This window comes from Sebastes fasciatus, chromosome 17 (genome assembly GCF_043250625.1).
Source record: "Sebastes fasciatus isolate fSebFas1 chromosome 17, fSebFas1.pri, whole genome shotgun sequence".
Taxonomy (NCBI): Eukaryota; Metazoa; Chordata; class Actinopteri; order Perciformes; family Sebastidae; genus Sebastes; species Sebastes fasciatus.
Genome location: NC_133811.1, coordinates 2383544 through 2505836, shown reverse-complemented (window position 1 = coordinate 2505836; position 122293 = coordinate 2383544). Strand labels below are relative to the sequence as shown.

Here is a 122293-nt window from a genome sequence, read left to right as displayed (position 1 = left end):
ACATGGTTGGTACCGATGGATTCGTAAGTTTTCTAGTATCATATGAGACAGCCCTAGTTTAAAGCAAACAAAATGATGATGTCACCCTGAGAAACTTTAGGAAACTGTAACAAGCATTTTTCACTATTTTATAGAACAAATGATTAATCAAGAAAACAATCAGCAGATTAATCAATAATAAAAAAATCAGTATCTGCGGCCCGAGTTCAATGATTTACTCTTCTTTCATATAGAAAATGAATAACACAAACCCAGTGAGATTCATCATTTGTAGACGTTAGTAAGTCTTTGTTTGTATAGTTTTCATTTGTTGTTAGATACTTGTTGTGTCCATGTGTTTGTGACGTGCTGTTTGATTGTTTTGGAGTAATATGATGATGTAGTGTTTGTAGAGTCCGTGTCTAATGTGATGCACATCAGTCATGTGACCTCCAGAGTCAAGTTCTCCACAGCTGATGTTTTCCTGTGTTCTCCTGCAGGGGGCGACGTCCGGGTCCAAACTAAAGAGGCCGACGTTCCACTCGAGCCGAGGCTCGCTAACCGGAGAGAACGGAGGAACGACGCACTCCAGCAAACCATCGCGAACTGGTGAGACGACGGTCACACTGTCGACTCATTTTATGTTCACTGAACGTCGGTGGAAATTAAAAATGTTTACTTTATGAGCTAATTCTCCATAAAATTAAACAAAATTAAAGCTGCGAGCAGCGATGAACGGGCCCTCGCCCCCGCGGGCACGTCTGGGGAACGCGCACGTCCGAGAACCCGCTGTCGTGCATTCCCGTGAAAGTCAGAAACTGCACGCAACAGTTAGAGTGAATTTTCTGCTTGGAGCGTGTGGCGCTGGAAATGACCTGTTGAGAACATGTGGGGCATCCTTTAAAGCACTTCTATGAGGGTGGCTCAGGAGTGCGTGGCGGCTGCGTTACCTGTTGTTTTTTATTTCGCCGTCCGTGTTAACAGGTTAGAGCAGCCACACTGCCCGCGTGAGACACAAATCAAACGTGCATCTCAGCTGCGTCTCTTCTAGAGAATAGAGGTCTCGCCTATTTTTGACACGTGCTGCGCGTCTCACAGCAACAACAGACAGTGAAGGTGATCTATTGACTGTATATTAACATCATATCAGCTACATTACTACAGTTTCAATGTCTATCTGTAGAATATGTTACGGAGATGAAAAAAAGTAAAGACTTATTTTTAAATCAACACTTCCTGCTTTCATTTCAAAATAAAAGCCCTCAAGCGTTTTTTTCTGTGGACAGAATTCCTTCATTTGTTAACACAAGGCTTTTATTCTGAAATATGTGCCGGACAGTGTTCTAGAACATGCAGTGACTTGGAGAGCTCCATGAATGAATATAGTATGGAGTTTTAATTGTGGATTATTACTATTATTTACAATTACCACACGTTTCTTAACCTTTCGCTGTCTAAAATAAATATAAATGATATTTATAATGAAATGAAATGAAATGGCCATTAAAAGGCAAACTCTATGTAGAAAGAAAGGGCTGACAGCAGCAGCAGAAACGCAGCTGAAATGCAGCTGGTGTGAACGCCCGACACGTGAATCACTCAGCCACCACGTCACGCAGCTGCCACGCGCTCCTGACGTTCCTGGTGTGTCCGAGGCTTAAGAGTCTACAGTCATGCTAGCAGCTCTGTGAGGCTGTACTTAACCATATTCACCATCTTAGATTAGTGCATTAGCATGCTAACATTTGTTAATTAGCGCTAAACACAAAGTACCTCTGAGGTTGATAGGAATGCCACTTGTTTTGCAGGTATTTGATCATAGAACAATGTACTGAACAAATTCTAATTTTGACCAGATGATTGTGCTACTGTAGAATCATCTAACAACTCAAATTTCATGGCAATCCATCCAACAGTTGTCGAGACATTTTACTTAAAACGACAAATATGGACCTCATGGTGTCTGTACAAAATGTACTACTCTATCGAGTAGATGTTGAGATATCTGGTTGTGTGAGATAGCCTCAGGGGTTCACCAAAATCAAGGATAGGATTCATCCTCTGGGGACCATGAATGCCTATTCAAAATCTCATCTGAAATTTGTGGAGATATTTCAGTGTGGACCAACGTGATGGATCAACATTACCACCCATAAAGCCCTGCCGCTAGCGTGGCTAAAAAATGATGCAATAACTTTAAAACCATATGTCTTTCATTAGAAATGAATGCTCTGCTTTGACAAAACCAAGACATACTTTTAAACTCTTTTTGTTCTGTCTTCCTACTAGATCCGAAGCGAGGGGCGTCCACAGCCAGCGGGCCGACTAGCCGAGCCGGCAGCCGGGCGGGCAGCAGAGCCAGCAGCCGCCGCGGCAGCGACGCCTCAGACGGGTCAGAGCTACAGGACAATCGCTCCGTCTGCTCGGACGCCTCGGACACCCCACGACGACCCGGTAGCGGGGCCAAACCCTCCAAGATTCCCACCATCTCCAAAAAGACCCCCAGCCCAAAGACCCTGGGGTCTACGAAGAAATAAGTCCAGCCACAGAGAAACTGGAGCTGAACCATTACTCCTCCGGTTCACAGAGGGTGGACTGCTAACATCGGAGTGCACCAACTCTTCAGTCTGAAGTCCATCCGTAGGGCTTGTGGTGCACTATGACTGACATTTTCCAGGGGAAAGAAGGAGATACGATGAGTGAATCTCCTTCTCACTCTTCCCCCCGGTCCCATAAACAAACTGAAGACGTGCACAACAGGAGTAGAGTTCTGGTCTGGCAGTACCAGGCCAGAATCTGTGGGGTCGATGCCGACTTTTCCCCTTTAAGAAGCGACCCCATTTTGCCTTCCAGTCTCCTGCTTTGTCTTTCAAAAGTTCCCCACCAGCGTGGAACCAAACACCAACTGACGTGACGTGATGCTGCCTTACTTCTACTCTTCTGTCCCGATCAGACAGAGCTACTGCTTTATACCACACCGACACACACATCTGAACACAGAGGCGGGGTAGGGAGTGGAACACACCACCACCACCACCACCACCACGGCTACGAAAACAAAAAAAAAAGCCCAAATGACATTCAGGGAAAAAAAAGAAGAAAAAGAAAGAATTGTGGGTCATTATTTTGGCTTGTGGGTCCAGATGCCTCAATGATGAGTTTAAAAAGAAAATATGCAACGACTGCCATGTCGCTTGGTTGGCGAGAAAAACGGTCACCTCAGCAGATCTGCAAGAAGCAGACACCACGTGTGTGAGGAGGCGGGAAACGCTGTCCGACATGCACACACACATACACACGCACCGGCTAACCTCCGACTCGGAGGGTCGGTGGTGGTGACGGTGGTGGTGGTGGTGCTGCTGCAGCTGAGGGCAAACACTCACACACTCAAACACCGCAGAGCAGACTCCTCCCAACCGCTGGAACGTTAAGATCAGCCTTGTGTGTGCATTTCAGCAAAGGGCGGTGTGGTTTTGTCACATGCCGGCGTAACAATCCAACACACAAAAATCACAAACCGGCAATAGAAAGGACTATTTTTATGGTGACACACTCAACTAACAGCACATTACTGACAATATACAACATGTGTAACCTAACCCGATGTTCGACAACCAGCATGCACTAATTGTCTCTTCCTCTGCAGTTCCACCTTAATGTCGAAGCTGCGTTGCCCTTAGCAACCCAGCAGCACACACACACACTCTCACACACACACACAGATGGTGGTGTGTATGACGTGTGTCATTGTTACAGGAAACAATAGAAGTCATTGACTTGAGTCACTGTATGCAAAAATTTTAATTTGCGAATGTCATTTTTTGTTTTTCTTCTCGTTGCTTTCTGGTTAATTTATAATCCAGTTGTACTTTTGTTATTTAGCTTGAAAGAAAAATCTATTTATTTTTCAGTTTCATGTCATATCACCTTTCGCGGAGAGTGATTTAATATTATGGTTAAAGAAATTGTGTTTTTTTGTACCAAGGAAAGATGTCCGCTCCGCTCTTTGACATTATTTGTGTGTGTTTCTACTTCATTGTAACATTACATTACTCACTAGGTCGCTGATTCTGGTGGCAGCCTTGTTTGTTTTGTTTTTTTTGCTAATGACTACAATTCCCAGACCATGACCAAAGGGGTTTGCCCTTCATGTGTAGAGAGAACTACAAATATGAATGACAGGAGACCTGGGCGGAGCGGACCAATGAGAGCAGGTTTCCTCCCTCATGTCCCTCCCCAGCGTCTCCTCCTCTAGGCTTTTTTTCAAATGCCCGTCATTGACGGGGCCGAGTTGTCTCTGTGTTATCTCAGTGTAAGAGATGAAGTTTATGAAAAACGAATGAAATTACAGTAAGAAAGAAGACATCTTAAGGTGATTTTTATTTATTTATTGTCTCTCTGAGGGAGGGGGGATTTGTGGCGCAGGAGACGAGTCCTCCACCTTTTGATGCTGTGTTACTCTCAGTGTGATGATGAGAACAAGGAGGGGGGGTGTTACTAGGAGTCAGTGGTGTAAAAGTAAAACAAAAAACTAAAATTATAAACAATTTTTTGTTCTGTTTTTGTATTAAAAATATGCTTGCAGTAAAACTCTTGTTTTTGATTTTTTTGTATTATTTATGGATCTGTGTGAATATGAATAGTGTGTGAACGTATTTAATTGTATGTAATTGTGGGTCAGATTAGAGCTGAAATGATTAGTCGAATAATCGATCAGTCAATTGACAGAAAATAACATAAATTATATTTTGATAATTTATTAATTGTTTAAGTAATTCAAGTTAAAGTTCCCAAAACTTCTCAGATGTTAACATGTTGATTTTATTCATCAGCTATGATGATAAGTTGAATTTATTTATTTTTTTTCAATTTAATCAGACAAAAACAAGCTATTTCAATACATCAACTTGAGCTCTGGGAACTTGTGATTCTCCCAATTTTTGGACAATTTATAAACTAAATGACTAATTGATTAATTGACAAAATCATTGTCTGATAGCTAAGAAGAGAGAATGTGGGCCAAGTATTGTTTGGTCATTTATGTCTAAAGGATTTCTTCATTGTTAGAATATATAAAAAAAAAGTCTGTTTGATTTGCAGCACAATTTGGCTTTTTAAATAGTAGTGCTGGTGTTAGTAGAGGTAGATGTAACATCTTTAAAAATGTGTGTAGTTCAGGTTTTTTTTACATTGTTCATATACATTCTTTAGACATGTTTTATGTCTTGGAGTGAAAACTATTTTCAGCATAATATGTTTTTTTGTAAGTGTACGTTTGTGTGCATGCATCACTGCCGACATGACTTGTTAATTATCTTTTTACGTATATATTTATGCATGATTCAATTTTTTATGATTTTAATTAGTTGTATTGTAATTTTTAGTGTTGTATCTACATCATTCTTACATAGGACTTGGTCTTTATGTAGGGCTTATGGGTTATGTGCTTATGTTCATCATTGGGCAGCGGTGGATAAAGGTTAGAGAAGCGAGCTTGAGACCGGAAGGTCGCGGTTCAATCCCCCGGACCGGCTAAAGGATAAATCTGGGTGGGGAAAGTGAAAAAGCAGCGCTTGCCCCTCCCTCATAGAGTTGCTCAGTGACCTGCAGATCAGACTGTGGTTGTACTGTGCAGCTTCCAGGTGTGAATACGTAAAGCCCTAGACACACCAGGAACATCAGGAGCGTGTGGCGGCTGCGTGGCGTGGCGTTGGACGTTCACACCAGCTGCGTGTCAGTTGCTTGTCTGATGGTTTCTGCTGCTGCAGTTGCAGCCCTTTCTTTCTACATAGAGTTTGCCATTTAATAGCCATTTCATTTCATTATTATTTATATTTATTTTAGACCGAGAAAGTTAAGAAACGTGTGGTAATTTGTAAATAATAGTAATAATCCACAATTAAAACTCCGTACTATATTCATTCATGGAGCTCTCCAAGTCACTGCATGTTCTACAACACTGTCTGGCACATATTTCAGAATAAAAGCCTTGTGTTAACAAATGAAGGAATTCTGTCCACAGAAAAAACGCTTGAGGGCTTTTATTTCGAAATGAAAGCAGGAAGTGTTGATTTAAACCCCATACTTTATCAATTCATGGAGCTCTCCAAGTCACTGCATGTCCCACAGCACTGACTGCTCATATTTCAGAATAAAAGCCTTGCGTTAACAAATGAAGTAATTCTTTCCATAGAAAAAACGCTTGAGGTCTTTTATTTTTAAATGAAAGCAGGAAGTGTAGATTTAAAAATAAATCTTTACTTTTTTTCATCTCCGTAACATACTGTATTCTACAGATAGACATCGAAACTGTAGTAATCTTGCTGATATGATGTTAATATACAGTCAATATATCACCTTCACTGTCTGTTGTTGCTGTGAGACGCGCGCGCCTCTATTCTCTAGATGAGTGTGGCTGCTCTAACCCGTTAACACGGAAGCCAAAATAAAAAACGACAGGTAACGCAGCCGCCACGCGCTCCTGACGTTCCCTGTGTGTGCCAGGCTTAACTGTGTGAAACTGTGTGATCAGGGCGTTCCTGAGCTCCCCCTGAATAAATAAAATGTAAAAACTAAATCATTTGTAAAGATGGGAACGAGCTAAATGGATGTAATTTTGTTTACAGCCTGCAGTCCCTCATGCCTGACAGCAGACCACAGACTCAGAGGAAGTGGCCGGACATTTCTAGGTAATTATCCTGTACCAGATAAGAGCACATCCCGTCGGATCTTCACTTAAACACGGGGGAGATGGTGGTGGTGATGGTTGAAAGTCATTTTAATCATTTGAACGTCTATTTCCCCTCCAGCTCTGTCTCACTGTCCCGGTTTAAGTGTCTGTGTGAGACAGGGAGTATTTGAAAATAACCTTGTCCTGTTTATTTGGTGGTTCCACCGGAGATGATGAGGTCCGAGTCCACCCTCTGCAGCTGTGTGTACACACTCATTTTCTGTCCACTCTCAATCCATCTACGCCCGTCCTCCCTGCAGTCCATCCGTCATCCCAGACTTCCCTCTCTGATGACAGTCCTCGCTCTGTTCCACCACTCAGGAATGTCATTTTTCATTTTCAGTTGGGTTTATATGGTTTCAAAGGCACTCCGCTCCCCTTCGATTCACTCCTCATTAACTTACTCCCTCTCTGTTCTTTCACCTCCTCCTCTTCATCTTCTCTCACTCCACTCGCCATTATCAGACGAAACCTCCTGAAGTTGCAGACGTGCAGAGGAAAGAAAAACAAAAATGGGCAGAGCGTTAATTCCTGGCATTTGGGACTCGCCCTTTCGGCCAGGACAAAATGAACCGCGGTCAGTTTGGTTTGGTCAGTGTTATTCATGCCTTTCAAAGTAACCACAAGTACCAGGCCGCTTTGAAGAACAGAGTACACAAACACGGGCTGGCACAGGGCTGAACCTCACTACTATATTTGAGTCATTTCTTCCCTCCTCCAAGGCCTTTTGCTTTAAACACACACATGCAGAGAGTGTGCGTTAGACTCGCTGTAGAGCAAGCTCGGTAAACTAATGAACGGCTCAACAGGAAATGATGTTACACGGTGGAGCACAAGACCTGCCACTTCATAGTAGAAGTGTTCAAAGGTTGCCCCGAGTGTTTAATGGCAGCTTGGGGCAGACTTACTTTGGAGTTCTAATTTGCTGTATTGCATTTTGTTTCGGCACGAGTTAAGATTGTAGAACTTTAACCAGTGGTGGAAGAAGAGATCAGATCTTTTACTCAAGTAAAAGTAGTAATACTACAGTGTAGAAATACTTTGTTACAAGTAAAAGTTCTGCATTCAAAACTTTACTTGAGTAAAAGTGTATTAGAATTAAAACTACTTAAAATATCATGAGTAAAGGTATTAATTATGCAGAATGGCCCATTTCAGAATCATATATATTATTGAATTACAATTACGGATGCATTTATATGTCACTTTAATGTTTCAGCTGGTAAGAGATAGGCCTATATACTGCCGCTGCTCAATCAACATTAATACATTAGGTCTGTAATTAATTTGTTAATTATATTTTGTATTAATCTGAATCTGCAAAGTTAGACCTACTAGTTAATAAATGGAGTGAAGTAAAACATTCTATAATAAAAATATAAATATGACTTTATAAGAAATAAAGTCATATTTCCCTCTAATAGCCTATATAGTGGAGTAGAAATATAAAGTAGCATAAAATAGGAATACCGAAGTAAAGTAAGTAGCCTTCCTCAGAATAGTAGCCTACAGTAGCTACTACTTGAGTAAATGTACTTGAAACGGACTGACACAAGGTAGTAAAAGGTTATCAGACAATAGGCCTGCAGCTACATAGAACTTCATCAATAAAGAACTCAAATGGAAATTGAGCGTTTAGCTGGCAAGCTTACGCTGAAAAAGTTAGCAAGTAAATGCTAATTAGAACTTGGCAGACACTATGCTAATATGGTCAGAACATGATCACAATCTTCATGTGTCTGTTTGGAAATAAGTTTTGACTTCATGGTGTCAACTTTAACATTTTGTAGAGTCAATTATTTTATTTTATTTTTGCGCACAATGTAAAAAAATAATTTCTAAGTGGTCTTAGTATAGCTAGCTATATGTGGTTTATTTTCATGAAGCATGTTAGCTTTAGCGCAGCTGAGAGTGCTAGCTTTCAGCTAAGCTACAGTAGCTAGCCACACAGTGCTCTCAGTATAGAGTGGTGCAGGAATGAGCCCTAAAACCCTGAAATGACTTAGCATGTTAGCACAGTTCCCTCAGAAGTCAATGGGTTTTTAGTTAGATGCCTGAAATCAGGTCTGTAGTTAACACAAGCTGAAGAGATTTTAACGTTTTGTTCTACCACATAAAATACATCAATAAATACCCAACTCGTGAATTTTGAAGTCTTTACGTGTCTTAAAAAAGGCGGTTGCTAACAAGTGGCTGAATGAGACTACTAAATGCCGACTCGTATACTCACGTTCATGTGACTGTGGTGTAGTTTGTTTATAGCCTAACGTTAGCTTTTTACTTCTGGTGATTGAATTCACACTTCAAAAATCATAGAAGTGGTGTTCATTAGTGGAGATTATCTTGCTGAACAAAACGTATCAGTATCAACATGTGTTTGCAACAAAGCTGATTTTCTGCAATAATCCAAAACCAAATGGAACAATCTCATTGGCTTTTTGTTGAGGGAACCACGGCGATGCTAACTTCCTGGCTGGCCAACAAAAATATGTCATCCCTGGAGCCCTCTATTAAGTGTACTAAGATTCCAAAAATAGGAAAACTAAGGAATTGAAAAATAAAATGAGCTAATGAAAAGTAGGGCTGCACGGTGGTGCAGTGGTAAGCACTGTCGCCTCACAGCTAGAGGGTCGCTTGTGGTGCCCTTCTGTGTGGAGTTAGCATGTTCTCCCCGTGTTAGCGTGGGTTCTCTCCGGGTTCTCTGGCTCCCTCCGACAGTCCAAAGACATGCAGGTTAGGTTCATTGTTGACTCTGTCTCTGTGTCAGCCCTGTGATAGTCTGGCGACCTGTCCACGGTCCCCCCCCCCCCGAATAGAATAAGCGGTTACAGATAATGAATGCATGAATTAATAATGAAAAGTAAAATATATAAAGTTTAAAATTAGGCCTATTTTATCAACTGATTGGTAGTAATTGAAAAAAAGGAAAAAGCTTTTTTATTAACTGACTGGAGGTTAAGGGGACTGTTTGTAAGAATCAGAAATGTCTTGTTAACAGCAACACCTGTTGCAAGATCTTCCTGACAGCACCGGGCCACCGCTGCGCTCTTATTTAAGCATCAGGAAAAAACTGTCAAGTTGTTAAGTCAACGAAAGTCAGCGTCCTGTTGCTCTCTCTTGTGCTCGCTCTACATAGACATGAACGAGCATCGCTCAAAACAGTGAGGCGACACATGTCAGCTAAAAGCACAATATCACTCTATATTTCAGCTGCTTGGCAGTAATGTTAGCTGACCAGACGAAGGTCTCTCTATGAATCAAATGCTGATCCTAGTGTCGGCTTTTCCTGCCTCAGCCTCCCGACCGCGGCCGGAGGGAAAAGGGGAGACACCGGAGTTTTGGTCGGAGACGATAACATTTCTCTCTGCGGAGCCCCGTCACTTCACAAGACACGGGAAACCTCTGTTGGTCTGGAGGAGCTGCAGCAGCACAAACGTCCACTGTAACTTTCACTAGATATTCTCAGAGCTAAACTAACTCTTCTGCAGTGTGGAGTGAGCACGCATGCACATGAGAGTGGAGCGAGAACGAGCGCGGTGTGTGAGTGAAGGCAGGCAGAGGAGCAGAGTACAGCAGAGACTCTGGTCCTGGAGACCAAAGCTACGGTCTCCACCGCGTCCTCCAAACGCGGCCAACACTGTTTAACAGACGGGCTTCACTAGATACAAACAAGAGGTTTTGGTGCTTCCGTGTAGTTCGTGTTGGAGTCTCGTCTGAACAGCGTAGCCACACCCGAGCGCAATGATTTATACGTGTAAGAAGTTACAAACAGGCCCTTTTAAAGGAAAAATATAAAGATTTATATTTCTTTTTACACTCCATTTAAATGATTTAACAAACAGTATTATTTATTAGTTAATTAATATATATATATATATAGATTAAGTTATATTTTGGACTTGTTTGATAACTTGTTACTGCTTTAGCACAAACTGTGCTGTATACACAGTTTGACATCTGTAGAGAAATTGAATCCACTTTTGGCTTTCAATCTGTTACGCTAGTTGTATGTAAGTAGAGAATTGCTGCTATTAAACGGGGCATCAGGCCACTTGACGTACTTCCCGCCAAGCCGCCTGAGACTCAATGTTGAGTAGGCTAGCTATGAAAGGAAGCAGTCATAAGAAGATGAAAAGGAGGTAAGGAGAGAGAGAGAGAGAGAGAGAGAAGGAGAGAGAGAGAGAGAGAGAGAGAGAGAGAGAGAGAGAGAGAGAGAGAGAGAGAGAGAGAGAGAGAGAGAGAGAGAGAGAGAGAGAGAGAGAGAGAGATGAGGTCTCCCAAAGAGACCACTGGGAGGGGTGATGATGGGATGTAAGCAGGAGAGAGAAGTTTAAAGACTTGAAAGAGGGCGAGAGGCGGAGGCTGGGAGGGAAACTCCCTCCTGGTTCTGAAACAGCTGCTCTCTGAGCTTCATACGCAGGATACACTCTCACTGCTGCACAGCTCTGCTTTTACATGCTCCTGAGAGTGTACACATGAGCTGCCACACATTTGAAGGCACCTCTCGTCTCTCCCAAGGATTACAATCAGGAAACAATTTCCTGGAGTTATCGTTTTTATAAATTGGATTAAGAGAGACATCTGGAACCCCAGAGATGTGTGGGTGGGGAGCGGTCTTGAATGGATGATGAAGTACTCAAGGATGACTGGATAAAAGCTTCCAGCAGTGGTTGCTGCTCCACAGCACATGACTCTCAGGAGGTATCTGGTTGAACATTGACACACTGCAGGTGTGAACTTCCATCTCCTCGTGAGGCCATGGAGGATTGGGAGCAAAGCTGATGACACAGCTCTCAGATTTCACTCCAATCTCTGGGGCATTGCTTTCCATCCTCCCAAGTTTACAACTTCAAAGCGTAGGCCGATCTTCCACAGGGGCATAGTTTGTCTGTATTCAAAACACATTGAAAAGGCTTGTAATTATGCCCTCACTCTCATTATCTCTGTTTCTTCTGCTGCACGACTGAGAGGTGAGGGAGAAGTGGATCAGAGGGTGAGGAGTTTCTTTTTTTCTTCAAGATTAGAGAAGGTAGAAGAGGGAGAGAGGAAGGCAAAAGGGGGGGGGAAGGAGAGATAAACAGAGGCAGTTTAAGGCGGTAAACACGTCCCATCCACAGCCAGCTCTCCTCTAAACACATCAGGCATAAAGCAGCATCCGTCTGAGACAGAAGGACAAACCTGGAGCGAGTAGAAAACACTGTGGTTTTGTCAGTCTGGAAACACTGGAGGGAAGATAAACGGAATAAAGTCAAGAAGAAGCAGATTATTTGCGAGATTAAAAATCTTGATTTGAAGAAGAAACCAGAGCAAACCACAGCCATGGACTCAGACGTCTCCCACAGCTTCTCTTGTCTTTGCAGCAAGATGAAACAGCAGCACATGAGCAGCAGCAGCAGCAGCAGCAGCAGCAGCAGCATCTCCCAGACCAGCTCCAGACCCCACCGGCCTGTCCTCCACCACAGGACCCTGCTCCTGCTGCCCCTGCTGCTCCTGCTCTGTCTCTCTCTGTGGAGCCAGCAGGCCGAGGCCCTGGTCCACTCCAGCTTCAGGCGGCTCAGCGGTCGCGAGAAGAAGGAGATGCAGAAGGAGATCCTGTCCATCCTGGGTCTGCCGGGGAGACCCAGACCCCACCCGCCGCTACGACCGCCCTCCTCCGCACCGCTCTTCATGCTGGACCTGTACCACGCCATGTCGGTTGACGGGGAGGATGAAGGGAATGAAATAATTGTAACCGGACCCGGAATGGGGAAGTTTGGAGGGGCAGAAAGGTTGGCTCAGGTCAGCCACGCGGTCCTGCCGACCCTCAGCACATACACGCCGCCGCTGGGCACGGTGGTCAGCGAGGCCGACACGGTGATGAGCTTCGTCAACCTGGGTGAGTAAACCTGCCGTTGGGTAGATGAGGCACACAGGAAGTGATGCAGTTTACATTCCTGGTGTGATTGGATCGGTTTGGATGAGGGAAAACTGGACAGTGATGGATGCGAGTACTGTAATGTACAAGTACTGTACAGGTACTTGTACATTACAGTACTTGAGTACTTCCATATTAAGATACTTCTACTCCACTACATTTCACAGGGAAATATTGTACTTTTTATTCTACTGCATTTATCTGTAAACTGTAGTTCAGATTAAGATTTTACACAGAAAACCTATAATGAGTTTCTAAAATGATATATTGTTGAAGGATAACTTTAGTATTTTCCAACATGGACCCTCTTTGTGTTTGGGTCTAAGTGACTAATGTGGACAACTATTTTTGAAATTGGTCCAATATTGAGGGAGAACACTGTAACCGGCAGCCGTGAAGCTAGCTGCGAGGGCAGCTCAACAAGCAATTTCTGATTCTAACAAACAGTCCCTTTAACCTCCAGTCAGTTAATAAAAAAGCTTTTTCCTTTTTTTCAATTACTATCAATCAGTTGATAAAATAGGCCTAATTTAAAACTTAAAATATTTTACTTTTTATTATTCATTCATGCATTCATTATCCGTAACCGCTTATCCGTTTTCTTACCTTTCTCTTGATCTGGTTTGTTATTGTGTCCAAGTCCCGCTCAAGGAGAAGTCTCGTGAAATCTGAATATCCGTATACTCTGGCTCTAATGAATGCGGGCGTCCAATCGAAAGACCTCATCCACATTGTGGAAATCATCTATATATATATATTCAGCCATGGCATTGAAAATCTTTTCGATAACACGTACTAAGCTAAGCTTTCTGTACTCCAACACAACTCAAACTCTGTCCGGCTGGCACTCCACCATGGATGTATTCCACTATTCCTTCCGGCAACAGCTCTCTCCCTCAATACTTCAGAAATTGTTGTTGCTATTAGTCAGTTAGACACGAACACATGGGGAAATAGGGTCCAGGTTGAAAAATACCAATGTTACACTTTAAAGGGACTGTTTGTAAGAATCAGAAATGTCTTGTTAACAGCAACACCTGTGGCCGTTAAGTCAACTAAAGTCAGCGTCCTGTTGCTCGAGCTTGTGCTCGCTCTACATAGACATGAACGAGCATCGCTCAAAACAGTGAAGCGACACACATCAGCTAAAAGCACAATATCACTCTATATTTCAGCTGCTTGGCAGTAATGTTAGCTGACCAGACGAAGGTCTCTCCATGAATCAATGCTGATCCTAGTGTTGGCTTTGCCTGCCTCAGCCTCCCGACCGCGGTCGGAGGGAACAGGAGACACCGGAGTTTTGGTCGAAGACGATAACGTTTCTCTCTGCGGAGCCCCGTCACTTCACAAGACACGGGAAACCTCTGTTGGTCTGGAGAAGCTGCAGCAGTTATTTCTGCACAAACGTTCACTAGATATTCTCAGAGCTAAACTAACTCTTCTGCAGTGTGTAGTGTGCGCGCAGGCACGTGAGAGTGGAGGAGAGCGAGAACGAGCGCGGTGTGTGAGTGAAGGCAAGCAGGCAGAGGAGCAGAGTACAGCAGAGACTCCGGTCCTGGAGACCAAAGCTACGGTCTCCCCCGCGCCCTCCGACCGCGGCCAACACTGTTTAACAGACGGGCTTCACTAGATACAACCAAGAGGTTTTGGTGCTTCTGTGTAATTTGTGTTGGAGTCTGAGTCTGAACAGCGTAGCCACACGCAAGCGCGCATGGGACACCGACCCGGATTGATTTATACGTGAAAGAAGTTACAAACAGTCCCTTTAAAGGCTGAACTAGCAACTAGTAACGTCATGTCACCAAATTAAAAGTATGCAGGGATGTCGTCAAGGCATAGTTTAACATTTTGAGAAATATGCTTTCTTGCCGTGTGTTGAGATGAGAACATTTTTACAGCTGTCATATCTGTACGTTTAATATGAAGCTGGAGCAGGAGGCTAGCTTAGCTTAGCATAAGGACTGGAAACTAGGGGGAAACAGCTAGCCTGGCTCTGTTTAAAGGTAACAAAATCAGCCTATCCGCACAACAAAAGATCACTAATTAACATGTTATATCTCTTTGGTTTAATATGTACAAAAATCTGTGCAAAAATAACACGTTAAGGTGGGTTATACTATACTATATGCAGTGACTATCTGTAGAGAAAAAAATCACGCATTGTCGTTTTCTCATTTCTTTTGTTGTACAGATAAAACAAAGCAAATACAACATGTTAATTAGTGCTCTTTAGCTGGTGAGCATGTTTTGTTACCATTATACAGAACCAGGCTAGCTTTTCCCCCTGTTTCCAGTCTTTATGCTATGCTAAGCTAAACGGCTGCTGGCGGTGGCTTTATATTTAACTGAGTGTTATCAATCTTCTCATCAAATTCTCGGTAAGTGGATGAATGTATTTCCTCAAATGTGAAACTGTTCCTTTAACTTTAAGTAGAGAACATTTTTCATCATCAGTGTTGGATGACTGAGCAGTTTTTGACTTGACGGTTTGGCCGTAAACTCTGAGAGGATGTGTGAACTTGATGACACTGACAGTGACATGTCGGTGCTACTATTTTAGTTTCTCCGCTCTGCAAATTTCCATAAACATTCACCCCCAAAGAGAGGATTAAAACCAATGTCAGGATGGCTGAACTTTATTGGTAGGTTTCCATTTCAACCCAGCATTCCTAAATCCAGCAGCCTCGCTCCACTGCTGCTGTAGGCCAACTGGGCTGGGCGTCGCTGAACCCTTCCAGCACTGAGGAGATCTCGGGTACGATGATTGATAAAGGCCAGGGATTGATGAAAAAATCACAAGTCAAATGAGAAGATACAAGTTCTCTCAGGAACAGGACTAAAAGGAAAAAAACATAACAACATAATGGTCTCAAACATTTAAACATCTCATAATAGTGCCTATCAAGAGGGAGTAATTGATTCTGTATATTTAATTTAATTGTCCATATTCAGTGAATTTTAGTGTCATGGTCTATAATTAGTAAAAAGTCCAAGCAGGGAATCAGTAATTTATACAAGTAGTTTATTCAGTAATTTATACTTTATACTAGTATGCACTGATCATGCAACTTTTCAGTCCCAACAGCAATAGCAATGCCTTTGGGCTTTGGTTATCGACTGATACCGAGTACCGATCAGATACCAGCGTTTAATTAACAAGCTGTATGCCTCACTGTGGAGAAGTGACTGGGATCATTCTTTCATGTGTAAGGCAACATAAGGTTTGACTTGGATGTTGCTTTCCTAAAAAATAAGTACATAGATAGTGTATGAATTGTTATTTATTATTAAAACTAGAATGGCACTCGGAGAGCACAGACCTCCCTCTCCGTTCAGCCTGCGCCATCATCCACATGTATTTTTGTTTATGTTGAGATCAGCTGTCCGATCTGGTATCGGTGCGTCCTTAATTTATATAGAGCTGAATCCATTAATCCATTAGTCCATCGACAGAAAAATATTTACAATTTTGATTACTGATTCATCTTTAAATCATTTTCAAGCAAAAAAAGCCCCAAATTATCTGATACCAGCTTCTGAAATGTGAGGATATCCCTTTTTTGTTGTATTTGAGATTAAAGTTAAAGCAACAAAAGTAATTTTTATAAAACAGTTGCTATATCCTGGAAGTAGAGCATGAGACAGGTAATCAGAAAAAATCATGTTCCTCTGTGTCCTCCGGTGCTCCTAATGGCATCTGCAAGATTTCACAGACCCGACGAAAACAACCAATCAGAGCTGATCTGGAGTCTGCTGTCCAGCTGCCGTCTATGAGAGCCGGCTGTCAATCACTCGCCAACTTCGACCAAACGGTCAAACTAGGCAACCCTGATCAAATATGAATCAATTTTATGTTACGTCAATGCCTATTTCTCTCCTCAGATGTTTTCAGAGACATCTTGTAGTGTACTGTTTAGCTGTAAAATGAAAAAGTTTGTGACCCGGCAGCCATGTTGAGATCAGTTGAAGAAATACCAAGCACCACCCACCAGTCGGAGCAAACTTTCTCTAACAGAATATTGATTCATATTTGATCAGCGCTGCCTAGTTTGACCGTTTGATCGGAAGAACGCTCTCTCTCTGAAATGACCTGTGATTGGCCAAAGTCTCCTGTCACAGGCTAGATTTTCTAAAGCCTGAAAACAGAGGCGACATGAGGAGGTGCAGAAGTCTAGTTTTCTCTCCGAACACTTGAATTACAATATGCTGAAAGGTTATTATGGAATTTTTGCCCAATGATGCCAAAAACATTCTGGCTACTGGAGGTTTATTATCTTTGGGATTTGGACCGTTTGTTCGACAATCAATCAACAGCAGATTAATTGATAATGAAAATAATGATTTGCTTCCCTAAGTATATAAGAAATACTGTTAACCATCGCCACCCAGATCCTGTGTGAGTGTTTGTTCCAGCCTAACTGATGCCTATCTGCCAGAGCATAAAAACTAAACATCCTCTTCTCAATGGCTTCCTTCCTCCGGCTCCTCTGGAATTGGATGGTGATCTGCACCCAGTTTACCATGGGAAACATCATCTCCTCTCCGTGCTTGGGTTCTCTAATGAGCTTGCCATCATCATCATCATCGCAAATGATGGGTTTCTTTTTCGAAATTCTCTTCTAAAAAAATGCACCTTTGAATTTATCAGTCAACACTCCAAAAACATAGCATTTCATCCTCCAAACCGCCACCATGTTGTAAACAAAGGCGTCTCATGCCTTTGACAGCGACCCACAGCGCACGCACACCAGTGTTTCCTTTCAAATGGTCAAGCTCTTATTTTGTCGTGAAAACGTTTGAATAATCAATTCTACACAGAAGCGTAGCTAAACACATCACACAGAATAAATCTAATAACTACAAGCTAATTGTGTATTTGCATATAACTTATATGCAACACAAAGTATTATAGTCATTCATCATATTGAAGTTTTCTTACTTGTATGCAGTGATTATGCAAATATTTGACTTAAATAAAAGTAGCAATACTATAGTGTAAAAATACTCTGTTACAAGTAAAAGTGCATTCAAATTCCTGCTTAAGTAAAAGTACAGTTTTAGACTTTGCATCAAAATACACTGTAAGTACTAAAAGTAAAAGTATTCATTATGCAAAATGGCCTATTTCTGATTTATATATATATAATATCACTGGGTTATAATTATTGATGTATTAATGTGCACATCACTTTAATGTGGCAGCTGGTAAAGGTTGAGCTAACTTGAATGTCTTTATATACTGTTGGATTGCCTAATCTAGTGTTATATATCATGATTTATTAGTTGATTTATATTTTGTATTAATAATCTGAATCTGCAAAGTAACTAAAGCTGTAGTGGAGTAAAAAGTACTATTCAATATTTGCCTCCAAAATGTAGTGGAGTAGAAGTATAAAGTAGCATAAAATGGAAATACATAAAGTACAAGTACCTCAAAATTGTATTTAAGTACAGTACTTGAGTGAATGTATTTAGTTACATCCCACTCCTGCTCATATGTTCAGTATTTTTCCATAAAGCTTTTGCATTTGTCGCCTGATCCTCTGCAGATACAGTATGCTATATTAAGTTTCTATTTCTGTGACTAATCTAATCAATGTGTGTAGTTCATGTAAGTTGAATCAAACACGCATGGGTGTGTGTTCCTACGCATGTGTAATGGGAAGACACAGCTGGTTAGAATTAAAGGCCCCACTGACACACACCGGAAAAAAAAAAAAGCAAACGGTCCGAAGCGAGATGAAAATACTGCTGTGGAGGGAGCGACTCTAAAAATACCAGACAGGGCTGCAATTAGTGGTGTTTGTGCTGAGCAGCTGCTGTGGTTCAGGGCACCAAGTGTCTCTAATTACTGCTGTGTGTGTGTGTGTGTGTGTGTGTGTGTGTATGCGCTGATATGAGCACACCCAAACCATCAGGGGTGTCCTGTCTTTAGTATCTCTATTTACCATATAGTGTGTGTGTGTGTGTGTGTGTGTGTGTGTGTGTGTGTGCGTGTGTTTGTGTGTGTCTGTGTGTGCGCCATAGGGATGTCCATAATTAACCATTTAACCGTTAACCGACATTAAGCATTTTAACCGATTAACGCTATCGGTTAAAACGGTTAAAAGAAATGTTAATAATTAACTCAAAAGCTGAGCGGCTCAGAGGAGCGGCTCCTCACTTTAAGGAGAAAAGCTGGTCCACCTTAACAGCCTAGAGGCGGAGCCGGAGTTGCAGGATACAGGAAGTCAGCTCTGGTCTCTGGCTGGCTCGAGCGGAGTGGAGGAGTTGTAGTTTCGTAGCATTTATTCACCGACAAATAAACTGTACACACACTGCTACACTTACGATCACAACTAGAACGCCACCAACAACCTCACACTCACCACCAACACACACACATGGTCTGTTAGAAACTCACTAAAGTTACTCAGACTACGTGTGCGGTGGCGAGCACGAAGCCTGCGGCAATGCTAGAGCTGCTAACGTAGCACAAACACACACACTGTTTGTTGGCCACTCGCTAAAGTTCCGCCGGCAGACACACAGCTGACAACCTGCTAAACTAAACTAAATGTGCGGTGGAGACTTTTACTGGGAAAGTGGCTGCATGTCCGCGACACTACACGCAGCATCGTAGCTGCTAAGTTAACGCTCCCGGACGGTGAACTGGAGACTCCCGTCAACCAATATCTGTTGTGCTCCTGCAGCTGGTACACCGCTGCATGCGAGGCACAAATCTTGTCGGTTAACGGTTAATAATCGGTTAACGAGGGTCGGTTATCGGTTAAGAACATTTTTCAAAATAAGCATCCCTAGTGCGCCGTTGTTTCGGTTTCATGTTTGGATTTGGCGTAGGACGGTGTACGATCGCCCGCTCACCCCCTCATCTACATATTTTAACAGGAAGTCCACACGGGGACGTGTGTCAGTCACGTTTTTTCAAAGTTTGGCAGAGTGAAGTGGACTATCACATGTTCTCCACTCTGTCAACAGCAGCTGTTGACCTGCCATTTGAAAAGGCAATACACCTCCATCCTGTAACAGTGGACTGGGATGCAGGATGTTGGTGAAAAAGAGCATACATGCCTCATAAATACATTTCAGAACTGGTGCAGAGTAAAACTTAAAAAAATAGGTATAGACATTTTTCTTCTCTCTTCCACGAGAACACAGACATTCCCAGTTTGTACGTACTATGTTAAATCTATTGAAGGCTGCGGTCGAAAAGTATTTTTTACATGATAAGAGCTGTTTGAATCCTCTAAATGTTAAGGATAGGAGCTTCAATGCTTCCTTTCTTATCTCCTTTAGCAGAGGATACACTGGACCATCCTTTACCAAAGGAAAGGAGGTTAATGCTGTCCCACAATTCCTTGCGGCCACAACTTTTAAAGAGACACACCATGCTGCCGTTCATGAAAACAATCGATATGCTTATCTTGCATAATATTTTCATACAGTCACATACTAATTGGGATTCATGTTGATAAATATGAGTGGACAGTGACGACCATTTTGTTTCACTTTATTTCTATTTATTTATTTAAGTAACAAATAAGTAAAAAAAAAGGAGAAGGAAGAAATATATATTTAATTGTTCTACTCCTTAGCCATAAATCAAAAATAACTCAATATTTATCATATGAACTTTGTGGTAGCCTGTAGGTAATTCCCTTTTATTTCAATTCCAACCTTAGTAATGAAGTGATACTTTTCACCGGTTGTCGACGTTAGGTCAGATAATCCTTATAAAGTGTTCCAGCAGCAGAGAGACCGGTGGTATCTCTCTTTCACACACCAAAAGAGCTGTTTAACAACGCACAGGGCAAACATGCACCGTTTGTAGTCCATTTTCGGAACATTGTAGTTTCACCACGGCAGAACCGCGTCACTAACACCTGCCGCCGTCACATAGCCTAGTGAAAGTGCAGTCGGATTCTCTTAAAGGTCCCATATCATGCTCATTTTCAGGTTCATACTTGTATTTTGTGTTTCTACTAGAACATGTTTACATGCTGTAATGTTAAAAAAAAAACGTTATTTTCCTCATACTGTCTGCCTGAATATACCTGTATTTACCCTCTGTCTGAAACACTCCGTTTTAGCGCATTCCGACGGAATCGCGACGAAATTGCAACAGAATTGCGTTGCTAGGCAACAGCTTGGGTCCATGTGTATTTCCTGTCAGCTGATGACATTCACATACACTGCAACCAGGAATAAACTGGGACACATTTAGAATGTTAACGTTTAAATCTGTGTAAAGGGTCTAAATATTGTATATTTGTGACATCACAAATGGACAGAAATCCTGACCGCTTGTTTCAAATGCAGAGTTTCTGAGTTTCAGTGGTTCGATACTTCACAGTATTTATATAGGACTTAAGCCTGCTTTATAATCCAAAAACATGAAAATCTCACTTTTTTATAATATGGAACCTTTAACACTGCGGTTGTCTTTTCCTAAGTCCTTCTGAATTCTCCTTCTCATCTTCCCTTGACCTCATGGCGTTTTCCATCGAGGTCAAGGAAAAGTGGTTAGGAAAAGACGTTAGAATGTAATTTTTTACTGTTTTGGCGCAGCCTAACTCTCAGCAAGAACAGTGAATAAGCGTATTGTTGAACCTTTAAGTATTTCCATTTCATGCTGCGTAATACTTCAGAGACAAGTATTGTACTTCTTACTCCACTACATTTTCCTGATAGCTCTGTAAGGGGCATCTACATTCCTGCCAGGTGGCTCCACCCATAGGGAGTGGGTGTGGGAGGTCACACAGCTGGAGCTGATCAGCTCATCATGAGAGAATCAAGGACAATCAGAGAAGTTCTTTTGGTGTGGGACATGCTGAGAGTGAGGAGCTCTCAGTCTCTTCCGCCCCAAAGACCTCCAGGGTGAACTTTTGTTATATTTTGAACCGGTAAGTCGGCTAGCGGCCCGGCTAGGGTAGCTTTTGGTTTTCCAGTTATGGTGCGAGGGGTCCTGAAGGAGCTTGATTTTCTGTTTCGTTTGTACAACTTTGGGTTAGAGCAAATAAAAAGTTAGGCTTACTCTGTCTTTGATTGCTGTGCTGCCACTATTTTTCCTGTCCTCCTCCAAATCCTGTTCCACTACTCACTACATAAAATATGATGTATTGAACTGCAATAGTAAAATCCTATTACTTATAATCATCATAAATATAATACGACAGTCCGTTTTTCTGCACAATGACTACTTTTGATACTATAAGTGCATTAATGTGATGAGTGTTTTACTCCAGTAAAGGACTGAACACTGTTCTCCTCCCTCTGTGTCATTGACTCATCTCCCAGTGATCTCATCTCCTCCACACCTTCACACTGTTTCTTTTCTTGCTCCTTTTTCACAGTTGCATCATTTTCTCCCCTTACATCTGCTTTAAACTAAAACTGTTCCCCATCTGAATGTCATTCCTCTCTATCGGACACATTTTATCAGACTCTTTTTCACTTGTATTTATCCCTGCTTGTTTGTTGATTTATTTGTAGGGGTTGACTTTAAAGACAATAGAACTTTGTATCAAACATCAATCAATCTAAGCCTTCATGTAAATGCCAATGTTCACCATATTTGCTCTCGTCAGTTATTTGTTCATGAATATCTTTTCTCATAGAAATCTCTCTCTCTCTCTGCAGTGGAGCAGGAGCGTGACCTCTTGCAGCCTCGTCCATACTGGAAGGAGTTTCGTTTTGATCTGACGCCCCTCCCTCAGGGTGAGACGGTGACGGCAGCAGAATTTCGTATCTATAAGACCCTGACGATGGGCCAGAGGGCCAACCGAACACTGCACATCTCCGTCTACGAGATCCAGCGAGAGAGCAGACACAGGTTGCACTGCTTTTTTATTTCTCTTTATCTGCCGCAAGGACCCTATTGAAACTGTAGAAAGTATTATTGTTATTATTTAAATGAATTGCCTTTTTGAGCGCCTTAACAAGCTCAAAAAGTTGTTAAACTTGGCACACTTATCAGACGCGGGAAAAAAAAATATTTTAAGGGTCTCGAGCTTAGGTGTTGCAAAATGGCTCGCTAGCGCCTCCTACAAAACCGGAAAAATTAAGCCCATCGCTCAGGTTTCACCTACATGTATGACAATTTGTAAGCAGATGTAACATGTGGAGACGCACAAAAAAGCCTCTTGGAGGTATACCGGAAACCCAACAGGAAGTCAGCCATTTTGACTTCAATGTACGATTTTCGCCCATTTACAGCGTTTTACATGCTGCATACTTCAACGAACTCCTACAGATTTAGTCAGATCGACTCTTAATTCGGTCAGGACCATCTTAAGACCTTCAGGATGAAAAGTTATTAAAATGGTGAGTTTTCATCAATCGACCTTGTGCCATTTTGAACCATTCCCCATGAAACAGGAAGTTGTTGTAACTCCACTGTACATAGTCCAATCTGCCCCGAATTTCTCAGGCATGATAAGGGTCCAGTCTTGATGACATTTACATGTCCATATTGAGTCACACTCATAGCGCCCCCTACTGGCAACAGGATAAGACATGTTTTCTATGGTTAGAAAAGCCTTAAGACCTTGATGATGCATTGTTGTGAAGATTGTGAGTTTTCGTTGAACGGCGTTGCCGTGGCATGACGGCCATTTGGCGTGATTTGCCATGAAACAGGAAATTGTTGTAACTTCGGCATACTTTGTCAAATCTGCTCCAAATTTCTCAGCCATGATGACGTTCCCAGCCTAAGGTCATTTACATGCCAATATAGACTCATAGCCCCGCCCCTGCACATAAGCCACGCCCCCTTTCATAACTCATGAACCGTTTGTCGTAGAGTCTTGTGGGAGGTGTCATATCCCTCAGCAGAGAGTTCCTGTTTAATTGGTATGAGTTATCCCCGGCCCCTACACATTAGCCACGCCCCCTATCATAAGTCATGAACCTTTTGTCTCAGGGTGCATCCCAAAGCTCTTAATTGCATCCACGTTTCCCTCACTTGCGTCTTTTCCTTGCGTCTTAGTCTCTCCCACCAGGGAAGCATGGAGAGGAAACCATGCAAGGACAGAGGAAACAAGGAAATATGTTTTAAGAGAAATGAGATGTTGTTTCCTCCATCCGTTTCTGATGACAGCAGCAGCTGATCACAGCTGGATCAGCTGTCAGTTGGCTTAAACAGCTGTAGAGACTTAAGATGGAGTTTATGTCTGAACTGATCTAATAATACTAATAAAGAGACACAGTTCTTCTCAGTGGTAGAGCAGCAGTGTTTTCTCTCTGTAGCCTGTTACCTGTTTAACAAACACCTGCACATGAATAACAGCTGCAGTCTGTATTTCTACTGTGGACTGAGTCCTGCTAAGAGGACCAGGAACAATCTCTACTGGCACAATATCTTTGTAGTATTTATTCATTATTAGTGTCTGTAGTTATTGATATTCTGATTGTGAATTCATTATTTAATAACCCAGAATATGACTATGGTGTCTTTTGAACACTGGACATTATTTACTAGGCTAAAGGGAAAATGTAAATGATGTAACTCATATAAAACCGATGTTCAGGAATGATCAGCATCATGTGACTGAATGGAAATGAGGATAAATGATGTAAAAGGTGTTTGTTGCTGACAGACAGACTCTCCTTCTCTCTCTGACTTTAATAGTATCATTAACAAAAGTTAACGGTGGAAATAACAGATCATGAAAAGCAAACTCTTTCTAATAAATGCAGAAAGTTGATTTAGACCCGTTTATCAGGTTTTATAAACCCCTTTCAGTGACAGGCTGCTTCACTGGCGGTGTGTGAAGGAGAGCTACTGCAAATCCTTCTGCTGCTGTTCAGTTACAGTTAACACAGATTATAACTAGACGGTGAATCAGAAGACAACTAAAATATAAAACGTTTAATCTGTGATCTGTCTTCACTCCGGTATAAAACTCCAGTGATGTTGAGAGGTAAAGTTATCCGATCACTCCGGCAGCAGCATCCAATCAGTAACTGATATCCAATAAGGGGGCGTGTCTATCAGCAGCAGCGTCCAATCAGTAACTGATATCCAATAAGGGGGCGTGTCTATCAGCAGCAGCGTCCAATCAGTAACTGATATCCAATAAAGGGGTGTGTCTATCAGCAGCAGCATCCAATCAGTAACTGATATCCAATACAGGGCGTGTCTATCAGCAGCAGCGTCCAATTAGTAACTGATATCCAATAAGAGGGCGTGTCGGTCGGTAAAAGACTTCCGTGAAGGATACTCTCGTGTATCCTCGCTCATCGCTCCTCAGAGATCCCTCCTCGATCCTCGATCCTCGATCCTCGCTTCTCGCTCCTCGCTCCTCGATCCTCGGTGCAGAAATAAGAGCTTTGGGACGGTCTTCAAGATGGCGTCACAGAACAACTTCCGGTTCAAACAAGGAGCGAGGAGCGAGGAAACGACAAATAAGAGCTTTGGGATGCACCCTTAGAGTCTTGTGGGAGGTGTCATTGCGCTCAGCAGAGTTCCTGTTTCATTGGTATGGGTTTTCCCCGCCCCTTACACATTAGCCATGCCCCCTTTCAGAACTCAATTACGATATTTTGCAGACTTGTGGGAGGCCTCATTGGACTCAGCAGGGAGATCCTCTTTCATAAGTGACAATGTTCCCCGACCCCTAAACTTTAGCCCCGCCCCATTTCAAAATGATGGACGGTTTGTCGCAGACTCTTGTTGCAGGCATCATTGCACTCAGCTGAGTTCCTGTTTCATTGAGCCTTGCTGCATCAATTGGTGTCCCGCCAGTAACCCCTCGTTCAATGCTGCTTCCAGTTTTAATTATTATTCTATTGCCTCTTTGAGAGCAAAAACAAGGTGCTTGGGCACACATTTGGCACAGACATCAGACGTGCGTGAAATAGATATCTAATATGGGTTTCGTGCTTGGGTGTGGCAAATTGGCTCGATAGAGTCCCCTATTGAGTTGCCCCGGCGACATGTTCACCCAGATTTATGAAATTTGGTACGTATATGTAACATGTTGAGATGTAATAAAAATCCTCTCTGCATGTGATTATCATAAAGTGGGCATGTCTGTAAAGGGGAGACTCGTGGGTACCCATAGAACCCATTTACATTCACATATCTGGAGGTCAGAGGTCAAGGTACCCCTTTGAAAATGGCCATGACAGTTTTTCCTCGCCAGAATTTAGCTCAAGTTTGGAGTGTTATTTAGCCTCCTTGTCAACAAGCTAGTATGACATGGTTGATACCGAAGGATTCCTTAATTTCTTAGCTTTTTTGGTTTAATATGATGGCAGTATCTTCACTTTAGCTATAAAGCTGAGCCCGCTACAACCTAAAAATCGCGAGTTGTGTTAATGCGTTAAAGAAATTAGTGGCGTTAAAACAAATTTGCGTTAACGTGTTATCGTGTTAACTTTGACAGCCCTAATTTGAATGTTTTTGGTATTTGGGTTTGGGTGTGGCCTAGAAATTAAGAATACCATCCTTGAAACTGACTAACCGGGTTCGAGCCCTGTGTTTTATCATGACCAATGATAATTTGTACAATGACTTCAAAGCATGTCTCAGGTGTGTGCTTACCTTTGTTTCTGCAGCCATCTTGGATTTTCTCTTAACCAAATTGAGAAACCTCCAGTTGTCCCTTAAATGTGTCTTTTAGTATTGAAATGTAGGAGGAAAAGTGAATTGTTTTTACATTTATCTTTCTTAAGTTGTTGATGTCAAAATTCTCTTTTGTCACTTTTATGTGTTTGATCAAATTGACATTATTTTTCTGTCTTTTGCTCAGAGAACCAGAGCTGGTGCTGCTGGACATGCAGTCGGTGCCTGCAGGACAGGAGGGCTGGCTGGCCTTCGACGTCACCACGGCCTCCAACCACTGGCTCCTCCACCCCCGCAGCAACCTGGGCATACGTCTCTATGTGGAGACAGAGGAGGGTGGGTGCACCACAGAACCTTCATAATCTTCATAATCCTCTATTAATTGGTGTAATGTACTTATTGGGTGATTTCCATCTTAATTATTTGAAATGGTTTGTTTTAAAGCACAGCACAGAACTGCTGCCAGCACTACTGACTGAACTTTATTCATATATCTGTATCCTCTCGCAGACCGCTCCCTGTCTGCAGGCTGGATTGGATTGGTAGGACGCAGGGGCCCTCGCTCCAAACAGCCCTTCATGGTGACCTTCTTCAGGGAGAGTCAGGTGCCGTGTCGGCCGCCACGAGCTGTCAAGCCACATCCCCGGAAGAAGAAACCCAAATACGACCTCCCAGTCCCCAGCATCCATAGTGAGGCTCCAGGCACCCACACTTTGTGGGATTACAGCTCTGAATTTGATGTTTTAATGTTACTTCAACACACTCTTTAGCTGTTTGTGTCTTACAAGGTTTGGGGATTTAAAAAAAAAAATGTATCTGGCAAATTAGGACATTTTCAAGATTGAAGATTTGGAAATCATCAGTTATGAAAAGACAAGTAGGAATCATTAGGTCAGTTTATAAATGAAGAATGAAGAGATTACTGAAATGAAAAAATTACATTGATGTTTGTTATTGTGCAGATCAATAATTCTTTTGAATGATGTAAATCGAAGGGAACCCAACCTCAGTGACCTGTGATGTACTGATTGTGTTCATCAATGTAAAAACTTAAAATATAGAAATTGTAGTCTGAAAAGTTAATGTCTTCCTTCACTTTTATCAGTGTGAGTTGTTCACTTTGATCTAACTAAGTGATGTTTTTTTTCTCTGTTCAGATCGGAGTCCTGCAAACAGTGGAGGTCAGCCCTGTAAAAAACATGAACTCTACGTTAGCTTCAGTGACCTGGGATGGAAGGTCAGCTCTGAATTTTAGTCCTTTGATTCTTGATTTATATTTCAGTCAAGGTTTTATGAGTGAGGCTTCAGGTCAATTTAGCTTTTTTCAGCCAGTTTCATTATTCTACATGTCATTTTACTGCTTACATACAAGATCATTCTCATTGTTCAAGCTGCTTTTTAAGAGAAAAAAACAGGATAATTTACTGGGGCAAAAAGTCATTATATCACATTGTAATGGGTTAAAAACTTACCATAGATGCCTTTTGGAAATCCAGGGTCTAATTACAGTTTTTCTCAGTCACTTTGGTGAGTGCAAAAAAAACAACAACGTTCAAACAGCACCACTCAATGGATGACCTGCAAAATCCCATAATTTGCTCAAAATCCTTAGTTTATCTCTCAAAAGTAATTTTTTTTATTTCAATGAACATGTCAGTGCCATCAGAATGACAAGTCATGTGTCATTGTTTACAAATGAGTAAAAAAAAGTCAGTTTAATATAACGAAAAATGTCTTAAAATTTGGGTATAATGTATAATATGCCATAAAAATGTCATGAAAAAGTCTTATGGCATAAAAAAGTCAGAATATAATATTTTGAAAAAAACTCATAGTATAGTATGTCATAAAATATTATGACGAAACAAGTGATAGTATAGTATTTTGAAAAAAAAATAATATGTCGAAGAAACTCCTAGTATGGCATAAAAAATGTCGGAAAAAATCATATTATACTATCTAAAAAAAAGCAGTGTTATATGTCAAAATGCTATACTATATAATCATAATATATGTATATATGTATAAATACTATAGCATTCCATAAAATTCTAAAAAATCATGGAATAGTATGTTGAAAAAAAGTCAAAAAAGTATAGTATGTTAAAAAAGTCAGTGTAGTATGTCATAAAAAATCATAGTATTTTGAAAAATATGGTATAGTATTTTGAAAATGTCATAGTATTGTATGTCATAACAACTCATGCTATACTGTGTCGAAAAAGAAGTCATAGTATAGTATGTTGTAAAATTCATAGTATAGTATGTCGAAAAAAACAACAAAATAATCATGGTAAGTTGAAAAAAGGTATTATATAGTATGTTGAAAAAGTCATAGTACAGTATGCCACAAAAAGTGTAGTATGTTGAAAAAAGTCATAGTATAGTTTGTCATAAAAATGTCACAGTATGTTGAAAAAAGGTATAGCATTGTATATTGAAAAAGTCAAAATATAGTATGTCAAAAAAGTCATGGTATTGTATATCATATATAAATCATAGTATGTTTAAAAAAAGGGTACAGTATGTTGAAAATGTTATAGTATAGAATGTTGAAAAAACTCCCAGTATAGTATGTTGATTAAAAAAGTCACAGTATAGTATGTTGATTAAAAAAGGGTATAGTATAGTAATTTAGAAAAGACGGAGCCCCCCTAGACCGCTAGGAGAACATTTTATTAACTCTTTCCCTCAAGTTAGTAACTCAGTCCCTCCAGTTAGTAACTCAGTCCCTCAAGTTAGTAACTCGAGGGCACGAGTTACTTCATAGTGCACTTCCTCCAGTCATTCCTGACAGTCAAGTCATTGACTTCGGTAAAGTTGGAAAGATATTGACGGATTCAAACTTCCTGGATTAATTAATAACTCATAACCGAAACGTTGTTAAAACACAAACGTCTCTTTCTAACAACGAGCTGCAACCTCATTTTAATCAAAACGTGCTGTACTCCGAGCTGGACACATAACATCGGTCTCTTTGCGCAGCCGGCTGTGAGACGAGTGGTAAAAGGGACGTCTATAAAGTGCAACGCATATAGTATGTCTTAAAAATAAGGTCATAGTATAGTATGGCGATAAAAAAGGTAATAGTATAGTATGGCATAAAAAAAGGGTCATATTATAGTTTGGCATTTAAAAAAGGTCATAGTATAATATGGCATTAAAAAAGTTCATAGAATAATATGGCATTAAAAATAGGTCATAGTATAGTATGTGGTTAAAAAAGGTAATAGTAAAGTATGGCGTTAAAAAAAGGTCATAATTTATTATGACAGAATAAAAGGTCATAGTCAGTGTGTTGATAAAAAAAGGTCATAGTATATTATGTCGTTAAAAAAGGTCACAGTATGGTATGTCTTTAAAAAAAGTGATAGTATAGTAGGTCGTAAAAAAAGGGTCAGTCTGTTGTTAAAAAAAGGTCAGAATAGAATGTCGTTAAAAAAGGATCATAATATGGAATGTCTTTAAAAAAAAGGTCATAGTATAGTCTGTTGTTAAAAAAAGATCATAATATAGTCTGTTGTTAAAACTAGGTATGGCGTTAAAAAAGGTCATAATTTATTATGACGGAATAAAAGGTGATAGTACAGTGTGTTGATAAAAAAAGGTGATAGTATAGTACATGGTTTAAAAAAGGTCACAGTATAGTATGGCGGTTAAAAAGGTCGTAGTATAGTATGGCGGTTAAAAAGGTCGTAGTATAGCACCAAAGTGACTGAGAGAAACTGTAATAAGTTGTTCTTAAACTAAGAATTACACTGCTTTATAGAGACAACTGAGGAGTGAAGAAGTTATTTGCTGAGAGTGAAAGTTCTCTTAAATGTTGGAGAAAGCTGTTTAATAAATTAATCTTATTCTTCACAGACACCTGCCCCACCAGGCATTCTTTAAAAATCAATCCTCACATTAGTCAGTGATGTCGGCTTTGCTAAATCAATGTGATGTAATTTTAGTTTTTAAAATGTGTCCATTGTAATTGTTTGAAATCCCTAATATTTCCAATTCACATATTAAATTAACAACAATGCAATGTTTACAATATATAAATAGCAGTGGTACTGTACTTAAGTCAAATGTTGAGGTATTTATATTTTTTCTAACTTAAGCATACATAAGTGGTAATACATTTAATAAATCACTTATATTCAAGTAGGAAAGGTGAAGGAGCCATTGTAGCATTTACTCTGAGCAGTTTAATAAATACAGGCCCATGTCTTATTGGTTGTTACAATATTATTTGATGTCAAATTAAATAGTAGTGATATTTCTTAATAGATTATACGTTTTGATGATTTTCCTGCCTGTAACTATGTTTCTGTGGTTCTGCTCAGGACTGGGTTTTGGCCCCCACTGGATATTCAGCTTACTACTGTGATGGAGAGTGTTTTTATCCTTTGGGCTCCTGCATGAACGCCACTAACCACGCCCTCATCCAGCAAGTGGTCAGTACAGCAATGACACACATCGCACCATGGATATTTTCCTTTAGAAAAGTGAACCAAACATATATAAATACTTACCACATACTGGAATACTCTATGTGAAGTAAACCCCTTTTCGGTGACTGCCTCTGGAATTCTATATTAACATGCTATTTAGTACACTAAAACAGTATTAGTAGGCCTGAAACCATAGTATGAAACCAATACGTGAATCGCTTACTATTTCCAATGAAATATTGGTTGATGATTTTGGTTTCCATTGACTGTTATGCCATTTTGTTCTTAACAAATTGAGAACAAAATTGACACACTTAAGTGTGATTTAAGTCTTTCTTTAATTATTTTGAGCAGTGTATATTAAACCAGTCAAATATCTGAATAGTAAATATGAACTGTATTTCACTCTGCAGGTCCACCTCCTGAAGCCTGACGAGGTTCCAAAGGCATGTTGCGCCCCCACCAAGCTCAGCCCCATCTCAGTCCTCTTCTACGACGACAACAACAACGTCATCCTCAAAAAGCACCGTAACATGGTGGTTAAGACCTGTGGGTGTCTATGAGAGACAAACAAACAAACAAACCAAAATGTACATGGATGATGTTTTTTCCCCCCCAGACATGAACTCTGAATGAGAAAGGCACCAGAACTGTAATTTAACAGGTTTGTGATTATGTGTTTGAGTTCTGATTTAGGATCAGTGACTGAATCAATTTTCTTAATCAAATTCAAAGTTCACTGATTCCAAATCAGCACTTTTGCTTTAATATTTTTTGAATTGATTGATCATGAAAATAATTAGTTGCAGCCCTGTTGTGGATACACAACAGGGCTGCCTACACCACAGCTGTATAGTACACGGTCATGTAATTAATAATCACATCTTTCATCTTGTCATGTACACAGAATGAGCTGAGAAGACCAGGCACATTAAATACAATGTTCAATTTATTGAAAAGGGTAAAATAAAAAAAAAAATACATTGAGGAAATTTAGTGACGTATTTGCCCGTTAGTGATATGAAGAACCAAAAAGAACTGGGATTAATCATGTCTTTAACTGTCAATCATTTACGGTTTCTTCAAACAAACAAACAAACAAACAACCAAACTGCCAACAGTTGAAAGCATAAATGAGCACAGAGCAAATCTTGTCCTGGTTTAACTGAAGTGGGACAAAGATGGTGTTATTGCCAAGATTATGTTTTGAAACATGCCCAAGGAGGACCACATTAAAAATGAGCAGAAGAATTTGGGAGAAAAAAAACAAAACAACATACTATGAGATTTACTGTGTGGTTTAACGTGAGGTACTGTTGTAAGGTGTTACTGAGGGTGAACACCTGTGGAGCAGCAGCACAGAGGAGGCAGAGCTGTCGAGTGTTGTTGGGCAAAAACCAGGAATCTCGGCAAATAGTTTGAGGAACTAATACTCTATATTTTACCACCAACAAAAATATACAATGGGATTTTAGTATTTTGAAGAGGCCAATGGTCATGAAAACTTAATTTTTTTAATCTTCCATGGAGGGTATGCACGGATGGCTGAGGCGACATCAGGTGAATACCCTCTACTCAGGAGAAAATGTTTGAAGTTACAAGGTTTAAACTCGACAGCGGTGCCACGTCCATTGTAGACGAGTGATTAAATATATAGTTGGGGTGTTAAATGTGCAATCTCTTCCTAGCTAACCACATATTCAAAAATATTTGCTGTTTTTTTCACTTCCCATCGTAGTTTCTTCAGACTCATCACATCTCCCAGTAATTAGTCACAAGATAATATTATTCAGTGTTAGCAGGCAATCTTGCAGGTCCCCCTCCCTCGTAGTTGTACATAATAAATATAAAAGTGGGGTGCTGGTGTACTTCTGCCCCATCGTTATTGTTTTTTCTTTCACAAACTCACATGTACGTACACAGCACATCCCTCCATGTTGTCCATGAATACTGACGGCTCCCAGTGTTCGTCATCAACATCCTTCAGGCGCAGTGATTCAATGTTTAGTCCGTGGTCATTGTGTATCTGGAAGCGACAGTTTATGGTCTTTGTTAGTATTAGTGGAAATGAAACACTCAACCAAGTTAAGCTGGGTTACTAAATTGATTTCCACTCTAATGAACAATTATATAACAAACATGACAAATGTAAGCATTTAAGAGAAAAAAAGCTTTGTTTCATCGTTCGGTAGAGACCGTGAAAGACGGAAGCCAAGGAAACATCTGGCAACGCCAGCTCATAGTCTCAAGGTGGACTGTTAAGGTGGACCAGCTTTTCTCCTTCAAGTGACAAGCCGCACCTCTGAGTTTTGCTCAGCTTTTTAATTAATTATTAATATTCCTTTTAACCCTTTAGCATTAATCGGTTAAAATTCTTAATGTCGGTTAACGGTTAATTATTAACATCCCTATCCTGGATGTAAAGCTGAGTTTTACAATGTTAAAACTACGGACAAATCAGTCTATTTCATTAACTGCCGTTGAAACAGAGATCAGTAACTCACTGCAGCGTTGGCTAGTGACACTGAAAGAGCTGTCAGACAGGCACTGAGTCCAGCTGCAGCTGACCGTCTCCCCATCTCCTGTCCTCTACGCTCTCTGATCACCTGTCTCTGTCTCCCCATCTCCCGTCCTCTCCTTTCTCTGATCACTTGTCTTTGTCTCCCCCTCTCTGATGGGGGAGAGGCCTTGTGACGTCACAGACTAGAGTACTGCAACATGGTGGCGCTCTTGCCACGAAATCTGCACGATAGATGAAACAAAGCTGAATCATAAAACATGTCGTCAGTGCCGAAGTCCAAAATAAGCCGTGGAGGAATAACCTTAAAACATTTGGAACAACCAACTTAATCATACACTTGTTCATTCCCATGCATGCTGCTCAGTGTAATCACACTGACTGGCTCCTCTGCCGACGGCACGGAGCTAATCAGCTAACGTTAACGGAGGTTGCATTGACTTGCATTATGAAGCGTCATAATATATAATTAAAACTACTAATGCCAAGATTATTCTGAAACAAAGCAAATATTTAAATGTATTTATTTCCTCATTTGAATGTGTTTCTATGCAAATAGCCACTATAGATGACAATAACAATGTAAATGGATAATATTGTTGTCAAAAATATTGAAGTATCGATACATATCGATACTGAATATTTGAAACAGTTTCAATACTCTTTTTTTTGCAGTATCAGTACACGAGTACCAGCTGCGCTTTCTGCTCTCTCTTCACACACACACAACGCTATTTATCTTTTAATAAAAATAAAATTGTATGCCCTAAATGTTGTGTACATTTTTTCCCCATGGTATGGAAAATTGATATTTTTCAAGGTAGTGTGTCAAAGTTAGAATTTCCAGTATCGTGACAACCAGGGTCGGGTGAAATCGTCAGGCCATCCGCCACTTTGGCAGGCAGGGAAAATACTAGGGATGGAAATAGAGAACTGGTTCCTAGTTGTCAGATTCCTTGGCATATCATGTCTCAGTGACTATCGGATCCTCTTATTGATGCTTTCCGACATTTACACATGCACAATGACGCATACGCACGCTGTATCATGTTTAAGTTTGTTTGGGACTGGAGCCATGAAGGTGAGAAAAAAAAACGCTCAACAGCGTGGCGATATTAAACGCTTTGATAATGCAGCACTATGAACAACAAATCTGGGTTTTTAAATTTAAATAATCATAATCATTAGGGCCCGAGTACCGAGCAGGGGTCGGCGAGGCCCTATTGAAATTGCTATGTTTATTATTCGGGCCCGAGTACCGACCGTGATGGTCCGAGGACCTATTGTTCTTCTAAGGATTATTATTATTTTATTGCCTCTTTGAGCGCAAAAACAAGCTGCTTGGGCTAGTCAACTTTTTTTAAAATTTGGCACACATGTCAGACGTGCGTGAAATAGATATCTGATGTGGGTTTCGTGCCCGGGGGTAGTTAATTGGCTGGATAACGCCCCATATTGAGTAGCCCCGGCGACAAGTTTCATCTAGATGTATGGAATTTGGTAGGTATATGTAACATGTTGAGACGTAAAAAAAAAAAAAGCCATTTGGAGGTTTACCGTAAACCCAACAGGAAGTCGGCCATTTCCAATTTTAGGTCGCTTTTTTTTTTTACCATTTCCAGGCGCTGTATTTTAACGAACTCCTAGAGATTTAACCTGATCAACTTCAGATTTGGTCAGTACAGTCTTAAGACCTTTGTGATGAAAAGCTGCTTCTGTTTTTATGGAACTATGTTGCCGGGGCATGGCAGTGAAAAAGCGCCTTTCGCCAAAAGAAAGGAAGTTGTTGTAACTTCGGCGTACATTAACCAATCTGCTCCAAATTTCTCATGCCTGATAAAAGTCCCTCCACGACGTCATCAACATGCACATTTTGGCTCTAAGTCATAGCGCCACCTAGTGGTAACAGGAAATGTCATGTTTTGCACATTGATGAACCCTGCCTCACAAATTAATCAGATTTGCCTCAAATGAGGTCAGAAAAGCCTGAAGACCTTGATGATGCTTCCTCTTGAAAATTGTGAGTTTTTATCCAATGGCGGCGCCGTGGCACAAACAAACCGCTGCAACTCGACTCCAGGTGGTCAGATCTTTTCCAAATTAAATACATTTGATGAGCGTCCCGGCTTGAAGACATCTACAGGCCAATTTTGAATCATACTCTTAGCGCCACCTAGTGGCAACAGGAAGTTACAGTTGCTATATTTTGGCGTACTACTCTTAGCAGGTTAACTAGATCCACCTCAAATTTGGTCAGCGTGGTGTTAAAAAGTTCCTGATGCCAGACCACAAAGCTTTTTAGCTTTCGTTGAACGTACTTGCCTTGGCGACGCATCATTCGCCGTGAAACAGGAAGTTGTTTTTGAAGGGCTAGATTTGTTTGCAAACGAACAAAACTTGGCACACTCATTAAAAATGCTAAAATGTGTTAATGATCTGGTTTTTGTGCTTGGGTGTGACAAAGGGGCTAAATAGCGCTGTCTACAAACTTTCAACGAAGCAGCACTCTCAGTACATTTCATCGAGATGTACAAAATTTGGTAGGCACATGTATCACATGTAGACTTTAAAAATAGTCTCTTGGGGCCATGCTCTTAACCCAACAGGAAGTCGGCCATTTTGAATTTTGTGTGTGTTTTTTTCAAGTATTTTTGGCCATTTTCAGGCTCTGTACTTTAACCCGATCGACTTCAAATTTGGTCGGTACAATCTTCAGACCTTTGTGATGAAAAGTTGATCAAAACGTGAGTTTTTATGAAACGACGTTCCACGGTGGAGAATTTACATGATTTGCCATTAAACGTCAAACTGTTGTAACTCGACTGTACTTGGTCAAATCTGCCCCAAATTTGACCAACTCCATAGCCGTCCAGGCCTGAGGACATCTACATGACAATATTGACTTATAGTCATAGCACCACCTACTGGCAACAGGAAGTCAGCGTTATGTGACAAACATCTGATTCACATGAACTTTACATTGTGTGGTCTACACTTGATATAGAGCAACATAATGCATGTTTAGTGTGTGTTCTCTAGCGCCACATAGTGGACACAGGAAGTGGTGAAAAATTTGCAATACGTCATTTCCTGTGCAACTCAATCCACGCAGGAAATAAAGTCTAACTTGTGCATGCAGTCACACACGATGGTCACTGAAATGCACGGGTGTTTCGATTGGTGTCCCGCCAGTACCCCCGACGTGTGGGAAGGTGCAAGGGCCTGTTCATAACTGCTTGCAGCTTTAATTTAAATTGTGTTTTATCCAAATAACCACTACAGCTGACAATAGCAAAGTACAGAACAGTACTGTGTACAGTAGAGTACTGTGTACAGTACCCTCCCTCCCATGAAAAATGGGGCTCTACCTGAAGCTACAGTGTAATTCGAACACTGGAATTTACCATAATGTTCATGTAAAATATATTGTACATTGAATGACACCAGATCATAAATGTTATTCCTTCATTTAGCGCATCGATTTCAAAAGTGACAGATGAAATTTCTGAGTGGCAGACAAAAAAAAAATTGCCTACTATAGTGGCAGGCAGTGAAAAAAGTTAATTTTAGACCCTGGTGACAACATTAATGGAGAACATTTAGAATTTTTGACAGTTTACACTGAATTCAGGACGGTTGAAATTACTTTTCGGAACGGTGATGAAAAAAGTTAGTCTGGAGCCTTTCTGTCAATTGAACCTTCCCTAAGCCCCGCCCCTCGAACACAGACTGACCAATCATAGCGTAGCATGGGCCAGCTCTGACCAGGGTCCGACTACTATACGGCTGTGCCCCATAGATTCTCATGCAATCGGTTCAGATTTTCTTCATTTTCAGGCTGGTTTTGTGGATTTGGAGCTACTCATGATTAAATGTTGTGTAATAGTGCTACTCATTACCCGGAGAGGTTGGAAGGAGATAATCGTTTCTACGTAAAAACCTGTGGAGCTAACATTAGCAGGGTACGTTAGCATTATGCTACACAAGCTACTGAATGTATACACATACTGCTTTTGCTTTTTAAATATTGTAACAGTGAATAAAGACCTACCCGGCTTTACAGGAACAGAGTTGTTCTTATTAATTTCATGGTCTTCTGTCTCGATCGCCAGGTGACGGTGGTTTACTGTGATCTGCAGGCTTTAGCTTCTATCTTTATCTTTTAATCTGTTTTAGATGCTGAATCAGTTTAACATCCTGATATATCCTCCAAACGCATATTGTAAATCCTTCTGTCTGCTTTTCTCTGAAATCGATTTTTCATTTTTACAAAAATTAAGTGTGCAGTTAGTGACCGTGTGGGCTCCATGGCAGCTCTGACAGTTTGAGGGAGTAGCAGTGGGTTAGCGAAGGGTCAATTATATTAGAAATTGAAACTGGCAAAAATCTGAATTGGCAGGTCAGACTTTAAAAAAAAATTCTGAATCAGCCAAAATTGCAATCGGTGCATTTCTAATTAAAGTTGACCAAGTGAGTTAGCAAAAATCCTCAATAAAGTTTTCTTTTTAAAATGCTTAGTTTTCTTCATAACGTAGAAAGCTGACTGAGGTTTGGTGAAATTAAAAAGCCGTTTCTGATATAATTTGTATTATTCTAAGCATCTGTTTTTAAAGCATGTTTACACATCTTCTATTTGATAACTTTTATCTTTCAAAATAAACCTGCAAAAAGATCCATCTGTCGCCTGTTCTCTCAGTTACAAAGTAACAAACCCAGCCTGGGTTCATTACATCATCAAGTACTTAGCAAACTAAATGAAATATAAACTAATTTTAATATGTTTGGACAAACTGTTACATTATCCAACAGTTGCCACATGTCCAGCTGAACAACTTTAGTAGGTCTACTATATGAAGTAAATCTTTGCTGGGATGGTGGAGTGAGTGAAATATACATTTCAGTCTTCAGAAGTGTCTAATCCTTTAGTAAATGTAGCCTATATTATCATATTAAATGGCACAATGTAGTCTAATATATGATAAATGGGTACTGTAGATAGACAGAGGAAAAAGGTTCATGTTGATGAATAGATACTGTAAATCTGTATGTTGTCTGTATGTTTCTGCAGACATTACAGCTCCATATATACAACACAGTTAAACATTTTATAGAGCTAAAAATGCTGTGTGTACTATATTTACACTGTATCCCAAAAACATGCATCATTCTGTTACATTTTATGTTTTTGCTTAAATTGATGATGCCACTATCATCTCCTCTCTCTGTAATCCTCCAGAGGTGTAACCCCCCCGCCCATTTCTAACGCCTAAGCTCATTGGTATGCATTGCTCCCGGGTCTGACCCAGGTCGTATCTGAATTGTCCTGACCAGGGTTCAACCCGGGTTGACTGGCTTGGTTTGAATTGACAAAAGGAGGTAGTTGGTATGAAAGTGGTATTTGAGAGGTTTCATAAAACCAACTGTCTAAGAGAAAACGTTACGCGGTCTTACCGGGTTCAGGTCCAGTCAGCCCTTCTTTATGCCTGAACGTCCACCAGTTCAGCAGGCATGGGGGACTTGGGGTGTTTGCTCTCAAAGTGCTGCTTAAAGGTCTTAGGGTCAGGCATCTGTGTCTGAAAAAACAAAAGAGAATCATGGTTTCAGTGTGGGAACACATTAGACCTGAAATGGCTAGTCTAATGATACCGTTTTTCCTCAATTGTTTACACACTAACACTGGTACTTGAGACACAATGACCACAACCTGTAACTCATGTACCAACCCCCTGAAACAATTCTGCTAAAATACAAGCATATGTCCTGCTTTACACTCAGATTGAGGTTCTAAACCACTTTTTTTTCAAAACACTACATACAATTCTCTACATTTGGCCCAATTTTCAGGAAATTATTATTTTCATAGAATCTCATGTCTTCACATGGAACACCCTGCCATTCAACATGTTTAATTTAAATGTCCTACTATCCACTTGGACTCCTCACACTCTTGGACAAACATGTTGCACAACTTTTCAATTAGCAATCAGAGCTTAAGGAATAAAAGGGCCACAGGTGAGTTCTTCTGTTTTGGAGCAATGGATGCCAACAGGAGAGAGAAAGATAGCAAGAGGAGAGAAACAGGAGAACGAGGAGGAGCAAGACCAAGACCAAGGAAAGCCCTAATCTCTGACGAGATTGGGCTGGACGATATGGCCAAAAATGTTATCACAATATTTTTTTTTTATATTGATCGATAATAATTATCACAATATATATTCAATAATACTAATAATGCTCAAGTTACAGTTGTAAGAGTATTCTCCTTAGGACAGAATCCTAAAGAAACCAGACGGTTAATTATGGTTTACAGGGTTCAACATTAACTTTTAAAAGTAGTTGCCAAGCTGGCAACCAGGCCTCAGCTTTTGATTGCCGAAACTGATAATACGGTTGCCAATTTTAGTCTCATTTTGAGTTTTTAATTAACAATAAAAATGTGACATAAAATAAAAAGCTAACCCTCTCTTGACTATAATATGCTTTAAACAGCAGTATCTAGAATGAGCTTGATATGAGACTGGGCTATCATTTCACATTTTAAACAGGATCCTGAGTTCTTAGCGGTTGATGGTGAGCTGGCTAAAATCTTCCATTACCAGTAGATGTTATCAGTACAGGCTTGAGCATAACCATAAGCAAGGACGTGAACACAAGATAATGATTGTCAATAATAACCACAGAATGTATCCAGTTACAACCTGGAGTAAATAACCAATTTACGCGCGGTGCCTCCACTGTGGAACTACTACACTCATATACTATGAGTTACACTTGTATTCTTCAGTATTGAACAGTATTAGGATGTAAACCTTATGATAATAAAATGCTAAGGGAAACAATGTTAACGGAATAACAAAATATATATATTTATTTTCTTAAATGCTTATGTATTTTCTTTTTTTTATCTTTACTCTCAAAATGTTTGATTTATGTTCCAAACTAAACTTCTGGCTTTCTTTCACAGTAATAAACAAATACCATATCAACACCAGTATAATACTTGAAACACAAAACAAATTCAACTAAGTCACCTTTAACTCAGTAACTAAAATGACACGTTCCCTTTTCTCTTCACAGGAAAATAGATATAACCAAGGTGTGTAAACTAACCAACCACTTAATTAAAACCTTCACAGGCAATGTTATCAATAACACATTGGCATCATCACCGTTTTAGATCTCTCTCTCTCTCTCTCTCCCTCTCTCTCCCTCTCTCCCTCTCTCGCAAAAAACCGACACTCCCTAAAGTTAATCACACAACCTACGCACTGAGTTATTCCTTAAAGGAGTTCGCTACTTAACACATAACACATTTTAGTTTAAAAACATCTTAAAAATGCATAACTCCCGGATGCTTTGCCCCGGTGGGGAGTCATCTCAGGCCCGCACACCGTAATGTAGTATTTAATTCAAATACAAAACATACCCATTAAACACCTGATGAAATAAATAACTGTCACATCATTGAGGCCTTGGAGAATACAGTAAGTAGTATCACACATTTTCTAGAGAGAAAGTAAACCAGATCTCTAATAGATTCTTCTGTGGATAAAACTTCCAAGCTACAGCTAAATCTGATCAGCAGTCAGCTGCAGGTATTGTACTTACCCGGCAGACGGGGCAGGTGTGGACCAGTGCGGCCATCGCTGCAGTCTTCTGGTCAGCGGCCTGACCTTTCTTCTTATCTGCTGCCTTCTTGGCATTCTTTTGCTGAGACTGAATCTTCTGCTGCCCACGAGCCATGGCCCTCAACCTGCAGGAATAACAAAAAGAGACCACACCGCAGATGACAGATCGTAGATCACAGCTTTTGTTTGCTCACACAACAAGATATAAAATGTTCATCAAGCAGCGGGTACATATAGGGTGTGATAAGCCGGTTTAACAAGTTTGAACTAACACCTGATCGGTTAAAAAAACAAAACAACAAAAATGTTTCTGAGGCAACACCTTTGTATCAGAAGAAAATCATTTGAATGTGATTACTGGCCCTTTCCTACAATGATAAACTACATCCAAAATCTCATTTGTGTCAAATACTCGACCCCGGAGATACAATCTAACCCCAAAATCATTTGGACATGGCTTTTGTTCAGAGGCTGCTTTACGTGATTTAGGATATGCCTATTAGTTCCAGGTACGGGAATAGGGAAATCATAGAGCATATTATATTTTAGACAAAAGTGTGATTCCAACTTTGTGGAAACAAGTTTGGGGAGGACACTTTCCTGTTTCGACATGTCAATGCCTCCGTGTGCAAAGCCAGATCCATACAGAAATGGTTTTCCCAGTTTGGTGAAGAAGAACTGGACTGGTCTGCAGACCCCTGACCTCAACCCCACCCAACATGTTTGTGATGAACAGGAAAGCAGACTTCAAGCCAGGCCTTGAAACCCAACATCAGTGTTGGACCTCACTAATCCTCTAGTGTCTGAATGGGTGCACACCCCTGCAGCCAGGTTCCACAATCTGGAGGAAAGCCTTCACAGTAGACTGGAGGCTGGAAGCAGCAGATGACTGCCATCTCATTGGGATGAGATGTTTGATTGACATCTCAACTCAAATCCATGGGCACATGGTGTAATGTCCACATATTTTTGGTCATATAATGTACATTTTTGATTCAGTAGACACTCACAGTTAATTTAACAATAGCATCTTAGATGGTTCAGTAGGTTATATAACATACCAAGAAAAGAAATCCACAATTCCAGATTATATTTTGTCTAATATAATTCCTAAATTCCTTGTTTTGTCTGACGAACAGTCCTAAAACTAAAGTTATCAGTTTACTAATCACAAAAAGGTAAAGGCGGGAGTTAGAAGACGTTTTCAGAGAGAATTTCAGAGTGTTTGGCTTTTTTTGCTATAAAAATAACTAACAGATTAATTATCAAAATCAATGCCTATACATTTTTCTGTCAATCAGTTTCAGTTCTAGAGATGTTGAATTACATAGCAATTTACTGAGGTGTTTTAAATATTTTGTCCACCCTGATATCAATGAGAGTTAAGTATTAGACACAACTCTTAGTGTAACGCTGTACAATTCAACAGTACCAGAAATGACTACATCCAAAATCATCATAACATTTAATCAACACCTCTCTAACACTGGATCAACACACACTGAACAATAGAACCTTCATGAGCTTGGGATCTATTGCAGGACTGTTGGATTAAACTAGCCACGTGTACCTAATAAATTGAGCACTCAGTGCTTCTCGTAGCTCAATGTGCAGCTTATTACAGACAGTTGTTGTGATGTGGTTTATTTATTCCTTTAAGTTACCAATGTGAGCTAGCTCAGAGACGTGCCTCCTTCCTCTTAAAAACATAATTGATATAGTATGTTATGTTATCTTGGTTATTGCCGGACGGTCGATCTGAATCAAAGGTGTTTAAATCATCCAGTTAGCTTGTTAGCATCGTCTAACGGGCCTTCCGTCAGCCGGCGCCGTCTTGCTAACACTGTTAGCTTCTCTAGCTAGAGAAGCTCAGACTGCATGTGACTCAGAGTTAACTCCGCAACAACATGTTGTATCAGTTAAGAACACTAACCGCTGTTAGGTAACACTATAATGAGCTGTGACTGTGTCAGTGTTCGTTTTCAGGTGGATTTACCTTGCAGATGTGACTCTCTCTTCACCCTGCTGTCGCTCAATTTTTTTAAAAGTCAGAGGAAACTCCAGAGAAGGTTTTTAACCGTCTGTCAAAGAAGCGACAGCGCCGCCAGCAGGACCGGAGCGGAACTGCTGCGGTGTCCTCAGGACTTTTTGGAGTTTCAGTCCGAGGAATATAAAAAAAAGTGGTGTTGGTTTATTGATTTTAAGAATGGATTTTGCAAATTAAATCTTCATATATATAAGTGCAGTTAAAGTGGCAGTAGGCAGTACATTTTTGGCATTATTGGGCAAAAATTACATGATAACATTTCAGTTGTTAGAAAGGCCTGGACTGTAATAGGACTATGATAATGCAACGTTCAGAATTGGTTTGTATGGAAGTTGTTACTGTTTATTAGGTATAATAACTGTATGGCTTAATTCCCACCTTTCTATGCGTATGTAGTGACAGTCACTATACGCCCCCTGCTGGCTGACTCAATTAATACCCCAGTAAGCAACAGAAGAAACAGGGGCTCAGTAGCTGGCATGTGGCTGAGTAGAGGGAGCTAGTTCATGTGTTGTTGTCACTGGCGTGTTCATGGAGTGGCCTAGGGTGGCACGGGCCACCCCTGAAATCTGATTGGCCACCCCAATATCTTAAAATATGATTGGCTATATGCCCAGTCAGAGGCGGGCCATGGCACTGAATGTAAACTGCACTCTTGTTTAGAGTTGCAGTTCCTTCTCAAACCTGAGAGGCAGAGATGCGCTAAAGTAGTATGTAGCCTGCAAAAATAAAGGCGCGAAGAAGAAGAAGTTTGAGGCGGTGAACCTACAGGTGAAACAAACTCAGTCTATGGAAGCAACACGTCTCTGGAGCGTCGTCGTGAAAGATGTGAGTAGCCTACATTTTACTACACTTACTGTGCCTGTAGTTAAAAGCTGTAACGGTAATAAGCTAAACATTTACCCTGTCTTGTTTTATTTCTTTTTATTGTAATTGGCACAAGGCTGTCATCATCTCATCTCATTAGCAAACACTGTTTTGACTGTCAACGATGCTAAAGCTACTATTTAGCCATCTAGCCCTCCCAGTCAGCAGTGCTGCATGTGAGCGGAGTTTTTCAGCTCTAAAGCTCATTAAAACTCATTTGAGGACAACCATGCTAGACAACAGACTAAGCCATTTAGGTTTGCTAAGTATTGAGTCAAGAAGAGCGAGGGCACTCAACATGGATGATTTTATCAAAGTGTTTGCAAGCAAACACAAGAACAGGCGAATTGCACTGTTTTAACCCTCCTGTTTTCCTCAGGTCAAGGAAGGAAGAAGGGAGGGAGGAAGGACGGAATGAAGAACAGAGGAAGGACAGAGGGAGGAAAGAAAGAGAGAAGGACAGGAAGAAGGGAGGGAGGAAGGAAGCAAGGAAGGAAGGAACTGTCAAAACAGATTGGGTCTCTTGAATGGTAATACTAGGTAATACCTAACTCTAACACTCTACAGTGTTAGAGTAACCAACACTGTAACACATGTAAAGTTTATAATTTGTTTGGTTAAATAATTTGTTCAAAGAGGCGTATGTATTCTAAATATGTTTGCACTTTAAAGACGGAGAGTGACTGTGTTTTTTAATGTGCATTGTTTTCTTATGTTGGCTTTTGGAGTCACAGGTTATTTTGTAGCATTATTACTGTAACAAATCAGTGTTGAAACAAGATTTGTTACAAGTGATGTAAGCTTTTTTATGCACACATAAGCTCTGGTAAGGTCAGCTATCTCTGTTGATAAAATATTCTACATGGTCTGTACCTCCAACCATTTACATTGTTGCACATGTAAAGTTTTGCACAGTTTTGTCAAGTAAATATTTTGCCCAAAGAGTCTTATTTATTTTAATTTTGTTGGCACTTTATAAAGTGACTGTTTTAGAATAAGGATTTTCTTTTGTATGTAACCTACTTTGGGAATTTACAAATTATTTTGGCATTATTTAACAGTTCACTTTACAATGTTAAAACAGGATTTGCTGGTATGTGAGGAGGGATGTGACTTTTGTTTATACCTGGGAGTTCAGGTTTCTCTGTTGCTGAGAATACTACAGTAACTTACTACACTGTGGCACATGTGACAAGTTTTGTCAAGTAAATGATTTGCCCAAACAGGCTTATTTATTGTAATTTTGTTGGCACTTTATACAGTGCACTTTATACAGAAAGTGCATTCTCTTTTTTTTATGTACTGTATATCATACCTTGGAAGGTTGTTTTGAGGTTAGAATAAAGTATGGTAGTTTTCAATCACATTTGTATGTTGCCTTTTCCTGAATGTTGTGACTAGTAGGTCTATTCTTGCTTGCAGTGTTAGTAAATGAAGTAGATATGGGTTGTGGAGACAAAAATGGTAAATTAATGCTATGCCGACACCTGGGTGTGGGTGTGTATTTTCTTGTGTGTGTGTGTGTGTGCGTGCGTGCATACGTGAGTGTATATGTCTGTGCGCAGGCGCTCCTGCTCACACTTCATGCCACCCCTGCATAAGTCAGTGCCCCACTGGTGCCACCCCTATCAAAAATGTCTGGACACGCCCCTGGTTGTTGTGCGTTCATGACATACAGTAAGTGCTTTCTTATTTGCTCTCCTTTGACTTCTATGTAGTAACTCTTGATTTATTCCTTTCTGTACTTGTTTATCTCGTGCTTCCATACCGTGCTGTGCTTACCGTATCTGCTAATGAGCATGCTATCGGAATGATATCAGGCTCTTCGTTAGTGATGGCGAGCTGGAGCTTCATGAAGCATTGAAGCTTTCCAGCAAATTGGTTCGTTAAAGGGACTATTTGTAACTTTCAGAAATGCTTCTTAACAGCGACACCTGTGGCCGTGAAATCAACGAAAGTCAGCGTCGGGCTCGCGCTTGCTCGCTCTCAATATACCTGAACGAGCATCACTCAAAACAGTGAGGCGACACACGTCAGCTAAAACCACAATATCACTCTATTTCAGCTGCTTGGCAGTAATGTTAGCTGACCAGACGAAGGTCTCTCCATGAACATGATTTAGATCTGATCCTAGTGTTGGCTTTTCCTGCCTAAGTGCAGGCTGAGGCAGCGGGGCTCTGCAGCATGTCTCCCTGCTCTCTCCGCCCGCAGCCGGAGAGAGCAGAGGAGACACCGGCACCCGGTCGGTAACGAGAAGACAACGTAACTCTCTGTAGAGCTCCGTCACTTCACAAGACACGGAAAACCTCTGTTGGTCTGGAGGAGCTGCAGCATTTATTTCTGCACAAACGTCCCCTGTACATTCACTAGATATTCTCAGAGCTAAACTAACTCTGCTGCAGTGTGGAGTGAGCGCGCGTTCACGTCTAGAGGTGGAGCGAGCTGAGCTGTCTGAGTGAAGGCGAGCAGGCAGAGGAGGAGGGTACAGCGGCTACACGCGAACGCGCATATGCGCCGACCCGCTACATTTATACGCGTACAAAGTTACAAATAGTCCCTCTAAAGGGTTCATTTCTTGAGGCTCCATGAGAACATGAAACCACCTGGTGGCCAAAGAGTGTAAAACAGGCAGATATGATCTTAACCATGTGATCTGTGATATACTGTATTTTTTTCTCCAGTAAAGGCTGTTGGGAATGACTATAAACAATGAAAAAATATATATTACCATGTAATCCATTTATATCTATATAATATATAATATAATGTCTACTTTCTAGTAAGTATATTATGAGTATATAACATACGTGTATAATATACTGTAATTGTTTTATGAGTAATGCATCTTATGTGTGTAAACCAATCCTTTGGTCAATACTTGTATTATATTGTAGTGTAATATAATATAATAATGGAAGGAGGGGTAATATTAGTGTTCTGTGTCACTTCTGGAAAGTGGCTTTGGTTTAACCAGTGAAGATCTGAACCACTTCCTGAACCAATCAGGCGGTATGGCCAGGCAGCGAGGCTTCGGACGTCATCAATGACGTCATTGGTCTAAAACGATACAAGCCTCGATACGCGCATCGCGGAAAACTTTCTGGAGTACTCGACACGCACCGAAGCCTCGGCACAGCACGTAACATCACTACTATTCATAATCTTTATTCACATGCATTGATATTTTACTATAGCCTATTGCTATATTTCTTATAGTATTGTCTACTGTGTAGAGTGGTTAAATGTGTCTAATTACACGTTGCCTTGTGTTCAGCTCATGTTCAGCTCATGATCAGCTCATGTTCAGCCTGTAGGTAATTAAGTGTCGTTAATTAAGGCTGCGTTGTATGCGCTCAGCTGCGGTGCCTGTTTCGGCCACCACATGTCACCGCTTATTCATTACGTTAATTCAGCTATATAGTATTGTGGTAATCAGTGTGTATATTGTGCTGAAAGAAACAGTTTTACAGTATGTAGTTGCTGTCAGGATTTGTGTAAATGTACAGTATATATTGAGTTCACTGTGGCTATATTATTAACACAAGAAATACCACTGTTTAAGTTGCTTATATTGTTTAGGTAAATTGTAAGTCACTTTTAGTCAAGTAAGCTGATATTGTATTTCTCTGTTTGTTTCTGTAGGACCACAAACAGCACAGACCACACATATAAACAACACACATAGACCACACATACATATCCTAGATTTATCGATAAAGAAGAGAGGACTTAACAGTTATCAGAGAGTGGAGTTTTGTGTCCTGACCAACACCCAGCGGCGAGCGTCATATATCCACCAGCTTAAGACAGATTCCTCATTTACAATTTGGTCCTTCGAGACGGATAAGGATACTTACCACTGATTCACCAGCAGTCGGGCCAAGGCGGCAGACCCGCCCACCAATTGGATTTGAGAATTACGACACAAGTTGTGAACGCTGGAGGAGACATTCTCCACCACCCTCCAGTGCAGCACAGCAAAGTCTTGGAAATGCAGGCGGCTGCCAAGATGACACCACTCACCTCTCCACTAGACCCACACGGTGGACGACCTGCTCAATGGCAGACATTACATAAGTAGACCCCCTCTCATGATCAAACCATCCACAGCTGGGCGGAGACTGGCTTTGGACCACAAACCCATATACCCCCTGGACAGCCATGTAGGTCACTCTACACCTTTCATTCACCACAGAGAGACTCCAGACCACCCCTGCAGTATCTTTCAGAGCTAGAAGAGATCTGTACAGCTGCAGAAGTCTCAAAAAACATTGCATGCAGAACTGAGTGAACTTAAAGAATACAAAGAAGAGATGAGAAGGCTGATGGGATCAGTCTAGCATCCCATCAGCCCATCACACCTAGCCGATCAGGCCATCCCTTCAACCATGGACAAGAACCGGTCCTCTACAGGATCTCCCGCCTCCACCTCCATTAAAGGAGTTGGAAGGAGACGACGACGTGGTTTGGCCTGACCCCCCTCCATGGCCCGGAGCCGAGGAGCAACAGCCTCCTTCAGTTACAGAACCAGTATTAAGCATGCTGGAAAAGTTGATGACTGACCTTCAGGTTATAAAGAACCAAGCGACGGCCTCTGCCCACCAGATCATCTCACCAATAGTTAAGGCACCTACATACAGTGAGGATCCCACAATACGGATTCCCTTTAAGATAGTGGAGAATCTGAAAGCTAGACCGCAGTCATCATCTCCGCCCTCTGATCCTGGACCGGTTCCATTTGGTCAGAGCATGCAGTATACTCAGCCCTCTCCCGAACAAATAACCAGCCATGCTACTGCTTACGAGCCACAGGAGCTGAAGTGGTCTGCATCAACATCAACACCTCAACCCCCCTATAACGCTGCTTCTGAGCCGACATACAGAGGGCCAAGACCAAGCATCCCCTACTTCAGTCATCAGGACCCCAGTGTCTTTGCACGGCTACAGATAGCTCGGACTGGCCTTTTACCTCCAGATTGCAGTGAACTGTTCAAATACCAGATCTTGGTAGACCACCTCAAGCTGGAAGAGGCCAGACTTGTTGCAGATTCTTACCTCAATTCTGATTCTGCTACTCCATACTCAGACACCATGACAGCCCTCAATGAGAAGTTTGGTCAGCCACACCAGATTGCTCTGAAGAGGATTTCCAGTGTTATGGATTCGCCAGATGTTCGCAGAGGGGACACTGCAGCGCTCGAGAAGTTTTCTCTTCAGGTACGCTCCTTAGCAGGGATGCTTGAGACTCTGGGCCCAGAAGGTGAAGCAGAGCTGAAGTGTGGGTCTCATGTAGCTCGCCTGCTGAGTAAGCTCCCATAAGAGCAGAGAGCAGACTTCAGGCGAGCCATGTACCACAACCCAAACACGGTCTACACTCCGGTGGTTTCTCTGACTGGCTACAATATGAGGCCTGGTGTCATTACTACGATGGACATCTCCCCAGTGCAGGAGCCAAAGACAAGGCAGGTCATCAGAAAAGGCAAGCCACCAGGATTTTACATGGAGCTAAGGACAGTTCGGCGCCCCCAAGTTTCCAGAGTAAGAAATAAGGCAAAGCGAAGCCATATTGCCCTTACTGCGAAAACACTCAGCACTATCTCAGTCAGTGTTCTGCCATACAGGAGCTGTCCAAAGATCAACTGTCCGACTGGATAAAGACTCACAACAAATGCTGGCGTTGTGCAAGATCTCATCAGGCAGCTAATTGTGACCTCCGGAAACCATGTGGGCTCTGTCAGGGCAAACACCTACAGGTTCTCCATGAAGTGAACACTAGAGAACGGAAGGGACCAGCCAAAGAGGAGAGATGTCTGGTCAGTACCACCACCGAAGTGCTGTACTTAGACCGACCACCTGACTGTAGCAGGGTTTTGCTTAAAGCTGAAGTAGGCGAGATTGGAGCAAATATGATTAAAAAAAGTTATATTTATAAAACAGGTAACCTGACAAAAATCATGTTCCTCTGTGTCCTCCGGTGCTCCTAACGGCATCTGAAAGATTTCACAGACCGGAGGAAAACAAGCAGTAAAGAACTGATTTGAGATCTGTCCAGCTGCCGTCTATGAGAGCCGGCTGTCAATCACTCGCGAACTCCGACCAAACGATCAAACTAGGCAGCGCTGATCAAATATGGATCAATATTCTGTTACGTTAATGCCTATTCCTCAACTCAAATGTTTTCAGAATCATCTTGTAGTGCACGGTTTAGCTGTAAAATGAGAAAGTTTGTGACGCCATTGTGAAATCTGGTGAAGGAACGCCAAGTTCCGGTCACATGACCGGAGCACAGCCAATAGGAACGCTCTCTCAATGAACTGACCTGCGATTGGTCAAAGTCTCCCGTCATGGGCTAGATTTTCTAAAGCCTGAAAACAGAGCCATGAGGAGGAGCAGAAGTCTAGTTTTCTCTCAGTACACTTGAATTACAATATGCTGAAAGGTTATTATGGAGCATACGATGCTCCTCCCAGTTGCTGCCCAGAAGCTTGGCCTGCAAGGAATCCCAGAAACTCTGGACTTAAAGGTCTCATATTATGCTCATTTCCAGGTTCATAGATGTATTTTAATGTTGTACTAGAACATGTTTACATGCTGTAATGTTAAAAAAAAAATTTATTCTTCTCATACTGTCTGCCTGCATAAAGCCTCTTTCACCCTCTGTCTGAAAAACTCTGGTTCAGAGCCTGTCTCCTCCCAGTCTGCTCTGATTGGTCAGCGTTTCCTGGTCTCTGCTGTCAATCAAACGCCCTCAACACAGCGTCACTTTCTTCCCCGCTCTGCAGCCGGAGAGACCAGGAAGACAGATTGACTGATTTTATCAGCATTTTCCACCGTTAATAATAAACTAATTAAAAGTTTATAAACCAGAAACTTCACCCAGCGCACGTTACCGGAGGAATCTGATCCGAAATTGGTGAGAAATTAACATCTGCGGCCAAGATTCCAGGTTTTCCTGACAGTTTTGCTCCTGTAAATATGATAATTTTAGCTCTGTCACGTCAGCTCAGTATTTACGTCATGCATAAACTCTGTAAACCGTAAACATACACTCTGTTTTACGTTTGTCTTTACAGGTTCATTTGTGAGAAATGACCGACAGAATCATCCCTATGAAGAACAAAACATTTGCTGTGAGTGTAGCACCCTGAAGCATAATATTTCAGTTATTTCATATTTCTTGCTGATTTTATATCAGTGTGTCAGGTTAAAAGAATTTACAGCTTCAGAGTCTCCCGATGCATCCCAGACAGTTGGGATGGATCCAGTCTTTAGTATCAAGGCATTAGCAAATCCTGACTGGTACTGACCCTTATTCGCAAAGCAGTCGTTGGTAAAATGATTTGCACATACGTACAAAGTTTTAACGACGTTTTTGGGCACAGCACCAGCGAAGATAAACTCTATCAACTGGGTCTTAAGAGTCTCCGAAGTTGGAAAATTGTGCAAACATTTGTGTGGCGTATTGCAGCCAACAACAGAACAAGCAGGGTGTTTAGCTCCTTTCTGCATGTTCACTAGTACGAGTAGAAATAACAATGGCGGACACAGCTTGCTGAGAAAGCTACTCTGTATGGAGGTATGGAGGGAGGGGGTCGTTGTTGTGTTGCAGTGGAAACCAGAAACCCTTATATGGCATGAAAAATATCACTGACGTCACCAGTTTAAGGAAGTGCTGATCAGCATTTTTTCAGACACATTTTCTGAGAGATGGAGCAGTAGAAAAAGAGAGAGGATGGTCTTTTATGATACTATGGTGACCTGTAGACACACTGGGGACAGATACTGATGTTTAAAAGACATGGAAAAGTGCATTTTGCATAATAGGTGACCTTTAACATGGGCTCAAAACTGAAAATTGGACACTCTAAACCTTTCCCTTAATTGCCTTTCCCGGGGTCCTAAAAATCAGGGAAAGGGTTCTAAATTACTAAACATCACTATAATTGAGGGTGCCGAAAAACTGGAGCTCTGGCCCTTTCCCCGACGGAGTTACGATAATTCAAAATGTACTCAATTTTAAGCGCTCTCGGTGCAATCCTTCAACTGTCCACCAGATGGCAGGCTCTTTGGGTATTGCCATTGGACAACCCCATCCTTAATCGCTCGGTATTGCCATTGGACAAAGGTATTCACAATAAAAAAATAATTTATTCTAAAATCCATACAACAAGCAAAGACACACATTAACAGGTATTTTTTTAATCAATAATGATAACAACAATAATAATACAAAATAAAAGAGCACCTTATAGGCGTATGATATGAACAGGTTGTGTTTCTTATTTTATCTTATCTTATATCAATAAACACCTAATAGGCCTATGATATCCACACTTATTTTTCTATCAATAATAATAAAAAAAATAAAAAATAAAAATAAAACAATCATTCACAAGTATCAATTCAATTCAATTTATTTTTATAAAGCATCAAATCAAAACAGAACTCTATAATTTAGAGAGCCAACAAGAGATTTACCATGAGCCATTGCATTGTTATAGTTGTATTGTTGTTATTAAAATAAATAAATGAACACAAAGTAAACATTTTATATTTTAGTTGTTTTCTGATTCACCATCTAGTTCAAATCTGTGTTAATTGGAGGTATGACCAAATACCCGGGGCCCTGCGGTAAGGGATGTGAAGTCGACAAATCAAGTCCACTTCACATACTTTACTGCAGGGCCCCGGGTATTTGAAGTGGACAGAGGCTATATCTCCAAAAGGCCTTGCGCTAGGAGGCTGAAAATTCATCAGTTACACCCTTTCCCACAGATGAATAAATGTTGCAAAAATGAAGAAGATCGGAACAAGTTTATTTTTTCCATACTGCAGCTTTAATGTAAAAACATGAAGAAAAGGGAAACTTAATAACTTTGTGCTGGAATGTACAAGGATGCTGACACTCTCTCACACACACACACACATGGATGTTGTAAAAAAAAAGCAGATTGGAACGAGGGCATGTTTGCCACACTTGAAATTATTTCCAAGTTTTTGCATGTAGTGTCCAAACTGGTTCCCAAGGGTCTAGATCCATCAAAGTCTTGTCAGTTATTCATCATGAACTGTTCTTTTAAGATGTACCGAGTTTTAGCTCCTTTGGTCATCCTTTGGGTCAAAAGAGGGAATTGAGGGATAATTTCGAGGCCAGGTGTCCAATAGCAATACCTTCCCATTCACATTTTTAAAAATACTTTGGCCTCTTTAAGAAGGTTCTCAGGGGTTTAGAGACACCAAAAACATCTTCATCACTCAACTATGTGGTTTTAGTGTCCTGAGTTTCAAGTTGATTGGGCTTCAGGAAAGCACAAAAACACACTTCCCTAAACAAGACCAAAACAGTAGGCCTCAACCAGTAGGAAAATGCAAAAAACAGGTAAAACTTGGCCAAATTAGGCAAAATAAGGCACAGTTTCTTATTATTTATGTCATACACATCCAAAGTGACTTATATTTTATCAAGCTGTCTAATTTGATCCACATTTGGAGGTTTAGAAAGCCTCCTTTGGGCTGAGTATAGGTCAGAATATGAGCCTAATCGCAGAATATGAAATCAAAAGCTGCTCTGATTGACCCGCAATCGACCCGTGGCCTCGAACGGCACAGAGTGACCCTTGGTAAGAGTCCCAAATGGCCCCCAAAGTGAGGCGAAGTCGCTAACATAAAGGTATTTTAAGTGGATATTTTGTCCATTTCAAATTCACTTGCATTCAAAAATTATGAATTTTAGGTTAGGCTGCTGCTCGGGCTCCTGAGGAGCTATAGAGCTCAAATTTGCTGCTACTCTTTGTTGGCAGGAGAAAAGGTCCCTAAAATTTGGAAGCTCTGGACGCCTTAGAAAAAGTTATTGCACACCCAATTTTTCCACTCAAAGTTCTTACGGCTATTGCTCGGACACCAGAGGACCTACAGGCCCCAAATGTGGAGCAGCGATAGTTATTGGGGTCAAGATTAAGCACCTAAAACTTGGTGGAGGGGGTGATTTTGGACCAAGTTTTTTTCTAGAGCTTCTAGTTCTGAAACTGAAATATGTTGATCTCCACTCATTCTAGAGCAATCCTGTGGTGGTTGCACATCTCTATGTATTTTGTACACTCTGGGGGAAGTTGTCCATTTGAAATTACAAATGAATGGGGGTTGAAAGTTAGGGAAAATACCATTATAAAGGATTTGCAATGGACAGAGTCATGTTTCAGCTAAAATAGCTTTAAATGATGTGAAATTTATAGAGGTACCTAAAATTGACCCTCTAATCCAGAATCCCGTGTTTTAGGCTTCTTACTCTCCTCCATTGCTACTCCCTTTTAGGGTCATTGTAGCAATACAGATCCAAGGCCAGTTGATTCAGGAGGTCGCAGAGATCACGTGGTGCGATTTTGGAGTCAAAATTCATTGCAGAATTGAAAATATGTCCTTAATTGGTTAAAGGTCAAAAAAGGTCAACGTGTACACTGGCCATACATTAACATTGACTTATTGATTTTCAGTGTTTATATTGCTTGCGTCGGACTCATCAGACAATGTAGACCCGTTTGGACCTCTTGGCGGTGTACCAGGTCCAATTTGGGGCCTCTGTGCCAATTTTGGTGCATTTTGGGTATAAAATGGTTGAAAAATGTCCCCAATAGCACGCTATTGCCATCTAGTGGATTTTTCTTGTATCACACCCGAGTGTCCAATCGCAGAACCATTTGCATTGCCATTGGACATGTCACTTCATTACCTTGTCTATTGAGACGACTTTGGGCCAATGACAGGAAATCGCCATGGAAAATTTGTCCATAAAGTGGAAGATTCCATTACTTGCAGGAGACAAGCCAAACCTTGCTTGAGAAAAACAACACCGTGATTAAGGAAAACCACACCTTGCATGAGGAAAACCGCACCCTGCAGGAGGAAAAGCACACCGTGTAGGAGGAATCCGCATCCTGCAGGAGAAAAGTACACCTTGCATGAGGAACACCGCACACTGCAGGATGAAGTGCTCGTCCTAACGGGATCCCCCCATAAACAAGTGGAGAAAACTACGCTTCTTCAGGAGGAAAACCGCACCCTGCAGGATGAAGTGCTCGTCCTAACGGGGTCCCTCCATAAACAAGTGGAGAAAACTACGCTTCTTCAGGAGGAAAACTGCACCCTGCAGGATGAAGTGCTTGTCCTAACGGGGTCCCTCCATAAACAAGTGGAGAAAACTACGCTTCTTCAGGAGGAAAACCGAACGAAGTGAGGGAGCTCAGGGTGGCTCACAGAACCAGCCTAGAAAAGTTTTCAGCAGAGATCCATGTTGAAAGGATCGAACTCAGCTGTCAGAAGGAGATGGTGACGCAGCTTATTAAGGAAGCGTGCAGCAAGATGTTCCAAAAAGGCAAAAACCAAACCTTGCATGAGAAAAAGCCACACCTTGCAGGAGACAAACCAAACCTTGCTTGAGAAAAACAACACCTTGATTAAGGAAAACCATACCTTGCATGAGGAAAACCGAACCCTGCAGGAGGAAAAGCACACCTTTCAGGAGGAAAACCGCAGCCTGCAGGAGATAAAACACACCTTGCATGAGGTAAACCGCACCCTGCAGGAAGAAGTGCATGTCCAAACGGGATCCCTCCACAGCAACGTGTGACCAGGTTGGTGACCAGCATGAGGAGGAGGTGCCAGGCTGTTGTGGCTGCGTATGGATCTTCCACCGCTACTGAGGCTCCTGACGGTGTATTAAATGAATAAAGTGTAAAATAGCCAGTATGTCTTGTTTGTTCCTTGTTACTGATAGAGAGTTCAATCATCCAATCCACCAAACAACTCAAAACAAGAGTCAATACCAACAGGAGAATACTCTGTTTACCATTGGCAGAACATTTTGGCCAATTTTTCTTGGGCGCTACCCACATAATCAGCTGTGCTGCTCATCCCACAAATGCATGATCCTTACAAGTTGGACATCATTGTGAAGGTAAATAAACAGGCTTTCCAACCATGTAAAATACAATGACCATTAGCATTGTAATAACAGAGAAATAATCCACCAAACACAAATTTCCAAACTTTTTCTTGGACTTGCATTTATATAGCGCTTTTCTAGTCTTCCGAGCACTCAAAGCGCTTTTACACTACATGTCAGCATTCACCTATTCACACACACATTCATACACTGATGGCAGAGGCTGCTAAGGTGACAACTTTGCCCATCAGGATCTGATCTCAATACTCATTCACACACCGATGGCTATGCCTTCGGGAGCAATTTGGGGTCTTGTGTCTTGGTCGAACCACCGACCTTCCGATTGGTGGACAACCTGCTCTACCCTCGACCAACTGTACGACTGTTAATGTGTTTTAATGATCATCACTCGCCCTGGTCTCCATCTCTGATACTCTGGTGTTCATTGTGTCTCCACATCTTGTCGTATATCCGTTGTTTGCTGCGTTATTTTCTGAATGTCCAGCTCTGTATTAGCTCGGAAGTCTTTGTATTTTCACCCCTGGAGATTGATTCCTTCAGCTCCATGATTAATTGTTTAATCTCACAGGTGTCTGCCATTGTTTGAGCCTGGTGGTGTCGACTCCAAAGTTTCCTTCAAACCAGTTTTCTGTTTCCCGTCGCGTCTTCCCTCGTAGTTATTCCTGCAGGTTTTACTTTACTGCAGGTTTTCTTCGTTTCTTTTAGCTCATTTGCTAAATGTTTCTGGTTGTGGAGGACTTCTGTTATGATTTGACGCTGTATAAAAATAAATTGAATTGAATTGAATTTTTTAAGGTTCAACATAATATATATGAGAGAGAGTATTTTCTAATCAATCTCATTATACTTGTTGCAATGTTTTACATTCATAAATGTACATTTTGCTAAAGTTAAACCTCACTTTCATGTCTTTAAGAAAGAAATAGAGCTGTAAATTAAGACAATAACAACAAAAACGGTGAGACTATGCTCCCAATTTAATGTTTGTACTTAAATTACTGTTTATTTATTTCATTATTTCATTATTTATTTATTTATTTTGACCCCCAGCATGCTTTACGTTACTTGTATTTATTTATTTATTATCCTCTTTTGCTTTTATGCATTTTTACCTATGCATCTGTTTCATTTGAAGTATTACTGATTATATATTTATATATGAAATGATAAAGCCAGTGTGTGGGGGGGCGGGCCGAGTGTGACGCAGATATTTGTTTAATCTGCGCAGCTGCTCCAGTTGTACTTTTCTTTGGCTTGTAAGGAGAAAGTGACTCAAGAAATCAGACAGAGAGGGAGAGGACTGAAGTCATCCTCCATTTATATTCAACTGGTCTCTCTCTTCATCTCTCTCTCACCCTCCTCACCCTCTCTCTCTCTCTCTGTTTCACCCTCCTCACCCTCTCTCTCTCTCTCTCTCTCTCTGTCGGACTCAGATTATCTCCATCATCCTGCCGCTGAGATGTGAGTACTCCAACATATTTCATTTTTACTCATATAACTATGAGGAATATCTATTTATTATGCTAAATTCAACTTTGATTAATTAGCTGTTGCATAATAATAATAATAACAATAATAACAATAATAATAATAATGATGTGGTTTCCGGTGCATTAAAACTACACATTTTCATTATAATCCATATTTCCTTGATTGTGACTTTTAGTTTTATTATGTTCATGTTGCTATACTGAACTAGTTCAGTATAGCAACATGAACACAACGTCACAAAAGACGCGTCTACTGCTATCTGGGGTTTGTGTAGTCTGGACATTTCTGGGCAGCAGCAGAAATATTACAATGACTCACCAGCTGACTCACTTACACAACTATCCATCAATATAGTGACGGGACAAAGTGCTTTTCTACACTATTACGCACTTTATTTAGCTCGCAGCATCACAAAGAAGTGAATGAAATGTGGCGCAAAATGTGGCCAACACTTGGAAGAATGTTTGTGGAAAAGCAAACCTATAATGAAGATGGTTTAGTTCTCTTTATGTCCTCTAGTGGGGGAGGAGGGGAGGTATTAGTGCGTGCGTGTTGATCTCCATCAGCCCTCTCTGGTCGGAGCCTCTCTGGCTGCACTAATCTGTCTCCATTTTGCTTGTGGACAACCAGCCTGTCTGTTAGAACAAAGGATGGAGGAGGCGGGCAAAGTGAAAGTGATTGTTATTCTTTTAAACTGCTGATGCTGTAAAACTCTCTGATACTTTGCTTCTATGGACAGAGGCCAAAGTTTGATGTTTCAATTATTGAATTTGTAAATTCATAGTTTCTACTTTATAAAATCGCTGAGAAAATGACAGATATCATATTCCAGCTACTTTAATAAATACAATAACACAAGGTTTAAAATACTTTGTTATTAAGATCTGCATTCCAAACATTACTTGGGTATTATCAAAATATACTTAAAGGTCCCATATTGTAAAAAGTGAGATTTTCATGTATTTTATATTATAAATACTGTTAAATACCTTTAAAGTAACAAAAGTAAAAACATTTCAGTATTGTATATACCTATATCATATTATTGGATTATAATTATTGATGCATTTGTGTGTAAACATCACTTTAATGTTGCAGCTGGTAAAGGTGGAGCTCATTTGATCTACTTTATATATATATATATATATATATATATATATATATATATATATATATATATATATATATACACTGCTGAGTGGCTTCATCTGTAATTAGGGCTGTCAGGAGATCCAATTTTTACTACATGAATATCGTGGCCAAAAGAATTCACAATAATATCGCAATTTCTATAATTTAAAATAATAATAATAATAATAATAATAATAATAATAAAAATGCTATCAGTCAAATTCATCTTTAACTTTGTTTATTGTGTGTTTTGTCTCTTTTTTTGGGTAAATAAACACTCAAAATATGAGTCTGTAACCATAACTGTATGTATAAAATGATTTAAAAGGTGGTGGATTATTTACACAACATTACCATGTCTATTGTTATCATGGTATTAATATTTATTTTTTTAAATATCACGGTTATCATCAATACTGGCATATCGCAACTGCCTTAAATGTAATAATGCAGCATCATTTATTGATTTATTATATTTTGTATTATTATTCTGAAGAAACAAATCAGGGTTTATAGCTGAATATATATATATATATATAATATAATATAGCTGGCACCCGATAGTGTTCGAGATTTGGAGACGTGCTCGCTGCTACTTTCTACTTTGCATTATTAGTTTGAACCTGCAAATCAACTGTCAAATAAATGTAGTTAAGAAGAAACATTTAAAGTTGCAGAAAGGGGAAATATTCAAATAAAGTACCTCAAAATTGTACTTATGGTGAAAGATCAGATTCCGCTTTATCATTTGAGCTTCAGAAAACTTTCTCTTTCTGTGTTTATGAGAGTACAAACAAGATTTGAAAGCTCACAACAGCAAAATGATGAGTACCGTTTTATTACATTATTGTCATAACACATTTTTATGTGCCTGTCCTATCATGAATCAAGAGATTTGAAATAAAAACTAAAACTTGGTCGTAGAGATTTTGGTCAGTCTTTCTTCTTTTGTCTCTTTTGTTTTATGTAAAGACATCACAGACTCGCTGAGCATCAGGATGTTAATACATTTGTGGCTATGAGTCAAAGTTTCGGATTTTATTTTGCTGCTGCCAGTTAGAGATGCGAAATGTGCAAAGTTTCTCTGCAGCTATAAAAATCAAGACTGTAACTGTAACTGTAAAAACAATAAAATGCCTTTTTGGTCCATTCAATAAACTCAGGAGTTTTTCTGCTACAGCCTCGCTTGGTCTGGAAGCTAATGGTTGCTAATGTTAGCAAACTAAAGATTGATTTTGCTGTATAACAGACATCACTAAGCCAGTAATGCTACTGCTGCACTTTGTTTGATCACTTTACATCATCATGTTAATGTCACGTATGGCCAAAGTGTACATAGTCTCCTTTCTGCAACATGGTTACACAAAATAAATGATCTCAAGACATGAAGTGATCGAGTTTAGGTGAAGACTGAATTTTTACCAAAAACTTTTGGAGTTTTCTGTGATGAATTGTGCTCGTTCCTCCGTCTCACCTGCACTCTCTGGGTCTGAAAGGTCGACTCCAGACGCAGGTACTCCCGGGGCCTCGGAGGGTGAGGGGGGCCCTGCTGCGGCCCCAAACCTCACCAGCAACAGACGACTGCAGCAGACACAAGCACAGGTTGACGAGGTGAGGATGCTGCTCAGAGACAAAGAGCCACACTTTTAATAGAGCTCAAGTTCACTACAAACTATGTCAGAAAGAAAGAAACTCAAAAAAGGAAAATGGGCATTAAAATGAGCGACAGATTAAGATGACACATTTAATTGTGACGCTGACAGATGTTGTTGTTGTCCGTCAGGTGGTGGACATCATGCGCGTGAACGTGGACAAAGTCCTGGAGAGAGACCAGAAGCTGTCGGAGCTGGACGACCGGGCCGACGCCCTGCAGGCCGGAGCCTCGCAGTTCGAGAGCAGCGCCGCCAAACTCAAGAACAAGTACTGGTGGAAAAACTGCAAGGTGGGGGCATGTTTGGAGTGTGTGTTTGTTTCCCATCATGCATCAGTCCTTCTCAGTACTACGTAAAGACTTCCCAGTTTTAGCAGTGCGACTACATTACGGGGCTCAGGGCTTTAATTTCTTTATCTCGCTGTCTCTTTTGTAATGCTGATCTTAAAAGAAACCAGATTCTAGTTGGGAAAACGTTGGCTGACAGTCGGTTGAGTGTGGCAGCTGGAAACCGGACAATCAGAAAACTATATGATGTTGTAGATGATGTAGATACCAATAGCATGGATGCGCAATGCGGATGAGTAAAGAGGACTCTTTAGCTCACTCACCAGATAAACAACAGCATCGGTTATATGTTCAAATGCTTAAAACGACCTGCGTTTACGTTCTCCTGACAAGCAACCTGTTGTTGTCAATCAAATTATCACGATCTATCAGAAGAAAAGGTGAAAGGAGTGTGACATTGTTATGGGCATTCAAAATGTCTAACTTTGTCACTGGAGACGACATTCTGTCTCCTACCAGTGTTAGCTAAAGGTCCCATATTGTACAAAGTGAGATTTTGACGTCTTTTTTTATTATAAAGCAGGTTGAAGTGCTATATAAATACTGTGAAAGTATCAAAATGCTCAATCCATGGAGCTATACACACAGGCCGTATTCAGAAACCTGGCCTTTGAAACAAGCTGTCAGGGTTTCTGTCCATTTGTGATGTCACAAATCTACAATATTTAGACAATTTCATAGTTTTAAACGTAAACATTCTAAATGTGTCCCAGTTTCCTTCCTGTTGCAGTGTATGTGAATGACATCAGCTGACAGGAAGTAAACATTGGCCCAAGCTGTTTCCTAGCAACGCAATTCCGTTGCCATTCCGTTGCAATGCACTAAAACGGAGCGTTTCTGATAGAGGGTGTATACAGGTATATTCAGACAGACAGTGTGAGAAAAATAATGTGTTGTTTGAACATTAAAGTATGTAAACATGTTCTAATAGAAACCCAAAATACAAGTATGAACCTAAAAATGAGCATGATATGGGACCTTTAAAGGAGAAGTGTGCAGGATTTAGTGGCATATAGCGGTGAGACTGCAGATTGCAACCATCTGAATACCTCTCTGCTCACTCCTCGCTTTCCAAACGTGTAGAAGAACCTACAGTGGCGTTGGAGTTTGGTTTGTCCGTTCTAGACTACCGTAGAAACATGGAGGAGCGACATGGTGAACTCCTTTCAGAGGAATCACTCCCAAAGGCTATTGAATGAAGCCTGGAACACGGTCTTGAGCTACGGGGTATGACACATGCGCAGTGAAACTGGAGCTGCAGTTTTGGGAGGGTTACAGAAATCAATTAACAACACAAATCAATGACAGATATTGTCCAGAAACCCTCACAGGTACTGCATTTAGCATAAAACAATATGCTCCAATTATAACATGTCAAACTGCAGCCCAACAGGCAACAACAGCTGTCAGTGTGTCAGTGTGCTGACTTGACTATGACTTGCCCCAAACTGCATGTGATTATCATAAAGTGGGCATGTCTGTAAAGGGGAGACTCGTGGGTGCCCTAGAATATTACACTCAATTTCTGCCAATAAATGCCGCTAAATCCTACACACTGGCAAGCAAGTTGTTTTAGTTGGTAATGGTTTTAAAAGGCAATTAAAAAGATGTATCATCATATCATTGATTTAGCTAATGTGATAAAGTAATGACATCCTGAGGAAGGGAAACATACTTGTTGACATATTGTGTTGTGGAACTCATGAAACAAAAGATTAAAAATTAACTTCTGTCCTAACAACAGGCTGTTTTTATGATCTGCGTTAGTTTGAACTCGTTATGGAGAAATTCACCAGCTGAATGAAACTGAAATAAAGTCCAGTTAGACTCAGCTCAGTCCTGGATTTACCCTCCAGCCGCCATCTTTATCCCTCGTTCACCTCCATCACCACATCACACCCTGTTCCATCCATCCATCCATCCATTCATCCATTATCCATCCATCCATCCATCCATCCATCCATCCATCCATCCATCCATTCATCCATCCATCCATCCATCCATCCATCCATCCATCCATCCATCCATCCATCCATCCATCCATCCATCCATCCATCCATCCATCCGTCCATTCGTCCATCCGTCCATCCATTCCTTCATTCGTCCATCCATCCATTCATCCATCCATCCATCCCTCCATCCCTCCATCCATCCGTCCATCCATCCATCCATCCATCCATCCATCCATCCATCCATCCATCCATCCATCCATCCATCCATCCATCCATCCATCCATCCATCCATCCATCCATCCATCCATCCATCCGTCCATCCATCCATCCGTCCATCCGTCCATCCATCCATCCGTCCATCCATCCATCCATCCCAGCCTCCTCGGCCTCCGATCCGTTTTGATCTCAGCATCCCTTCATCCAGCGCTCCGCCTCTGACGTTCAGTTTCCAGATCGTCCAATCAGAAGCTGCCGTTCAGAGAGGGGGATTACATTAGAGGAGAGTCTGATTGACGGCGAGGAGGAAGTCAGAGAGAGAAATCCCAATCTGGATTATACAGTGACAGTCTGGGATTAAAGAGCCAGCTGTGATTTGTGATGTAACTCCACCCACCCCCCAATACACACACACACACACACACACGTTTGGACCAATATACTTGTGAGGACCCTCATTGACATAATGCATCCCCTAGCCTTTAACATTAACCCCTACAACACCACGGTCATGTTATTCGTATTGTTTTTTGGGGGAATTTGATGACTTTGAGGAGTTATAATTTATTCTTATTATTATTAATTCTTATTGTCAACAAATCCCATGAAAAGACAAAAGCATCAGTGGCTTTATCCTTCTGTATGCATCCAAACCCTGACTTCCTCTGTGGCATAAATCTCAAACTTTTTGGGGCCAGGGACTCCTTACAGGGGAGAAACTTTACCAAGGACCCGCTCATAATCGTAACACTGATAAAAGCTTACTACCATTTGTACTCTAAGATGCTACTGGATCTATTTGTATTCTACAACTTTTCAACCGAAATACTTCAGACCTGTTTATACCGTATATACCTTTTAAACAGAGGGTGATTTTATTCAAATGACATTTGGACTAAACATGGCAGCATTTATAGCCTCCATTTAAAGTAACCGATCTTAACAGCTTTCAGAAAATTAACAGCAGCAAGACTGGCGTAGTCCTATTAAATACAGACATTTAACGTTACCAGTCTAAAGCTGACTGTCAGTTAGTGCTTCAACTTAAAAATAATGAACTTATTGCTGTGTGTCACAATCATATCAGAGCTTCTATTGGCCCAAAGCCAAAGTGGATGTGAGTAATACACACAATATGCTTGGTTATATTGATGTAAATGGTTCCCCATCTGCACTTTTTAATGATACAGCACCATTTTATAATTTATAGCAAATTATTTCGCCGACCCCCTGACAGAGTGCCCCGGACCCCACTTTGAGAATCACTGCCCTAGAGCTCCATTAAAAACACATCACTGAGCCTCACTGTGTTAGATAAAAACTACAGTGAGCAGCTGTTTCAGGATATTACTGATTCCTTTTTAAATGGAGCTGTTTATGGGATTTGCTGAAAAGAGAAAATGTAGAATAAGTCTTTTTTTCTTTTTTTTCTTTCACAAACATCTGTATTCTCTAATTTCTCTTCTCTCCATATATACAAGCAGACACACACATGAAGCCAGTACCAATCTTTCTCTCTCTCTATGCTCTTGTTCTTGTTAATCTCTCTCGCCCTCCCCCCGTCAGAGGGGATGTGATTTCCTTTCTGTCAGCAGCTCTGGCTGGATTTATTTATGGACTATGTAGGTCCACACACATACACCACCTGACTGTGTTTGTGTAACGTTGCATATTGTCATATTGGACCTGAAAATAATCCCCCAAACAAACAAAAACATAAACCAAAAACATAAACACTACCACATCGTCTGCAAAAAAAAATAAAAGGGACAAACACATGTGGAGTCTAAATTAGTCAACAAATAGTCACATTTAATTTCACATGTCCTTTAATTTCCTACTAAATTAGTTTTTGCTGATTTTAGAAATAAAAGTTGTTTAACCCTTCTATTGTCTTCCCGTCGACCGTACAACTTTTGCTCTGGTTGGATGGTTTATAAAGGATATGGCATAAATTATCACCCAATTCTGTGTAACACTTTTTCGCCCAACCTCATTCCAACTCATTACCACAAGTTTTACACTTTTTTGGGGGGGGGGGGATTTATGGTTAATAAACATTATTTCCATTAAAGTACACCTAATTTTTGAGTAAAAAAAAAAGCAGAAATTATTAATAATTTTGACTATAGTTAGTATCAGAGGAACACAATATTGATGGATTATCACAGATGGGTATATGTCAAAGTTTAGTCAGAATATTATAAATATTATGTTATAAAACATTTTCAATGACAGCACATAATGACACCTTTTTAGCTAACTTCATTCCAACTCAAGTTTTACACTTTTTTTCTGTGGTCAATAAACCTCATTTACATGCAATCATACCTCATTTTTGAGTAAAAACCCCAGAAATTATGAATTACTTCCATCTGTGTTATTTTGGGGCAATCAGAAGAAAGAAACCCGTATGTATGATATAATGAAGTTTGAAAACGGGTCAAATGTGACCCGAGGAAAACAGGAAGGTTAAAGGATTATTTCACTCGCCCTGTTTATTCGTCTAAGTGACTTTTTGTGTTTCTTCCAGATGATGATCATCATGGCGATTGTAGGTCTAATATTTTGTGGAGCCATCTTCTGTAAGTAATCAAACATCACACACATACATATACTGTATATTTGGATGGATAGACTAGTTATAAAGTTAACATCAATTATTCATTATTAAAATAAAAATATTTTTGTGTTTTCTCTGGTAGTGTAGTGAAGATATTTTTCTTTTCTTTTTTTACTCTTTGGTTGGAGGATTTTCTCTTAATTATTTGTTGTTTGTCAAAAACATGGTTTACTCGTTGATATTCATGGTCTTTACAGGATGAATGAATCCTCATAACTTTGGTAAACCTCTGGTCTTCCCTCGAGTGCTGCCATCAGGCAGAAGAAAAACAAAGTTAGTTGGCAGAACTTTAGTAACATTTAAAGTCCCCAGATGATGAAACCTGCCCTCCATCAGCGTTTCTCTAATGCTAACCTTTTGGCCAAAATGTTCATTTTGCACACAACAGACGGCTTTTAGTCCTGTTTGAGGGAGACAGAAAATATTTGTTATTAGGATTTTCACTTAGCCAGTGTATTCAGAAATAATGAGCTTTCTTTGTTTTCATGCAGAACATGACTACTGACCAAAAAGACCAAATCAAACTGAAAATGTTTCATATGTCAGACGTGCTATTGTTAAGTAAAAAAAATCATCACTCACCTCAAGATGTTGTTCTAGAGCAGGGGTCAGCAACCTGCGGCTCCGGAGCCACATGCGTTTCTTTAGCCCCTCTCCAGTGGATCCCTGTGGATTTATAAAAATGGAAATGAATAACTGTTTTGTGTTAAATTTTCATTTTTATTTATCATTGTTGTAGGTCTATGGTACGACGGTACGACGGAGTATTAGGGCCACATTGAGGAAAAAAAAATCAATCTGAGATTTCGAGAATAAAATCATAATTTTATGAGAATAAAGTCATAATATTACGAGAATAAAGTCAGAAGTTTACGAGAAAAGTCATAAATTTAAGAGAAAAAAGTTGTAATATTATAAGAATAAATTCATAATATTATAAAGTATTTTTTTTTCTTTTTTTCTCGTAAAGTTATGACTTTATTTTCGTAATATTACGTTTTTTTTCTCGTAAAGTTATGACTTCATTCTCGTAATATTACGATTTTTTTCTCGTAAAGTTATGACTTTATTCTCGTAATATTACGACTTTTTTTTCTGGTTAAGTTATGACTTTATTCTCGTAATATTATGACTTCTTTTTCTTGTTAAATTATGACTTTATTCTCGTAATATTACAACCTTTTTTCTCGTTAAGTTATTACTTTATTCTCGTAATAATTTGACTTTATTTTGGATACTAATACTCCGTAGTACATTTGCACTTTGGCTTTCACTGCATTAGACTTACAGTATATACTATATAGTTATACTTTAAACTGTATAATGTTTTGCGGCTCCAGACAGATTTTTTATTTATTTTTTGCCTAAAATAGCTCTTTTAATAGTAAAGGTTGCTGACCCGTTCTAGAGCTTTCATTCATGTCACCTGATCCTCACCAGGAGATGGAGTTTGCCCAGTTCTAATTGTTAATATACGACTTAGACATGACCTCCTCTGCCTCCTCAGTGTATTTCTTCTACTGAGCTGGTCTTCAGGGACAGACACACGAGTCGAGGGACGAGTCTGCATCGACGCCACCGAGCCTAAATCCAGCTTCTCCTCCTGCTCTTCATCCTCCTCTTCCTCAGACACCTCCACACTTGGTCTGTAATGAGCTCCGGTGCCTCCTCTTCTTCTTCTTCTCTGCTCCTCAAGGGACACGTCTCTCCAGGCAGGAATCCTGGTTCAGATGTTTTGAAGTGGGGTCGTATGAGGTACTTCTCCATAGTCAGTAGCTCTACCTACAGTAGAGTTACTGCACGGGAGCAAAGTGATGTACTACTGTGGACGGGAGCAGCTCAAAACGTAGTTTAGACACCTAAAAAACGTATTTAGAATATTTTCACCGGTTTACCTTGCTGTCAGACAGCTATACAGACTAGATTTCCAACGAGAAACTTAAGTTGTTATCTCTGCTCTCGACAAAGCAACCAGACTCCATTGAAAAAACCCAGTAATTTGACCTCGCAGAACACAGGAGTTGCTAACCGATCGAGGAACCCCTGTGCTCTGCGAAGTCTGGTGGCTTTGGCGAGAGCAGAGATAACGGCTTCAGTTCCCCGTCAGAAAGGGCTGTCTGTCGGGGAGGTAAAGTGATGAAAATATTCTAAATATAACGTACACTTAAACTGATATCGATATTTTTAGGTCTCTAAAATCTGTTTTGCTGCTGCCCCTGTCCACAGTAGTACATCACTTTGCTCCCATGAAGTAACTCTACTGTAGGTAATACACTGACTATGGATAAGTACCTCATACAACCCCACTGAGAAACACCCAAACTATCCCTTTAAACTGTATTTGACACATCTCAAGCTGAATGAATCAAACATCCAACAGAAAGCTCTAAAGGAAAGTTGTTTTGTTATGCAAGTGGTGAATCATTTTATTTACTTATTCATTCATTCATTATTGGGCTTTATTACACGAATTTGTTGAGTACTCGATTCTGATTGGTCAATCACGGTGTTCTACGGTCTGTTATTTCTGTATAACAGACCGTTGCTATGTATAACAGACCGTTGCTATGGGCGCAGTTCAGATGTCAGACTCTGGAGGACCATTCTTGTTTCAAATTATTGATTTCTTCAGTAAGTAGCCGTGTAATAAGCAGGATAATGTACAGCTAGCGGGTCATTGTTGTGAAATAAACCTCTTCAGTCGGGGTGCCGCATCGCCTTGTCGGGGTTTATATCACACCAACGAGCTGCTCGCTGTGCATCATCACTTACTTAAAACAGGTTTGAACTGGTCCATGGTGACATTTCTTGTTCTTAAAGCTGAAGTAGGCGAGATTGGAGCAAATATGATTAAAAAAATTATTTTTTTAAAAACAGTCGCTATATCGTGACAGTAATACATGAAACAGGTAACCTGAAAAAAATCATGTGCCTCTGCGTCCTCCGGTGTCCTCCGGTGCTCCTAACGGCATCTGCAAGATTTCACTGACCAGAGGAAAACAAGCAGGAAGAGCTGATCTGAGGTCTGATGTCCAGCTGCTGTCTATGAGAGCCAGCTGTCAATCACTCGCAAACTCCGATCAAGCGGTCAAACTAGGCAGCGCTGATCAAATATGAATCAATAGTCTGTTACGTTAATGCCTATTTCTCTCCTCAAATGTTTTCAGAATCGTCTTGTAGTGTATTGTTTAGCTGTAAAATTAGAAAGTTTGTGACACCGCCACCATTGTGAAATCTGGTGAAAGAATGGCAAGTTCTGGTCACATGACCGGAGCACAGCCAATAGGAACGCTCTCTCTCAATGAAATGACCTGTGATTGGTCAAAGTCTTCCGTCACAGGCTAGATGTTCTAAATCCTGAAAACAGAGCCATGAGGAGGAGCAGAAGTCTAGTTTTCTCTCAGAACACTTGAATTACAATATGCTGAAAGGTTATTATGGAATTTTTGCCCAATGATGCTAAAAATATTCTGCCTACTGACACTTTAAACAGACAAAACAAACCAGAAACTTAACAGCTACTTTGTCCTCTCCCCATTTCAATAGTTCTTTCTGTCTTTCATTTATTTTTTTGATTTTAATGCAGCACTTTATTTTTTTATTACATCGGCATACAGAACACACGTCAGGCCAGGACATATTTCCTTTCAGAAATTAAGATTTTAAAGATAAAAACTTCTCATAAAGACATGAAAATGACGTCCGGTGCACTGAGACGCAGAGGATGTAGATTGAGAGTTTATGAAAAGATTGATTGCAGCAGATTAGAGCGACGGTTTAAAACATGGTTCACCATTAACAACAACAAAACTCAACCAATTAATGGAAGTAACAGAACTTTTAACTTGAATCTGGTTCTGAATCGATCGTCACAATGAACGTTTAGTTGTTTCTGTTTCTTTGAAGATATCGAGGAACTCAAACATCACTGAACAGTATTTTAAACCTGGATTCCTGCTCTCTCTTCCTCTCCGTCCAGCTGTATTGTACTTGTACAGTATTGTTGAGGAAAGCTGCCCCCTCCCACCCCCCCCACTGGTGTCAGTTTTGGTACTACTTCTGATGTATTTACACTTTGAGCAAATACGACGGAACAATTTCGGTCTGTTTGTTTGAGTTATTGTAAGAGTTGTGATGCAGCAACAGTCCTGATTTTATTCTTTATTTCGTCTCGTGAACTCGTGTTCTGTGTACTTCAGCTGTGGTTTGAATGTTTCCGTGCTTGAATGTGACTCCTCTGTATATTTTTGAGGTATTTTCGGAGTGAAAATTGAGACTGTAGATATTTCATTATTTAAAATGTAAAAGAGAAATGATTACATTTAAAACTGTGAATGGGTGTTGAGCGTTAATCCCGCTGTGTTAAATGCTTCCTCAGTATACTGCTGGATTATATCAAAGGTTAGGTTAAGATTACTAAACACTGTTATTCTGATTATTGCCTGGGATTTCAAATAAATTCATGTTTGCAACGGAAATGTCGTATTCGCTCCCTGATTTACTCTGAAAACTTATATTAACCCAAATGTTTCATTAAAACATGGTATTGTCTTTATCTGCCTCTTATTTTGACAAATATGAGTAAAATAAATAAATAAATAAATAAATAAAGGAAATGACAAAGCTGCTGATCTACACATACTAATACAAAGCAGAAGAGTCGCTCACCTGCACAAAAGTAGAAATAAAACAAAATGAACAGAACAGACGACGAACTTTACTCTGCATACTTCTGTATAAAGTCGAATCATGATATTATGAAGGGAATTAATATAACCACAGATTAGACCCAACTGGCTGCATGTTTCATAATGTACATCCAAACAGGGAATTTAAATACACTAAAACTCGCCATAAAACCTGAAGATCTTAGTTTCACTTCTCCCTCAGATTTAGTGAAGCTTGAAATTTGTATTAAAAATCTGTTAAATTTGATCAAAATACAAATACTGCTGCCAGTTTCCTCAATATAAAAAGGATTTGTTAAAAATCAAATTACACCTGAAATTAAAATGAGAAGAGTTCATTTAACAGTATTATATATTATTATATTATATTATATAGCTCCGTCTTCACCAAACTACTGTTGCAAATGTTTCGTTTTTACTTTCCCTTTTCTTACATAATGTGAAATGATCTAAGAGCACAAATTAAACGACATCAGACGAGAATTTGACTTTTAGTTTGACCTCAGAAGATCACAGCTCACCTACTACCTAACTGACCACAAACAAATTCTTTATTTTATTTTTTTTATTTAGGTCCCAAAAAACCATCATAATAACATTATATCAATAATATTAATACAGAAATTGAAAAAAGGAGGAAAAAAATAAAATAGCTTTTCTGTCCACAGCCTGAAACTTTGGGGAAGTTGGGATTCGATCCTCCAGAAAAACTCTGTTTAAAGTCTGTTTGGGGAGGGGGGAAAGGGGAGGGGGAGGGGGGGGGTGAACTGGGCGTGGCTTCAAGCTTGAGCGCGCTGTCCGTCATTCTGCTGTGCACCGATCAGGAATGTCGAGGTGAGGCAGGGGGTTGGTTTTCGAGGTAAAGCGCAGAGTTTCAGTCTACTGCTGCGACATCTGGAAGAGGACGGGAACAAGGAAGTTCTTATTTACACATTTCACTCTACACATTCCTAACGATGACATCATTACAAAAGTGAGATGGGAATATCGACACCACTCCGACATTTATCGTGATATCAATCTTCTCATCTAACATCTGGCAGGAAAGCAAATTTCTACAAGCAATACTGAAGTTTTTTCTTTTGTCCTGTGTTGAGAAAATGCTAAATAACAGGGGCAGCAGCAAAAACGGATTTTAGACTCCTTTGAAAAAAACTGAAAGTAATTTGACCTGGCAGAACACGAGAGTTGCTAACCGATCAAGGAACCCCCGAGTTCTGCGAGGTAAAATTACTGTTTTTTCTCAATGGAGTCTGGTTTCATTGGCGAGAGCATAGATAAGAGAAAAGGGCTGTCTGATGGCGAGATAAAGCTGTGAAAGTATTCTGAATATAGCGTACACTTAAACTGATATTTATTTTTTTAGGTGTCTAAAACTGCTGCCGCCCCCCCGTCCACATAGACTATAGACGCTATAATGCTAAATACTCTATATTAGCTCTTTTTTAATGTGGCAAAAAATAAGTTATAAGTCATTCTTTGAAAATGACAAAAGCCAGAAAAAAAATAAAGAAAAACATTTCTATGGAACTGTGAAAGTAAAAAAAAAAATCCCTTCCATTATTTAAATGTCAAACTCATATTTTGGGCTCTGTACCTGTTGTGTCTGTGACTGCGTCTGTGTCTCGGGCCCTCGACTCGCCAGCCGGCTCAGGATGTTCCTCTCGGACATCTGGAGTCGCACGGCAACCGGCGGTATCCGGGCGATGGTTGCCGGGAGGCGGGTGACATCCGCCTTCATGTCGCTCAGCAGCTCCTCCAACTGCTTCAGCACTGAGAGAGACACACAGAGAGAGAGAGAGAGATATAAGGAACTACAGTCGCTCGCTCACCATACGGGTTGTTTGCAAAGTCATCAGAACAGATTTATGTTTATTAATTATTAAACAGTTTCATTTCCTTCATTTACTTTAGATGTTCTCTCTAGTTTACTCAACAGAACAGAAACACTAGATAAGAGAAACACTTCTTTTTGTATAATGATTAAAAAGATGAGTAGCAGCACTAGTAAACTAAAGTAAGAAGTAAATGATAGTAGATTCATCGGTTTGAGCATTTTAATGTTCAAATCAAACCAAACAAAACAAAGAAAAAAATGCTAATAGTCACTGATAACAGCATCATTTGATCTAAAACCTCATGGACACTAAATTAAAAGAGGTGACTTTCAACCAAAACCTCAACCGTACAACAGAATCCTCTACTTCCTGCTCGGCGTCTCACCTTTGTGCAGGACGGCGTTGGCCGGCTTGTTCCCGGACATGGACTCCTTGCTGAGGTGCTGGTGGGACTCGGCCAGACACTCCACCTCGCTGAAGCGGGTGTTGAGTGCCATGGAGGGGTGGGAGGGGTCCTCGGACATGTTGAGGTAGGCGGCGCGACGCAGCTGCTCCTCGATCACCAGCGCCTGCTCCAACAGCTGGAAGGGAGGGGGGGGGTTAGGTGTCAGCATCACTGTACAATTCACTTGTTTTTTGGCTGGATCGCAGAGGGCCAGCCATACAAACGCAAGAGTCGGTCACTGACTGACTGACTGAGTGATGAAGTTATAGGATTGGTCGGCCGACTGTTGGAGTTTCCTCATTGGTCGTTGCTCTTTCAAAATGAAAAGGCGGAGAACAGTTCTGTGTTTACGTTTTCTGGGGATCAAGCCACACGTCGCTACTGCGGGATGAACCCAAAACAATAATAATAATACAATAAACGGATCAAAATGATGCCGAAATAACGACATTATGATGTCGATTTGTAAAAAGACCGAATTCATGCTTTGACAGGTCTGTCTGCAAGACGACAAGCAAACAACTTTTAAAATGCTTGTTTTCTGAATGGAGTTTGGATCGATCAATGCCAGGCTAAGCTTACATTGTAGCTGCTCCATCAACACTCAACATAACGTCATCTAGGCATAAATACGGCAGCGACGTTGTTGTAAACGGATCAAAAATGTGCCGCAATAACTACATAATGATGCTAATTAGCAAAAAGTCTGAATTCATGCTTTGTCGGGTCTGTTACCATGACGACAAGCAAACAACTTTTAAAATGCTTGTTTTCTAGGGTGTGACGAAATATCGCGCCACGGAATATTGCGATATAAAAATGTGACGATATGCATCGTTGAGACGAAAAACTGGATGGACGATATAGTATATTCTAAATAGAGCGTACACTTAACCTGACATTGATTTTATTAGGTGGGCTTGTTGACCGCCATCTACTGTAGGTAACACACTGACTATGGAGAAGTACCTCATACAACCACACTTCACAACACCCCAGCTATCCCTTTAAATAACGGTTTAGATGACATCCTCCCATTCCAACGTTAATGTTTTCCTCTCCGTCGATAGAAAGGCGAGCCTACCTTGAACCTCCTGGCGAGGAACTTGTTCTTGATCTCCAGGAAGTTGCCTCGGTTCATCTCTCCTTTAAAGGGCTCGTTGAGGATGGCGAACTTCACGTCGTTCTGGATGTCCTGCCAGCGGGCGTAACCGTGTCTGGAGGGAGCCGCGGTCAAGGGCAACAACTACATCTAAAAACACGACAACACTTCCTCCCCGTTACAACCCCCCACAACCAGCGAGAGCTGAGAGACAATCAAAAGGTAGGAAAAGGATACTGTATGATGCCAGCCAGCAGCCAGTAGTCATGACGACGGTGCCAGATCTCGTTGGTTTTCTTGGTAACCGTGGCGGCGCGCTCCTCGTTCTGCCACAAAGAGTGAAGCTCTGAAAGAGGAAAGATTTTAATTAGAGAACAACTTTAAAAACCATTTGTGTTTCTACGTGTGTGTGTGTTTGTGTGTTTGTGTACCTGTGAATCCACCGTCAGCGATGTTGAACATGAACCTGGTCTTGGCCTTCTTCTTCTCCTCGCTGATGGCTGCGGCGGCAGTGGCGGTGGCAGCGGTGGCAGCGGTGGCAGCGGTGGCGGCGGTGGCAGCGGCGGCGGTAGCAGTAGCAGTGACAGCGATGGTAGCTGAGGATCCGCTCTCCTTGCTGCTGTCTCCGTTCTGCAGTTTGGTCGTCACCTCCTCCGGCTTCTGAGGCTCCTTCTCCTCCTTCAGATCAGCTGCAGGAGAGCGAAAGGAGACGTGATTAACATGAAGAAAGGGGGAAGGGAGGGACAAACGTTTACGTTCTAAAGTTCATTTCCTGTTTATTAAACCGGGGTTTGGTACCTTTCTTTTCCTCTGCAGGAGGAGTGGTGTCCATCTTCTCTGTCTTTTCTTCTTTCTTTTCTTCTGCTGCAAAACAGAGCCAAATAATATTAAAGGAGAAAATAAAGACTTTAACCGGCTGAGGAGATACAGAAGAAAACTAAAACAAATCTTGTTTACAGGTGCTGCGATAAAAAGAGTTTTACCTTTGACCTCAGAGACCTCTGGTTTGACCTCTGACCCCTCCGTCTTGGCCTCTGGAGGCACCTTGGTTTCCTCTCCTCCCTCTGGACTCTTCTTCTCGCTCTCTGCCTCGTCCTCCTTCTCCTTCTCCTTCTCGCTCTCCTTCTCTTTAACGCTCTCTGCCTCTCCGTTGCTCGGTTTGTCCGTCTCCATCGGCTCCTCGCCGTTCTTCTTGCTCTCCTGCTCCGCCGGCGGACTCTTCTCGTCGTCGTCGTCGTCCGGGATGGCGATCACCTGGGAGGAGACACGGAGGGAATTCTGTCACATTTCACATTCACAATCCAAAAGATCCTACTTTTAGTCACATCACTTAAACGCATCGTGTCTTTACCTCGTCGCTGGTCTTTGCCGGCTCTTTGCCGTTCTTCTCCGCCTCGCCTTCTTTCTTCATCTCCTTCTCTGCGTCCTTCTCTACATCCTTCACTGCATCCTTCACTGCATCCTCGCTCTTTGAGGACTCGTCAACTACAAAGACAAACACGTTCAATCATTGTGTTGTTTTAATGTGACCGTACCCGGGGGATTTAGTGGAGTGTGTGTGTGTGTTGTTTCACCTGTAAGGAAAGAGGAAGTGTGCGTTTTGTGTGTGTGTTTACCTGCAGCGGGCGTGTTGGGCTGCGTGTCGGCGGGGGTGCCGGTGGACGGCGTTTTCCCGGGCGAGTCTGGCTGAGCCGCCGCTGCGGCCGCCTTCTTGCTCTCCTCCAGCTCGGCCATCCAGGGCATCGACCACTGGCCGTTCACATGCTCGAACTCCTGAACCTGGAAAACACGATGAGCACACGGGTGCCATGAGGACGACTCGTCACCTCTCAACACGTCCCGTCAAAAAGAGCTCAAAACAAGCCTGCTAAAACTTAACATGTAAGTTAAGACGGCAGCATTTTTTATTTTATTTTCTTCAACCATTTTAGAGCTGCAACGATTAATAGGTTCGTTGTCAAATAAATTAACCGCCAACTATTTTGATAATCGATTAACCGGTTTAAGCAATATTAAAGATAATCCTTTTTAAAAAGTCTAAATTCTCAGATTCCAGCTTCTTGTGAATATTTTCTGGTTTCTTTCCTTCTCTGTGACAGGAAACGGAATATCTTTGACTTGTGGACAAAACAAGACAATTGAGGACGTCATCTTGGGAAACACTGGTCAACATTTTTCACCATTTTCTAGACCAAACAACTGATCGATTAATGAAGAAAATAATCAACAGATTAATCAACAATGAAAATAACAGTTAGCGGCAGCCCTGACGTTAATGGAAACATGGCTGCTGTCTTCTTCTTCTCTCATTCTAACAACTAAAGTTAAAGTAAAAAAGGCAAAGCTGCATCTGTTACCTTCTTACGAATGAGTGACATGACACCGATGCGGGTGAGGACGTGTTGCCGTGACAACCCTTCTCTGGGGACGCCGTCTGCGAAGGTCTCGGCCCCGTCGGCTCCGGGCTCGCAGAGGTGACGCATGAACAGAGAGACGTACGCCCTGAGAGGAAGACAGAGACCAAAGGGTTAACGGAGGACACACGAAGAGAGAGGAACATATTGTTTCATGTAATATCAGCTGATTAAAAGCCGTACTTTTAAGGATATCTGCAGGCTACAATAAACTCATTTTACAATATTAAATATTTTATCTCTGCATATACAAGTTTAATAAACAAAAACAGATATAAAACAGGTAATAATCCATCCATCCATCTGCAACCGCTTATCCCGTTAGGGGTCGCGGGGGGGCTGGAGCCGATCCCAGCCGACATTGGGCGAAGGCAGGGTACACCCTGGACAGGTCGCCAGTCCATCGCAGGGCTGACACATAGAGACAGACAACCATTCACGCTCACACTCACACCTACGGGCAATTTAGAGTCCACAATTAACCTAACCTGCATGTCTTTGGACTGTGGGAGGAAACCGGAGTACCCGGAGAAAACCCACGCTAACACGGGGAGAACATGCAAACTCCACACAGAAGGGTCCCAAGCCGGATTCGAACCTGCAACCCTCTAGCTGTGAGGCGCCAGTGCTAACCACTGCACCACCGTACAGGTAATAATGACATTCAAAACTAAACAAGACGGGGTTTGATGATTTAAAGATAATTCGATATTGAAATATGATCCATATTCTCTCCCAATAAATATAAACTCACATATTTTTTAATATCTTTAGAGTCTCACACATGTTTTAACTACTTCTTTTTGGAGTTCATATTTTGTTCTGGCGTTTCTTACTTGAACTCTTTCTCAGATTTCCCTCGCAGGTCTCGGACCAGCCACTGGGTGGTGAAGGCATCCTGGGGAGGCATCCCATAACGCATCACTGCGTTCAGGAAGGCCTTCCTCTGCCGAGAGTTGAAACCCAACACCTGGAGGAACGGCAGCAGAGAAGGGTCAGGCTTCGTTTACAGAGACAAAATGAATCGTGGGGGGAATCGAATGAGGGATAACCAATGGCTGCTCACCTCGATGTTGCCTCCCACCCTGGCCAGCAGGGGGGGCAGCGGCTTGTCTTTGTCGTTCCTCAGGCCCTTCCTGCTCGGCCTGCGAGAGTTGGCTGCAGACAGGAAACAGATGTGGTGATTTACACGGATAAAGGAACGCAGGTGTGTATATATACGTGTGATACTACTGGTCTTCTGTCTTTTACTGCTTTGATTTTCTATTATATTTGCTGTTTAGTAGGTTTTTATGGTTTAGGACATGGGTCAGCAACCTGCAGCTCTTTAGCCCCTCCAGTGGCTCCCTGTGGACTTTGTGACGGTTTTTTGTTTACATTTTCATTTATCATTGTTGTAGGTCTATGGTACGACGGAGTATTAGGGCCACATTGAAGAAAGAAAATAAATCGGAGATTTAGAGAATAAAGTCGTGATATTACGAGAATAAAGTCAGAAGTTTACGAGAAAAAAAAAGTTGTAATATGAGAATAAAGTCATAATATTATAAAGTAGAAATTTTACATGTTATTTTCTTTTTTCTCGTAATGTTATGACTTTATTCTATAAATCTCAGATGTTTTTTCCCCTGTGGCCCTAATACTCCGTAGTACATTGTCTCTTTGGCCCTCACTGCATTAGACTTATATATTATATACTGAGACTATAAGCTGTGTTACCTTCATCACAATGATCAGATGTTTTGCGGCTTCAGAAAGATTTTTTTTTTTTTTGCCTAAAATGTCTCTTTTGATAGTAAAGGTTGCTGACCCCTGGGTTAGGAGCATCAAAAGACAATTTTCTGCCCAAATGAGGGAATGTTAAGTTTCCTAAACATCTTAAACATTAGCTCAACATTAGCTCACTGTTCAATGTTATTTACCTCTTCAGACAAACACAAATAACGGTTCTTACCTTCTGCTCGCTCATCAAAGTCCTCGTCTCCCTCCTCAGACGCCACCGAGTAATCTGATTGGCCGTCAGACTGGTCATCCTGCCAGTCGGCTGCGAGACAAAAGCAAGAGAAAGATTATTAATTCACAGTCCGATAAGACTTCAACGAGACCATTTACAGTTCAATCTACCGGACCTCACGGACCCAAGTTCAAAACTCTGAAAGCTACTAGTAAGAAAAAGATATATATTACCTCCGTTCTTACCTCTGTCTTCCTGAGAGCCGTCGTTGTAGTTGACCTGCTTGCGGATACGTTTGCCTTTGCCCAGGTTGCGGGCCAGATCCTCCTGCTGCTGCTCGTAGTGGTGACGCAGCAGCTTCTCCCAGTAGTCCGGATCCACGCTCTCCTCCTGTTTGATGATCTCCCGCTGCACCTCCTCCTCCTGAGTGACAGAAGAAACGACGAAGAAACCATGGAGAAACGGTTGGAGAGGGTGATGACCAGAGACATTGAAGGGCACATATTGTGCTCATTTTCAGGTTCCTACTTGTATTTTGTGTTTCTACTAGAACATGTTTACATGCTTTAATGTTAAAAAAACCACTTTATTTTCCTCGTACTGTCGGCCTGAATATACCTGTAATTACCCTCTGTCTGTCTGAAACGCTCCGTTTTAGTGCATTTCAACGGAATTGCGTTGCTAGGCAACAGCTTGGGTCCATGTTTACTTCCTGTCAGCTGATGTCATTCACATACACAGGAAATAAACTGGGACCCATTTAGAATGTTTATGTTTAAAACCGTGTAATGGTCTAAATATTGTATATTTGTGACATCACTAATGGACAGAAATCTAACGGCTTGTTTCAAATGCAGAGTTTCTGAATACGGGCTGTGTGTATTTCTCCGTGGATTAATTGTTTCGATACTTTCACAGTATTTATATAGATCTTAAAACTGCTTTATAATATAAAAGCCATGAAAATGTCCCTTTTTACAATACGGGACCTTTAAGATTTACGCTCTATACACATCTTCACTCTGCAGGGTGCTCACCTCCTCCTCCTCGTCTTTGACCACATACTGAGCCACCTTGAAGGAGCTCAGGTACTCGTTCATGCTCGCAAGCTCCGTTTCGTCGGTGGCTTCCTGGTTCCTGTCCAGCAGACGGTCGATGGCCTTGTCGTCGTAGTGGATGACAACGCTGCTGTCCTCCTCCTTGCTCTTGCTCTCACCTGCACGAACTAAAATTAAAAAAGTTAACATCAACGTCTCACTTCTCAATAAATCTGTCCTCTCCTCTCTGCGTCGTTTTTAAACTCTCTCACTTAGTCCGATCTCAAACAACTCGTCCTTGAACAGCTGTTCCGTTCCAAACTTGAGGATGTCGTCCAGTTCCTGTTTGGACATGGAGCCCGTCTTGGAGCCGAGACCGGGTCGAACCACCAGGTGAGTCAGCATCATCTTTTTCTTGGCAACCTGGACGGAGGAGGAAAAGATGGAGGGAGAACACAAGAAAGAGCAATTTGTTAATATGTCAGGTATTCTCAAATGTGTATCACTAATCAGTCTTGCTTTTTCACTAGCTACACAAGCTGCTTTGAACATGTATAGAATGTGTATTTCAAGGGTTTCGTCCCAGTCTCGCAGCAAAATTAGAAAGTGTAAAATACAACTTCGAGTCAGTTCAACAACACTTGCTTGACAGAAGACATGGTTTAATTGTTGTGTTGCATGTGTCCTGTTTACCTGAGTAATCCTCTCCTCCACAGAGGCCTTGGTGACAAAGCGGTAGATCATCACCTTCCTGTTCTGACCGATACGATGAGCTCTGCTGAAGGCCTGGACACACAGGAAGAGCAGTTATGAACTGTCAAAATAAGATGAACTTTTCGACTAAAGCTAAATAAAAAAGTGTCTCTGGAACATTTCAATGCACGTCAGAGGGAAATAAAACCAACTTCACTTTTAAAAAGGGACTGTTTGTAACTTCTTACACGTATAAATCAATCCGGATCGGTGTCCCATGCACGCTAGGGATGTCACGAGAACCGATACTTCGGTACCAAGTCGATGCCCAAATTCTAAAATAGTGACGGTACTGTACTCTTTCTACCGTACCGAAGGTACCGTACGATGCCTGTAATGGTCGTTGGTAGTGATGTGACGGTGAGGAAAATGTTCCCACTGGTTAATAAACTTGTGACAACACCGGTGTCACCGATTACACCGGACATTTTACAAGAAAAGATGACGGTCAACATGTGCAGAGCTCTGACTCTGATCTTTACCGTCGGGTGGCTGTGTGTCTGGCCTCTCCGGTAGAGCTTTTGCTGCGGGGCTCCACTGCGGGGGTCTACCTGGCGCCGCTGCTCCGTGCACACCGGCTGTGACGGCTCCATCCACCTCACGGCGATTACCTCATTAACGTTATGGTTCCCTTATAGCATTGGGATTAAACGTGAAATATTGCCGAATAGGTCCGTTTGCTTTACGCATCGACAACAAATCCTCTGCTCCTACTCCTGCTACTCTGAGCTGACGGACCAGATGCATTCACGGTCAGTATGTAGTGTCCGTCGTCTGACTATCGATTGATAACATGCCGCTGATACGCCAAAATGAACAAAATGGGTTAAATTATTTTTATTTATTACTTAAAGGCTACATGCCTCTGTTTTTTGTGATTTTCAAATGTTTTTAATAAAAGAGTGGGTGTTAAATTACATGAGATTTATTGTTGTTGTTTTTTTACCGTGGTATCGCATTTGGTATCGAGAATCGTGGAAATTCACTGGTATTGGTATCGACTACTAGATTTCTGGTACCGTGACATCCCTAGTTCAGACTCAGACTCCAACACAAACTACACAGAAGCACCAAAACCTCTTGCTTGTATCTAGTGAAGCGCGTCTGTTAAACAGTGTTGGCCGCGGTCGGAGGACGCGGGGGAGACCGTAGCTTTGGTCTCCAGGGCCAGAGTCTCTGCTGTACTCTGCTCCTCTCCACACTGCAGAGGAGTTAGTTTAGCTCTGAGAATATCTAGTGAATGTTCAGTGGACGTTTGTGCAGAAATAACTGCTGCAGCTCCTCCAGACCAACAGAGGTTTCCCGTGTCTTGTGAAGTGACGGGGCTCCGCAGAGAGAAACGTTATCGTCGGTCGGGAGGCTGAGGCAGGAAAAGCCAACACTAGGATCAGCATTGATTCATGGAGAGACCTTCGTCTGGTCAGCTAACATTACTGCCAAGCAGCTGAAATATAGAGTGATATTGTGCTTTTAGCTGACGTGTGTCTCCTCACTGTTTTGAGCGATGCTCCTTCATGTCTATGTAGAGCGAGCACAAACGCGAGCAACAGGACGCTGACTTTAGTTGACTTAACGGCCACAGATGTCGCTGTTAACAAGACATTTCTGATTCTTACAAACAGTCCCTTAAAAGTGTCTGTAGTCCTGCTGTACCTGGATGTCGTTGTGGGGGTTCCAGTCAGAGTCGTAAATGATGACGGTGTCGGCGGTGGCCAGGTTGATACCCAGACCTCCGGCCCTCGTTGACAGCAGGAAGGCAAACTGCGGAGCGCCGGGAGCTGAAAAAAAAAAAAAATCAAGTCAAAACATGTTTTAATTATTAGTGACCTGGAACTTTAATAACAAAAGATCAAGTAACCATTTAAGTTTAGAAGTTAAGTTCAAAGTTTTCATTTGTGTGACGGGCGGGAGAAATGAACTGTCTCACCGTTGAAGCGATCGATAGCTTCCTGTCTCATCCCTCCAGTGATCCCTCCATCAATCCTCTCGTACTTGTAGCCCTCGTTCTCCAGGAAGTCCTCGAGCAAGTCCAACATCTTGGTCATCTGCAGGGAAACACGGAGGAGACGGTTTGTTAGGAAATAGCGGATGACATTTCAGGCTTTTAAAACTCATTTTTCATCAGGTCGCAGTTCCGACTGGAAATACGAAAAGCGATTTGTAAGTTGCAGGCGGAGACTGCAACGGGATGAAGTGTTTCTAATCATTTTACAACCTCAAGTTGAATTATATTGATTTTTTTTTTTTACTTCGAGCTGATACTTTACAGGGTCAACATTGATATCAAATAATTATCTGACCAAGACCGATCACTTTAAAAGAGAAAAAGCAGGAAAAAAGAAACATATTTAAATTGGTAAAAAGGGAAAGAGAAAGATTATTAATGAATGCCGTGTACACACTACACAAGAATCAAAGCCATTTTGGGTCCGACTTCCCCCCAATCGACAACCGTCAGCAAAGCTCTGATTGTTTGATGGCTCTAAAGATGATCTCTTCCGATGTTCCCGTGGTGTGAGGTATGTTAAGAGAGTCAGAAATATTAAACATGTTCAATATTTACGATGGGATATCCTGTTGTGTGTGGGGAACCCCGAGGACAGCCGATGGTGCAGTCACGTGGGAAAAAACGACAGCCAATAGAGAACCTTGCTGACTGAAGAAGGAAGGACAACCACCGCCGTCATGGCGGCCGCGGCTAACGCGTGAGCTAATGTTAAACGTGAAGCATAAAGTAGTAGTAAGATGGAGCTGAGAAATAGAGGAAGAACTCGATTTGTGGCATCAATATAGGTGTTTATTGAACGTGTCTCCATGACTTCATCCGTCCATCCTTTGTGAATTTTCATTACAGAGTAAAAACTAACATCGCTAATTCTTCCTGCCCGTCGTCCGCCATGTTTGTTTACACTAAAGTCACGTTTGATCGCCAGAGATTTTGCAAGATATGCAGTTTTGAGAGTCGGGTCTCTTGTTGTTCATGAATGAATGTGTCAGTGTGTGGTGTGCTGTTTTGGCCAAATCGTCGCTCTCCAAACACTACAGGAACAAAAGTGTTAAATTGAACAACATGTCGTGTGGAGTCTCTCACATTTTACACATCTTGTTAAGATTTGAAAAATGGTTTAATGTGGGCCAGCCTTTAGGGAACTGATATACCGGCGTGTTGGGAATTTGTGAGTTAGCGCTTGTCTCTTACCTGAGAGAAGATGAGCACTCGGTGTCCTCCGTTCTTCAGCTTCCTCATCATCTTCTGCAGCAACATCAGTTTCCCAGCAGCCTTTGTGAGAGAGTTGCCGTCGTACATCCCGTTGGGCATCTTTGGAGCTTCCTGTTTGGAGCGACCGATCAAAACATTTAGGTTTTGTAAACTCTGAAATGACTGCAGAGAAAGATTGGCTATAATATTGAAATAATAGAAAAGGATGTTTGGGTCGTACGATAGCAGCCGTGGGGAAGAGGTAAGGGTGGTTGCAGCATTTCTTGAGGTCCATGACGACGTTGAGCAGAGACACCTGGTTTCCTCCTCCTTTGGTGTTCAGAGCCTCAAAGTTTTTCGTCAGGATGAATTTGTAGTACTTCCTGCAAACAGAGGATATGCACATTTACCCTTTTCTTTTTACTATCTGTACACAGCTCGGATCTTTTTGAAGGAATAATAATATCTAGAAGAACTCACTTCTGCAAGGGGCTGAGCTCCACTCTGACGATGAGCTCGGTCTTGGAGGGCATGTGTTTGAAGACGTCGGCCTTCAGCCTCCTGAGCATGTGCGGACCCAGCATGTCGTGCAGCTTCTTGATCTGGTCTTCCTTCGCGATGTCGGCGAACTCCTCCAGGAAGACCTCCAGTTTACTGCAGACAGACATAGACGGGTACGACTGTACGGTCACACTGCCGACACCGACGACAGACTGGGAAGGTTTTGGTTTTGTGTTATTTGTCAAACCTCTGCACACTTTTTTTACTCAATGTTAATATTTTCTTACAACCCTCAACGTTGCTTTAAAGTATTTTTGTTGACTGGAAGAACAACAAACATTAAATCGGAGCAGTCGCAAGAAGCTTAAAAGCAGAATAAAATGCCTTCCTGCAACACAATATGAGTTTATTTTTGTAGACTTTCTCCTGATCTTTGCTTTTTAAAAGTGTGCATGCATTTTTAAAGCGTGCATGCAGAACGGCTCCTCGTTCTCTCGCCCGGTAGCGGCGTGGAGGGAGACGGGCGCCAATCTGCGCGAGCTGCCGCAGAACCGGTTGAGGATCGGCAAAGTTTACCTTTAGGAGCATTACGTCACTGGGCGTTATTGATCCACTTGACGAGGATGCTTTCCCCCGGGCTCATTCGTTTTTCATTCTGACAAAATGACTCCCCCCCCCCCCCCCCCGTTATGATATCAAAGTGCACGCAGCACAGGAACCCAGACGGAGAGCAGACGGTCCGCGAGGCAAAGTATTAACGGAGTAAAGTAGAAAACAAAACACAAATTCAACTAACGTTATTCTAACGCAGTTTTAAAATGGTTTCCCAGATGTTCTCATGTATGAAAAGAGCCCAAATGAACACTGGAAGAGGACTACTTGATAACTATAAGCAGATTATTTGAACAGTGTTTGTATAGGAATGATTCTGTCCCAAGCTGTTTGATCACTAGAAGCGGTTGATCGCTGTAACTGTGATCACTAGAAGCTGTTTCCACTGTATATATTTGAATTTAGAATATCCGTTGACTGCCCTAAAGTTTATGATGATTTAGGGGGCTTTCACATTTAGGGACTCGGGCCCAGATCAGAGTCCACTTGTCCCCAAAGTCCAGTTGGATTGATTAGTGTGAACGCTCTGCTCCGTACTGTACTCGGGCACGGTTCGTCGATCCGTACCCGAGTCCGGCGAGAGGTTCCTTAAAATATAGACAACAGGCGATGGGGTTGAGTGATGTTTGTTATTTTATTTAGCTGGTTTAATGGTCTGTCTGCGAAGAATGAGAGACGCTCAGCGGGCAGAGAGAGATAGACGGGGTGGGAGGGAGAGTTTTCACATCAAACTCGGTGAATTAAGAGTTTATTTAGACCAAACCAGAGTTGGTGATTGTTGGAAAGACTAACGACGACGTGTTGGTGAGTTTTATTTAGTTTCTGTCCAGTTTGAATGAAGTGTTTTATGATGCTCCGCCACTAGAACAGCTGATCTCAACATAAACAAATACACGTGGGTGATGACGTAGTGTACTCGGATACGGAACAACTTTACTAATGTGAAAGCTGAGCGGAGGGGGGGAAGAGGGGTGGCAAGCGTATGGATCCATCGTACCTAATGTGAAAATGCCCTCAGAGACTTCAGTGCCTGAAAAAAACACCAGGTACAAGGCTCTCTAAACGAAACATCAAGAGCAAAACCTTCATCAACTCCACTGCAGGTGTGAGGTCCATACATCATGACCTCACACCTGAAGGAAAGCCTCCATGTTGTGGCGAGGACTCTAAAAACAATAAAGCGGTATGTTGAGTAGGAGTCCGGCGCCTACCTGAACCTCTCAGGTGTGAGGAAGTTGAGCAGGTGGAAAAGCTCCTCCAGGTTGTTCTGCAGAGGAGTTCCAGTCAGCAGCAGTTTGTGCTGCAGAGGGTAGTTGTTCAACACACGGAAAAACTACAGCAGGAAACAAGAAAAACAACAAAGAACCACAACTTCAGTTCAACTTTAGTGACGAGCGTCTGCTCATGCTGATGACTGGTTTATTCCAGCAGTTCAACACATGTCTACAACTGTAGAAAAACATTTCATATGTAGTATATATTCCCAAGCTGGATATAGGTTTTACTATTGATAAGAGTTCTACCTTGGACTGGTTGTTCTTCAGTCTGTGGGCCTCGTCCACCACCAGGCAGGCCCAGTCTATGGAGCCCAGGATCGCCATGTCGATGGTGATGAGCTCGTAGGAGGTCAGCAGGACGTGGAACTTGATCGACGAGTCTTTCTGTTGAAGGAAATCAACAGAAACAGAAGTTTAAAATGATCCGTGCGTTTGTTTTTAGGAGTTTGAGGTGTTCGTTCAGTACCGTCTCCTCTCACCTTCATCCTGGAGGCCTTCTTCCCTCCTCGGATGGCGTTGTCCTCGAAGGAGAACTCGTTCTCTCGGATGACGGCTCTGCTGTCTTTGTCTCCGACGTAGGTCATCACGTACATGTCGGGCGCCCACATCTCAAACTCTCTCTCCCAGTTGATGATGGTGGAGAGCGGAGCGCTGACCAGGAACGGACCCTTAGAGTGGCCCTGGAAGTGGAGACAGGAAGTTAGTTCAAACTCCATCATTACAGAAATATAGAAACACACTGTGTGTTTGTTTCAAACTAATAAGAACTGAAATGAGGAGAGCAGAAATTTATATATGACGGGGAAATCAAAAATCAAAAAGTAAAATCTCAGCTTTCCTAAAAAATCACTGTTTTTGCAGATTTACCTTCCAACATGAGATATTAGCCTTTTGGCCAAAGTGACACCGACATTTGAATATATTGATGGCTCAAAATGAACTTCGTGGTAGGGTTGGGTGATAGGACGAATATATTGGCTATCTGTGATTGGCTGAGAACATGCCGGTTGGGTTTTTCTGGGGCGGTTTGTCATTTTATTTTGCTAATTTAATGGTCTGCCTCTGAAGAACGAGAGCCGAGAGAGAGACAGCAGAGCACATTTTCACATCTAACTCTATGAATTACAGGTTTATGTCACCAAACTAGAGTTGGTGGATTGTTGTTTTTTTCTATGGAGTTTGGTTGCTTTGAAGAGAGCGTTAACGGCTGTTTCCTTTTCACATCTCACGTGGTCAATTAAGAGTTTAGTTCGACCAAAACCAGAGTTGATGATTGTTGTAACAGTGAGAAGACTAAACAAGACGGGTTTGGCGAGTTATATTTCAGTTTCTATGGAGTCTGAAGTGTGTTTTACAATCTTCAATGTCAAGTTGTTGGGTTTCTTTCTATGGAGTCTGGTCACTTTGAGGAGAGCATAACGGCTGTTTCTTTTCAAATCTAACACTGTGAATTAAGGGTTTCATTCGACTAAAACCAGAGTTGGTGATTGCTGGAACAGCTGGAAGACTAACCAAGACGATTTTAGTGAGTTTAATTTGTTTCTGTCGAGTTTGAATGAAGTGTTTTACGATGAGTTAAGAAGGCAACTGAGCTAAGTCTTAGATCGGTGAAAGAGAGGAACTTGAATTCAGGTGTACAGTTGTATATTTCTGACTAATACGAAGAACAAGTGGAAGAATGCTTCTTTTCTTGACATTTTGTGAATATATTTTGTGAATTTATTAGACTAAAAAAAACTAAGAGCAAATATATCGTTAATTGTTGGGTTGATGGTGGCCGGTTGTATAGTTTTAACATATGGTCCCAATAATGACTTATCATAGATGCTAATTTATGTTCCGAGAAGGATTACTTTTACATACTGGATCATACATCATGTTGAACTTTCAGGTTATGATTTCACCTCGGGCTACAATTGATTAATAACAATCAGATGATTATCTTCTTGGTTCATTTATGAATCTTTTGGTCTATAAAATGTCGACATAGCAAAAAACACCCATCATCAACAAAGAGACAAAAAAGGACGTTTTCTAATGTTTTTGTCCGTCCGTCAGTCCAAACCTCAAAAGATATTCAAGTTACTAACACAGACGACGAGGATTTACACATAAGAGACTGAAACAACTCTAAAAACATCCTGATACTGATCAGGAACTCAAGTCACTGGTAACATCTCACCTGGTTCTGAACTGGACTACAATAAAGAAAATAACATATCAAATAAATAGAAGATAAATGAAGTCTAAAAGGTCTCCTGCTGCTCTGGCAGGAAGTGTAGTGTGGCCTCCCTCCTTTAGGTGGCAGCAGCCGCTCACATGATCACAGTCTGTGAATGTTTACTGTTTGAGATCGAACTTAATGTCGTCAGATTTCACCTGACTTACACAAAATGGCTGGATGGCTCCCGGCCAATAGGAGGACAACTACTGTACACACACAGGGAGGCTCAACCAATCACTGCTCAGCTCAAAGTTGCATTAAATTAAAAGGTCAAATTAATCATTTCAAACTAAATATGAAACTAATTTAATGAAGACCATGAAGAGGACAAATGTTAACTTTATGTGCTGAGCTCCTGTACAACTGTGTAACACACATCTTTACAACATCCCCGCGGTATATCTCACAGCCAGACTCACCTCTTTATAGAGCGAGTAGAGGAAGACCGCCGTCTGGACCGTCTTTCCCAAACCCATCTCGTCGGCCAGGATGGTGTCGGTGCCCTGAGCCCAGGAGAACCGCAGCCAGTTGAGTCCCTCCAGCTGGTAGGGGTGCAGCGTCCCCCCCGTGCTGTCCAGGTACTCCGGCTGACGATCAAACTTTATAGTCGGCTGGGAACAGAAGAGACCGACGGGACAGATTAGCCACAAAGACACTGGGAATTACATGAAGACGAGGTGAGAGGCACTAGGAAAGACCTGAGAGCATTATTTATTCACAATCCGACTCCGATCGCTCGAGGCAGTATCGGCCGATACCAATCACACGGTCATTTGAAGCCTTCTATTTATCATGTAACATTTATTTATTTAACTATTCTTAACATTATATATGAAGTATTAAAACTAAGAGATGAGAAAGTATCATGAATCGACAGCTGTTTATTTATTGGTGAGCAACGTCTGCAACATATTCCACTCGCTCTCTAAAGCTGCCTTCACATGATAAGAAACCGCCGCGGCGCAGAGCCTTGCAGAGGCAAAGTACAGCACAGGTAGAATGTGTCATCAAAAATTGCGCAAGGACGCCATTCACTGTTTCTAGGCGACAACAACAACAATTGCAGCTGTCATATCATTTGTTGCGCTTCGAAAGGTCAGCGGTAACCAAGGTCATAGTTGAAATAATTTGAAATTTGAAGGCAGAGTTCGTGGCGATTTGGAGTGGTGCGCCGTGTCGGGTGGAAGCGCTCCAGCGTAGTCGAGTGGCACCGCTCTCACCGTGAGAAAACAATGGCACAGCCAGCGCAGAGCGATTTTATCGCTGATCATTGTGTGGGCGGCTTTAGAGAGACTTCCACTGAACCAAACAAAGCTGGCATAATGCTGCTCCGGTTGTGATTTGAGATGCCGGCATGACGCGTCACAACGACGTCGGCGTCTAGTGTGTTCACGTAGTCCCGCCATGCCGGCTGTCCCCTTCTGCACAGACATCGATCTGCCTCTGTGGCTACCTCCGCTGCCGGCTTAGCGGCGGAACAACAACACCCCCATATTCCGTGTCCGTACCTTTTACACATAACAGCGAGGCGGGATAACAGCGCAAGTAGTCCCACCATCAACGAGCTGTGTAAACAGGGCTTTAGAGACACAACTCCGGTGAGGCCATTTTAGCAGAGCGGAGCAAAACCGTCTCGCAGGACCGGAGTCTCTGCTGTACTCTGCTCCTTTGCCTGCCTGCCTTCACTCACACACCGCGCTCGTTCTCGCTCTTTCGCTCCACTCTCACGTGCATGCGCGCACACTCCACACTGCAGAAGAGTTAGTTTAGCTCTGAGAATATCTAGTGGACGTTTGTGCAGAAATAACTGCTGCAGCTCCTCCAGACCAACAGAGGTTTCCCGTGTCTTGTGAAGTGACAGGGCTCCGCAGAGAGAAACGTTATCGTCTCCGACCAAAACTCCAACACTAGGATCAGCATTGATTCATGGAGAGACCTTCGTCTGGTCAGCTAACATTACTGCCAAGCAGCTGAAATATAGAGTGATATTGTGCCTTGTGTGTCGCTTCACTGTTTTGAGCGATGCTCGTTCATGTCTATGTAGAGCGAGCACAAGCGTGAGCACGAGCAACAGGACGCTGACTTTCGTTGACTTAACGGCCACAGGTGTTGCTGTTAACAAGACATTTCTGATTCTTACAAACAGTCCCTTTAATAAAAAGGTTAAAATAAGCGAGGGTCAGAGCAATAAAAGACAATTATGGTCAATATTAGTCTTAAAAGAATATATTGGATATAGTTGAGTTCTATGGTCAGCTCTTAATACGCTGGTGGTTCCTCACATCTGCAAAGAAACACTGTTTTGTGGCAGACTTTGCATTTAAGATCTACAACAGAAAAGTCCTCTGTTTGGGTTCCAGAAGATGTTCCAACCAGAAGATATACATTTCTGGGCTGAATGCTGAATTGTCAAAGTTGTTAGTCAGCCGTTGCTCCTGAGTGATTCTAAAACAGGAAGGGAAACATTGAAATACTTACGTCTATCACGGGGTTCTCAGGAGGTCTGTCGGGCCGCTTCACTCGTCCTTTCACCTTGATCTTCTTCCCAGGTTTCCCCTCGTCTCCCATCATCAGCTCTCTGAAACAAACACACATAGTTAGTAAAGGTGTTGGTTTGAGGGTGTATATATATCTGGATCACGCTGCAGCAGTTTGTCCTGTGTCTGTATCTCACCTGTGGTGCCAGTACTGCACCTTGCAGGTGTCAAAGTCAGGTACGTCCATGTCGTCGGCCTCCCAGGTCGCCTGATCGTATGCCAGCTCTCTCCACTTGATCAGGTAGTGGATGTTATTCTTCCTGTCCAAACTGGAGGGGAAAAAAACACAGCAAAGAGAAGGAAACATTCAAGTTATTTTCATGTCTGGCAGATGATTCATGACTCCAATATCTGAAATACTACACATCTAAGTAGACATTTGTAAAAAAAATGTGCCATTTCTGGGATATAGTAACTCATGAAGCCATGGCTTTGGGTGAAAGATGTAATAAAAACTAGTTTATATCACTTAATCAAAGATGGGTATCATGGGAAAGAAACAGGCCACTTGAGGTAAAGACTGCTTGTAAATTCAGGCTCTTAAAAAGGGGGATGGAGCAAACTCAAGAGAATATCCTTGTAAAATACAAGGCTAAATAAATAAGAATAAGAAAGGACTGGAAAAATGAGATCGAGTGGTACATCTTCTCAAGGGAACATCTATATTTGAATAAAAAGTAACGGACATTTTATGAAGAGGCTTTTAACGACATTTTTTATTCTGACAAAGATCCTGAAGTTTTATTTTGACTGTTATTTTATTATTACTAAGTTTAACGTCTTGTTTTTTTACAAGAAAGTACTGTAAAAAAAAAAACACGTCTTCTTCTAACGAGTAAAGTTGGAGCATCAACGTTCATCTGTAAAACGTGTGTGTGTGCTGACCAGTGTTCATTTTGGCAGCTGTTTTAGATTTAGTCTCACTCTTTAGACACCTTTTAGTCAACGACAACTCAAAATGTTTTAGTCACCGAAAAGTCAGTACTTTTTTCAGCTTTTAGTCAAAATGTTTTTCTCTTAATTTCGTCAGCTATTTTTTTTTTATTAGTCTTAGTCCTGTGTCAAATCATCACATTATATTGAACATTTCAGTCAGGTGGAAGGTGATGAAAATAAAGAGAGATTTTAGTCAAATCTTAGTCAAGTCTTCTTTGGTCAACGATATTGCATGTTTGATATCGTCACCGTTATGTTTAATGGCGTCCGTGCCGTCTCGTCATCGCCTTGTCTCAGTCATGGAAAAGAAGTCGCCCACGAACATGTTTCGTCATAGTTTTCATTAACCAAATTAACACCGGTGCTGACCTGTGGTTGAGGATGCGGTGCATCATCAGCCACTCCATCTTGATTCCAAAGCGGAGGTATTTCTCCTCCAGCTGTGCATACATGGGGTCCTTTGCTCTCCTCTTGACGCTCTTGTCCTCCTCTCCTTCGCCGAAGTCGATGGGCGGCGGATCGTCCATGTCGTTCTTCCTCTGGTAGTTTCTGAACATCACCTGACAGTGGAGCTCAAGCTTTGAGGGGAGGAAGAGGAGGAAGAGGAGGTTTTAGAGAGAAGAGATTTCTAGTTATGAATAACTACGAAACAAGGTCAAACCTCCACTCACCTGGAGCTCTGTGACCCAGGAGCAGTGCCAGTACGACATGTTGGACCATTTGGCGAAGAACTCCCTGTCCGGCCTCCCTGCCAGCGGGGAGGGATCGGGGGCGTCGGGTGCGAGGTCTGGAGGACGGGGGACTGGCGTGGGTGGAGGAGCGTCTCCCCACCGCCATGTCAGGATCTTCTGGACCTTCCCCTTCATGGATGGACACTGAAAGAGAAAAATATAATATTTGTGTTATTATAGTTTTTAGTTTGTAAAAATAGGCTTGTCTTAAACTATGCTCCAAAATTATGAAGCATTTGAAAATACTCCCAAGAAATGACTTCACAATAAGCAGAAGTACCGATGTAGACACTAGCAGACCATTTCTATCGCAGAGTTCAAAGGGTTAAACTGCTGCTTGTTTTCTCTTGTGTGATTAAAAGTCTTTATGCACATTTTGATGAATCTGATTATCAAAATAGTTGCCACTTAATAGTTAATATAAGTAGTAGATCATTGTTATCTGCAGCTCTACTTCTCCAAAATATACCAGGATGTCCATGACTAGAACACTTGTGTCTGAATTCATCACAGCTATTTATCAGCTGAGGTAAAACGTGGTGGATGCAGTTAAACCTGCTTCATGTTTCTCTGGTCACACAGAGAGACAATCTGTTACTGTACTTCTGCTTTTGGTTTCTTGAATGAAACCGTGATTGTCGTTTTTTTAAACCACTAATGGAGCCGTGCCGACCTGAACAAGCACAGAAATACCTCCAGGATCCATGAAACACCTTTTCCCCCCCAATCAAGCAGAAAGAGCACAAATATCCACCGGATCAATGAATACTTTCCTGCACGTCAGAATCACATCAATCACCACCATTTACCCCCCCGACTGACCGCTGGCGACTCACCGTGCAGCGGGGGCAGATCCACTCTCCGTTGGGGATCTCTGGCAGCGGCGGGTTGAGGCAGTGGATGTGGTACGACGAGGGGCACGAGTCGCAGCAGAGGAGCTCCCCTCCGTCTTTACAAACCCTGCAGAACTCCATGTGGAGGTCGTCCTCCTCCATCTCCATCTCCATCTCCCCGGTCTCTGCCGTGTCCTCTTCGCCTTCTGAGGGCTCCTCCCTGGCCTCCCACTGGATGCCCTCCTTCTCCTGGAATGAAAGAAATACAATTCAGATGTTGTAAACTTAAAAACACACTCTTGAAGGAAGGCTTCACCCACCAAATGGCCATCTGTATATCAATTATTTATCCCGTGTTACCTCTTGATGAATTGAAGTAAATGGGGTTTAACAACAACAAAACTATATCAAATAATCAACACGTGCATGTTCGCTAAAACCTTACTATTTAAAACACTTTGGACTCCAGGATGAGGAGGTTTTAGTGGGGATGCATCGGTTTGAGAAGTAGTGATCGTACGACTTGATAAATGAGACTTGGATTATACTGCAACCGTTGTGTGAGAGTTTGTAAACGGATGTTTTGATATAGTTTTTGTAGTAAATATTTTTCCAAGTGTTTCTTTAAGTACTAGGAGTAAGAGCAGGGGTGGGGGGGAAAATACGAATGGAGATTCTTATTTTCTAAGATTCTGAATCGATTCACAACTTCCAAAAATTGATTTTTAAAAATGATTTTTTTTCTACAAAAGAGCGTAGATATATGCTACTGACGGACAGTCATCCTACACGACAAGTCAAAGTTGTGGCAGGCATTATTGTGTGATTTTCCAGTACCAGTTTTACAGTGTTATTTTGTGCACAATTTATTTTTGAAAATTGGAAAGTTTCAGAGAAATAAGAAGGCAGCTAGCCTAAGCCTACCAATTTGATTTAAGTACCAGGCAGCAGTTTTATTTTTTATGCAACTTGAACTTGAGAAATATTAAAAACTTTTTTGTAAAAAGTGTTAATTGTTTTTGTTTAGTATGAATAAATGACGTCACTCTGCTTTCATGCCATAATTAGCTACACAGCGGACCGGAGTAGATCCTGGAAGCACCCCTACATACTGAATCGATACCAAGGTAACCCTAAATAAGTGTGTCAGCTGTAAGAATCTAAGTACGATGCTTACACAGTGTGGGCAGCTCCAGGTGCCCTCGGGGGCTTTCTCCATGTCGGGGTCCAGACAGACCATGTGGTACGCTCTGGGACAGGTGTCACACAGGATGATCTCTCCGCCCTGCTGGCAAACCTCACAGTAGTCCTGGTGGTCGGTCTCATAGCCGTCACCTTCCTCCGCTTCTGACGGGAAAAAATACACTCGTTACCAAAAACACCTCGGAACATCTCACATTGAACCCGACACACAGGATGTGACGTGTGCTCTGATCCAGGCTCAGCATTCGGCCGTGTGTTGTTGATGTTGTTTGCGAGAGGAAAAACCCACTCGGTGAGTCATCTTTTCCCCTTCAACAACACGCTTCCTCAACAACACCAACACACTGATATTGAAGGGTTGCACAGTGAAAATATAAACATCCGTTCGGTGCTTTTCAATGCTCTTTCCTCAATATTTGGGTTTTTAATGCTGGCCTAAATTAAGCTAAAAGTTACAACATTTGCCCAAACACGCACAAAGTATGTTGTGTTTATTTCCAAAATGTCAGATTTCAAGGGATAAATGTTCGTGTGACCTTTCATCTAAAAAACCAAAACAAAACACAACTGCCGTTAAAAGGATTTCCACCCGGAGCAACTGTGTCTCTGTGAAGCCGATCTGAATTCATCCGTTGGAGCGGCTACAGAAGATGTGTCAGTAGGCGACAACCCAGACCAAGATGTCGTCCTTCTAAATATACTCATAACTCAGCTGACTCACAGTGACTAATGTGTGTGTGTGTGTGTACACACACCTCCTCCTTGTTGTGCATTCAATAGACTTTAATGCTTTACCCTGAACGCAGTCAGGGGTTTAACCCACAATCTGTTGGCTCTATCTGCAGCCGTTCACACCTCAGCAGGTAGAGCTCTGGCCCAGTTCACACCTGGCATTAACATGCGTCTAGGGTAGGGATGCTCATTTTGAAAAATGTTCTTAACCGATAACCGACCCTCGTTAACCGATTATTAACCGTTAACCGACAAGATTTGTGCCTCGCATGCAGTGGTGTACCAGCTGCAGGAGCACAACAGATATTGGTTGACGGGAGTCTCCAGTTCACCGTCCGGGAGCGTTAACTTAGCAGCTACGATGCTGCGTGTAGTGTCGCGGACATGCAGCCACTTTCCCAGTAAAAGTCTCCACCGCACATTTAGTTTAGTTTAGCAGGTTGTCAGCTGTGTGTCTGCCCGGCGGAACTTTAGCGAGTTTCCAACAAACAGTGTGTGTATTTGTGCTACGTTAGCAGCTCTAGCATTGCCGGAGGCTTCGTGCTCGCCGCCGCCGCACACGTAGTCGGAGTAACTTTAGCGAGTTTCCAACAGACCATGTGTGTGTGTGTTGGCGGTGAGTGTGAGGTTGCTGGTGAGGTCTTTTGTGTGATTCCTTATGTAGAAAATCTGTTTTACAGATCTGTCGATTAAATCAACTAATTGATTAGTCGACAAAATGGTATTAGTGTTCGTCGACTAAGAATTGCTTTGATCGAGGACGGCCCTGAAATAAACACGGACATCATTTCCGTTTGCAACCAACAAATGCGTTGTTGTTTTTAACCAGTTTAACGTACAAATGAAGCAGTTAGTTCACTGTGCCGCTCAAAGGCTACCGGCCGATACCGGCGACTTTTAAGGTGGAATGTTTTCTTGCATGTTACTCAAAGTACGAGTTAACGTCGTGAATCAATCAACACACCTTAAATATCAATATGACAACTTTGACCAACCCGCTTGTTTTTATTGGCTCTCTTGCATGACGTATGTTTTAATGAAGATTGGATTTTCAAGCGCTTAAAGAATGTTTATGAATTTCAACCGGATTATTCAAACTGCGAATATTGTGTTTCCTCACTTGGGAGAAAAACAATGGCGGAGCATTGTTCCGGTAGCACGACACCTTCCACCATCATTCAATGAGGCCCAGACCACCTCTGCATGTGGTCTGAGCGATCGGATCTCAATGCGTCTCAAGTGCGTTCACACCTGGGCTGTCTACTTGTGATTGGATCACTCAAGACACATGTTACTGCCAGGTCGGAACAGGGCCTATGACTCATCAGGTAAAGCCTGAAACAACCAGGGTAAAGGGTTCAACTCCCACAGGTTTCACAAAACCTACTGTATACTCAATGTTACATTAAGAGGAGAAAGAAAGAAGAAGAAACCAAAGAGGATGATGATGGAGGAGACAAAGAGCAGCATGCATACGTACCTTTCTTCTTCTTGGGTTTGCTCTTGGATGGCTTCTTTTTGCTGCGGCTGCTGCGGCTGTTGGATCCCTCCGAGACTGAGACGCTGTTCATGCTGCCGTCCTCGAAATCGCTGTCCACTTCAGGCTCATCTTCCTCGCTCTGTGAAACGTGAGAGACAAACTTCTGGCATAAAAAATAGTTTGTGGTACACATCTCAACTGTATGTAGGCGCACAACAAGTGTGTCTGCAGGAAGCAAGAGAGACAGAGAGGAGGAGAGGCGGATCGTACCGATGAGCGTTTCCGTTTGCTGTTGAAGCCTCCCAGTTTGATTTTGAGAGGAGCCACTTTCTTGGTCTTGGCGTTATTCTTCTTCTCTAGTTGTTTAGGTGTAGGTTTGGACTTCTTGCGAGCGTTGGGACCTGCCGACACAAAACAGGAAGGCAGAGGTCAGTCACATGCAGAGCCGAGGAGAATGAGAACAAACTGTTCGGACTGCTTTGGTATTTCAGATCCTGTTCTTTCATTTGACCCACCTTTGCCTTCCTTCGTCTTGGCCTTGCGTAGCGGCGGCGGAGCGGCCGGCTGAGGCTCTGCTGCAGGTGGTGGCGGCGGCGGCGGCGGCGGCGCAACGACCGGGGCGACTTCCGCCACCATGGTGTCGACCGCGGCCGGTACGTTGGCGGTGGCCAGGGCTGCGTTGGCGGCAGCGGCTCCTCTCAGGGGGTTGTTGGTGCTGAACTCGCGCCACTTGGCGCCCAGAACCATCATCATTTTGGACACGGCGATCTTGGGGTTCTTGGCTGCGATGAGGGGCCTGGAGGTGGAAGGAGGGGAAATACAATGAAAAAAATGTGGTCTGATTCATCTTCAGCAAAGATCGCAGTGAATATTTGACACGTTTGGCTGATACAAGTGCAACTGAAGCTCAATTTGATTTCTCATAAGAATAGAGAAAAGAACAGCAACTGGTGCAACATGGGAAATTTCTCTCCTGGAAAAACTAGAGAGTAAAGAGACCGACACAAACGAGGCAACATTCATATTTCTTAAGCTGTGTGAATAGTTCTCTGGTTTTATGTGATCATCTACCTGACGAATTGGCTGAAGGCCTTGTAGTTGGTCAGAGAGCGGTAGTCTTCCTCAGTGAAGATGTGGTCGATGTCCTCCATGCCCCAGTCATCGAGCAGCTGGGACGACGACTTTGGCTCCTACAGGAAACAACAATAAGCTTCATTAGCATCAAAGGGACAAGTGGAAATGTACAATATTAAGATCAATATAGAAACAACCAGTGCTTGAAGTGGAAAAAGTACTCCTCTTATTCACATGTTGGCTGGTATCAGCAATGTCTTGTGACTTATTCCTATTTATTCATTAATTCTTTAACATTTTATACTGGGTCAGTCATAGTCAGCTGTGGTTTTATTGCTATATTATTATACTTCAATAATACTATAATACTCCAATAAACAGTGTCCCAGTCAGGATGCTCCTACATATTATGCAGCAGGATAAAGAGACACATTCGGAATTTCTACAGTGAATAAAAGATACTAGGAGACATTGGGTTTGGGTCGTAACCAAAGAAAAGTTGATGTTTTTTTACATAAAAGTTTAAAACTATGCACTTTCACATCCTTTTGGACCATTATTACAAGTTAAATGATTACTTTATTATTTACACATATCACGGTCTTCGTCTGAACATCTGATTCTACTGGAAATGTTTGTCCTAAAGGAGCAGATTCATTAAAAAACACTAAAGGCTGGTAAATTTACATTGTACGTTTCTCTGTGCCAATTGTCACCAATCACACCAGCAGGTCAAATAATCATCATATGCAGGTACCAAGTTTTGCTGTTCTTTATTTTAAGGTTTATAGACTTAAAAAAATTCAACAAACAGATGTTGAAATAGGCAGCTGGTGAGCAACACGGTCCTGCAGAGCTAACAGCTACCGTTAACGGAGACTGTATTGAGTTTCATTGTGATGCATTCATGCTCTACTCAGTAAATATGAATATCGGGCGGTGGTAAATTCTAACATTATCATGATGTGTTCAAATGTAATCTTGTAAAATGTAGTTTTTGGCGAGAAACTTGAATAAATCTTTTAACTTCCTAACACTAACTCAAAAATGTTTGTCGTTTTATGTTTTACCACGGTATCGCATTGGGTATCGAGAATCTGGGAATTTTAGGTGTCGTTGGAAAATTAAAAACAAAAAACAAACAACACATAAATATGACGATGTACCTGTGAAACAAACAAACTAAATCAACCAGATGGGTCAAAGGCCATCTGTCCAAACTATTTGAAACTTTTTGAAATATATTGCTGACAAAGAGTCAGGTAAGACTTTCACATCACATCACACGGTCAGCGGTAAGACACCGGTTTACAGTGCACACGTGTGAATCTGAAAACACGGCACAGCTTGTTTCCGCTCCACCACTTTAACTCGGTAAGTGAGGAGTTATCAATACTAATCCGATCAATTGATTAGATGACCAGCGAGTGTGGAGGAGAACCTGGTTCAGCACACGAGCCCTAACGTGTGCAAAGCTGTTCTGCCCATAATTCAATATGTGCTAAAGAGACAACATGACTGGTGCCAAGTGTATTTCTGAACATTATTCTTCACAACAAAACACATTTTTTTTACGTCAGAAGCTCCCGCTGGCTGATTACAGCGCCGACTGATCACGCTCTGACTGAGCGGCGAACACGTGGGACCAGCTGTGGCTTTTCATTGTCAATCTGGAGCTTCAAAACTAAACGGCACTGTTTCCATTTAGAGCTTTTAAAAAGCGGGGCTGTGTCCTTGTGCACCACAAAAGCCCAACCTTCCGCCTCTTACAAAAACACTTTTGTTCCCTCCCTGAGCGTCAGCAGCCGCCATTATTTTACTCACAATATACTAAATTATTATGACACACATGACGTAAGCATCGTCTTTCCACAACAATTCAATTTCGTTTAAAAATTAAGTGATTTTTTTCCTTCTGTCTTTTTTTTGGGGGGTTAATTTTGAAACGATTTCATCAACTCTACCAGATCACATTTGCATGGTTAGGAGGTTTAAGTGTCTGGTGAGGAGGGTCTGAAATTAGCAACCAGACAAATGCAACAAAAATGAATATTTCAGAAGTCCATTAGGATTCACCTGTCACACTCACCAGGCACTCATAGTTTTTTAAAGATAATTACTTTAAATGGCTTGGTGATATACAGTAGTTCCTAATTTAGTGCCAATACAGCTGATTTGACAAACTGATGACAACTTTGATGAATGATTTAAAGGTCCATATTGTAAAAAGTGACATTTTAATTTCTTTTATGTTATAAAGCAGGTTTGAGTTCTATATAAATACTGTGAAAGTATCGAAACTCTTAATCCAGAGAAGTACACACAGCCCGTATACAGAAACTGAGCTTTTGAAACAAGCCGTCAGGATTTCTGTCCATTTGTGATGTCACAAATCGACAATATTTAGACCATTTCAAAGTTTTAAACGTAAACATTCTAAATGTGTCCCAGTTTATTTCCTGTTGCAGTGGATGTGAATGTCATCAGCTGACAGGAAGTAAACATGGACCCAAGCTGTTGCCTAGCAACGCAACTCTGTTGCAATTCCATTGAAATGTACTAAAACGGTGCGTTTCAGACAGAAGGTGAATACAGGTATATTCAGGCAGACATACAGTATGAGGAAAATAATTTTTTTTTGAACATTAAAGTATGTAAACATGTTCTAGTAGAAACACAAAATACAAGTATGAACTTGAAAATGAGGACGATATGTCCCCTTTAAATCACTTATCAAGTTCTAGCTTTAAGTTTGTGAAAAGTTGTATATTGTTTTTTGAGTTTCACTTTAATACTTTATGTGACACTTTTGTTCAAACAAAACATGTAAACAGAAGTTTCGGCTCCGGGAAATTGTGACGTAAATTCAACCTTACTTTTGACGTTCTATATAAGAGATGCACCGATCGATCGGCTGATCTTCAGCTCGACAGGCTGTGACCGGTGACCGGCCAATCGATTTTATTTCTAAAAAGCAACAAAATGTTGTGACTTATTCAGACCATCGGGGGAAAAGCGAAAAATATATTATATTGTAATTCATTCCCACGATGCTCACAGTGACCCGCTTTTCCCTCTCCACTGTCAGTAGGTGTGGGGCAGGCAGGAAGATGACGCTCGCCACAGGAGTGGGCGTTAAAATAAAATAATATAATACCCCTCTTCACCTTCTTGTAAATATATACTGATTCCTAGAGTCCTACAGTTTTAGATATATAATAAAATAGAATACAAGGCCTACATAAACAGTATAGAATAATATTTTCGTTCCTCAGATTTTATTCCTCGGATATATAAATGATAATAATACTATTTACATATCATGTTCATAATTTATAAACATACAATTGAATTTTCTGTTAAAGAAAAGTTACAAACATGTTTGTGTTTGCCGTCAATAATAGTTCTTAAAGAAAATCTCAATTTGAGAAAGAAAATTGCAATGTGTGCATCTCTATTCTATAGAATCACTGATAAATCAAAAACATATGTTTGAGAGGTGTAACGATTTATCTACTACATCGATGTATCGATTTATATTCCTACAATCAAACTACATCGATAGGTACTCGTCAAGTTGTTCTTCACGGGAGACGTATATCGATATAAAATCAATTTGAAATGCAAAAAACGGTTGTATGGATACTAAGGATTTGCACCTTGTATTTAAGGACGACAAACGTTGTATGAAAGTGTTTTTTGCACTTTTATTAGTAAAGAAATAATAATAATAATAATAAAATTATGACGACAGGAGTAAAGTAAAAAAAAACAAAAACATAACCTTCATTGAACTTCAATAGAAGTTGGTTTATTATATTTTTTGTTAAATATTGCACTGCCTTGTATCTTGAGAACTGAATCAGCAGGTCCTGCAGTTGCACTTTTTATTATTTTCTAATAAAAGCTGTATGTATTTGCCATTAATCATTGTGTTTACTTGTTTATATCCATAAATATTTTATCCCTGATTTCCTCACAAGAATAACTTTGATGAATCCTGACCTGCTCTGTCCAGTATCAGATATTTATTTCACAATCACACTGACTGAAATTTTGGCAAAAAAAGTTACTGTATTGATTTCAAATCATTGAATCGTAACGTATCGCTCTAGATGAGCCAGATATCGTCCTTGAATCGTATCAGAACCATGGAAATCGTATCGTTGTAAAACGTATCGTTACACCCATAATATGGATGTGTTCATTGATAATAAAAATAATCATTAGTTACAGGCCTACAATGTTCTCTTAACTTTGTCCCAACTTTCACTTCTGACAGTCATTCGTATCAAAGCAAACAAAGGCTGAAACTAACAATTTCATTAAAGGTTAATCTGCCAATTATTTTCTTGAATAACGCATTAATCTATAAAATATCAGACTACAGTGAAGAAGCCCAAGTTCACATCTTCAAACTTCTTGTTTTCTCCCAATCAAAAAGGTAAAAAAAACACAAATATATTCAGTTTGCAATCACAAGAGACAAAGAAAAGCAGCAAATCCTCACAAGTTAGCAGCCAGAACAAAATGTTTGACATCCTTGCTCGGAAAATGACTTCAAAATAGATGCCCATATATTTTTTTGCTTCTCTCTGTAAGTTTTACACCACCTTGTAAATATTCTGGCCAATAAAGCCAATTCCTAGCCCTAATATTTAAAAGGCCCTGAGCAGGTGAGCACTAATTTCAGCCACCCTGCACCTTCTTCCTCCTCCTCTTCCTCCTCCAGCCTTTCAAACCAAGACCTGCTTCCCGTTTCGTCATCTAACTGGCTGCAGAACTGATCGAGGGCGGCTCCGACAATGAATCAAAATGTGTGTTTATCTAACCAAAAAAGAAAAAAAGGGTCAAGAGCGCAGTGCAGTGTGCGGCGCTAGGCGGGGTTGCCATGGTAACAGCATATATGCCTTACAACACCCGCCCCAGACACACACACACACACACACACACACACACACACACACAGAGACTTAACACACACCACGCCACCCCTTGCATAAGTGTCATTAACTACAAGGCCCCCTATTGGCCGCCAGGCTTCCGAGTCCACCAGACACGGCTCTTTGTTTAAGCATCTCTCATATCACATCTCTGTTTGTCAAACCAGGGCGACTCCATTACAGGTACGCAGTCAATAGGTGCTCATCGTGGAGCAAACAAAGGGCTGGTATAAAAGTTAGAATCCAAAGAAGAAAGACATTGGACTAGATGCTCAACATTTTAACCAAAAGGTACACGTAGCTCAGTTTCCTGATGTTTCTGTCTGTCTATTGTTTGGCACATTTTGAAAAAAGGAATAGTGGTTTTGCATGTTTTGGCCCATTAACTACACCTCACATATACTTTAAATCACAGCTAATTATTTTGCATATGATGTTGTTGCACTTGTTTTTTTGTTTTTTTTACCAGTCCAAGAAGCATGTTCATTTCTTTACATAATAAAAAAATCTGAACATCAAAATTGTTTTCCTTTTTTGTCAAAGTCACAATATCGATGTGCGGTACCACATCTACACACAGCAATGTTAACAATGCTAAAAATGAATGCAGGTTTAAATGTCTGCACATTGATTTTCAGGGAGGAATATGAAGAAATGGCTGCATGGAACAATAGGGAAAAATACACTGAAAATCAATAAACCGCATGGCCCGTATAGCCTCGAGAATGGTCACCAAAAAATGTTAAGTGCACATAATTTGTCTTTATCGAGCTGAAACTTGCAAAACACAATTTGTATGGTCCTTTAAGAGCGACATCCAAGATATTTCCTACACACACAAAATCAAACCGGTGCTGTAGGGCTGCACGATTATGGCCAAAATGATAATCAGGATTATTTTTATCAATTTGAGATTACAATTATTCATTGATTTTAAGGACAAAATATTTTCCCATTTAAATCAACAGAGAACTGCTTTCATTTCCATGTTGTGCTACATTCTTTCTAATTAACAACTCTGCATCAAAATGACACTTTAAATAAGGTTTGTTTGCACCTGGATTCAGTGCATTCTCATTTTACTCACTGGCAAAACGAGTAATATATAATACGGTATATAACTCTTTTACTCTGGACTGCAACCGCAACATTCATTTAAAGGTCCCATATTGTAAAAAGTGAGATTTTCATGTCTTTTATATTATAAAGCAGGTTTAAGTGCTTTATAAATACTGTTAAACTATCAAAACGCTCAATATACGGAGAAATACACACAGCCCATATTCAGAAACTGTGCGTTTGAAACAAGCCGTCAGGATTTCTGTACATTTGTGATGTCACAAATATACAATATTTAGACCATTACACGGTTTTTAACGTAAATATTCTAAATGCGACCCAGTTTATTTCCTGTTGCAGTGGATGTAAATGACATCAGCTGACAGGAAGTAAACATGGGCCCAAACTGTTGCCTAGCAACATGATTCCGTTGCAATATCGTTGAAATGCACTAAAACGGAGCGTTTCAGACAGAGGGTGAATACAGGTATATTTAGGCAGACAGTATGAAGAAAATAAAGTTTTTTTTTTATCATTACAGCATGTAAACATGTTCTAATAGAAACACAAAATAAAAGTATGAACCTGAAAATGAGCATGATATGGGACCTTTAAGTTTTTCACAGGCTGCCTCTGTAGGTGCGCGCACGGTGGCAAGACAGCGACGTTTTGTATGAGCGGAGCACACATTTTAAACGTCAATATCGCAGTCGATCGTGTTCACTTAATTGTGGGAAGGCAAAATTGTGATCGCGATTAATATTCGATTAACTGTGCAGCCCTATGGTGCAGTAATCAAAAACATAACAGTCACCTTATATTCATTTAAATAAAAGATCCAGTTTGCAAACATGCGTTTTTTCTTTGACAACTACAGATTTAAGAGATTTACCAACTGTTCTTTAAAGGTTCCCCATACGATGTTCAGAGCGTACATGCCTTTTAATGCATGTTAGTGCATGTGAGCGTGCCCCACTGGCTAGCTCATGGCCGGCGCTCTGCACTGCTCTCATACGGCGGTTACAGCTGATAACGCCGTCGTAGCATAGTGCCCACCCTCCAGTTCTCCTCGGGTTAACACTGTTAACACTAGCTTTGTCGGCACTGTTGCTAGCACCGTTAGCTACGAGCCGCCAGCTCGCCCGTCGCCACGTTGAGAGCCGTGCGGAGGTAATAGAAATGTTCTGAATTTCATATTTAGCACCTTTAAAATGTAACAGCTTTTTATTGTTATGATGTAAAGCGCTAGGCTTGTGTCCTACATCTCTTTAAAATTTGCTTGTGATTGTCAGCCACCTGCCATGATGAGGTTTGATTGATTTCAACATTTACCATAGAACTGATCAATATTAGACGCACATTAACTGGCTGCAATTTATCGCTTTGATTAGATTCCACACAATTATGATAGAATCACTATAACTCATTACAATTCTTGAGTTTTCTGGGGGTCATTGAAGACTTTTTGTGTCTGATAATGTTGTGTCAGAGGCTTATCAACCCTGAAAAGAGAAACGCTCCCTGCCTGATTCTTCTCTAAGATTTAAGCTATTATCAGTGCAGATATATGTGTTGAAAAACGGCACTAAAACATTACTTTTGCCCCTCAAACACCCCGTTTTCCTCACCGAGTTGTCGTCATCGTCGTCGTCGTCGTCATCGTCCTCGGGCTCGGGCTCTTTCTTCTTGCTCCTCTCAGCCCCGGAGCTACTCCTCTTCTTCTCTTTGCCACTGCTGCCTCTCTTCTTCTTTTTGCGTCCTGGAGTGTAGTCGCTGCCCTCGCTGTCGGAGCGCTGGGCAGCGGCGCCATCTTCGGCATCCTCCACCCCGCCCACGGGCTCTGGTGAGCTAATGGGGAGCTCCTGGAACAAGGAGAGCAGAGACAGAAGTTAGCAAACTGAAACTGGAATTCCATAAATTGGGTATCACTGTAAAGCTGAGACTCTTGTGGATCCAATGAGCCCAACTGTATTCATGTGTGATGATGTTAGTCCCCATAGAAGACATTTCATTGTAGTGAGACCATGTTTTGAAACTTGACCTCACTGTATAAAATGACCTGTGGTGACCTCTAGGATAATCACAGCCTCATGAAACTTTACTGCCACAAACTAGAGACCTAGAGCATTCAGAGGATGGATGGATCAGACTAGAGACCTAGAGCATTCAGAGGATGGATGGATCAGACTAAGAGACCTAGAGCATTCAGAGGATGGAGGGATCAAACTAGAGACCTAGAGCATTCAGAGGATGGATGGATCAAACTAGAGACCTAGAGCATTCAGAGGATGGATGGATCAAACTAGAGACCTAGAGCATTCAGAGGATGGATGGATCAGACTAGGGACCTAGAGCATTCAGAGGATGGATGGATCAGACTAGAGACCTAGAGCATTCAGAGGATGGATGGCTTTCTTAGCTACATTACATTAACTGCTCAGAAACCCTTCTGAGCAGTTTACACCACGAAGTGCTCGCCATCCAATCACGGAAAAATGCAATTCTTGCAGAAATCTCAAAATGTCAAAAGTTTTTGATCCCAAATCACAGCATGGCTTTTTCTATGGTGCTCCTCAAGTTCTTGGTGTCTTAATGTGGTATTTTGGAGGGATTATTGATAATTTTTTATCAATTCTCCAGTGCTAAAAAATGGTTAAATTTAGCACCAAACCTGTGTAACAAATGGTATCAACCCCAAAAATTGCTGCAACAACTGATGAGACATAATAGAGCATGGGGATGTCCATCATATACTTCTACACACAGTGCTGAGCAACATTTCAAATAAATCTTCAGGTTCCCAGCTTTCAGGTGATGTACACCACTTCTATGTGATATCTACTGTTGACCTGCTGTCTCCCCCTAAAGATCCCCTGTACCCCCCTAAAAAAGACTAAAACGGGTCTATGTGGGTCTCAGAGGGTTAGAGAAAGATAATAGTTGTAACTGCACTTCAGGTGCCTTAAAATCCATTGTCCTTTCTAGTGGTAAAAGTAGAGATACGCTCCAGAAAAAAGTCATTAAAAGTAGGAAAACCATCATATGTATAATTCAAAGAATGATTGGAGGGAAAAAAGATGCAAGAAAAAAGTAGATTAGACAGATTTGAGGAGTCTAAATCTAAAAAAAAAAATATGTCATATGCACAATAAGGAAATATGAGCTCCATCGTCTATTAAATCCTACCATACGAGGACAGGAAGCAAATTTGACTTGTTGGCTGTTTTGCCTACATGAGAAGATTATCTAAGTCTGCACACAGTCATGCTTTTTATTTTAAGTTCCATTGAACAGGTCATTTTACCTGGACATAGGACTTGAAAGTTGTCATATTCTTAAATAGTTCCCTTACTTTTAGGGTGTAGCTACAGTAAGTGACCACACACACTCACCTCTCTGCGCGACCGCCTCTTGCTGCCCTTGCTCTCTTTGCTCTTCTTAGCCTTCTTCTTCTTCTTCACCTTCGGGGTCTCAGTCTCCGAGATCTCCTCATCCTCGTCGTCTGCAAATTAGGCCGGCGGAGACATTTCGTGGTTAAAAATATATACAGATGAGCGACTGTGTGTCAGTGTATTTGGGCTGTGTGATAATAACATTACTGAACAGAGAGATGTGAAGATGGTAAACAACTTCCTGTCATTGAGCAGCTTCTCTCACTTGTACTTGTATTTTGATATACATTTTTTATAGAGCTGAGACGATATGTTTATCTCCCGATTCAATACCATCACGATACCTGGGTGCCGATTCATTATGTATTGCGATTCCGAACTTTTTTAACACTAAACCATGGGAAAAAGTTGAATCACACACTTCTAGGGACTTTTACTTTGGAAAATCTCTAAATTGATACAGTAAGAATGTTTGATTTTCAGCATGTATGTAGTCAGAGCAACCTGAAGTCAAATATATCAGTCATTGTCAAGAATTATTTATGAAATTGTTGCCAGCAACCCCCAAAAAATATATCAAAGAATAAAGACATTTCCCTCACAGATTAGTGGTGTTTTCTTTTTAATTTATAAGGGACATGTAATGTTTTATACTTCTGGTGAATATAATCCAATCAATCTAATTTCCATAAATGTATCTTGTTTATACAGTTTTTAAGTGGTCTGTGATTAGATGGCTAGAATAAAAAGCAGCAGGAGAACCAGGACTAGTAGAGGATAAGCTAGTGGTCTGGGTTAGTAGTCCATTTTACAAGTTATCCTTAGGGGGGTGATTCAAATCAGTTTCGCTCTAGTGGTTAAAACTGTAATTTACAACTGATTAGTCATTTTACCACACCCTCCTGCCTGCAGCCCTTATGACAGAGAGGATCCCAGTCCAGTGTTTGGCACTGCCTCAGTGGCTCCAAAGTGAAGTGGTGTGGCACTCACAGCCTATTAATGTAATTGACTATGGTAAAAAAGTAAATGGCAAGCAGCCATTAAGATGCACCTGGTGAGGAAGAAGCTCTAATGTGATGAGCTTTTTAGGTCATTATAAGGAGACCAAGCTGTGTGTGTGGATGGTGCAAGTGGGGGGAAAAAGCATGTTTAATTATTGTTAAAAGAAATCCAGAGCTTTGCTTTGTATAAAAAGCAGTGGCAAGTTTTCCAAAAGCATCTTATGGCTAAAATGATCTTAGTCCACTGGCTTACAGAGGATGGATGATCAGGAAGAGGGGCCATGAGCTGGGGACTCGAGACTAAGACTCGGGGCAGTCACAAAAACTGGTATTTGCAACTTGACTTGGACTTATCTGCTCGATGATAGAAAAATCTCAAGTTCTGACAGAGTAGAATCTCCAAACAACAACTACAAAAAAGAGCGACAGATCGGCCTTTATTCTCAGCTGTGCAAAAAGCACCATTAACAAAGCCATAAAAAGGAAAATGTTCAAATATTGTGCAAAGTTAACGATCAAGTCGGCATATGGAAACATGAACCGATTTGCAAATTACTTCTAAAAACATGTAACTTGAGCTGAAACATTTAAATTGATTAAGCGGTTATTCGAATCAACAGAAAATGAATCAGCAACTATTTTTAGAAGCCCTTACTTTACATTTTTTAAGCACAGACCAATATTTTTTTGGTTCCAGCTTCTCCAAATGTTGCCACATTTTTCTGTTTTAAATCATTGTATAATGAATACTGTATCTTCCACGTTTGTGCTGTTGGCTGAACAAAACAAACATCTGAAGATATGACCTTGGACTCTGGGAAACTGGGATGGGCGTTGTTTTCTCACATATTATAGACTAAATGATTAATCAATAATAACTAAAGTTAATTGCAGCTCTAGAACTTGTTTCAAACCAAGCTTCTGCCTGAGTCCATGTCTATTTCAGTGGTGGAATAAAGTACATTTACTCAAGTACTGTACTTAAGTTCAATTCTGAGGTACTTGTACTTTACTTCTACATTTCAGAGGACATATTGTACTTTTTTAGTACACAACATATATTTGACAGCTTTAGTTACTTTGTAGATCTAGATCATTAATACAAAATATAATCCACTAATAGATTATGGTATATTATTATAGGTTAAGCGACCAAGCAGTATAAAGTCAGTAAAATGAGCTCCACCTTTACCAGCTGCAACATTACAGTGATGTACTCCTAAATGCATTAATAATTATAATCCAATAATATTTATCATTCTGAAATGGGCCACTCTGCATAATGAGCACTTTTGCTTTTTGTACTTTAAGTATATGCAATGCATGTACTTTTACTTTGAATGCAGCCATTTCACTTGTAGCAGAGTATTTTTACACTCTGGTACTGCTACTTTTACTGAATACTTCTCCCATCACTGATGTACTTCCAGTTGCAGTATCTGATATTATAAGATGACAGAAAAACATCTGTAGAAGAACAATAACGTGCGTTTATATCCGAAAATGTAAAAAAATTTCCCACATATTTTGTTATGGTTCTGTTCCTGTTTGCACACTTTTTTGTTTATGCAGTATCACTTCACAGATTTATAAAAATACAGTGCTATTAAATGAATGCAAAGCAGTATTTTAGCACTTAAGTACAATTCTGAGGTACTTGTACTTTATTTGAGTAGTTTTAGGCCACTACATTTCAATGGGACATATTGTACTTTTTAGTACACAACATATAGTTGACAACTTTGGTTACTTTGCAGATCTAGATCATTAATACAAAATATAATCCACTAATAAATTCTGCTATTATTATTATTATTATTATTATAGGTTTAGATACCCAGCAGTATACAAAGTCAGTAAAATGAGCTCCACCTTTGCGAACTGCAACATCACAGTGATGTACTCCTAAATGCATCAATAATTATAATCCAATATGTATTATTCTGAAATGGGCCAATCTGTATAATAAATCATGTTACTTGTGTACTGTAAGTACATGCATGTGCATTTACTTGAGTAAGGTTTGGAATGCAGCACTTTGACTTGTAACAGAGTAGTTTTACACTGTGGCATTGCTGAATACTTCTCCCATCACTGATGTACTTCCAGTTTCAGTATCTGATATCATCAGGTGACAGAAAACAAACATTGTCTACCGTTTCTTTGCTGTTCAGAAGAACAATAAGGTGCATTCAGATCGGAAAATGTAAAGGTGATTCCACATCTGTTGGCATAAATCTGTTCCTGTTTGCACACTTCTTGTTTATGCAGCATCACTTGACATATTAATAACAATATGGTGCTATTTGATGAATGAAAAGCCGGATTTTAGTACTTGAAGCGAACTTGCAGGACTACTTGTTCTCAACGCTTCCACCGTGTACGCTGCGCGTGCTCGTCGGTATTATACAAACTGTAAACAAAGCCGTGTTCAGTCGGTGTTAACAGCAGCTATTAAACAAGATACATCTGCTCGGTAAAACGCTAGATGTGTTTTACTATGTTGGATTATTTGTACTTTTCCTCCCAGTCCACCTGAAGGCGCCGGCCATGAGGAGGGAACACCGAACACTGAACGTCACCGGCAGCTTCACAGCTAACTGGCTGCCTCCATCTTGTCATCGACACGTAAATAATGCCGGTACGGTAGCAGGCTGACGGTAGGCCCCGGGAACATGCCGGGGAACCGGCGTGACTTCACAACAATACAGCTGGATCTCTATAGCGGTCCCGCCTCTGGTTGTGGTCGGTTAAACCGGCTAAACACGGGGATTTATTCCATCTAAAAGGTGTTTAACAGCAGCGACCTGCGAACTAAAGCGACTGAGCTGCTGCGTCCGCTACCAGCAGCTAGCCGGTAGTTAGCATGGACTAGCATAGCGCGATGCTAACGGAACATGATTGATCTGAATGTAAAACTAAACATCTGCTGATGCTAGCCGTGTGAACATTAGCATGTGAGCTAACAGATGAGCTGGTCTTACCGTGCACTAACCGCTCCTCCGGGGCTCCGTACTCCTCTCGGTCCTCCTCGCTTCCAGACATCTCGGACAGCAGACAAACTTTCTATTTAGTTAGCTAACACTTTAGCCAACTAAATAAAAGTTGTGTTAGTGGGATAATCCAGAGTTATGGTCCGGTCTGGAGTGAGTCCCAGGTGGGTGGTGAGGTGAGAGCAGCCGGCCAGCTTCAGACAAGGGAAACAAGAACAAACACAAGAAATAAACGGAAGTGAATATTGAGCACCTAAAGAGCCTCAGCTTTGAGCAGCCGGTACCGGCACCACGGGGACCTCTCTGGATCACAAATGGAACTTTATCTGGTTATCAAGTTGGACAGCTCACACAGATTACCACCTCTCTCTCTCCTTCTCTCTCACTCCATCTCCTTGTTCAGATGACATGCCATCTTGCCACAATCGGTAGTTTCCGTGCCATTAGCATGCGGGCTAACCGGAGGTTGACCGGCGGCCAGCTGAACATCTGACACTAAACTACACAGTTAACATCTCATGTTAAACATGTCCGTGGAACCGGCATCCGACCATCTGAACTCCCATTTTAACAAACAATAAAGCTGACATACTCACTACTTGATTCCCCCGCACAGCTTCCTAAAGCTCCCTAAAGCTGAGGAACTCCGGCTCACTTTGAGTGTATTAATCAATACTTGGGCGCTCTTTGTGTTAACGCTATTAACACACTATTAAAATAGAATTTCCGTGTTTTTAGTAGGCAGCGTGTGCGCACGACGCCGTCTCCTCTTTCTCTGCCTCGCACACTACACACACCCCGCGCGCGCGCACACACACACAAAGAGATCAGGGGGCAGGCATCCCATAATATCCCCCCCCCTCCTTCACACATACACACACTTCACCCCTCCCCCACTCTGCATAGTTACCTTGCAACGTACAGACCATAATAGTCAACTCACCCCCTCCCTCTCCTACAGTCTCTTCCCCATTCCTCCATGCACCCCTCCACCCCCTCCCTTAGCAACCATGGTTACCATGGAGACCACCCCCCCCTCCCACCCCTGTGCGGCATCCCATAATAGTAATGAGCGCAGTCACTGACATCCCTCAATAAGCATAACTCCAAAAAGAGAGAGATAGGAGAAAGGAGGGGAGAGAGGAGAAAGAAAAAAAAGGAAAACGCCATCACATGGCAACTGTGTGTGCCACATGACTGCTTAACTTGAGTGTGCATGTTTGCATGTATGTGCACGGTACTGTATATGAGCCTGGCTGCAAAGCATGTAGATGCAATGCAAAGGGTGGTGACCACCTTTAAAAGCACCTAAAGGTCACAAAAAGTGGGTTGACACCGGGTGACCCAGGTGTCACCCCACCTCCTATAATTCTTTATATTTATGACTAACCATATATGTTTTCATCAGCACAGACGGAGGCCACAAAGGTAGGCTGACTTAAAAAAAAAAAAAGTCCAATATGAAGGTTAAAAAGTCAGGTTATATGCACGGCCCTCCAGGGAGGAGGTCACAAAGGTCAAACTGTAGTCAAAACCTTCACGTCTGCTGCTGTAAAGCCCCCCCCCCCCCAAAACAAGAACCAGGGAGAGCCAAGCCAACAGCTGAGTTAAGCTGCACACACACACACACACACACACACACACACACACACACACACACACACACACACACACACACACACACACACACACACACACACTTGCTCCACAGGCTGGAAATGCATTGCAGTCAATGGTGGGAAAAACGTCTGGGTCCTAGACAGTTTTTTCCCACCATTAACTGTCTGCAGTGCATTTAGATTGTGGAGCAAAATGCAGAACTGTTTGTGCTTAGTGTGGCACAGAGGCGCTTCTGAATGACGTTTCACCACATGGGAAATCAACAGTGTACATGTCAGCTAACGGGGAGTCCTGTATCTGAGGCCTGTGAAGCATCAGAGTGAGTTATGTGTTGTTATTGTATGTAGCACTGCAGGACCAATCCGCTCGGCTGATGCTGCCGGAGCACGACGGAGTATTAGGGCCACATTGAGGGGGAAAAAATCGGAGATTTCGAGAATAAAGTCATAATATTACGAGAAAAAAATTCGCAATATTACAAGAATAAAGTCATAAGTTTACGGGAAAACGGTCGTAATATTACAAGAATAAAGTCAGAACTTTACGAGAAAAAAAGTCGTAATATTAACAGAATAAAGTCAGAACTTTACGAGAAAAAAGTTGTAATATCACGAGAATAAAGTCATAACTTTACGAGAAAAAAAAGCCGTAATATTATGAGAATAAAGTCATAACTTTTTGGGAAAAAAGTTGTAATGTTACGAGAATAAAGTCATAATATTATGAGAATAAAGTCATAACTTAACGAAAAAAAAGTCGTAATATTACGAGAATAAAGTCATAATATTACAAGAATAAAGTCATAACTTAACGAAAAAAAAGTCGGAATATTCCGAGAATAAAGTCATAAATTTACAAGAAAAAAAGTTGTAATATTCCGAGAATAAAGTCGTAACTTTGCGAGAAAAAAAGTTGGAATATTACAAGAATAAAGTAATAACTTTACGAGAAAAAAAGACGGAATATTACGAGAATAAAGTCATAAATTTACAAGAAAAGACAGTTGTAATAATACCAGAATAAAGACATAAATATACAAGAAAAAAAAGTCGTAATATTACGAGAATAAAGTCATACATTTACAAGAAAAAAAGTCGTAATATTTCAAGAATAAAGTCATAACTTTATGGGAAAAAGAGTTGTAATATTACGAGAATAAAGTCATAAATTTACTAGAAAAAAGGTAGTAATATTATGAAAATAAAGTCATAACTTTACGAGAACATTTTTTTAATATTACGAGAATAAAGTCATAGCTTTATGAGAAAAAAGTCGTAATATTACGAGAATAAAGTCATAGCTTTATGAGAAAAAAGTCGTAATATTACGAGAATAAAGTCATAACTTTACGAGAAAAAGATTAATAATATTAGAAGAATAAAAGTCTTAATATTACGGGAATAAAGTCATTTCGTCCTCCACAGAAGTATCCCCATCCGGTCCGTGTGGTTCTTTCTTCGGAATAAACTCAGTTTCTTGAACAATCTTTCAAGGTCCTGATACTGATGATAATGTGGTGATCTAGTTAGCACCTCTTTACTGGATATGATCAATGTGTCTCTACTAACAGGCTATGTACCACAGTCCTTTAAAGTAGCTGTAATTAAACCTCTTCTTAAAAAACCCACTCTTGATCCAGAGGTCCTAGCCAACTATAGACCTATATCTAACCTTCCCTTTACCTCCAAAATACTCGAGAAAGTAGTTGCCAGTCAGCTGTGTGACTTTCTACAGAACAATCATTTATTCGAAGATTATCAGTCAGGATTTAGAGTGCACCATAGCACAGAGACAGCACTAGTGAAAATTACAAATGACCTTCTAATGGCATCGGACAAAGGACTTGTCTCTGTACTTGTCTTGCTAGATCTCAGTGCTGCTTTCGACACCATTGACCATGACATCCTATTACAAAGACTGGAACATTTAATTGGCATTAAAGGAACTGCACTAAGTTGGTTTAAGTCCTATTTATCAGATCGATCTCAGTTTGTACATATCAACGATGAGTCCTCCATGTACGCCAAAGTTAGTCACGGAGTTCCACAGGGTTCTGTACTTGGACCAATTCTATTTACCTTATATATGCTTCCCTTAGGCAATGTTATTAGAAAACACTCCATAAACTTTCATTGTTATGCAGATGATACTCAATTATATCTATCAATCAAGCCAGACGAAACAAACCAGTTAACTAAACTTCAAGCATGCCTTAAGGACATAAAAACCTGGATGACCTGCAATTTCCTGATGTTAAACTCAGACAAAACTGAAGTTATTGTACTAGGCCCTGAGCACCTCCGAAACAAATTATCTAATGATATAGTTACTTTAGATGGCATTGCCCTGGCCTCCAGCACCACCGTAAGGAATCTGGGAGTTGTCTTCGACCAGGATATGTCCTTTAACTCTCACATAAAACAAACCTCGCGGACTGCCTTCTTTCATCTACGTAACATTGCGAAGATCAGGCACATCCTGTGTCAAAATGATGCAGAAAAATTAGTCCATGCATTTGTTACCTCTAGACTCGATTACTGCAATTCCTTATTATCAGGCTGCTCCAATAAGTCTCTTAAGACTCTCCAGTTGATCCAGAATGCTGCAGCACGTGTACTGACTAGAACTAGAAAAAGAGATCATATTACGCCTGTATTAGCTTCTCTACACTGGCTGCCTGTAAAATCCAGAATAGATTTTAAAATCGTCCTCCTCACCTACAAAGCGCTAAACGGTCAGGCCCCATCATATCTTAAAGAGCTCATAGTACCCTAATACCCCACTAGAGCACTGCGCTCACAGAATGCAGGGTTACTTGAGGTTCCTAGAGTCTCCAAACGTAGAATGGGAGCCAGAGCCTTCAGCTATCAAGCTCCTCTTCTCTGGAACCAGCTCCCAGTTTCAGTCCGGGAGGCAGACACCGTCTCTACATTTAAGAGTAGGCTAAAGACTTTCCTCTTTGATAACGCTTATACTTAAGCTGCTATAGGCATAGACTGCCGGGGGACTTCCTATGACACACTGTCATAAGGAACTTCCTATGACACACTGAGCTCCCCTCTCCTTCTGTATATACTCATGTCCCATGTCCATGTTGTTACTAACTTCATTCCTTCCCGGGAGTCCTTGTGCCTCCTTGTCTCGCAGCTAACCGTGGAGCGGGGTCACACCTGGAGTGAGGTCATACCTGGAGCGGGATCACACCAGGGAGCGAGGTTATACCTGGAGCATGGGTACACTTGGAGCAGGGTTTCACCTGGATCTTGGTGGTCTCCGGTATTGTGGCTGCATCTGCTGCCGCGTCGGTGCCTGCTTGACACCAACTGCTACCATCCCTAATTAACTACGTCTGTACGAGGGACTACCAATGCTAACGAGGGATTTCCAACACCTAATGACAATGTGGCAGCCTGGAGAATAACACTTCTCAATCACTGCCAAAGACATCAAGAGCTCCCAGCAAGCATGCTGATGCTGCAGGAACCAATGCACGGGCATCGATCGCAGGGACGTCCCACACCAATACACATGGACGTACTGAGGAGAGATGCTGGACAGTGCTGGCTTTCCGATAGTTGTATTATCACTCTTTCCATCCACCACTATTGGTTTTGTGTTATCAGCCCTACTTGTATTAGTTATTACAGCTGCTAGACTGCTATTGTGGCTGCTTCTATATCTCTCTCTCTCTATCTCTCTCTCTCTCTCTCTCTCACTCTATCTATCTATCCCCCCAGCCGGTCTCGGCAGATGGCCGCCCGCCCCGCGCCCGGTTCTGCTCCAGGTTTCTTCCCAGTAATCGGGGAGTTTTTCCTGGCCACAGTGCGCTTGGTGGATCCTGTTGGGTCTCAAAACTATGGTGTACGGTCATAGACCTGCTCTACATATAAAGCGTCTTGAGATAACTTCTGTTGTGATTTGACGCTATACAAAAATAAATTGATTTGATTTGATTTGATTTGATGATGAGCCAAAAGATGAAGAATTTTATTATCTGTGAAACCTAAACTAAAGTAGAACTTCACAAGATGCTCCATGTTCCTCATTTTCACACAGGCGGTACGCTGCTCTATTTGTCCTCTAAAATAACACGTCAAATTACTACTTATTCTCATAATATTACGACTTTTTTCTCTTAAACTCCTGACTTTATTCTGGTAATATTATGACTTTATTCTGGTAATATTATGACTTTATCCTCGAAATATTAGGACTTTATCCTCGAAATCTCCGATTCATTTATTTTTCCTCAATGTGACCCTAATACTCCGTCGTACTGCCGCAGTCACCCCACAAGTGTGCAAAAAAAAGCCCAAATTCAACAGCTGTTTCACCAGCCAGAGCACAATATATAGCCTTAGTAAGGCCTAGTAGTATATGATATGACTGTAGTAGGGCTAATATATTGTAACTTGATTATTTATTATCTGGTATGATCATATGTGGTTTTAGTATTTGAAACTACTGTCTTTTATTACCTTTTATTGTTTTAAAGAACTACTGTTGCACACACATTTAAGCACGTTCATGCATGAGTGTATGATCTATGATATATGCGTGTATGTACATTTTGATGTTGGTATGTTGTGTGATGCAGTGGCAAACATATCATATCTTATCTTATCTTATCTATGATGACGTGGGTTAACCATCTAACCTGCCCAGGGTGATAAACATCTTAAAATAATGAAAAATTCAAGCATTATATCGCAAAAAAGAACATCAATCCCAAAGAGTGGGAGCACAAAGACAACAATACATCAATACAAAATAACAGGTGGAAAATTTGGCCCTGTTCAGACCTGGTATTAACATGTATCCTGAGTGATCGGACAGTATACAGTACAGGTGTGAACGCACTCAAGACACATTGAGAGCCGATCACTCAGACCACATTCAGAGGTGGTCTGGGCCCACATTCTTTTAGCAGTGTGTACGCGAAGGTCCTGGGCCACATTAGGGATCGCCTACTCAGCTGACGTCTCGCTGGAATCCGCGGGATCTCCTCATATGAATAGACATTGTCATGTTGGAACAGGAAGGACTTTCTCCAAACTGTTGGGAGCTCACAATGGTCTAAAATATAATTTCATATTGTAGCATTAGAATCACGTTGTCTAGCCCCAAATCATGAAGAAACAGCCCCAGACCTGACGTATACACAACAGGGGTGTCCACATACTTGTGACCTTACACTGCATTTTGTAGAATGTAAAGGAGAAAATCAGGTTTGGAGGGAAACTTGCAAGCAAGCAGGAACGACAGCTGGTGGTAATTTCCCAGGGTGAGTTAGTGAGTGTGCATTATGAATGACTTACTGTGCAGAAAAAATACCAGTTTCTCATACAGCGGTGACCATTACACGGTGGTGTAAAGCAGTGGTTCTAAACCTTTTTCAAGTCGCAACCCTCCCCTGGCTGATTTTGAGTGATTTATTGTGAATGTTCTGATTAATAAATGTAGACTAAATAAATCATGTTTTGTTAGTTTTGTTTAGTTTGACCAGCTAGCGCCTACTGGAGGCATTGTCCGATGTCCTGCAGGCTCTGTGGATTTTTGATGACCTTTTCTCTTCCCCCGTCAGAAAATCATGTGCACACACACTTTGACTCTCACAAACACACTCAATATAAGCTATGATATCACTGGTACAGGCGATGTAATGTAAAAACCATTCCCCAGTCTAAAATATATTTTGTTTTATTTATCTCCACAACCATCTGGCGAACCCTAGAAATGATCTCGCGACCCCCTTGGTGGTCCTGACTTAAGGTCGACCGATTAATCGGTTCTGATAGGACGTTTGGTTATTGGTGGAACTGGGCTCCGATAGTGGTCGATGGATGTGCAGCCTCCACCAGTCACACAGGGACGTATATCACTGTTTTCCATGGAGGCTACAAAGTCAACGTCAACAAACCCGACTAGGCTGCTGCAGAAGTAAAGAGGATATCGGTCAATTAATCGGCTATCGGCTTTTTCCTGCTCCAAACTATTGTTATTATATTGACGTTTAAAAGTCCGCTATCAGTCGACCTCTAGTCCCGACCCCCAGGTTGAGAACCACTGGTGTAAAGGCCCTGACACACCAAGCCGACAGTTTGGGGCCGTCGGTGAGCAGCTGTCGGTCTAGTTTTTGCTATGTGTACCGCACCGTCGGCTCCAGTCTGCCCGTGTCGGAGGTTTTTCGTCTGATTCAGCGTGTTGAATTGGCGGCAGAGCTCGTCGGTGAACGAAATCACCCTGATTGGCTGTTCAGCTTAAACCGATCAGTGCACGAGAAGAGAAACGGAAGTGAAGAAAGCAAGCCAACGAGTAAAGTTAAGAGGACGCACACAGAAGGCTCTTCTCATTCTTCATCTTCATCTCATCTGATCGTTCCAACACGCAGATATTTTCACAACCACTTGAACATCTGGAATGAAGCTAAGCGGTGAGTGACGCCGCTTTGTTTCATGTACGTATCATAACAACGACTGTCCTTTAGGTCTTCCGGTTTCCCTTTTAGAATGACGAATACAGACGACTGCTGCCTGCTGGTAGAGAGAGTTATCAAAGAACATATATTGCCACGAAGTGAAAATGAAGTGTTCGTTCCATTGCAACACCAGCGCCCAGCAGCAGAGCTATGCCTCTGCCATTTTGGACTGAAAGCAACTACCGGACGCCAGTAAAACGTCCGCCTGAAAGTGCCGTACAAAAGTAAAACAAAATGATTTCTATTCTATTGTCATATTCTACCGAAATGACCTGTGTTGAACAATAAAATATTATAAATATAAGCGTTTATAGTCCACAATGGCGGCAGCGGCTGATGTCACAAAAACACAGAAGTGTTGTCTCTTTTCTTCTATACTCTTTTTGGTTATTTCCTCTCATGCAGGAGCAGAACGTACGTGCTAACTGGCTGTCGTCTGTAGTCTTGGCGGTGTGTTCAAATGCAACTTTTCGGCCAAGACAGTCAGCCTTCATCGCTGCTAGTTCTTTGATTTCGGTTCGGTGTGTCTGGGCCTTTGATTATTATATTGCAATGCACACGGACGCCATTGTGTCATTTCACCTGTGAAATTGGAAAATTAGCACCAGTATGAGCTTGTTTCAATCTATGGAGGATTCATTAATCTAACTGACAAATTATTCATGTCAGCATATTGTTGCAGTGCCCCGACTCTTTGGCTTTTAACCCTCTGCAAGCTGTCGCCCTCTCCTCTCTCTCTTGGCTCCAGCTAAAGGCCTCTCTCTCCCTCCGGTCTCTCTCCTTACAGTGTCGGCTCTGACTCAGCACACCCTCACGTCGACTATCTCTGTCTTTCTCTCCTGCTCTTTCCTTTGTCCCACCGCTGACAGTAGCAGCTACTCTTCCCTCTCCGTATCCCTCTCACACCGGCCGACACAAAGAACGACTTAAAAAAAAACAACTTCTGTCTTTCTTTTCTTTGCATTTCTTCCTCTCTCTCTCTCTCTCCCTCGGTTTGCATCTTTTCCCCCCTCCCCCACACTTCTCATTTTCCTTGACTATGGACACAGTGTTCATGTGTGCATTTGGGGAGGAGGGGGGGGGTAACATCCTATAATCACCAATCAGAAGGATACTGGGGGCAGTTGTCATAGAAACCTCGTGCACGGCTCTAGACGCCCCTCCCACCCCCCCACTCGCAGAAATTGCATATCACATAATGATAATAATATAATTTCTGAGGCAAAAAGGAAAAAAGGAGGAGGGAGGTGTTTGGTGGTGGGGGGGGGGGGGGGGGGGGGCAGACCATAATAGTGCTCCTGTGCTGCTGGTCGCCATGGAGATAAGCAGAGGGGTGGCGGTGGAGGAGGAGGGTTACAGGCGGGGTCAGATTATCATGTAAGTCAAAATGCATACCATAATACTTCTTGGCTGCTCCTCACTCCGCCCCCCCTCCTCCCTGCCGCCGCTCCACCTATCGTGCCCTACAGGACACGCTCTGAAGCTGCACCAGATAACAAATGGTTTTGATCAGACCCAACATGTCTGCCACATGAGATAACGCACCGCAGCGTCTGGCTGACGGATGGAGAGAACAATAAAGAAAACAGAGAGAAATGAGATTGGTGCGTCGGGGGTTGTTGGGATGTCCCAGATGTGCTGGTGGTGGCGTGGAGCTCAGATCTGCCCCTGTGACCTTTTCATCCCGTCGTCTCTCCGGTCTCACCTTTTATATGAACAATAGTCCTTAAAGAATTAGTCAGATAATTATTGTTGAAGTCATTTATCGAGCAACAAGACGTCACATATTCAACAGACTGATTTAACACATGATGTGTAATAAAGTCTGAGCAGCGGCTCACTTGACCGCAACGTAAAGGGCATTACAGTAGTCAAGTCGAGTCAACATAAAGGCATGTACTGTACAACTTGATCATAACCAACAGCCTGAGCTAGAAAGAGCTAGATTTGATCAAAGCATTTATCTGCTTGTCTAGTGGAATTGAAATATTCTTTTGTGTTTCTACTAGAACATGTTTACATGCTGTAATGTTAAAAAAAATATATTTTCCTCATACTGTCGGCCTGAATAAGCCTGTATTTACCCTCTGTCTGAAACGCTCTGTTTTAGCGCATTTCGCCGGAATTGCGACAAAATTGCAACAGGATCGCGTTGCTAGGCAACGGTTTGGGTCCATGTTTACTTCCTGTCAGTTGATGACATTCACATACACTGCAACCAGTAATAAACTGGGACACATTTAGAATGTTTATGTTTAAAACTGCGTAAAGGGTCTAAATATTGTATATTTGTGACATCACAAATGGACATAAATCCTGACAGCTTGTTTCAAATGCAGAGTTTCTGAATACAGGCTGTGTGTATCTCCCTGTGGATTGAGCATTTCAATACTTTCACAGTATTTATATAGGACTTAAGCCTGCTTTATAATAAAAAAAACATGAAAATCTCACTTTTTTATAATATGTCCCCTTTAAGGCGATACGATATGTATCATGATACCGGGGTGACGATTCAATATATTGCCATACTGTAAGCAAGGCGATAATTTTAGGAAAACTGTCAGTATTATAGTAGTATAAAGACAAACCAAAATAACACATTTGTACTGCAGGCAACAAACTGCATGTGATTATCATAAAGTGGGCATGTATGTAAAGGGGAGACTCGTGGGTACCCATAGAACCCATTTACATTCACACATCTGGAGGTCAGAGGTCAAGGGACCCCTTTGAAAATGGCCATGACAGTTTTTCCTCGCCAAACTTTAGCCTAACTTTGGAGCGTTATTTAGCCTCCTTCACAACATGCAAATATGACACGGTTGGTACCGATGGATTCCTTAGGTTTTTCAAGTTTCATATGATGCCATTCATATGTCATATCTCCAGTCTAGCTTTAAAATTGAGCCCACTACAACTTCAGAAGGACAGAATAGAGGCCGAGGCCGCCGGCGGGCAGTCCGATTTTTAAAGGCCCTGACTCACCAAACCAAGCAGCTGAAATATAGAGTGATATTGTGCTTTTAGCTGACGTGTGTCACCTCACTGTTTTGAGCGATGCTCGTTCATGGCCATGTAGAGCGAGCACAGGCGCGAGCGCGAGCAACAGGACGCTGACTTTAGTTGACTTAACGGCCACAGGTGTCGCTGTTAACAAGCATTTCTGATTCTTACAAACAGTCCCTTTAACTCATTTCAACTTTTCAACTGTGGTTTGTTGGTGTGAGGATTTGCTGCTTCTCTCTGTTTTATATCATTATAAACTAAATTGGATCTCCAGGCATTTGTTGCCTAATTGCACAGAGATGAAAATTTCCCAACTCATCAGTCTTTTGTAATATTTTTCTGTCACGGCTAGAGCACCGTCGTCCCTCCTGTAGTGACAGTCTGACTGCTCCCAGACAACCGGGCCCAAAGCCTAAATCCATTTGTGACTACATCTGTAACTAAGATTTTTTTGAAGTTTTGAACTGATGCTGAGGGTTAAAACCCCCTAATGTATAATCGAAATTCGTTAACTGCAGCGAATTTAATGAATTTTCAAGAGAGGCTGACGTTTTTATCAGCACAAAAGGACACTGCAAAGGATGTTTTGGGCAGTAAACAAGGCAAACCACCGCCACATAAACACGTTCGTGGATCCGTCGCTGCCTCAATAATTCACATTACAGGGGACGGGGTGGGGGGTGGGGGGTAGGGGGTAGGGGGGAGTGTGTTGTGCTCAGATTAGTTTGCCAGTGAAGTTTTCTGATGAATTCCCAGCTGCCACTCTGCCTCTTTGTGCTGCCTCGTCTCTCTCTCGGGTCTCGCTACCTTCTTGTATGTGAGTCACTCTGCACCTGAAGATAGATACTATTTCCCCGACATACATCACAGTCTGCGCATGGCGAGCTGTGATGTCGATGTACGCGCACACACACACACACAAAGCTGGTGTGGACTGGAGGTGGAGGAGGTGGTGGAGAGGGGAGGGGGGGGGAGCCACCGCACACAAAAACAGGCCTAGGCCAGACCATAATACTCCCCCCCTTCTTCTTCTTCTTACTTCACCGCCTCTGCCCCTCCCCCCGCCTGACAACACAGACATCCCATAATATGCATTTGCCTGCCACCCCCCCAACCCACCACCACCTCCTCCTCCTTTCTTCACTGCTTGGCCTGCCACTCCATAATA

General features: G+C 41.5%; 5 protein-coding genes across 10 annotated transcripts; 3 read left to right on the top strand and 2 right to left on the bottom strand.

Moving 5' to 3' along the window:
• LOC141753980 (microtubule-actin cross-linking factor 1, isoforms 6/7-like) lies at positions 1-3026 on the top strand. The gene is made up of 2 exons (XM_074612713.1): positions 1-588; positions 2269-3026. The coding sequence occupies exons 1-2, from the start codon at positions 456-458 to the stop codon at positions 2514-2516; spliced, it is 381 nt and encodes a 126-aa protein (XP_074468814.1). The 5' UTR covers positions 1-455; the 3' UTR covers positions 2517-3026.
• Positions 3027-11041: 8015 nt separating this feature from the next.
• bmp8a (bone morphogenetic protein 8a) lies at positions 11042-31904 on the top strand. The gene is made up of 7 exons (XM_074612693.1): positions 11042-12584; positions 22263-22455; positions 26378-26526; positions 26701-26880; positions 27348-27427; positions 30522-30632; positions 31043-31904. The coding sequence occupies exons 1-7, from the start codon at positions 12029-12031 to the stop codon at positions 31190-31192; spliced, it is 1419 nt and encodes a 472-aa protein (XP_074468794.1). The 5' UTR covers positions 11042-12028; the 3' UTR covers positions 31193-31904.
• LOC141753984 (zinc finger protein 706) lies at positions 31561-42912 on the bottom strand. The gene is made up of 4 exons (XM_074612716.1): positions 42772-42912; positions 40756-40900; positions 38599-38720; positions 31561-32655 (listed from the first exon to the last, which is right to left on the bottom strand). Exons 2-3 carry the CDS (start codon positions 40888-40890, stop codon positions 38625-38627), a joined length of 231 nt encoding a protein of 76 aa, XP_074468817.1. The 5' UTR covers positions 40891-40900; positions 42772-42912; the 3' UTR covers positions 31561-32655; positions 38599-38624.
• Positions 42913-56889: 13977 nt separating this feature from the next.
• LOC141753982 (vesicle-associated membrane protein 1-like) lies at positions 56890-69538 on the top strand. 2 transcript variants are annotated; one of them, XR_012590545.1, is made up of 6 exons: positions 56890-57109; positions 59767-59881; positions 60054-60212; positions 64971-65022; positions 66568-66800; positions 67249-69538. XR_012590545.1 is itself a non-coding variant. In XM_074612714.1 (5 exons), coding segments are annotated over exons 1-5 (345 nt in total). In that variant the 5' UTR covers positions 56890-57107; the 3' UTR covers positions 66585-69538. The 2 variants fall into 2 exon arrangements, 1 of the variants encoding a protein (XP_074468815.1); XM_074612714.1 differs by having other exon boundaries at positions 66568-69538.
• A 760-nt stretch (positions 69539-70298) lies between these two features.
• On the bottom strand, positions 70299-110851 carry LOC141753957 (chromodomain-helicase-DNA-binding protein 4-like). Of its 5 annotated transcripts, none has more exons than XM_074612664.1 (41): positions 110611-110851; positions 110010-110212; positions 106025-106134; positions 104261-104494; positions 96628-96746; positions 96072-96352; positions 95827-95957; positions 95557-95695; positions 93319-93488; positions 92145-92390; positions 91249-91452; positions 90947-91155; positions 89779-89910; positions 89583-89682; positions 87524-87715; positions 85360-85560; positions 85127-85264; positions 84815-84936; positions 82971-83144; positions 82732-82873; positions 82491-82622; positions 81219-81336; positions 80945-81069; positions 79232-79324; positions 78811-78961; positions 78539-78726; positions 77735-77924; positions 77502-77591; positions 76614-76705; positions 76384-76517; positions 75491-75635; positions 74750-74912; positions 74485-74618; positions 74117-74387; positions 73932-73997; positions 73565-73822; positions 73371-73479; positions 73116-73248; positions 71972-72167; positions 71346-71521; positions 70299-70642 (listed from the first exon to the last, which is right to left on the bottom strand). In XM_074612664.1, exons 2-41 carry the CDS (start codon positions 110068-110070, stop codon positions 70628-70630), a joined length of 6084 nt encoding a protein of 2027 aa, XP_074468765.1. In that variant the 5' UTR covers positions 110071-110212; positions 110611-110851; the 3' UTR covers positions 70299-70627. The 5 variants fall into 5 exon arrangements, with proteins under 5 accessions (XP_074468765.1, XP_074468764.1, XP_074468767.1 ...); XM_074612663.1 differs by having other exon boundaries at positions 110615-110851; XM_074612666.1 differs by having other exon boundaries at positions 77747-77924; positions 110615-110851.
• Positions 110852-122293: the final 11442 nt, after the last annotated feature.

What these genes read in the sequence shown, in the direction of transcription:
- LOC141753982 (XM_074612714.1), top strand. An exon ending in CACAAGCACAGGTTGACGAG is followed by an intron (nt 59,882 to 60,053) that starts GTGAGGATGCTG and finishes GTTGTCCGTCAG; the next exon opens with GTGGTGGACATCATGCGCGT. An exon ending in ACTGGTGGAAAAACTGCAAG is followed by an intron (nt 60,213 to 64,970) that starts GTGGGGGCATGT and finishes TGTTTCTTCCAG; the next exon opens with ATGATGATCATCATGGCGAT.
- LOC141753980 (XM_074612713.1), top strand. Translation starts at nt 456, where the DNA reads ATGTTTTCCTGTGTTCTCCTGCAGGGGGCGACGTCCGGGTCCAAACTA. An exon ending in CAGCAAACCATCGCGAACTG is followed by an intron (nt 589 to 2,268) that starts GTGAGACGACGG and finishes TCTTCCTACTAG; the next exon opens with ATCCGAAGCGAGGGGCGTCC.
- bmp8a (XM_074612693.1), top strand. Translation starts at nt 12,029, where the DNA reads ATGGACTCAGACGTCTCCCACAGCTTCTCTTGTCTTTGCAGCAAGATG. An exon ending in GATGAGCTTCGTCAACCTGG is followed by an intron (nt 12,585 to 22,262) that starts GTGAGTAAACCT and finishes CTCTCTCTGCAG; the next exon opens with TGGAGCAGGAGCGTGACCTC. An exon ending in CTATGTGGAGACAGAGGAGG is followed by an intron (nt 26,527 to 26,700) that starts GTGGGTGCACCA and finishes ATCCTCTCGCAG; the next exon opens with ACCGCTCCCTGTCTGCAGGC.
- LOC141753957 (XM_074612664.1), bottom strand. Translation starts at nt 110,070, where the DNA reads ATGTCTGGAAGCGAGGAGGACCGAGAGGAGTACGGAGCCCCGGAGGAG. An exon ending in AGAGGCGGTCGCGCAGAGAG is followed by an intron (nt 104,495 to 106,024) that starts GTGAGTGTGTGT and finishes TCCTTGTTCCAG; the next exon opens with GAGCTCCCCATTAGCTCACC. An exon ending in AGCTATCGATCGCTTCAACG is followed by an intron (nt 81,070 to 81,218) that starts GTGAGACAGTTC and finishes TTTTTTTTTCAG; the next exon opens with CTCCCGGCGCTCCGCAGTTT.
- LOC141753984 (XM_074612716.1), bottom strand. Translation starts at nt 40,890, where the DNA reads ATGGCTCGTGGGCAGCAGAAGATTCAGTCTCAGCAAAAGAATGCCAAG. An exon ending in ACACCTGCCCCGTCTGCCGG is followed by an intron (nt 38,721 to 40,755) that starts GTAAGTACAATA and finishes TTGTTTTTTCAG; the next exon opens with ACACAGATGCCTGACCCTAA.